This window comes from Carettochelys insculpta, chromosome 15 (assembly GCF_033958435.1).
Source record: "Carettochelys insculpta isolate YL-2023 chromosome 15, ASM3395843v1, whole genome shotgun sequence".
In the NCBI taxonomy this organism is placed as follows: Eukaryota; Metazoa; Chordata; order Testudines; family Carettochelyidae; genus Carettochelys; species Carettochelys insculpta.
In genome coordinates this window covers 23,590,346-23,712,241 of record NC_134151.1, presented here as the reverse complement: position 1 = coordinate 23,712,241, position 121,896 = coordinate 23,590,346, and the positions used below count along the sequence as shown (strand labels likewise).

Below are 121,896 nucleotides of genomic sequence, written 5' to 3'. Positions count from 1 at the left end.
TTAGCCTGATGATCTCTTTTCAGGGACGTGGCTAAAGTGGACCTGATTGTTCATTGCCCTGCATCTTATGAAGTCATTTCCATCAGTACAAAATGAGTGTGAAACACTACTACAGGGTGAACTTCTCTAGTCCAGCACCCTCGGGTCCTAACCCACAGCCATACACGACTCTGAACAGCCACGTACAAGGGCCATGTGCTGATCTTGAGCACCATTGGGACATTCTGTATGCACTGTGTGCCCTGCAAACCAGCAGCTTCCATTGACGGGTTTCCCATTGGTTCACGATGACACTCAGAGAGGCACATGGCCCCTGCAGCTGGCCACTCTGAGCAGCGTTTGGGGGCGTGGCAGGAAAGGGCCTGCCCAAGGCTCCTGCTGAGCAGCAGGCTGAGTTCTGCCCACCCTGTCTAGCTCTACCAGGACATCTCATGGTGGTGGAAGGAAAACTGTGGAGGAAGCTTCCCCCTCAGCAACATGGGTGCTTGGAAGTATTACCCCTTCGTGTTCTCCAGCAACACAAGGGAGGCCCATCCACCAGTGCGCTACGGCAGTGTTTCTTAAACTTTTTGAGACTATGGAACACCAAACAATAATATTATTATGTGGAAAAACTACAAAAATTTCTAAAAAAAAATTTGTCGTCAGACCAAAAACAAAAACAAAAACAACCGACCAAACAGCAACATATACAGCAAAAACGAAATTAAGTAATTTAATCGGGTATCATAGCAATGAAGAAGTAACATTGTATTTGGTTTTTAAAACAGAAAATCTATACCATAGCGACAGTGTCAGACACTTGCCGCACACCTGCAAGTTGTTCACGGAACACCAGTATTCTGTCAAACATAGTTTAAGAAACACGGTGCTGCAGCAATGGGAATATGAGGCCATCATTTCTAGCAAGTAAATTCGTTTTACTGAACACTGATAGTTTATATTTTGGGTCAGAGCTTCATTCTTACATCTGCCCGCTGTGCCAGGCTGGACTGCACAGCACTAGTAGCACGTGAAGCAATAAATTAAGAATGAGGGGAGCATAGGATGGTGAGGGTTCATTTACACTAATTAGCCTCCTCTTGTGAAGCTTTTTATTTTGAAGCTCCCACAGGAAGCTGATCCTCTGAATAGATCAGTCTGCCACATTGCCAACAATGCTTCCTCAGACTTTCCAGCTCGTGCTTTTATGAACCCATAGGCATACAGTTTTGAATCAAACCCTTAAGGAAGATCTGTCTGCCAGGCTATAACTCAGTTCACATGCATGCACTGAAAAAGAAATATAGGGAATTCTATAACTTTCTAAAACATTTTGGAGTTACCTAGTAGTATTAATCTGGCTTTCCATTAGGCCTAATATGCTAATAGGTATATTATGCACAAATGAAATAATGAGATTTATTCCTTTTTCTATGTTAGTCAGATCATTCATGAATACAGGAAGTCAACAGAATTTATGTCCAGCAGAGTGTTAAAGCTGTCACTTCAACCAACCGAAAACAAACCCAGCCAAATATATAACTTGAAGTTCTACATTAGGGAAGCCAGACTTAGTTGTTATTTTCGTTATCATCCTTTGAATGTTTGAGGTAGACATTATTCAATTGTCCAGGATTGTATTCACTAATCTATTATATATGCAATTATAATAACAGATGTATCACATACCTTTTTTTCTGATGTGTAACCAGAAATGTTTGTGAGCATTAATAACATAACCTTCCATGTCATAAATGAGCTGGTACTTATGACTGATTTTATGGATATATTATATAGCTTTCAGTAGTCTCCTACAGCGCACATCCTGTAAAAAGATAAGGTACTGCAGCTGATGGAAAAAGGAAAGTTACTGTCAACGGTGAGGTCTTGGAACAACAAAAGGTTCAGATACAAGGTCAGATGCTTATTCATTTCAACTCTGTCATTCTGGCTCTGTACTTTTGAGTATGTACTTTAATATTGCTACAAAGTCCACTATTCAGAAGAATTTTCCTGCCACTTCATATGGAGACACTTGAATAAAGCTCTTCTATTTGTTTTTTGAAGTAATCTCTTAGCTCTCGTCTCTTAGCCTTCAGTGTGGGTGTTAACAAGCCATTTTGTACTGAGAACAGATCAGAGTGGATGTAAATAGCTTTGACCTGAAATAAAAAACAAACACATTTATGGCAAGACTAAACTACCATCATCCATTTTTAAGTAGTACTAACAGACACACCTGAAATTGTAAATATTCTTTTTAGGTTGTCACGGTGCCATTTTTGTTTAAAAAAAAAAATAAAGAAAGAGAGAAAAAAAAGAGGAGCCAGTGCTCAGTCAGCTCCATGCTTCCTCCCTCCAGCCAGTCCTGTAGCTGGGGCTTCTACAGTGCCAGTACTCAGTGCTGGCAGTACTGTTCAAGCACAAAAAAGAACTGGGTTGTCACCAAAAATGGCTCTGTTGGGTCCATCTTCAATCCTATTGGTTGCCTGTCCATATCATAAAACACCCGTACGCTCTTTGTTTAACGGAACTCTCTGGACAAGAGGTTTGTGTTGCAGGTTGGAATTAAGATACTCTAACAGAGTGGAGTGAGGAAATTTAACACCACCAGTACAATGGCTGTCTCTCTCACCAGTTCACAATCAGTGCTCATATTATTATTACTATTATGCTATTATTAGCAGCATCTTCACCCTGCATCATAAACCTTTGTTCCCAGACTCCCTACAAAACATTACCCCCATCCATAAAAGAAATATATATATCCAGTCTGCAATGCTCTCATCACACGGTGTGGTGTGCAAAGGAGCATCCCTCCAAAAAACTCAGAGTGGCTAAACAGATGGGAAAGGTGGCTGTGTATGATGTTGCCCCAGCCACCAAATTTCAACACAGCTGAATGGTCACGTACAGCAGGGTGTCACTGAGTCAAGAGATGTAGAAATCATACTAAGGGCCATGAGCTACTGAAGCATGAGTTTAAATCTACACAAACACATTAAACATCACTGACATAGTCTTGCAAAGCTATCATGAGGTTTTATTGGTCTAGGCATAAAAGTCTCCTGATCCAAAGTTAACATGATAATGCTCAAGCAAAGAAAAAAAAAAGGCATTAGTGACAAGTAATCACTCAGTCCCAGGCAAACAGAGTGTTAAAAGGCTGCCCTTACTAATGCTTGGTGTCTGAACACAACAGAAAACTTAGTGCCACAGGTGGTAGTGGGTTGTACTTCCACTATATTTATGGCCGTGCTGTGTGTGGTGGGGGAGAGTAGAAAACAACTCTGTATGGCTGGCCACTATCCAGAGTCCACAGAGTTCAGACAGGACTCCTTAGTCATCTTCTGCCTTTTTTTGCCTGTCACCAATCCACTTCACATTTGACAGACTAGGAGTTGTGGTGTGAGAATGATATTTTTTATTCCATGAAATTCGGTGGCTCTCTTTTCCTCATCTGCATTTTATTGCAGGGGAAAAAAGTAAAGACCTCAAATAATTTCTTTACATACTGTGGCCAAGTAATTTTAAAGGGGACTAGTGATTCTGAGCACTATTATATTTGGGTGCTTCACTTGAGATGCCGTAAGGGGGCATGATTTTGAAACAGCTATCCCCTAAATTGTCTCTGAGCTAAGCACCCAAAAACTGCAGCACCTTTTGAAAGGACATGTAATTAAAAACAAAAACAAAAACATCACCACCACTACAGTGGTACAACAATTAATTTTAAAGTTCTTAGGTTAAACATTATGAAAAAGTCTGATTAAAATTACAAGGCTCCTCAAATTAGCAATAATACTCCTCGATTCAAAAAATGAGTTGGAGAAATATCATACTGGGTGGCAAAATGGTTCTTCTGTACAGCATAAGACACCATCCCACACCAAAGAGAAGAGTTTTTGGTAAATTCCCGTACCATTTCTGACTACTACTTTTTTACATCCCTATGACAAGCATGCAGAATAGATTATCCTGGATCTACTAGCTCCAAAACATTTTTATGCAGCAGAAATTCAGGTCTTTTCTGCGAAGAAGTGCTTTGGGGTTACTTGAAAACTAGTGAAATGGTGATATTGCAAGAATCACATTAGTGAAAATGTAACAGCAACGAAGGGTCCTGTGGCACCTTATAGACTAACAGAAAAGTTTTGAGCATGAGCTTTCGTGAGCACAGACTCACTTCATCAGCTGCTCAGAGTCTGTACTCACGAAAGCTCATGCTTAAAACTGTTCTGTTAGTCTATAAGGTGCCACAGGACCCTTTGTTGCTGTTACAGATCCAGACTAACATGGCTACCCCTCCGATACTTGACATTAGTGAAAATGGAGCAATTTTGAGGGGAAAGATTTTAAATTAGACTTGTTTTAAGAACTTTGAGTTTGTTCTTTTAAGTTAATGTCAATTGTCATTAGAACAGAGACAGAAAGTGATAATGACTCCATAGTTTAGTGATTAGGACATTCACCTGGGAGGTGGGAGACCAACATTCATGTCTAACTATTTATACATGAAGGAACAGCTCAGATAGGTAAGTCTGAGGAAGACCTTTTCCAGAGCATCCCATTGCCCAATGACTGGAGCAGATTCCTGTGATGTGGAAGACCCATATTTAAATCCCTTCTTCACCTCAGGCAGAGGCGTCAAATAATAGTTTTGTGTTGACTGAAACGGCATTTTTTAGCAAATAAACTGTTTGTCTGAAAATTTTCACCCAACTCTGTCCATAGGAAAGCTGGACCCATGTAGAACTATATTGTGTATGGTTCATACTGGTCAGATAATCTGGCTCAGTGTTATGTCACAACAATCACATAGTGCTCTAGACAGGTGACTCTACACAGAAGACCCTTGTTTTCATGCTGCGATAAATTCCACATATTTCTTTTTCATATTGTTTCTCTTTAGATTTTTAGCACTGCAGCAAAATTCTCCTCATAACCTCACAGTGTTTTAATGCATGTCAGCAGAACTGCTAACTTAAGGGTATTCATATTGGAAAGGTTAGGGCAAGAACAACTCAGGATAATTACTAGACAGCCAATTTCACGTATTGTAACAAATGCTCCATGGGGAATTTCTTTCATTAGTTATGGAACTGTCAGAAAGTCAGAGACAAGGTCTATGGCTACACTAGTGCGTTTTTTTTTTTTTGACAAAACCAGAGTTTTGTTGACAAAAGTCGCTACAGGTCCATGCACAAAATGTTTTTGTTGACAGTCTGTCAACAAAACTTGGCATTTCCACCGACAACCTTCTGTCTCCCTCAGATGAGGAAGAGTACCTTTGTCCATAGTCTGTCAACAAAAAGGCTGCATGGATGTTCTGGGGGGACTTTCTGTTGACAGACAGGGCTGCTAGGACACTGGGCAGCCCTTTCTGCTGTGCTTCTGGTTGGCTGTTTTGTTGAGAGAGCTGTCGGGCAGTCCAGCAGTTCTCTGTCGACAGAGAGGATCACTCTTTCGATTTATTTTAGTGTATGGCCTGCACTCTGAAGACAGATATTTTGTCGGAAAATCTCTTCCACAGAAACGTCTGTCAACACATGCTTCTAGTATAGCCATATCCAAGGAGATTTAAGGTCACAGGACCTTCTGCAAACTTTAATACAGTGGATTTTCATTGGACGTCTCAAGCAAAAATGGACAATCAAATAAAGTTTACTGGTGATGTTTAAATAATATCTTAGAATCTGGCATTCACTTCTATATTAATATTTTAACAAATATACAATAAAACTTTTAAAGAACTATTTTATGTCAGCTTTTTTCAGTGTTTTTTTCAATATTGTTGCTAAAGCCATGAAATATTGCAATCTGTTTCAGAATTTTCCTACTTGAATGTTTGTAATTCTACGCAGAAAATATTGGGCAAGCATCAGAAAGGATTAGTGGATGCACTCAAAATAAACAGAGGACCTGTATTTTCTAGGTCAGTTACATGAATGATACTGTAATTACAGACCTGATCCTGCTTTGCAACATTGCTTTCAATGAAAGTAGGATCAGGGCTCCTAAAAATACTGGTCTTGACCTCTAGTGATTATATCAGGGATTATACAGAGCTTGCTCTTGTATTCCCTATGCACTCACAACTCCCACCAAATCTACTCTGAATGCTGCTGGGGGTGGAAAGTGGGATCAAGGACTACAGTCCTTAGTTAATTGAAAGTGATAAAACAATTTCTCAGTAGGATACTGCTGGTTTCACAAAATTCCTGCATGGAACCATTAAAATAATAATAATGAGGATTTTATTACTATGAACCTTTGTGGCAATATTCATGCATTCTTAAGGGGCCAAGGGATTTAAGAAATACACACATGCAAACTATAATTACCTATAGACACAACATAAGCAGACATTGAGGCTGTGTCTACACTTGCATTCCTCTTTCGAAAGAGGTATGCAAATGAGAGAAATAAAATGCAAATGAGGCGCAGATTTGCATATCTGGCACCTAATTTGCATATTCTTATTTTGAAATAGCTTCTTTTGAAAGAAGGATACCAGCGTAGACACTGCTCTTTTGAAAGTAAACCCCATCTTCAAAGGAATACTTCTTCCCATAAAAAAAGGGAAGAAGGATTCTTTTGAAGATGGGGTTTACTTTCGAAAGAGCATTGTCTACACTGTTCTTTTTCTTTCGAAAGAAGCTATTTTGAAATAAGAATATGCAAATGAGCACCAGATATGCAAATCTGCACTTCATTTGAATTTTTGATTTTGCTCATTTGCATACCTCTTTCAAAAGAGGAATGCAAGTGTAGACACCAGCCTTAGGCTTCATATGATACATACTAACAAATGCCTATTCATCATAAAGGGGTATTTCATGTGATCATAAGAAGTAATGTTAGCATACCTGCTCAAAAGAATGAAGTCCACTCTCTTTTCCTAGCCGCACCATATCTTCCATTATTGCTTTTGTCAGTTCCTGTGTTAGAACAAATAATTCTCAATTATTCTTCTTTACATCCAATGATATTAATGAGCAGGAAAATAAAGATTACTGATCAAAGCACAAAAACACTGACTCTGGCAGTTCAGACATCAATTAGCAAATGCTGTTTTAAAGGAAGTACCTTTATAAATAGAAAACATTTATGAATATTTTATAAACAAGTTATGTAATAGTCTAATAATAGTTTATGCCATTTATTTTCACACAGAAAATGTGAGACCAATGTTTTCAAAACTACAGTCACTTAGGATAGACATTTAAAGCCTTACTCCTTCAAACTCCTACAGACATGCTTACCTTTCAGTGCCCCAATAGTACCATCAACTTTAATGGTATTGTTATGATTTTAAAGTTACGTGTGTATAGATAGATTGGGGCTTAAATCATCTCTGTTTCATTACATTAGTTGGGGCTCAGCACTTAAAAATCAATATGCTTGTTAAAGTGTCTATATATATAAATACCTAACTTTAGTCACCAACGCAGAATATTCTTCTTAAACTTTGCTTCTTGGCATTATTTATAAACTCTTAATTTTGCAGGTGATTTAAACAATAGGGCTACGGTTGCACTATGGCACTCTGTCAACAGAAGTCACTTCTGCTGACGGAGTGCAGCCACACACAAAAACCAATCAGATGAGCACTCAGCTCTGTCAACAAAGCAGACAGGGCTGCCCATTGGTCCGAATGCCCTGTCTGTTGACAGAAGGCCTCGCAGAGTGGCCACATAGCCTTTTTGTAGACAAAAAGCAGTCAAATAGCACTTTAAAGACTAGCAAAATAGTTTATTAGGTGAGCTTTCGTGGGACAGACCCACTTCTTCAGACCACGGCCTCCTCTCTGTTACTTTTTGTAGACAGAATCTGTTGATAGCAACAGTATGCCTCAAAGCTTTGAGGTACAAAACTGCCAGCAAAAGTGCTGTGTTTTGCCCAGATACTGTCAACAAAATGCATTTGCCAGCAAAACTTGCTAGTGTAATTGTAGACTAGGAGACAAAGTGTTACCTTTCATATAAGTCTAAAAAGAGATTGCATAGGTTTAATTTTAGAAAAAATTGATAATATATTCACAGAAACATTCAAAAGAATGGGCATAATGACAGAGACAAATGATCTATCTCTTTCAGCATCCTATCAAAAAAAAAACACCACTGTTGAATCTGCAGGTGCAAGATAACTAAAGATCTTGGTTTTTTCACTTATTTGGAGTGTGATATGCACACTAGTAGGCTACTAAATGACAAAGTTAAGGAGCTTAAAAGCTTGATTTGCCTCTTCTCTTTTATATGAGCATACCTTTATTTCAATCATTTCCTAATGATGAATACTATTACAGATCACTGTTAATTAAATGCACACAGATATTTATTTTTAAGGACATACCATATTTTTACAGAGCTCTGTATATGTTCCCTCAAATCCTCTCTTCTTTGCCCAGCCTGGCATGACTTCACAATCAGGCACAACAATTCCCACCAAAAAGGCCTGTTTCATTTAAAAGAATTAGATAGAAGAGATACATAGGTAGACAGATAGATAGATAGATATCAGCTGAGAAAGACCCATATTTAACACAAAATATTTCAGTACATATATAATCTCTCTTAGTTTGCCAGGTTTAATAATTTCACTAAAACTCTGTATTTGGCTAAAATTTCATGAAGAAATATTTATGATGGACATTTCTTCTCCTCTGATAAAAGGCCTCTACTGTGACAGTTAATATATTTGTCAGAAAAAAAATAAACACATTGGCCAGATTCTGCAATCTGAATTCTACTCTGCACTGAAGCTAACAAAGTTACGTTGCTTTTGCAGTGGTATAAGTGAAAGCGGAATTTGGTCCATTTGTTTATCACTGTTCCATTTATGTATTTCTGACCATTCAGGAAAATCATATTGGGGTCATGGAGATGTGTGGCTCAATGGCATGATTGGGGTAAGTGTTAGTTGTTGCGGTGTCTGAAATTATACGTGTTGGTAAGTAAAATGCCAACCATTGCATGTGTAAACTGGATGCTTACACATGTTGCTATCTCCTCTGCGTGTGCAAATGCAGATTTTTCACACCTGCTACTTTGAAAAGATCTCCCTAACTAGTCTGTTTTAATACAGAGAATAGTTCTGCCACCTCAGTAAGCACTTGGCAGATAGACCTCTAAATTGCAGGTCCCACGTAGGACCTTACTGAGGAAGGCTCCTGCACTTGTCTTCCACTTGTGAATTCAAGTACAGCTCTAGCAAGTGCTCTGCTGTTCCCTCTTTCTAAAAATGGATGCCAATGGTGTCAGCACACCAGCAACCTAACCTTTTTCAAGTGTTTTGTAGGCATCACAACACAGGAGAGTAATAAGGGACTGAAGGATAATGAGGTAACTTTAGAGGCTAAATTTAAGCCACATATAGTCACTTGAGTGTTTGGTAGGTCTAACGAGATTGCACCCAGTTTCAGAAGTGAGGAAGAGAAGATTGAAGGCAGAAAGGTGACATTTACTGATCCAGGCCCAGCACCTGTCTACCAGAGGGTCTAGCTGTGACATTATTTTGATGTTCTACATTTTACCTGTAAACTGTCTCCATGCACATATATTTGGGCAATAGGCTCACTGCGGATGTAGATATTCTCAATCTTTTCAGGTACAATATACTCTCCCTGAGCAAGTTTAAATATGTGCTTTTTCCGATCAATAATTTTAAGTGTCCCAGTCTGTTGAAAAGAGAGATGATGGTTACCAAAATTGTTATTTTTATACACAGGCCCAGTCAACAATATACTTTATGCATTAGATTCTACATTTCATTAGAGAGACTACCGTAAAACTGGGAGGAGATGGATAATCCCCTCCTGGGCTATCCAGGCAGAGCAAAGATCAGTGCATGAGTGTCTGAACCTAGGAAGCTGGTCATACCCAAGGTTTATTAGTGGTCCACTGCATGTCAGCAAAGGTTGAATTTAATCAGCCTTGAAGATCTCACTTGCAAAAGTTGACCATAAGAATATTTTTCATATAGTCTCAGACACAGGTTGTATTTTCAGTCTGTCAGTCATGATGGATTCTTTTTACGGATAGGTCCACATTTCCATGATAAACTTCAGGATCATCACACAGGAAAGGAAAATGCTATTCTGGTAGTCAGAAAAACTGTTTAAAAATTCCAAAAATACTTTGTGGGCATATTTGTCATTTTATCTCAGACACTGCCCAGAAACGTTGCTTTTTGTGACATTTCTATAAAATGCTCATTTATACATGGAAACTAACAAGTTTTTGATGCACATCTTTTTTGGAAGGGCAAAAATGAAATAAGAATTTTTTGAAAAAGATCAATCTAAAATACACAATTCCAGTTACAACAATTGCTTATCACTTTTCAGTCTGAACAAATAATTAGTGCACATGTATTTGTATGTGTAAAACAAGGTCCAGAATTATGCTGTTTAAAGAACTCCAAAGATACTGAAAATGCTATATTGTTTGGAGGTTTCCTGGCTTTGTTTTGAATTTGTCCTCAGACCTCTTGTTCCAGGTAGGACTTTTTTTATTTGATAATTTCTAAAAATATTTTTTCCCATGTTTAGACAATTCTTTATGAAATATTACTGGAGTTTAAATATGTAAAAACTGTAGAAAACAACTTCATTTTCAAATGCTGCAAACCAGCAGTTCTCATTGACGTCAGTGGTATTTGAGGGCATTCTGTACCAAATAATATCTAGCTGTCGGGTCTTTACACAAGTGAGTTGATTTCAGCTTCCCACCAACAGAAATGGCTGGATTTCAGAAGTAGTTGAACTGATCTGTATCATCTCTTCCAAAGATTAATTAAAGGTTGAGTGATAGTCTTTAGCTATTAAAATAGCCTCTAGTGAGGGGCAAAGCTGCTTGATATCTTACATAAGTTAATGTGATATTAAAGAAACTTTTCTTTATGCTCTGCTGAGGCATGAAGCTGCTCTGTAAATAGGACACAGGTTCATGGATTTGACTCAGAGGATGCACTAACTCCTGATGATTATTGTACATGCACAAAACAAACACAGATTTGCTTGACAGTATAAGTATACTACCTTAGAACATACTTTACAAAAGAACTGAGAGTCTGATCAGTACGTACAGGTAACCATTTCCCAATGTCTCCAGTATGAAGCCATCCTTCTTTATCCAGCACTTCAGCTGTCTTCTCTTCATCTTTTAGATAACCTTTGAAAACATTGGGTCCTCTCACGCATATCTGAAAAAGAGTCAGGGTTGCTGACAAAGTCCATAGCTTTTGTTGTGAAATCACACCAAGCTGTTAAGGAGTGGATTCCTTCTCATATGATAGCACCAAGAAAATTAAATATTTCAAATTATGCTACCGCCTACTTTTTAAAAAAAAAAAATAAACTAATGTAAGTGTAAAGTAGGAAAACAAAACAGTGCAAACCTATGGTCACTTTGAGTGTGAAATATTCCCAACTTCTGTTGTTTTTTTTCCTGAGCCCTACAATAGCCTTTTGACAATACTTCATGAGAACAGAACAACAGCCTGCTAATTCATGTGATATCACAACCTTCCAAATATTTTCAGAAAGACAGCAATTTTCCTGAAAGATGTGACCATTTTCACTAAAAATGAAACAGCTTTAGTGCAGGTATTTTGCACTAAAAACTGAGCGAACAGGAACTAGGAAACACTCTACGAGAAGCCTCTATTGACAGAAGTCACTGTCAGAAGGGATTTCCTGGCAAAACTTCTGTCAACAGATTGCATCTACACACAAAAAGCAGATTAAAAGAGCAATCCACTCTGTCGACAGAGAGCAGCCAGACTGCCTGGCCCTCTCTTGACAGAATGGCTGACCAGAAGTTCTGTGAACAGGGCTGCTGGTGAACCAGAAGCCCTGTCTGTGGACAAAAGGGCCCTGGAGTGTCCACATAGCTGTTCTGTTGCCAGAACGCTACTGAGAGAGTTGTTATACCTGAACAAGGAGAGGTATAATGCTGCCAACAGATGTGCTGCATTTTGTTGTCAAACTGTGTGTAGGGGCTCCACGCTTTTTCCCAACAAAAGCCCAGTTTTGCAGCGAAAAGCCCCTTGTGCAGATGTAGCCTGAGATTTTGAACATTTAAATGTTGTTGTGAAGATTGCATCACCTCTCATTAAAATCTAAATTCACTATCAAGAATAAAGTGTCAGAGCTTTCAGGGTAAGCTGTGAACATAACTAGAGAATAAAGAGCACACTATTGAATCACATCATTGCATTCTGCACATCCAGATGCGGGATGAAATTTTGGTCCCATTTAAGTGAATGGAAGTATTGCCATTTTCTTCAGTGGATGTCTCACTAAGTTCCTAGAATAAACTGTACATACAGGGCATTGGTGACAGAGCTCAGGACTTGTTGCAAAACATGAACTTCCACCTCTGGAACTTAAAGAGTCTGACCTCCTTAGTTAACCACTCCTCATGAGCTTTAAAAGTATTAGAAGTTACATCCTTTGTGAGACTCCAGATGCTAATTTAGATCCCAGTCCTGCACTGGGATGCACTAACACAGCTACATATTCCTGCAGAGAGTCCTGCTGAAACTCGCTAGGACCCTGCATGGGTGCAAGGATCCATGTTATCAGATCCTAACTTTGAGAAGTAAGGGGACTTCGAAGTACCTCGGGCACTTTGAAATACCGGTGGGTGAGCTGCGGCTAGGCGCAAGCTGGCACGTCAAAGTTTAAAACTTTGAAGTTGCTGCGGGGGGAATTTGCTTAATGAAGTGCTGCATATGCAGCACAGCACTTCATTAATAAACTCCCAACACTCTGCTTACCATCCTCCCTTCAAAGTAGGGAGGTAGTGTAGACAAGGCCTAAGAGTTTTCACAGTAGTAAGGATACGTGAGGCCTGGATGAGTTCATCCATATAACACTATGCTCCAATCTTGTGAAGCGGTCCACTTAGGTGACTCATCTCTCTCTGGGATCCCACCAAAGTCAGTGGGATTCTTTGGGAATGTACGTCTGCTCATGTGGACTCTCAGCCCCTTCAAGCTGTAGCACTACTTGGAGGTTCTTAAAATACCCTGTATTTCTAATCAACACTACGATGCTCTATTGGTCTCTGATCTGTACTTCTTTTCTGTATTTTTTTTTAACTTGAATGTCTCAACTGGCATATAGAACACATCTATGACAAGAGGCACTTAAAAAGGATTCTCAGGTACAAGTGGTAACGAACGGCATATAGATTTTTATGACAGCCATCTCACAAAGTTAACTACCGAGGGGCTTCACATAATATTTGAAATAATACCTCTCCTTCTCCTTTAGTAGCAAAATAATTCATTTCTGCCACATCCACCAGTTTGATTAAATTACAGGGCAGAGGGGCTCCCACATGACCTGCAAATCAAAGTTAAAAGGTCATTTGTCATTTCTGTCTATAAATGGTGCTCACGAAGTTATTATTAGGACATCACACTTTTCTAGCCGAGCTTCCTGAAGTGCAATGTTCTTGAAGCATACAGTTCTGTGTACAGAATCCTGTAATCTGTCTGGATTTGATTCCTATTTTTAAAAGTCTAACAATGAAGGACCCTTGCATCTTACCATCTTCTTCTGATCAACAGAAAATTAAATCAGTCTCTTTTTTAAAGACTGAACTCAGAGTAAGTTGTTAATAACAGAGCTCCACGTTCGGTTCTGTGGATGACTTAGAAAAGTCAAGGGCTTTGAGTTACTATGACTTTAAATTCAGCCACAATGGCTTTAAATTCAACCTTTTTTCCAATTTCTCCAGAGTAAACCGTAGATGCTTTAACTACTCCAAATTATGCTAACAGTTATGACCCCAATGGAATGTTCTGGCAGACATAGATTACAGGACCACAAAGGTGTTCAGGCCTGTACCAGGGAATGGTCACAATGAAAGACAAGATACATTGGTCCTCTGGCACCTGCCATTTTAGGGGAATTTTTCACATCTGTGGCCAGGCTGAAGTCTGCTTCAGACCACCAGATTTAAGAAAGTAAGCATACAATCCTTAATATGTATTTGTGAATGTATGTTCACTAATTATGTGGTGGCCAAAGTACCAAAATGAAGACAAACACAGTGAAAATGTACAGCTGCTTTTGGCGAGGGCATACTTAAGTACAAGTCACTGGTGTCCCTCTGGAAAACTACTTGAGTAAAAATACACACACGTGCACTAACATGCACGCATATCACATCTTTATTGTACTCAAGTACCCAGAAGTGAACACAGCGGCATTTTTACTCAAGTACCTTTTAGGGGTATGTTTTCCACTTCTGCCTAAGTGGGCCAGAAGTGGAAAGTATGGGTGATTTTTGCAGATCAGGACCAACACATAGTCCCACATCTCTTGAGGGAAGCTAGCTTAGTATCTAATCAAATTCTGCCTCTCTTTGGCTCGTGTAATTAACCTCTCACTTTCATATATACTGAATTCACCCAAATTCTTCAGCACTCTGACAAAGTGTTGCATGGTATCCCATAGCTATTCCAGCCCACTTCATTCTAAATATACTCACAGTTTCTTCCTTTTAGGAGACACTATAAATTTTTACCTGATGCCCAGTCACCTGGAGTAGTAAATGTACATCCTGCTGTGCACTCTGTTTGACCGTAACCTTCATAAACCTGACAAAGAGACACACAGCTTTGAACCTGATGATAGATTAACATTTACATTTGATTTGAACATTGTTCAGTTCCTTGCTGGTTGCACAATGCTGTAAATTTAAACCAGTGTGCTGACTAGAAAGACAAGGCAGGAAATGTAATATTTAGGCATTACCTTCTCACCCGCCTTATCTTGCTCATATCTTGGGATCAACATGGCTACACTACATACATACAATGTGTGGACTGACAGGGAAAGTTGCTCTGGTTCTCACTGTATAGGAAACATTGTTTTATATTATCATGAATGAATAACATGGTGGAAAAGAGTGGGAAGAGAAGGCAGTTGTGTTGATAGCAGTTGTTTGAAAAAAGTATTATGTACCAATGTCAGAGAAACCAGATTCTTTCTAATGTGAAATCAAGTTTTGAAGAGGGATTTTTTTGGAAACTTTTTGTTGGCAAGGTACAGGCATCTGAGGAGGGTGTGGCTTGTCTGTTAGTTACTTGTAGAGGCCACTAGCTTTGCCAACAAATTGAGCAGTGTGCTGGACAAGTTATGTTTTCTTGGGCTTCCTGGATTATACAATAACTAGCGTGGCCAGCACCTTCTTCCCAGAACGTCTGTGTTTTCACAGTCCCTCTTTCTGTCTGTGTATAATGCTAGTTCTTAGTAGTTCTTTAGAAAACTGACAAGTTACACCATCTTATCTCCACTCATCTTCTCCCCTCCTCTACCCCAGATATGGGACCAAGCCTTAGCTCCAAATATTCCTGAATCTGCACACAGATCTGAACTTTGCTACTGGCTACCTCTCTATATAAAACACTGAAAGTCTTGGATCCAAATGCCTCTAAATTTTGAGGCATTTGGAGCTGTGTCTGATCTTTGTGGTTGAGCCCACTCCTGCAATTCACATCTTTGATGCTCAGAAAAAAACAATGTCTATTGCAGTTGATGTTGGTTAATGTTATTTAAATACAGAGTTTCTTATGTCTTAACTAGAACAGCTAGTGCAACAGTGCACCTGGATAGCTGTAGGTGTGGCGTACCTGACATCCAAGTGCTGCTCGAAGGAACCCCAGCACAGTTGGAGAAGCAGGAGCAGCTCCTGTTACAATCATCCTAACACACCCACCAAGGCTTGCCTGTTAGATAATAAGAGAGAACAAAACTCAGCCTCCCATTTAGTAACATTTTGAAATTAAAAACACTAACTGAAGTACACCAAAAGAAACAGCCCTTCTTCCTGAGAAAGTGATCAATCAATCAATCAATGAACCCTCATCATCGCAGCTAGGTGCCACATCATGGACCAGGAAGCCATTGTACTAGGCATTGGACAAGTACAGCTCAAAAAGCCCATGTGCTTTGGCCTAGTCCATGTTGAAATAAATAATAGGGATTTCCCATAGTTGTCCTGAAGTCTTAGGTTCCAATTGGCCCTGCATAGGTAAGAGTTTTCTGCCTAAATGGTGCCCTTTCAAAAGTCGGTTCTGCCTGGCACGAAGGCAGAGGTGTGCCTGCACAGAATCATAAAAATGTAAGGCTGGTAGGGACTTCAAGAGGGACCTCATCACTCTATACAGAGGCAGCCAGTCATCCATCTGGCTCTGTATGACTTTCCAGTTTGGACAAAAATCACCCTAATATTCTACCTTTATTCTTTTCTTGCTCACTTTCCGCTCAGTGCTTTGGTGGTTTCTCCCTGAACAACTCCAAACAATTCTGCTCCATTTTTAATGGTGATGCATGGTATCACATCAGCCGACTTGTCACCTTTCAGCCATATTAAAAGTCAAAAAAGGTACACAAAGAATTTCTTGTAATTTCTAGACTTTGAGGTCAGAAGATCACTTTCATTCCTGCTGGATTCTGAATAAATGCAGAGCCTGATTTGCCTTACAGCTACAAAGACACATGCCTGGTCTTCATCATTTGAACACTTATCTTTGTAGATGGGGTGAGCAGTTTACAGCTGAAAGGAGCAGTGAGTTTTGCTAGCTAAACATAAAGAGCACATCTACATGAAGCTGTTCTGTCGGGAGCTCCATGCTAATGAGCAGTCTCACAATTGCAAATAGCTGCTCCTTAGCATAAACACACAGCTAATTAGCATAGCCGCACGAGATCTCGCTGCCAGCAGAAGCTGCTTCCGTCAGTAAACAAGCCATGTGGACGGGCCTCTGCCAGCAAAGCCGCCCGTCTGTCCCCAGCCCCTTATGCCTGAAGCGTAAGGTACCACAGCAGGTGTAAGGGGCTGGCATCAGAGGGGGGGTTTTGCTGGCAGGGGCACAACCACACAGCCTGTTTACTGCCAGAAGCAGATTCTGCCGGCAGCGAGATCTTGCATGGCTATGCTAATTAGTTTTGTGATTATGATAGAGCATATCATGTTTTACTGATGTACCCTGTGGCAAACAATGGGACCATTCTGATTGCTCCAGAAGGCCCTCAGATACTCAGTTTTCCTTTCCTTCTTGTTCGGATGCATGTTAAATGCACACGCTTTCCTTTTACAGCCTTGTATGCTAGGGGGAAAATGGTTCGGGATGCTAAAACCCTAATCCAAAAGCCACTGAAATCAACGGGAATATTTCAATTGATTTTGGAGCAGGCCTAAATGTTTTCAGCAAAAATACTTTCCCAGCTTGCAGAGCCAGAGGAAGTTTGTGACTAATATATACCTGGTATTTGCTGCTGAGGTACCATGGGAAAAAACCCCACAATTCTATCTGATTAACATGCCTAATGCACAGAGTCAAGACTCTGTAACTCAGAGTCTGGATGGCTAAGGAGGCAAAAAGCCACAGAGAAAATAAGTTTGTTAAACCCATTTTTGTGTGAATTTCACTACTAGTTTTTGTGCCATTTCTTCCTTCCTTCATGCCCAATATCGTGAGTCCTTGTTTTATAGAGACTCATCTGGAATGGTTTAGGTATACCAAGTAGGTATTGAAGTTCAACATAAAGGTAAACATTGTAGGTAAAATTTTCTGCTGACCTAACTCTTGTGAAGCAGACACTTTGGCTCTTTATGCCTGGTACATAGTAATAATGAGATATTTGCTCAGACTCCTGAGACCTTACACATAATTACAAAGTGTTCTGCTTCCTCTTCACCATCTCTGGTTTCATGTTATGCACCCCAAAAGTCCATAACACAGCATTTAAGCAAAAGTATAGTGACAACTATGTGCTGTGCTCACAGTGATGGATTCCATCCAAGTGCCAAAAGTCTTAGAAAAAATAAGGAGATTAAACTAATGCCTCTTTAAAAATAAAATAAAATAAAATAAAATAAAGCTCTCTTCTCTGGTTTCCTTCCTTTAATTCCACTGTTTCCAGATCAACCAAGCTGACTCCACTGATTTTTAAAAACTTTTAACAGAAAAATTGCATCTTTTCATTCCAACCATTTCTTGAGCAATAGCTATATTGTCACTTTTCCTAAGTTCTTACCTGGATTTTATTGAAAAATAGTTTATCCCACAAACTGTCATTTCTAATGATTCCACTTTGAACTTCAGCATTTTTACGCTTTGCAGCAAATTCCAGAAGCCAACGTTTCAATGGAGTATCTGCTTGGCTAAATATCTAAGAGAATGCAGGATGGCATAAAAGATTACACAGGTCAGATAGAAAACATGATGTATTAATATCCTTATAATTAAGGTCACAGGCTCAGATTTACCACTGGACAAAGCAGACACCACTCTAATGATGTCAGTGAAGCTACTGTTATCTAGCAGTATAATTAAGACTACTGAACTACAGTTGTAGGTGTACCAATTGTGGTTTGTTACAATCTATTCTGAAACATACTTTTCCCTTAAACAAAAGAGGAGAGAAGTGGAGAATAGAGGAATTGACTATATTTATCTGATCAGCGTTTCTGCACAATTTCTATTATATGCATTATTAGGTGCAACTATGATAAAGTTCAAGGACTGAGCAGTCTAGGAATATTTGGTAGCTAGCACAAATATTGCTATTTGTTGAGGTGATGGTGGCCAGTTTTATCTATGCTTTATCAGACACCAACCCAAACCAGATCTCTGTACCAGTAGTCCCTGATACCAGCTAAACAATGAGAAACCAGAACTGCAAATCTAAATAGACCTGAAATTGCAGAAAGTTAAGATCAGTAGTTTTTGCCTTAGACCTAGCTCTGACTTTTGAATAAATGTTCTCAATACACTGAACATGCCAACTAAATATGCTTGCATCTTAAATACCTTCCACAGAGTTCTCACATGACCTTCTATCATGAAGCATTTTTAGACACAATAGTCAGTCTTCAGCTTGTAATATTTAAGCTCTTCTCTAATTATCAAATCTCTCCTGTCACTGCCATCAGAGCGTGAGGACTATAAGTGGCTCAAAAGCAGAGGAAACTTTAGTACAGAGGCCAGCAACCTTTCCGAGGCTGAGTACCGAAATTTGACCTCTATTGTACAGTCCTAGTGCCAGTGATACTTTTAAACATCAATAATACTCCTATTTACAACAGCTTCATTAACAAAAAAATTAAGATGCATAGCTTTACCATTTAGGTGGTGGTTGGTAGCATTTGGTCTTTTGTTAATGAACAGGTGGTATGGCTTTGAGCAACCTCCCGGATGCATGGGAGGGGAGGAGTGGGGATGAAAATTGCCTTGCTTGCCACTCTTGGCACCCGTGCTGGAGGTTGCTGACCCCTGCATTAGCAATCCAAGTCTGATTCATAGATCCTGTACCAATGAACTTTTTGGTAATGGCATCATTGAGTGCAATGGGAATGGGAACAGGAGCAGGACCTACATGCACAGAATTTCACTTTAATACACAATGGGCCAGGTCTTCAACTGGTATAAGCTAACACAACTCCACTGACTTCAGAAACCCTATGTGGATTTACACCAGCTGAGTATCTGGTGAAATGTACTTACTGTGTACAAGAGTTTTGGGAAAAGACAAACTTATGAGAAGTCTCTAAGCACTAGACAATTATTGACTGTATGGCTACAAACAGAATAAATGAGATTTACCTTATCATACATTCTATTTAATAACCGTGGCACAACAGGGAAAATGGTTGGACGCAGTGCTTTCATGTCATCTGCTAGGAGACGGATATCTCCTTGAAAGAATCCAATTCGCCCCCCTTGGCAATATACGACAGACTGTGATGGGGAAAAACAGCATACTTATCCCTTTGCCTTTAATCACTGTAGCAAAACCCTCCTATCCCTATTTTAAAGATGCCTTCCTGAAATTGTATTTGCCATTTGGGTTTAAAAGAACTAAACAAAATAGTAAGTGGGGTACAAATGCATTGATTTAGTATAGTCCTTGATCATAGATCCTTTACCTAGTATTCATGTTTAGAAAACAGAATTTAGTAGTTTGTGGGAGAAAATGGGATGAAAGCTACAAGACACTATTTTCAAAAGCACCTGATTTCTCTAGCAATAAAAGTCCCACTGAACTCCATGGGGCTTATTCTCCCAGGTCTTTTTGAAATTTTCACCCTAAGTTCCTTATTTTTGCTTTTTGTATTCTTACCATATGGGATACTATACAACCTTCCCGTATCCACAATTAAATCTGTTTACTACTTAATCATTTAATCAGATTCCACGGTTCTCTTACATGGTCACTCCAGAACTACTGTATCAGACTGGGGACTGGGGGTGAGGGGGAACTGTCTTGCACAGGAGCACACTTCAAAGACAGCTCTTTGTATGGTTGTGGGGGTGACAGTGGATTCTGGCCTGGTTGAGGTGAATGCACTGGTGACAAGTCTGTGATTTCATGTTCTTGGGACACCATCTTCTTAGACTCACCTCTGATTTGGGGGGTGCAGAAATATTTAGTTACTCATGAAATCACTGTGCTAGCCTAGCCCTGTTGTGGTTGACAGAGATTCCTTCATGTCTTTTTATGTCTTCTGAGCTATCTTCATGCAGATGTTAGAATTTCCTATAACATTTCCTTTGCGGGGAGCTTAAATCTGTAGCTAACCGAATGACAAATGGGAGATCCAGAAGGTGGAACATCCAAGTGTGATTCCCAGCACAGGGCCATGCGCTGTCCTGTTGCTGAGGCTTGGAACACTATGAAGGTATCTGCTCGGCCTGGGGAAGAAAGCATTATGCCAGTTTTGAGCCTTCTGGCCTACAAAGGTTTCCTTCTCTGAGTGCAATATGGAGCCACGAGGGCCTGGGTGTGGAGAGGGGAGAGTTCCAGACAGAGAGCAAAGAGGGAAAACAATCAGAGCTCCCAGTCTGTGTCACATACGAGATACACATTTGGAGAAAAGAAGCTATTCCTCTGTGAAAAAGTAACCTTAATTAAAAGCTACCGGCTAGCCATGTCAAATGTGGAGAGTTAAATTCTTAAGTCCCACTATGTATTTTCAGAATTGCTAAAATTCAGTAATATCTAAGCCTTGTAGTATTTTATTAGTGAGTGACTAGTTTTACTTACCTCTGGCTTTTTTGTTAGTACGAGAGGAAGTTTTCAGGACACAAAAGACAACAAGGAATAGGCACTCAACTCCCATTTCGTCCTGGAGAAATTCTGCAATTGTTGTCTTTAGAGCCATAGTAAAATTGCAGAATTCCCCCAGGACTCTCCCTTTGGACGTCATTGGGAGTTGGCCTGTAAACCTACACCCCCCCCCCGCAACTACTTAAGCTTTATAGTTCCAAAATAACGAGGGAATAGCTGTACAACTCCTACTGAGTTAACAGGAATTATGCAGCTAATCCATACACAGTAAACCCTTGATATAACAGACTAATGGGGGGAGAGGTGTCCATTAAAACCAAAAGTCTGTTATATTGGCGGGTCTACTCCAAGGGTTTGCTTCTCCAGCTCCCAGTCGCCTGTGCTCTGCCCTGAGCATGGTGGCTCCTTAGGCTCCAAGTTGCCTGCACTCAGGGAAAGCGGGGCGGCTCCTCTGGCTCTGAGGTGCCACTGCTGCTGTGTTCTTCCCCCTGCAGCTGGGACCACCACTGCGGATCTCAGCTGCGGGGAGGGGCACATAGCAGGAGCAGCTCTCCAAGCCACAGCCAGGGACCTCAAGACTACGGCGATCTCAGCCGCAGGGGGCACTGGTGGCATCTCTGGTGAGTTGCTATTTACAGTACTGTAGAGTACACTACTGTACTCTACTTTCTCTCGGGGGGAAGCCAGTGGACATCCATTATTACCAACGTCCAGTAAAACAGGGTCTGCTACAGCCAGGGTTTACTGTATAAGGGCTCTGATTAAGCTTTCCTCATCCCTACACAAGCTGGTCTAGTCAAAGACACCTCACACTCTGTCGCCACCTAACGTCGATTTCAACTTCGAAATAGCACCCAACATGTGTAGCCGTGACGGGCGCTATTTCGAAGTTAGTGCCGCTACTTCGAAGTAGCGTGCACATGTAGACGCGGCCTGTAAATGTTTACTCTAAAGTAGAGACTATAAAACCACAGGAATTTAATCAACAGGAGCTTGTGAGTTTAAGAAATATTGACTTGTCAAATCCAAATACTATACTGCTGTGCAGCAAGCTTTAAAGTAAATAATTAAAGAGCCACATGGAAAAAATTAGTCACTGTATATGCAATGAGAGCACTTTAAAAATTAAGTAGTATAAACACTGAGGTTTAAAGAGTAATCTTAAGGGCCTGAATAGTTTTATTTATAAGATTTAGACATGTATGAAAATGTCTGAAGCCAGTAAAATCTATTTTATTTGCTATTCCAAAAATTAATGGTTATTTTAAAGATGATTTTTACAAGTGTTTGGAAAATCAATCTTGTAAAAAAGTTTTGTAATGGGAATGTTGGCAGTGCATATTTTTAGTTACAGAATGATTAGCAGGCAAACACTCACCTCTTCAATGAAGTAACATCCTGTGCAACTCAGTTGCTCTCAAGTTGTTTTAACATTGATTATGTAATTTCATCAACTGACTCTGTATTAAACTATGTTTTTGATAACAGTTGCTGGCTACATTGATTTATGTTAGAAGAAAAGACTGTTGCATAGTCACAAGACAACATGAAAATGAGATTTACATTTAGAAATATATTGGATCTTTCTTCTCCAAATCCTCTATGAAGCACATTTTTCCAAGGTCCAGGTTTCTTAACATGGTGGAAAGTAACTTAAGGCTGGTATAGCTGTTATTAGAGTGAGGCCCAACACAGAATTCCAAATATAAAAATCTCAAAAAACAAAAACAAAACAAAACAAAAATTGGGAGGTTTGGGTTCAGATACTGATTTTAAAAATGGCATCAACCCAAATCTGAGCCTCCAATGAATTTTGGGAATTAGACCGAAAACTGAACCTAGATCCAAACCTCACAGTACTGGCCAATCCTTAGTTCATAGACTTTCAGGCCAGCAGAAACCACTATAGCTACGTCTACACGGGTATGCTACATCGCAATAGCTTATGTAGCGAAATCGAAATAAGCTATTTTGATGAATAGCATCTACACGTCCTCTAGGGCTGGTGCCGTCAATGTTCAACGTCGATGTTGGGCAGCACTACATCAAAGTAGGCGCTGCAGGGGAGCGTCTACACGCCAAAGCGGCCCACATCGAAATAAGGGTGCCAGGAACAGCTGCAGACAGGGTCACAGGCTGGACTAGCACTTCTGGGACAACAGCTAGCCTCTCCCTTAAAGGGCCCCTCCCAGACACACTTGCACTAAACAGCACAAGATCCACAGAGCCGACAACTGGTTGCAGACCCTGTGCAGGCAGCATGGATCCCCAGCTGCAGCAGCAGCAGCAGCAGCAGCAGCAGCCAGAAGCCCTGGGCTAAGGGCTGCTGCACACGGTGACCATAGAGCCCTGCAGGGGCTGGAGAGAGCGTCTCTCAACCCCTCAGCTGATGGCCGCCATGGCGGACCCTGCTATTTCTATGTTGCGGGACGCGGATCGTCTACACGTGCCCTACTTCGATGTTCAGCGTCGAAGTAGGGCACTATTCCCATCTCCTGTTGGGGATAGCGACTTCGATGTCTTGCCGCCTTACATCGATTTCAACTTTGAAATAGTGGTCGCCACGTGTAGACGTGGCGGGCACTATTTCGAAGTTGGCACGACTACTTTGAAGTAGCCGGCTCATGTAGACTCAGCTTCTGATAATCTAATCTGACCTCCTAAACAAAACAGGAGCTGTAACAGAAACTATTGAATGCCTTATTTGAAAAGAATGTGAAGTCACTTCTATGGGCTGGCATGAATCAGTACTTGTTATTATTTCCAGGAGACAATGGCTTCCCCTTGCTGCATGATACACTGGTTTGCCAAGAACTACTTTGAGGGTTTCCTCCCGCTTTTCAGTTTCTGCAAATTGATTTACCCCATAGAGAAGAGTGATGCTGATAAAGAATATCTGCAATATTATTTAAACCACCATGATTACTGGTCTTATAATACTTTTGAGGAACAGCTTTTCAAATAAGAGATATCATTTGCTCCCAAAAGAGATAATTATTTCTGACGAGTGCCATTTAATTCTCACAGTTATACTTCAGAGAGTCCACTAGAGTTGCTCCATATTTACCTGGGCAAGTGGGATCAGAGTCTACATCCGCATTGCTTTTGGAGTATAATCTGTTTTAGGGTATAGTATATTGTGGAGTATTTTGGTATTGTAATGCCAGCAGACCGCAGTTGTCTGCAGGAAAACTTGAACCTGCATACTCTGGAGCTTAGCGTATGAGCCTCTACCACATGAGCTAAAAGTCAGCTGACTATTAGCTAAGGCTGTAGAGTAGACTCTCTGTAAGTGGTCTCAGTACTGCCAGATGGGACAGTGTACCACACCCAAAGCGTGTTTGGGTTACACAAGGTTTACGATTTTATTTATTTTATTGTTTAGTGAGGAAACAGAGGACTTCCACTGACACTATGCTCTTACCTGTACAATTCTCTCAAACATGTGTGCTAAAGGCAAATAGGAAATGAGTACATCCTCACAAGTAGGAAACCACTGACTCTGGAAGAAAAACACAAGGAGCCCCACAAGGCCTCGTCAGTTCAGACAGGTTTCTTACCTGTATAACTCTTTCAAACATGTGAGCCAGAGGCAGGAAGGAGATGAGCACATCGTCCTGTCTCGGAAATATCACTTTCTGCAGGTGAAGGGCATGGGAGACAGAAAGGAAAGAAACACTGACAGGAAGACAACAAGAGAGTCATAAAACAATAAAAAGAAAAATGGCACCAGAGGAGAAAAAGGGTAAAGATAGTCGAGAAAGAGAGAGAGCGCATACAAAGCGAAGCGTTAGGCCACAACATCAATGAAGCTAAGTTAGCAGGAGTAGTAAAGCGCTCAAGGATGTACACAGAGAGCAATGGGGAACTCTCCCCACCACAAGCGTCTATTTATCAAGAACATTCTGCAACTCATACTGCAAACAGATGCTGACACCAAGGAACACAACTTTCCTACGTAGACATTTAAAGTGAGGCGACCAAATAAAGATTTGCATGCGCAGATTGGCATTTGCCTCAAAATGGGTGTCTGGGCACTGCAAGCACCCAGATTCAGGAGGTGACTATTACTGGCACAGTGCTCAGCTGAGCCAAGTACACACTCACACTTTCACTCAGCCTTACTGCAAGTTGAGGTAAAGAGAAGGTCGGTCTGTCAATACCGGGGAATAGCCAGGGCCAAAGTAGCCCCCAGTGTAAATACAAATGGTTCCCCAGGACTGCTCTGCTGGCTGGGGGTGGGGGGGGTGGGGATACATTCTGTTCAACTTCCAACTATCTTTTTGCTCCTGGAACACCTCCTTGTTCATCCAGCCAACCCTGACATGAGCCAGGGGTTAGCCAGGGATTGCATAAAGCTGGCCACACCAGCCTTCCTTCATCTTGGTGGACTCTTCGAGACATCCCATTTGGGCAGCTTGAAAGTTGCTTTGTGCTTCCCTGCCACTATGAAATGACCTTAACACAACTGACAGTCTAGGTCCTAGCCATGGTGTCTAGGTTTGAAGATGTGGACTTATTAAACAGAAAATTTTTATCAAAAGTTTAATCCTATATAGAGATGGGTGCTTTCCTCCGAACTGCAGCCTTTATCCTGCAAATGGGTTCAAATAGATGACCTCTTTTGCCCATGTGTATCCTCACTGAAGTCAGTTGAGCTCTGAAGAGGCAGAAGGACTACCTGTGCACATCCAGCTACAGATTCAAAGCATTAGATTGAAAGATGGTTTACATCTTTTGCATCAGGTTAATTATTGATTTTAATCAGAATATGTTGGAAAGTAAGCTGTAAAATATATTATTTTTGGTTAGTGTTTCTCTCAGTTTTAAGCATCTACATTACTGGTGCCCCAGAGACAGATGTGTGAGCGGTGGGGAGGAGCAAGAGGTTGAATAAATTATAAAAAGAAGAAAAATATGTTTGATTTGCTATGATTTCTTATTTTGTCTTATTAGACTGGAATTTAACCCATAGCCTCACGTGATGCATGAGAAGAAAAGCTAAAAGAACAATACAGTAATGTCTTTATATAAAAGTTTCTCAAGTTGTAGCGAAAGCCATATTACAGAAATTACAGAGATTGATGGCTTGATTATCCATTATGTGGCACCTTGTATGCCAATGCAAAGAGGGTGTAAAACCCTGCTCAGTCAGAATGGGGATCCTTTCATATCCACTTTGCACTCCCATTACTCTTCTGTAACTGTCAACCCAAGATGCAAAATAACAGATGCACTTAAGTTGCTTTCCCATGGAAAGGAATATTGAGGTTAACTCTCTCTGGGGCACGTTTTCTGCCACTTTCTGAGGTCAAATGTGGTAAGAATTTAGTAATTACAGTGTCTTATTTCACCTGTACTTTTATATGGCAGTCAAAATATTCTCTTTTGTACAGGAGACTAAGATGCTGAGCTATTTCAGTCTACCTGCAAATGTTTCTTGAAACTTATCTCCTAAGGTACAGCTATGAAAGAACAGTCTCAGCACTGGAGAAAAGTTGTATTTTCTCAGTTTTGCTAAAAAGGAAATATTTTGTACCTTTGGTGCAACATTTTTTCTGTTTTTTTCCCCCCAAAACACAAATTGTTTGCCTTCCAGCCAATGACAGTCTTAGGTCTTGATCCAATACCCTTTGAAATCAATGTAAGCAATCCTATTTCCTGGCTTGATTCTGCAAAAATATTAAGTAGCCTCAATCTCCATTGAAGCTGGAGGTGTGGCTTGCAGGGTGTGTTTACTCTGTGAATTGTTTCAGTGACACTTTATGGTGATAATTAATGAAACCTCAACTTTACAGGCACTTAAAGGAGTTCAGTGGATTACTCTCCACAACATGCGTGAGTATTTGCAGAAGTAAGACTAAATCTCGGACTCTGTAGAGTCAAGCCTGAAACAGGAATATTTACAGCATTGGCCAGGAATAAATTTCAGATTTATTGTAATAAGGTGGTTGCGTTATCAGTACACTGTTTCTTTAATAATAATGGTTCAGCCAATGGCCCTTGTACCATATACAAGTAGATTCTTTCCATCATTTAAGTATTAGTCTGATTAATGATTAATTAGTACTGTAATAATGCAGTTTCCCATGCAGGAAGCCTGGTTTCCAAATGCACGTTTATGCATTGTATTAAATGTACTGCACATATAAAAACTGGGAGTTTTCTATTTTTAAAAAAAATATGTAACACAATGTCACATTGATTACATTCTAAACACAGGATGGAATAAATTATGCTTTTAGTATAAATATAAACTATTTTTATAACATTTTAAATATGTTGCATAGGTTATATACTTTATATATACTGTGTGATGAACAAAGGCTATCAAACAAATAAGGAATACATGGGAAATTGATTTTCTCTGTGGCTTGGTTTATGGGCATCACTGGGAAGTCTGTAGGCATTTTTTAAGTTCTAAGCACTGGTCACAATTCTACTGAGGTTCTTTGCCCATCACCACGGGCCCAATACTGCAAAATCAGCTCATTGTCTGAATTAGAATTGAGGGTGCTCTCCAAAGGTGCTCAGCATCTCACAGGAGCAGGCCCCAAGTGAATGTACCTGTAACTGAGGAGTCAGCTGTCAACTGTCATAATGGCTTAGTGTTGGTCACATTTCATGAGCTTGGGCCCCCAAGGTGAGATTTCACTCTGTTACCACCTCCAGGATATTTCAACAGCTTAGATAAATTTAAAATAACCTTGAAATTGAAACTGAAAAATTCACTGTATGAATAGATCAGGGTATTCACCTCTGTCACTTTCAGAAAGCCTGAAAAATCAGCAACCACATTCCCATGGGTCAGCATAACACCTTTGGGTTTCCCTGAAAAGAAAAAAAGAACAGAAAGAGAAACAGTGCACAGCGTAAATGAAAGACCTGCCATAAGTTTTCAAAGGCTTCTAAGACCTGGAGGGGTTAAAATTCTTTTCAACATCCCTTCTTGAATTCTAATAAAGCAGTTTTCACAAGTAAGCTGTTTCTGTGAGATAAAATATACACAGATGTCAATATAAACACAAGAGCAATAGCATGACTTTATTGCCCATCCTCAGGGTCAGGTACTGAGAATCGCTGGTGAATGAGAGGATTTAAGAATGACATGCAACTGTTTATAAAATATTACTGCAACATAAGTACAGAAAGTTTTATTTAAGGGTTATTCTGTGGGTCCGTTTGTGATACTCTTATGTTGAACAACTTCCAACCAGCAACGAAGGGTCCTGTGGCACCTTATAAACTAACACAAAAGTTTTGAGCATGAGCTTTCGTGAGCACAGACTCACTTCATCAGATGCACGAAGTGAGTCTGTGCTCACAAAAGCTCATGCTCAAAACTTTTCTGTTAGTCTATAAGGTGCCACAGGACCCTTCATTGCTGTTACAGATCCAGACTAACATGGCTACCCCTCCGATACTTAACTTCCAAGCAGTTTCACTAGTTTCAATAGAGCTACCTTCAGTGGAGTGCATGGCTACGTGAGTAACAGCATCAGGATCTAGTCTTAGTCATCTAGATGTGGGCTGAAAATGATCTTTAATTTAATTTATTTAATGTGAAGGTTTCTTTCAGAGATCATTGTCTTACCATCACTCTCTTTTCTATTCTAAGATATGGCTACTGGCTGATGACCTGAATAAATCTTTTTGGGGATTTACACTCTCAATACACCAAAATGTGGATATTAATGGATGACACATACGGCCACAGAGCCATTTGCAAAAACCTGCAGCACTCCTACCCATCAGCAAATAGAATACAGTCAGCATAGTGCAGAGTAAGGTGCTATTAAGTGTGAGTACAAAAGGCAGAAATGGGACCTGGTTTTCCCCAGACATGGGAAAACACTTTTAATCAGACTAAGCCTGGGACTGGCTGGGTGGCACTGCCCTCAAAGACGACTTCATTCTTCATTGTAAAGGGGATGGAGTTCTTTGTCATATTACACATGCATAATGAATCCAAACCGTGCTCTGTGGAATCTCACTGTAGTTAATGAACTTACATATCCAGGTAGAATTTGCCCCCTGGATAAATGAAACATGCTACTGGTATTTGGAAGAGTCAGTTTCCTATGGGGTTAATAGATTGGGATATATTCCAGGGGCTTTTGTTCACAAAACTTTGCTGCTACCATTCCAGTGCCTTTGTGGATAGTTCTCCGGGTCATGAAAACTCTGGTTGGGTCACTTCTATCATATTTACCCCCCAATAACAGCAGGCGTTCTGAGATCAATTAGAGGAGCCACATGGGCAAGACAGCACTCTTAGTTCTCCCTTAATTGTACAAAACACCAAATTCACCCAACATTCAGAATAATTAAGTGAACCCTGAATAAAAACATTTGCCACTGCGCATATTTATTGGAATGAACTGGACATTTATAACATAAAGGCTGTGGTCACACTACCCCTACTTTCAGAGGGCGCATGCTAATGAGCTACTTTTGCAGATGCTAATGAGGTGTTTCTATGAATATGCAGTACCTTATTAGCATAATAGCATCTACGCATGCTTTGAAAGTGTCAGTTTCGAAATGTGCACTGCCAGTGTAGCCAGGGGCCTTTCAAAATGACCCCCCGCATTCTGAAAGCCTCTTCTTCCCACAACCAAATGGGAAATGGGAAAACCAATGGGAAGAAGGGGATTCTCAAATCGGCCTGTCCAACTCAAACAGTAGCAACTTCTACTGAGTTGACTTCAGAAAAAAACTTGTGGGTGCAGCAGTCTGTTCATCAGTTCTCATTAAGGCCAGCAAGAGAAACTTGCACCTGTGATTTTTATTTAAAAACAGCTGGTTATTCTTCCTTAGACTGAGTACCTCACTGAAACAACACAACCTAGATTATACATCCCAGCTATATCAATTAAGTGTTTTTCCTCTGGTACTCTGTCAAAAATCATCAGCATTCTGGAAAATGAGATGGATTCTTCATTTCTTTCAACACTTGAATTTGTTTATTTGAGCTCTGAAAATTTTCATTGCATGACTGAATCATAGAATCCTAGAGCTGGAAGGGATCTTAAGAGGTCATCTAGTCCATCCCCCTGCCTAACGCAGGATCAACCCTAATTAAATCATTCCAGCCGGAACTATGTCAAGCCGGGGCTTAAAAATCTCCAGCACCTCTCTAGGGAACGCATTCCAGTGCTTCACCACCCTTCCAGTGAAATAGTTTTTCCTAATATCCAACCGACACCTCCCCCTCTGTAACTTCAGACCATTGCTCCTTGTTCTGCCATCCGTCACTACTGAGAACAGCCTCTCTCCGTCCTCTGTAGAGTCCTGCTTCAGGAAGTAGAAGGCTGCCTCATGCTTCTCTTCTGCAAACTAAACAAGGCCAAATCCCACAGCCTCTCCTCACGGGTCACGTGCTCTATCCCCCTAATCATTTTCATTGCCCTCCACTAAACCTGCTCCAATGCATCCACATCCTTTCTATAGTGGGGGTGCAGAACTGGACACAGTACTCCAGATATGGCCTCACCAGTGCCAAATAGAGGGGAATAATACATTCTCTAGATCTGCTGGAAATGCTTCTCCTAATGCACCCCAATATGCAGTTAGCCTTCTTGGCTTCAAGGACATACTGTTGAATCATATCCAGCCTCTCATCCACTGTTATTACAGATCTTTTTCTGCTGCACTGCTACTTTGCCAGTCAGTCCCCAGCCAGTAACAATCATGGGATTTTTTTGTCCCAAGGGCAGGACTCTGCACTTGTCCTTGTTGAAGCACATCAGATTTCTTTGAATCGCCCAATCCTCCAATTTATCTAGGTCACTCTGGACCCTAACCTCACCTTCCAACGTATCTACCTGTCCCCCTAGCTTAGTGTCATCCATCAATTTGCTAAAGGTACAATCCATCCCTTCATCCAGGTCACTAATAAAGACGTTGAACAATATGGGCTCTAGAACCGACCCTTGGGGCACTCCACTTGAAACCAACAGCCAACCAGATATTGAGCCATTGATCGCTACCCGCAGGGCCTGACCATCTATCCAGCTTTCTATCCATCTTACAGTCCATGTATCCAGTCCATACTTCCTTAACTTATGGGCAAGAATGTTGTTGGAGACTATATCAAAAGCTTTGCTAAAGTCAAGGTATATCACATCCATTGACTTCCCCATGTCCACAGAGCTAGTTAGCTTATTATAGAAGCTAATCAGATTGGTCAGGCATGACTTGCCCTTGGTGAATCCATACTGACTACTCGATCACTTTCCCCTCTTCCAAGTGCTTCAAAATGGATTCCTTGAGGATCCCCTCCATGATTTTTCCAGGGACTGAGGTAAGGCTGACAGGTGTATAGTTCCTTGCGTTGTCCTTCTTTAATGATGGGCGCTACATTTGCCTTCCTGTTGCCCTTCTCATTCCTTGCTAGCTGCAGTTTCAATTGTGCTTTCACTTTCCTGATTACTCCCTGGCATTCTCCAGCCATATATTTATACAGTAAATCCTTGAAACGGGCAATTTCAAATTGCGTTTAACTTGCATTAACGCAAGTTAAGTGCAACTCAAAATCACACTTCCCCCAAACCTGGCTCAACCCCACCCCCAGCAACACGTGATCCCGGTTCAAACCACCCCTCTATCCCCACCCAGTCCTGTTCACCCCCTGTGTGTGGCTCTGGGTCACCACCCCCATCCCAGTTCAACCCCTCCTCGGCCCTGGTTCAACCCCTTCCCCACACAGCTCTGGCTCACCACTCCTAGCATGTGGCTCCAGCTCAACCCCCCTGCCTCTCCCCGCCCAGCCCCAGTTCAAATCCGTCACATGTGGCTCTGGCTCAATTTCACCCCCTGCTCCCCCCTGCAGCCCTCACCCACCCCAGGCTTAACCCTCCTGCCCTCCTCCCACAGCCCCAACCCACAGCCAGGCTTACCCCTACCTAACTGCCCCCCCAACTCCAAGACTTACCTTTCTAAAGAGCACCAGGTGCTACTGCTGCTTCCCAAGCTGCAGAACATGAATTCTGCCAGGGAAAAGCCTACATGAAATTTGAGTTATGCAAGGGTGCGTGGGAACACAACCCTCACATAATTGAGGGACAACTGTACTCCTCCTTAGTCATCTGTCTAAGTTTCCACTTCTTATATGCATTCTTTTTGAGTTTAAGCTCACCAAGGATTTCCCTGGTAAGCCAAACTGGTTGCCTACCATATTTGCTTTTCTTACTGTGCGTTGGGATACTTTGTTCCTGTGCTTCAGTAAGACTTCTTTAAAATACTTCCAGCTCTCCTGAGTGCCTTTCCTCTTCATATTAGTTTCTCAGGGGATCCTGCCCATCAGTTTTCTCAGGGAGTCAAAGTCCGCTCTTCTGAAATCAAGGGTCTGTATTTTACTGCTCATCTTCCTTCCTTGTGTCAGAATCCTGAACTCTACCATTTAGTCATCACTGCAGTCCAGCTTGCTACCTACTTTTACTTCTCCAACTAGTTCTTCTCTGTTTGTGAGCAGCAGGTCAAGCTGTGCATGGTCCCCAGTCGGTTCCTTCAGCACTTGTACCAGGAAGTTATCCCCAACATTGTCCAAAAACTTCCTGGATTGTCTGTGTGCTGCTGCATTGGTATCCCAACAAATGTCTGGGTGATTAAAGTCTCCCATGAAAACCAGGGCCTGTGATTTGGAATATTCTCTTAGTTGTTTGAAGAAATACTCATCTTCCTCATCTACTTGATCTGTTGGTCTATAGCAGACACCAGCCACAACATCACCTCTCTTGCTTCTGCCCCTAAGCTTAACCCAAAGGTTCTCAACTAGCTTTCCTCTATCCATATACTGGAGCTCTAAGCAATCATACTGCTCTCTTACGTACATCACAACTCCTCCTTCTTTTCTCCCTTGCCTGTCCTTCCTGAACAGTTTATACCCTTCCATGATTGTGCTCCAATTATGCATCATGATCAGATGATTCAGAACATCTGCCGGGATTATTCAAACCATCATCATCATCATTTGATAGCAAGTCGGAAATCCTAAAAATATAGCCCTTCCTTCCTCTACCTTTTTTCTTTGTGAATAACAGCTGAATTCAGCATCCCTGAGTATTTGTGACTCTAAACACATCAGAGAAAAGCACCTGTTTTCACAACCTTCATCACCACAAGTATCACCAAGAAAAATTCCAGAACAAGCAGTGCTGCAGAATTGATGCCGATTTAGCTCTATATGCCATGATGGTGATCAGAACGGCTGTGGCCACACTTGGCCAAAATTTCGAAATGGCCATGCTAATGGCCAAATCAGAGTATATTAATGAGGCACTGAAACGGACTCCCCTTCAGTCGAGCCACACATGATCGAAAGTGGCACTTTCGAAATGCCTCAGTCGGCAGCACGCTAATGAGGTGCTGAATATTCATTTCAGCACCTCATTAGTATCCTCCAATTTGGCCATTAGCATGGCCATTTCTAAATTTTGGCCCAGTGAGGCCACAGCCAATAAGTTTCACCTTTTAATTAGTACATCAGAGTATTTGTCAGAAGGTGTAGCAAACCAAGAGTTAAATTTGCTATACGTCCTTTCCCAGCGTACGTACTAGATGGAAAAACAGTTAGTGTTATAACTTTTTAAATCATTAAAGTATCCTCTACTTGAATTTACTTCACACAGATAACAGTACAAAATATTCTGAAGATTGTGTTGCACATTAACACGTATATACAGCTGAGATGCGTAAACAATGCCCAGTCAAGTCACTCAATAACCAGAACACGACAGTCTTCATGTGTCACTTCAGTGAGGAGCATGTCTGATACTTTATGCAAGAGAAAGGAATCTTTTCAATGTCACTGAACACTTCTAATTACATTGTTCCTTCTAGCTCTGAATGAATGACATCCAGTGTCATTTCTGAGCCTGTAAATGATTGCTTACACCAAGACAGCATCCGTTAGTCGCTGGTGCATTTTACTGAACCATCAAAAGCCTTCATCTTCCAATGGGCTCTTTTGGAGATAGAATTCCTGGGCAAATTAGTCACTTGTTTGTGCTTTAAAAAATGAAGTTGGTTTTTTTTTTCAGAGCAGTCAGTTCTAACAACTGAACTTCTGTCAACAGATCACATCCACACACGAAAGCAGATCGAAAGAGGGCCAACCAGAAGCTCAGCAAACAGGGCTGCCCACTGAACTACAAGCCCTGTTTGTTGACACAGGGCCCCCTGGAGCATCCACAAAGCTTATCTGTCAACAGAATGCGTCAAAAGCAGCGTTGTGCCTCATGGCAGAGGCAGAAAGCTGTCAGTGAAACTGCTGAGTTTTTTCAACAAACTGTCAATAAAACACATTTTGTGCGCAGATGCTCCCTAGGTTTTGTTGACAAAATGCATAAAAGCAGCAGTAGCCTACAAGTATATGTGTATCTGCAACGTTACACACTGTGTGCGTGTGTTCTGTGTGTTTGTGCTGCTATACACTGTGTATTTGCCTGCATCTTTGTGTTGTGTTTGTGTTCTGTAGTTCGTGTTGCAGATGGTATTCTTATTATTGTTTTGCAGCACAATTAATCAGTCAATTAATCAAGATTAATTTTTTTAATCGCTTGACAGCACTAACTTTAATAGACTGGAAGCATTAAATATTATACTTGGAGTTGATGAACCAGCACACTAACCCATTCAAGCGCTCCACAGGTAAGTGGCAGGTAACAATCCATACTATTGTACAGCTTATGTCCTAGACTTATCAAGCAATAGGCAATTCTGTTCTTCGAAGGAAATTCAGCACAAGGCCATTCAGTTTCAGTTGATGACTCTTGCTTTGCTACCACAAAGTAAGCCATTTCAAAGCCACTAATGGATAGCACAGAGTGACAGACTATCCCATGAACAGACGGATGTGGATAAAAAAGTTGTATTTCAATCAGGATTTCAGGACTACGATGCATTTCTGGAATGTGCTCTGGATCCATAGCTAAGTGCTGCATGCCGCAATATGAATTCAGATCAGTGCTTGAAGAACTCTCGGAAGAGGACTAGCTCTTTGCCTTTCTTTTACGATGTGTTATGCTTTTATGTAATGCTGTATACTGGGCATAATTATCAGTTATGCTTTTTTTTTTTATATCTGCAGAGAGAATTTTTTTAAAAACCAAGAGATATGCAGACAGAATATTTTTATACACTTGCAAAATCATATCACCAAATACATTTTAAGTAGTTGCAGAATTTTTTGGTGTGTGTTTTATACCTGTGTCCTCTAAGTTTTTAATTTGTTTATAACTTTGTAACTATTTATGTTTCTCTCTCTCTCACACACACAGAGTTAATGAACATAAAACAAGCATGTTACATTGTGTTTATACATGGTGAGCTGTTATTTTGAGTGATTTTGGTACTCTAATGTAATGCATTAAGATTAAAAAACTTGTTTTGTTACCTGTAGTGCCACTTGTAAAACAGACAATCGACAGATCTTCTGGTTGAGGAGGCTAGAAATACACAAAGAAAACAGGAAAATTATAGCCATGGGTTAGTATCATTAGCTTTTGTGCTCACTTTTTTCTTTTAAAGCAATCCTATCTTAACTGCATCATTTAGATATTTTTCTTGGAGCTTGCAAAAAGCACATCATGCAATTCTTTCATGTGTCTATTTGGTCTAGTTTCTGTCTTTTCCCCTAGGTTAAGATGTGTTAAGTAAGTCTGACCGGTCCCTCATGCAAGATCCTTGCCTCTTTATAATATGCTATATTCCAACCCAATAAAAGAAAACCATAGCCCTCAAGTTTGAACGTAACAGCTGTTTGAACTACTTGTTAAGAGACTAGGAAATCATTTGTTAACAGATCCCAATTTTTTTCATCTATGTTTGTTGTGCATGAGCGGCTAACATTTGGGATGAATATTATATAGCTGATGTGCTGTTTGAAAACAGCTATTTTCTGTTTATTATCCGTGCCAGGTGTTGGGTCCAGTGTTCCCTCTAATCTTTTTCATCCATGTGTGGATTTTTGTTGTCCACATATGGAATAATTTTTTTAAAAAATCCAGCTCTGAGTGCTTTGCTAACCAGCGAGGCAGCATTTGAATTTTTCCTGAGCAGCTTAGAGGGAACACAGGTTGGGTCCCCTAAGTCATGTGGCATTTTTTCTGGTTTCTAAATGGATGATAAACTTTTTATTAAGAACAGTAACAAATAATGTTCTAATTTCTGCCTGAGTGCTCATTCATTCTAAGAATTCAGGACATCTGTGGAATGTACAGGCATTTTTACAAATATCCACAGTACCAAATACATGCAAATAACAAATAAAATGCTCTTAGGAAATGAAACCGCACATTTTTACTTGTAAAATATTTGGAAGTCAGGTTTCTGTCTGCTACGCATCCAGCTGTATTCTCATAATGTAGCTAATATGTTCAAATATGTAGGTGCCTTATTTTTGGAAACTTACTTTGAGACTCTGAGGCCTAACTTTCACTATAAACTGCTGCCCTCTGCAACTGAAGTCAACAAGATCAGTGACATTCAGCAGCTATGAGCTGTCAAGCCCTGTGTGGTTCAAGTTCAGCCACCAAAAAGTAAAACACACATAGGTAAAGGCTACTTTTGAGTGCACCCAGCAGCACACAGTCCTTCTTGCTAAAGCCATACCTAATTCAACAGCTTTCAAAATTCCCCCGGTAGTGCTTCTGTGGTGCATTTTTCTGTTACAGAAACCCCAACAAGTTTCCAAAGGCAGTAGTGGAAGAATCCACTCATACACATCGGGTAAGGTTTGCTAATTACCGTTTAAATCAATTTGATTTAATATGAGAATTGAATCATGATACCCATAGCTGGCTCTGCAGGGATGACACATGTCACCTTCCAGTATACCAAATGATAATTCATGACTGTGCTGGGACCATCCATTGTGATTTGTCTTTCCTGGTTACAGTTTTGTTGCCGAAGGAACATTTACTGTGAATTGACATACTATGGAATGTAAAAGTAGACACAAAGGCTGTGGCCATACTACCTCTCCTTTTCGGAAGGGGCACATCAATTACAGCCATTTGAAAATGCAAATGAGGCACTACCATGCATATGCAGTGCCTCATTTGCATAATGGCAGCCACATGAATTTTGAAGCGGCTAACTTTGAAGTGCTGACCAGCAGTCTTGCTGAGGGAGCTTCTAAATACATGCCCAACTTCGAAATTCTTTTACTCTCAATTTGTTTGTGTCACCAAGACCATGAAGATGGTTTGTGTTCTAGTCTGTAATTTTGCAGCTGTTGTTTTAGAGTCCAGTCTTACAGTGTATCAACTTCAATCAGGTTGATCTCTAAAAGAAACTCGTGCGTTTGCAGAACTTGTTCTCTTATCATTCTACGAGAGCCTTCCCCCCTCAACATGAATGAAAACTGCTGTAGTCCAAACAGAGCCCTTTGATTCCTAGAATGCCTAGTGACAGTATGCTGGGCACTTTAAATGATAGAGTCAGGGAAACAGAGGGTATCACTGTAGTCAGGACACATTTTCCTTCTGGGGAGGTTGTCTTGGAAACAAGAACAGGAGCTGAATAAAAGTCATTTCTGCTACTAGGTACTAAATCAGAGTAATAGCTCTTAGTTGGATTTGCAGAACTGAGTATTCATGAATCATACAAGAACAAAATAAGATATGAAGAGAAAAAGGAAGATTAAAAGATTAGGGGATACAACTAATAAAGAGCTGTGGTTTTTGACTGCTAAGCTCTGTTGTAAAGGGCCACTGTAATACAAGAATGAAAACGTTATCCCAGGTCCTCAAATACATCACAAGTGTCTTCCTCCGAAAGAGACATAGAAGACCATTCACAGATATGAATGACCTGTCTTATTATTATAAAAGATTTAGAGATATCCCAGCCAAGACCTGTGGCAACTGACTCATCAATTTCCTGCAGAAGAAGAAATCAGGAAGAGAAGATGGTGATGGATTGGACATCCCCTTTGAAAACCAACCACCACCATCACAAGGCACACTTTCAGTTGGATTCCACAAGGAAAAAGGAAAAGAGCGCATCCAAGAAACACCTGGTGCAGAGACCTGAAGGCAAACCTAAACAGACAGGATGCACCTGGTCAGAACTGGAAAAGATTCTCCAAGACAGGGAATGCTGGTGAAGGGTTGTCAATGGCCTATGCTCTAAGATGCAGGGTGGAAGAGGCTTATGACTATATGCAGATCACAAAGGCCGACTTAATGATTTTAGGGTACACTCCTGTTGTACGTACATGCAGAACGCCTCATTTTGTCTGAATAGGGGTTGAAGGTATGGACCCATACTGTCCATTACAAATTTTTTAATACCATAAACCTAATACCAGCCCCATCTGCTTTACAATGGGGTAAACAAACATTGCTATTCATTTGGACAAACTGACCAATCCCAGACTATCTCAAAAAAGGTGGAAAAATGAAATGGGTAATGCTAACAGGAAACTGTTGACTTGCACTGTGCATACCTCATGAAGAGTTTCTTTTGTAGTGAAAGGTGGTTAGGGCCCAATCCAAAGCCAACAAAGGCAACAGTAGAACAACCTGAATTTTTATACTCACCTAAGATATTTCCAGAGAGTATTTATTTCCACCCACAACCTGAACCTGGGGCAGCAACCCAGTCATAATGCTAAATCTATTCCAGACTGGCCAACTGGCATGCATCCCACCTAACCGAAGCCAACAAACAAGCCGCAGAGCCAAAGGTAGATTTTGCTGGTCAACATAGCTCAACCCAATCAGAGCCAGGACCAGCCATAAATCACCAAAGCAAGGATGGCCCAAAGGTGCAAATTGTAAAAACAATGTCAGATAGCCTCAAGGCTAACTCTGGGCAGATGCCATTAACACAGGCCATCATTAGTTCCACCTAGGAAAAGCAAGAAGTCCCAACCATAATATTCAACCAGACAATTAGACCCAAACAAAATTCTACTCAAATCTACCACTAACCAATACCTGCCTAAAGAGCAAAGCCTTAACCCTACTCCAAGTCTACCAGTTGGCTCCAACTCTACACATAGCTTGGGCCAACCCACCAGTTGCCTGGTCCAGCTGCTCCTACTGACCTCAAGAAATCCTGATATACTGGAACTCAGAGGCTGTATCTACACTAGCAAGTTCTTTAGGAAAAAAATGGGCCTTTTCTGAAAGAACCCCTGGAGTGTCTACACACAAAATGCGTTCTTTCAATCTGAAATCGGAAGAACACAGCACTTTATCTGGGGGTCCTCTTCCTCTCCCAGATGAGGAAGAGTGCTGTTTTCCAAAATATACTTTCAGAAAAAATGTGGACAGATGCCGCAGGGGCCTCTTTTTTGAAAAAGCAGTCCTCATGGTGCTGGATTTTTCAATCCCCAGCCTGTTCTTCAGAAAGGCCAGGGGCTGTGTGGATGCTCTCTATCGAAAGAGCAGATTGATCTTTTGATCTGCTTTTTTGCGTGTGGACATAATCTTTCAAAAGATGTGTTTTTGGAAGATCTCTTCTGGAAGAACTTATTTCAAAAGATTGCTGTAAGTGTGGACAGCCAATGAGAACAACCCTTATAGTAGCTATAGCAGAGGTGGGCAAAATCTGTCCCACAGGAACGTCCATCAGGCTCCCAGCCTGCCCCGTCCCTGCTCTGTGGTCAGAATGACTCTCTGGACACTGCCAGTCCAGGAGGAGAAGGGGAGAGGTTTCAAATCCTGCTCCCACCCTCAGTAAAATTTTGCAGTTTCCATTGGCTGGAAACCAGATAATGGGAGGTGTCTCTTCACAGGACAGGCAATATGCAAAGTACCCCTCCCCTGCTTTTGGGCTCACAGCATTCAGAGTCAATCACACATGGCACCTGCAGATAGTGCAGGGGCATGGAAGGCAGGGACACCGGCTGAGGAACCAGACAGGCTCCTAGCTGGGAACCGCACAAATAAGTGTCTCTCATCCAGAGCCTGCCTCTGGTAACCACCTTTCCCCCACCTACCCAAGCTCTGCACTTCTTCTTCACCCCTACCTCATGTAACCCAGACCTTAAGCAACCCTGCTCATGTACGCATAACCCCTCCCAGACCTTGCACCCCATTCCTCCACCCCCAGTGACAATTCAAATCCCTGCATCCCCTCCTGCACTCCTGCCCTGGGTCATAGCCTCCTCTCAAACCCTCCATCTCTTCCTCCATGCCAGCCCTCCGCCTCAGGTCACAACCCTTTCCTTCACCCAAATTCCTTCCCAGAACCCACACCCTCTCCTGCACCCCAATCCCTTGCCACAAACTCCATCCTGGATCCTGCACCTCCATTACTATCATGGAAGAGTGCAGCCCTTGACCATTTACCACATTCCTGGAGTGCCCCCACCCCTCTCAAAAATTATTCTCCGCCCCAGAGCTATTATCTGCCAACGGACTCACAAAATGGATCTGTCTACATGCCAATAAGGAGGTGCAACTTCAGAACTCATAGGCATACCCAAGAAAGCTTTGACTGAGGTAGCTCTCTAAAATAGCACTGGAGCTGTGGTACGAAGAGCAGAGCTCTGGACAGCAGGTTGAAAACATTAAGAAGGATCCTTGGCCAGACTATACTTACATAATTAAACTGTGCTGCCTAACTTTAGCCCAGGGCCCCCTGGTAGCCCCAGTCCTAGCCTAGGCTGCTCTGCTCTGCTAGCCTTTACTTTCATTATAGCCTGTTCCCCCTTCCCATCACACTTAATCCTACTCAGAGCCCTGTGCTTTCCCTAGTCCTAATTTTCCTCTGGGTCCACATTCTGGCTCTGACTATAACCTCACCTTACATATCCAGCCTAGACCAGTGGGGTGCAGTTTGCAAATTCCGGCTCCCAGCTCCTCCCTCAAGTGCATGTGCCCCAGTCTGGTTCCTGGCTCCCTCGAGCTGTGGGAGCCAGGTGGCAGCTGTGCCAGTCTGGCTTCCAACTCCTGCAAGCTGTGGGGAGCTGGGTGGCAGGCATGTTGGTCTGGCTCCTGGCTTCCCCAAGCTGCGGGAAACCAGGAACTTGGCAGCTGTCACTCCCCCCCACAACTGTAGGGCAATTAGCCCCTTTGTTAAAAAAACTAATGAGGCCTTCCTGGCATCTGAAATATGGGGCTGTCTCGGCCAAAACTGAACTGATGGTCACCCTACTGAAAAGCCACCTCTGCCAATTCTTAACTGTAGTGTTGGGCTCACCTGTCCGTAACACTAAACCACATTTAACTCCTAATGTTGACTCATCCTTTTATGTTCACCAGAACCCAGGACTCCCTACCACCTGCAGCCTTACAGCTGGCGCTATTTAGCTATTTAAATGAGCCAGAAGATTGCGGTGGATTGGTGAACTGAGGTTCATGGTATAGCCTCATACTGTAGGTAAAGGTTAAGCATTCATATCAGTTGGCAGGAGTTAAGTTACGATAGAGGGCAAGTTGGGCAGGCTTGTCTATTGTTATTTTTGGGATAGTACGTGGGGCCATATTATTATTTGGGGTTGAGTTAGGATTCAGGCTGGTTAGCAGGCGGGGGACAAGAGTTAAGGATGGGGCCAGTTATCAGATGTTAACAAGGATTAGAACTGAGGTCGGAGAAGCTGACAAATGAGAGTTGCTGGCCCCAGATGAACTAGCAGGAATCTAGTCTGAGATGTTTCCTGTTTTTCTTCTGTCTAGCAATTAAGGTGCCTTAACTGGCACCATTAATAATTATTATATTGTTTTTATGTGGCCTTTTGTTGAATTGTAATTGAACGGCCTTTTATAAAAGACATCAGATTGATGTAGTCTGGAATCAACTTCACCACGTAGCCTCTATGAGCTCCATGCCAGTCCCAAGCCTGGATGAAGGAGGAGGGTTGGTCAGATGTGTGTCGATGTGCTGACCGTCAAACAACAATACAAATGAAATCTGATGCCAGTACAACTAGATGATAAAAGATGCCAGCTCGGACGTTGCCCGGATAAACAAGGTCTGCGATACCAATCGAGTGATTGGGGTTGGGTCGATACGTTGACTACTGAAAGACTAACTAACACATATGCTATCCATTGGAACATGGCATGTCCGAACACCGCGGGCAACTGGAAAATTAGAGCTGATTTGGAAGGAGATGCAGAGATACTGATGTGATATACTTGAACTGGCAGAGATGCGTTGGATGGGATCAGGAGAGATATGTGGTTGTGAAGTCATATGGCCAGGAAATGAAATGAAGCACGAAGCAGCAGTTGGATTCCTTCTTAGCAAAACAGCTAGAACAGCATTATTAGGATACAAACAGGTGAGTGCAAGAATGATGGTAGCGAGATTCAAAGCAAAACCGTTCAACATCTCAGTCATTCAGGTGTATGCACCCATATTGGACAGTATGGAGGAAGAGATTGGGCTATTCTATAAAGACTTGACAAAGATGGTGGAGGAGATACTGAAGAAAGGTTGGAACAGATAACAAAGGTTGGGAAAGAGTCATGGGAAGGTTTGGATATGGAGAAGAAATGAATGAGGTGAGAAACTACTAGAGTTTGCTACAGAGCATGAGATGGTGATCTGCAACACGAGATTCCAACAAAAGGACTGTAGGAAGTGGACGTGGCGATCAAATAATGGGAAGTTCAAGAACACGATAGATATGATTTTGATAAGAAGATGGATAACATCAGTACAGCAGTGCCGAACTTTCCAAGGAACAGATATAGACTCAGACCACAGTCTAGTGATTGCAAACATCAAGATAAAACTCAAAAGAAAATGTAAGATGCACTTTAAGAAAAGAAGAGATGTGGCAAGGCTATGTGAGGAAGAAACAGGGAAAGTATACAGAGAAGCACTCGAAGAGAAGATTAAGAATATCGCCACAGAGAAAGACCTAGACAAGAGAGTCACAGGGATAGCCATTGCTATAGAAGAGGCAATTGAGCAGACCGTTCCAGAAGAAGAAAAGATTAATAACAAGTGGATTACCCAGGAGACACTGCAGTTGGTTCAAGAGAAGAGAGTGTTGAATATCAGAAGAGATGTCTCTGAGATGGCAGAACAGCAATATAGGGTGAAGTGCATGAGGTAAGGAAAGCATCCAGAAAGGATAAGGAGAAATGGTTAGAGGAGCAATGTGAAGATATAGAGAGGTATTACAGTGAATGTAAGACCAGGGAGGTGTCTAAAACAATTAGGAATATTAATAGGAAATGGCAACCAAAGCAGATGGCAGTCAAAGATGAGACTGAATAAGTGCTCATGAACAGGGAGAAGACTGTGCAGTGATGGACAAGATATTGCACTGACCGCTACAAAGCACAATTGGACCCGAGTGTCTCAGAGAGACTGACTGAAGAACTGAAAGAGATATCTCCATCGAGAGTGAGACTGATATTTTGAAGAAGGAAGTAGAAAAAGCAGTGAAATGACTAAAGAACAACAAGAGCCCTGGAAATTATAACATCACGGGAGAGATGATCAAATACAGCGGAGAAAGAATGATTCAGGAAATACACTGACTATGTAATATAGCATGGAAAGAAGAGAAGGCACCTAAGGAATGGATAAGATCTGTGCTAGGAACAATATTCAAGAAAGGAAGTACATTAGTGTGCAAGAACTACAGAACAACTGCCCTAACAAGTCATCTAGGTAAGGTGCTGATGATGATGCTGAGACACTAAGATCGCAGATAGAAGAACATATAGCAGATGAGCAAACGGGGCTCAGAAAAGATAGAAGTACCATACAGCAAATATTGGCACTAAGACTGATAGTGGAAAAAGCTCAACAAAAGAACAAGAATGTCTACACTTGCTTCATTGATTTTCAAAAGGCATTTGACAGTATAGCTCAGAAACTGACTTAGGCGTTGTTGGAGTCATATGGAGTGGATAGCAGGCTGATACGGTTGTTGAAGGATATCAGTGACAATGCGGAGGTAGTGGTGAGAACATGCGGGGAGTTGGGAAGTTGGTTTAAAACAAGTAGAGGTACGAGACAAGGAGATCCAATATTGCCAAGCATCTTAATCGCACATCTGGAGAGAGTGATGGACAAGATCAAGGAAGAGATAGAAGGGTTATCTGTGCACGGGAAAGGAATTAACAACTTGAGGTTCACGGATGATATAGTTATCGTTGAGGAAGATGAGGAGAAGCTAGCAAAAATGGTGCAGGTGTTAAACGAAGAAGGGAAGCGGTATGGACTGATTATGAACATTGATAAAACAAAAACAATGGTATTTGGAGATAAGGAAATAGGAAGGGAGATCAGTGTCGATGGTATTGAACTAGAAAATGTAAAGAAGTTCACATATCTGGGGAGCAACATAATGTATGATCTAGACTGTAAGAAGGAAATAACGACTAGAAGAGTGAAAGCAAAAGCAAGTTTCAAGGTGATGGATAAAATGGATAAGATCTGGAAAAGCAAAGCAATTAGCTTAAGAACGAAGCTGGGCATCTTGAAAATGTACGTATTCAGCAGCATGTTGTATGGGTGTGAGACATAGGTGATAATGTAAGATTCGAAAACAATATTGGCATTCAAAAGGAGTTGTTATAGAAAGATTCTGAGAATAGGAGGGATGCAGAAGGTCACCAATGAAGAATTATATAGAAAGATACAGCCAAAAGAGAACCTGCTGCAAAAGGTTATAAAACGGAAGCTACAACTATTTGGGCATATTTGCAGAATGAATGCTGAATGAAAAATTGAGACCCTGGTATTCGGCATAATGGACAGTTCGAATAGGAGAGGAAGACAATAAAGTAGATTGGTGCGGAGCTAGCCTACAGATACTAAGCCACTCCAAACTGGACAGGGAAAGATGGAAGGAAATAGTTAGAGAGGCAGTAGTCACCAACAGGCGCTGAGCCCACGGTTACTGATGATGATGAGGAGGAGGAGTCTGGAATCTGTTCTAAAGGCATGAATTTTGGTTAGTGGTTTTTTGAAGACAGTTCATTTAATCTGCCCTACTTATTCTGACACTTCGCAGTCAAAAAGCTCTTTAAAGAGCACATCTAACCCCATCTTTTATTATTCCTTCCTTGGGTTTATTTCCTGAAGTACCATGTAAGCTTCCAGGGAATATAATTGATGAAGCAAATAACATGCAATTTAGTGAATGAGATCCACTGCTCACACCATTAGTGGAAGATAGTGGAGCATCTTTAGGATCCTTCTTTGCCAGTCAGCTACTGAGGAGTATACCAGACACTATATTGAATGAACATGCACACATATAGTGGAGGCTTTCTGCACACTTTGGCAAATTACTCTTTCATTTATGAAATGTGTTGATAGTAACGGCACGCAATTAAAGGATGAAGAATGACTGGACTCACCACAGGGGCATGCCAGCTCTCATGGCCACAATCCTGAAAGAATATTAACAAAATTATTTTACTTCTAACCTATGCAGACTAATGTAGTTGTTAATAAACTAGAAATAACTGAGAAAACAGGAGACTGAAAGGAAGAGAAAAAAGAGCAGGAAAATCCTATCTCTAAGAATCTGGTTTAGTTACAGTTAAATCTTCAGAAAAAATACATACAATAGAAGAGTCCATCATAAAAGAGAAAAAGTAGTTGATTGACATGGCTCTTAATTCTAACATAACAACATAATAATAACATAATTACCACTGAGAAACAGCTTATTTTATCTGAACAATCATCTCCTGGATTTCATCAAATAATATTCAAGCTGATTATTTCATTAAACAAGAGGGATAAGAACTTCACCTCTACTTCCTTCATGGATTGGACATGAACACCACATCTTTTTCCTCTTTCCTTTAGGTCCTTCTCAAAAGGGTCCATCAGAATGATAAACTTTAAGCCAGGCGTTTCTCTTTTTTCCACATGATCCAAGAGGACTCTGGCTTTTTCTGGTTTGTCACAAATTACTGTGGAAATGTCAGCTAAAAAAAAACACATTTTTAGTTTAAATTTTACATTAGCTGCAGCTTCACAGTTATTGCACATTGGTCTTTGACAGTCATTTTATATTTATATAACGAGATCTTGGAATAAAATATGAATTTTTTTTGTAGGAAACAAGTACATTTTAGTATTTAACCTCAGTAAATCAAACACTGAACAGAGTGCACTACTGTATCTGAATTGAATGAGTGGTAGATAGTTATTTGCCGCAAAAAGAGGGTCAGATTGACAGCTACAATTATTTTAGGATTCAATTAAAATATTAAAACTGCAGAAAAACAATAAATGCAAATGGTATGAAGTGTTTGTTAGAAACTCAAAGCCAAAGTGATGAAAGGAATAACTAGTAGCACTGAGATACTTCTCCTTGCTGAATGATCATGTCAGTGGCTGGTTTTCATGATCCTGAACTATCTTACAGCCACAGATATCAAAGCAAAGCGCTCTGTGAACCAAGCTGAAATGCACACTGGACCAAACCTCTGGTCCCACTGAAGCACATAAAATATGTCTCATCAGCTCAGTGGGAACTGGCCATCTGTGCAACATATAAGATGCAGTGGAAAGAAAGGGTAAGAGAAAAGAAATGATTAGATCTTCAACTTGTAGCAGCCATTAATTGTAATTGAGAGTTTACACCAGCTGAGGACCAGGCCTGTTCTCTAATGGGGTCGGGGGAGGGATAGCTCAGTGATTTTAGCATTGGCCCTGTAAACCCAAGGTGAGAGTTCAATCATTGAACAGACCATTTAGACATCTGGGGCAAATATATTTAAAAAAAAAAAGTCTGTCAGGGGAAGAAGGGGCTTTCAAAATCAGGGGGTCTTTTCCAAAGGCCCCCATCTACGTTGGCGGCACGCATTTCAAAAGCAGCACTTTTGAAATGCGCGTGGCTGCCATTATGCTAATGAGATGCTGCATATGCATAGCAGAACTTCATTAGCATCTGCCAAAGTGGCTCATTAGCATCCCCCTTTCAAAAGTGGGGTGCTAGTGTAGCCATGGCCTATGAGATATGTATATCTCCAAATATAATTTAATAAATATAAATCAAACAACTCTCCAGGAAGTGATTTTTAGGACAAAAGAAACCTTCCCTTATGAGAAAGCAGTGTGTGTTCAGGATTCTCATTTTCGTATGGGACATAAAGTTAAACGCCACTAAAGATCTTTCCTGCTTTTGCATTGGTAAATCTCAGACCAGTCCCTGCAAAACAATTGTGCAGCCTTATGTTCAGCATTTCAGCACAAGACAAAGTCCTAAAATTTTGCTCTTACAGTTCTAGGCCCTCATCTTCCAAAATTTGAAGAAGGGGCTCAACTTTAACCTTGTGAGCTATCCCATTGGCTCAGTGCTTAAAGTTAACCATGTGCTTTTAAGTGCTTTGCAGGACTGAGACCCTAAAATCTTAAAGGTCTATTTGTAGGGAGAGAGTCTCATTTTTATGGGCAGCCTATTACATAATAGATTTTCGTATTCCAGGCAGGAAATCGGTAAGACAAATTCAATGCGAAGACTCAAGTTCCCTAATGTTCAATGTAAAATATATGCATAATGTGAGGTCACCAAATGATAGAGCAATTGTCAGCACTTGTCTCTGGAACAAAATAACAGTAATAGGCTAATGTGCCCTCAAAAACGTATTACAGATGAAGAAAAACGTATAAACATTACACTCAATTTAGCAGTAGGACAAGCTGTCTTGCCATGATACACAGGAATATAATCTCTAACCCAGCTAAGGTTACATCCAGACAAAATGATTCTCTGAGCTAAAGCATCTGCCTCTAAGAAAGTAGAAGAGAAGTCAGCCATTCTGCATAAAAAGATTTATTTTATATTCAATGGTGCTTACGCAGATCTCTTCTTACCTTTGTTGATAATGTAACGAATGGCTCCAAGGCCTAATGTGTCATACAGGGGGACCACCACCATGGAATAGGTGTAACAAGCTAGCTCAGAAATGAACCACTGGAAGGAGATGTTACAAAGAGAAAAATGGGTAAGGGAAAGGCATGATTAAAACACATGGGCCATGTCTACACTAGCCAAAAGCTTTGAAATGGCCATGCAAATGGCCATTTCGAAGTTTACTAATGAAGCGCTGAAATACATATTCAGCGCCTCATTAGCATGCGGGCGGCTGCGGCACTTCGAAATTGACGCGGCTCGCCGCCGCACGGCTCATCCAGACAGGGCTCCTTTTCGAAAGGATTTCGGCTACTTCGAAATCCCCTTATTCCTATGAGCAGATGGGAATAGGGGGACTTCAAAGTAGCTGGGGTCCTTTCGAAAAGGAGCCCTGTCTGGACGAGCTGCACGGTGGCAAGCTGCGTCAATTTCGAAGTGCCGCAGCCGTCCGCACGCTAATGAGGCGCTGAATATGTATTTCAGCGCTTCATTAGTAAACTTTGAGATGGTCATTTGCATGGCCATTTCGAAGCTTTTGGCTAGTGTAGACGTAGCCGTAATGAGATTAAAACTTAAAGTGAGATCAAAACTCAAAGTACCATTAATACTGTATGAGGTTACAGCAATATCTCACCTCTGGACGGTTTTGTGCAAAGACTCCAATAAACTGACTTGTTGATGGTTTACATCCCTGTTGGATTAACCCCGATCCTAAAGCTTCTGCTCTTTCAGAGACCTAGGAGTGGGAGAAAAGTGGATGAGGGAGAGGAATGTAATCAAGAGACACAAATGAAACCTAATCTACAGTGGTGGGCTCTAAGATTAGTTCACTGGAGAACACATAACTCTGGTGACCTCTAGCCATTAAAGAGCTCATGATGCTTTTGACCTTCACCCTAGTACCCTAGCTATGTTCCAATGTAAGCAATTAAATTCTGCTTACTTAAAACTCCCCCATGCCTTGCTTACTTCTAGCCTGGTAGGTAATCAATTATTTTATTTATTTTGCATTTGAGGGGTGAGTGAGACAAAGCAATCTCATTGGATTGAATCTATGCACCTCCCATGAGTGCACTCACCTAAGTCAGTGGAACTACTTCCATGAGTGAAGCCATTCTCCCAGGGTCTGTAACTCTCCCAAGCTTTGGTTTGCGAAAAATGCCATGGTATCAATGCTAATTATATTCTACACTAACCTCCCAATCCTCCCAAGTGCCGATATAGCTCAATGGAAGTGAAACGGGCTTACAGGTCCTGCCAGAAGGCGCGCAGCACCTGGGGGGATCCTGGCTCAGATGAAAGCTAGCAGGCAATCAACAGGGGTAAAATAATTATGGAATCCTAGAATACCAGAACTAGAAGGGACTATTAAAGGTCAATCATGTCCAGTCCCCCGCACTCACAGCAGGAGTAAGCATCATCTAGATAATTCCTGACAGATGTTTGTCTGACATACTGTTAAATATCCCCAATGGTGGAGATTCCACAGCTTTACTAGGCAATTTATTCCAGTGCTTAACCACCCTCACAGGAAGTTCTTCCTAATATCCATCCTAAACCTCCCTTGCTGGAATGTAAGTCCATTGTTCCTTGTCCTGTCATCAGATCTTAAGGAGAATAGTTTTTCTCCCTTCTCCTATAACACCCTTTTAGATGCTTGAAAGCTGTTACTATGTCCCCTCTCAGTCTTCTGTTTTAGGAACTAAATCCATTTCTTTCAATCTTGCCTCATAGGTCATGTTTTCTAGACCTTTATACATTTTTGTTGCTCTTCTCTGGACCGTCTCCAATTTCTCCAAATCTTTTTTAAAATATGGTGCGCAGAACTGGACACAGTACTCTAGCTAATCAGCTTGGAGTAGAGCGGAAGAATGCCTTCTGATGTCTCGCTTACAATGTTCCTGTTAATGCATCCCAGAATAATGTTTGGTTTTGCAACAGTGTCACACTGTTGACTCATAATTCATTTGTGGTTCATGATGACCTCTAGATCCCTTTCTGCAGTAGTCCTTCCTACCCACTCATTTCCCATTTTGTACGTGTGAAACTGATTGTTCCTTCCTCAATGGAGTATTCTGCATTTGTCCTTAATGAATTGCATCATATTTATATTTACATTAAATGATTTCTCCAGGTTTTCCAAATCATTTTGAACGATAATCCTATACTCCAAAATACTGGCAACCCCTCGAAGCTTGGTATTCCGTGCAAACTTTATAAGCATACTCACTATGCCATTATCTAAACTGTTGATGAAGATATTGAACAGAACTGATCCCCAAACTGATCCCTGCCAAAGACCACTTGTTATACCCTTCCAGCATGACTGTGGACCATTAATAACTACTCTGTGAGAATGGTTATCCAATAAGTTATGCACCCACATTGTAGTAGCTCCCTCTATGTTGTATTTCCCTGCTTTATTGATAAGAAGGTCATGTAAGACTGTTATCAAATGCTTTACTAAAGTCTAGGTATACCACTTCTACCGCTTCCCTCAAGTTCACAAGGCTTGTTACCCTATTAAAAAAAAAAGCTATCAGACTGGTTTATCATAACTTGTTCTTGACAAATCCATCCTGACTGCTACTTATGTTATTGTCTTCTAGATGTTTGCAAATTGATTCCTTAATTATTTTCTCCATTATCTTTCCTGGAACAGAAGTTAAGCTGACTGGTCTGAAGTTTCCTAGATTGTCCTCATTTCCCTTTTTTAGATGGACACTATATTTTGTCCTTTTCCAGTCCTCTGGAACTTCTCCTGTTTTCCATGAATTTTCAAATACCTCCTCAATCAGCTCCTTGAGTATTCTGGGATGCATTTTATTGGGCCCTTCAATGACTTGTAGACATCCAATTCTTCTAAGTAATTTTTAGCATGTTCTTTTCATATTTTAACTCCTGATTCTACCTCCTTTTCTCCAGCATTCACAATTGTAGGCATCCAATCACCACCAACCATCTCAGTGAAAACTAAAACAAAGAAGTCATTAAATATCTCTGCAATTTCCACAGTTTCTGTTATTATTTTGCCTTCTTCACTGAGCAATGGGTCTACCCGGTCCTTAGTCTTCCTCTAATATATTAACAGCCCTTCCCAGTATAGCACTAGGAAGTTTCTTTTACAGGCAGCTACATTTAAACATAAAGGACAGGAATTCTTGATGAAAGAAAGATACAGGGTAACCTTACCTCTTTATAGGACAACCATTGGTAAGGTTGCTTGGGCTTTCTGAATCCTAGACAGGGGCAATTCTCTAAATAAATAAACAAAATTACAGAATTATGTGGGAGGGAGAGGGGTTTGGAGCCATTAAGGAGTTTACAGCACCCTGAGCACCTTAGCAGTAGGCGGTTCCTCTAAAAATACATCCATTATTATTACGGTTAATGCAGGCTTTGCTGAAGGCAGAGCTCACAAAGGGTGATACCAAACCATAAAGGAAAACAGCCCTGTATACTGGGGCACTGAATTATGGAACATTTTGAGCTTTCATTCAAAATCACAGAGGTGGTAGTGACTTTGAAGAAACCCAGTGCCCTGCTAAACCAACTCCTTCCTAAGACTCTGTTCATCATTGTTGGAATAATGGCTTTCATCGTAAATGCCTCCATCTGCAGGCAGACCAGCTGCCCTTCCACTGAAGCCTTAGGAAGTTAAAAGTCTTCTTAATAAAAATGGAAGGAGTGGGGGACATTAGCATCACATTGTGAAAACAGGAGAGCAATACTCGGAATGTCAAATTGCCTTTCTTCCTGTACCTCACCACCCATAACTCCCTATCCACCGAAGTACGTGCATGTGCCTCATCCCCAAATAATAAACTGCATCATACACACTGGTTATTAGGTCCTGGTGGAATTAAAATAACAACCATTTGAGAAGAAAACATATTTTTTTTTTTAAGTCAAAAAAGAATCACAGCTGGAGTCCCATGAATTCTGTGGCCAACCTCTTTGGGGCAGGTCTTTTTATTTCGTGTTTGCACAACACCTAGCCAAGGGGGTCCTGGTCCATAATTGGGCTCCTCGGGACTACAGAAATGAAAATAATAATAATAAAAAAACCCCACACTGCAGGGTACCATATTGGAAACACTCAGAAAGCTTCAAATGCACATGAAATATGAAGGTTTAATTGGATTTAATATCAAACAAATCCAGTATTCCAGGTGTCATTTAATTTTATAGTGAATATAATTAAATTTAAACTGCCTGTCCATTTACTTTTCAATGTACTACAAATGTCTGTATTGAAAACTCATAAAAGCTTTGTAAAAGTTGTTGGCTGCTGGAACAGACAAGGTGGCAGCTTTTGGCATCAGGGAAGTTATGGGAGGCAATTAAAGATTTTGTGAGACTCATTTACTAGGTTTTCCAGTTAAATGATTAGTTATCAATGTTGCCATTGAAACTTTCACCATTAAGTTTCAATGTTAACATCTCACAGACATAAGAGCAAGATCCCACACCTCTCAAAGCTACTGTTTCAGGCTGTCTGCAGACTCAGGCAAGCATCACTATGCAGGTTTATACTTGTTTCACATTTGGAAGGTTTTTATTGATGTTAGATTGATGTTAGAAGTACTTAAATTCCAGGGCACAATTCTGCAGCATGAGACTGTCTGAGGCAAATTCCGCTGTGCTAGAGCTAGGACTTGACCATATTCCTTTCACTTAGTATATACATTACATCCTCTTCACCTCCCTCTCTCACCCTCCTGTTCTTGTGCTTTCGTGGTTAAAACACGAAGTGGGCTTTACGCATGAAAGCTCATGACCTAATACATTTGTTAGTCTTTGAAGTGCCACAGGACAGCTTGTGATTTCCAAAGTTACGATTAGCACACCTATGTCTCTGAGACCTTTTACCCCTTTTCTTGTTCTTCTTCTCCTCTTCTTATCACTTTAAACGTTATTTACGTATTTACATTTTTTAATATTTTTTGCCTTAAACATGAGGTGCAGTAATAAAGGACAAAAAAAGTGCTGACACCTTGACACAGTTCAAGACCAGTATATTATATAAAGATGAGGAAACAGAATTTAAGAATTCAGGCTGCATACGGCTCATGTACTGAGATAGCAGCACTGAAGCCCAGGTGGGGTTTAGACATGACAATGACCTCTACATATCATCACTTACCAGATATGTTAAATCCCCTTCTAAATACTTCATACATTGTCCTTGCATCATCAAAGTAATGAGTTAATAATTCTGGGCTGTTGCCTAACATGGACCGCCGAGCTCCTCCCCAGCCCTGTGGAAATCAAAACATATAATGTGTGTCTACACTTGCATTTCTCTTTCAAAAGAGGTATGCAAATTGCAAATGCAAATGAGGTGTAAATTTGCATATTTGGCACCTCGTTTGCACATTCTAATTTCAAAATAGCTTCTTTCGAAAGAAGAAAGCCAATGTAGGTGCTGCTCTTTCGAAAGTAAACCCATTTTCGAAAGAATCCTTCTTCCCTTTATTTATTTATTAATGCCAGCATGAGCCACATCAGCTGGAGCAGCACCTCATGCGAGCCACCGGCCGGAGCAGCACCCCACGCAAGCTGCAGTGGCCAGAGCTGGGGCCTACGCGAGCCATGCCAGCTGGAGCTGGAACCTATGCGAGCCACACCAGAAAAATGGCGGCTCTGCTGGCAGCGGGGGCCAAAATAAAAGGCTCCACCGGCCCAGTTCTAGCCCATGGGCCGGGGTTTGGACACCTCTGCTGTAGACTATTGTATAGCTTTCTTGTGCTCGCCTGGGATGTGGGTCAAGAATCTTTATGTTTTCATCCTTTCCATTTTTAACTTTTTAAAGCAGTTACATCTTTTATTCACGGACTGAAAACGGTATCAAAAATCATTTAAGTAATTATTACGTTAATAGAAACACTGTAGGTGCATATAGAAGGGACAGACTAGAAAAGAAAGCCCCTCAAATTGCACTGAGTTTTCTCACCTCTCCCATTCCTCCCTTGAGAACTCCCCACACTTTACAGAGAGCAAGCAAATTTCTATCTCACGTCGCTCTTTGCTTTCAACAAAAGTTTGATTAAAACCAATTTGCCATCTTCTAGTTAGAGGATGAACAAGATATCACTGGGGGTGGGTTCAGCCCGCTTTGCCATTCTTTAAGAATGTTATATTTTAAAAATGAATGTCCTGAAAACCTTCTGTGACCAGGGAAGGCCAGGGGAGTGAGTACAAGAGGGAAAGGCAGGGCTGTGTTGAACTGGCAAACAAATGGAGTGGGAGCAGCTGGGGAGGAGGCTGCCCTGGGTCAACTGGGGCCAGCTGGTCCCACTTAAGCCTGCTTTTAAAAAACCCTTTGCCGAGTGGGAGGGGGAGGTGATTGAGGAGAGTGTAGGAGGTGAGTGGAGGGAAGCAAGAAGAGTGTTTCTAGGAACAGCAGAGGAGGGGAGGAGTTCTCGGCAGCGAGGGCTGGGGCCCCATCCAGGCAGCCCTGAGATTCTGCATGAGGCCAGAAAGAACTGATCGCATGGGGGGAACCGATCCAGGAGGGGGAAATGCGCTGCTGCTGCTGCCGCTGCCACTACCTGGAGGAGGTCTGGGGAGGATCATCTGGGGAAATGACCCAGGGAGAAGAGCTGCAGTGTCCAGAGCAAGGGCAGCCCTTCCCCACCAGTAGCAGCCACACAGGGTCCCTGGGCCGGAACCCGGAATGAGTGGGCGGGGCCCAGGTCCACCCCAGACCACCATCCCTGCCTGTCCCAAGAAAGTCAACAGCGTCCTTGCTGTGGGGCCAGTGGACTGAATAGAGGCCCGGAGCCAGGAATGAGGTTAGCCTTACCTTCAGATCTGATTTAAAAATATTTCAGTAACACAATGTTGTGTCTTTATACTGCATCCATCCTTCAAAAAGATTTCAGAATGCTTTTTATGATCTTTACATCAGAATTCACCTCCGATATCCAGCCACTTCTGTTCAGTAGTGGCTGCTTTCCATCCCAGAATACAGAAACAGATAAGAATTGGTGATCCAAAACATCATAGCCATTTAAAAATGAACAGAAAATGCAATTAATTAATCCATCTAAAGTTTGGTCAGCTCCCTCACATTATCACACCCGACTCTTGCAAAAGTTGCCATTTTTTTTTTTTAAAATCTGAATTTTAATTGAACATCTTGACCTTACCAAATTCAATGGGAGTTTCGTGATTTTTATCAGTAGCACTAGGATTTCATCCTTGAACAAGTCGTCTTCATGTGCATCAGCAATGACTTGAGCACGAGCTCAGAAAGAAAAGTGACAGCTGCTGAATCAGTGACACCCATACAGAAGACAGCTTTTACTTTGGAAGTTTCCTACCATTGTATCTTTAGAATGTTAACTGGAGTAACTCGCAGATCTCTGGTTTGACACAGCATGGATCTCATGAACACCGAGCATTATGTCACACTGGTCAAATTCAGGAGAAGTGTTGGCCTGTAGCCAGGGTTCCTTCTAATTTTTCACATCCATGGGCAGAATAAATTTTATTATGTGTGCCAAGGTATATGGGGATGTGCACCACCAATAGAAACATGCTGCTGGCTGTGGGTGCTCTGCTAATCTTCTCAGCAGTACCTGAATCTCTGCTGGGTGGCCACCTAAGTGTTCAGCTTACAGGGAACACTGTCAACAGTTCATATCTAATAAGTAACAGACACCTTAAAATAGGTACACAGGAATCCAACAAAACTTGTCCAATGAAAATATGAAACAATTTTACTTACTAGAGTTTGGACTTATCTGTCAAATTCAGCCCTGGCATAAGAGCACATAGCTCCCATTGAAGCCAAATGGAGGTGCACCTGAATTGGATCCCAAAAGGTTAAAGAAAACAGCCCCTTTCATATTCCACCCTTGCACAATAAAAAGGTACGTCAACTTGATATCACTGGTCACCTCTACTTTTGTTTGCTTGGTTGTTTGAACTAATGCAGTAAAAATTGATAGCCCTAGTAGAGTCATCACCTTTCCATGATGCTACTCAGATGAGTTCAAAGTCGCAGAAGAATGCACATCACAAACTTTAGAATTCATGCCAGGTAGGGTCGTTATCTGAAGCCAGAAGGGATCATGTAGTCTGCCCTGCTGTGTGAAAACTGCTTTTTGAACAACGTTGTGATAACTACAGAAAAATACATGAAACTGCAAGGTTTTCTGAAGGTAGTTTGTTTCCCAAAGTCTTTTGAAGAAGGCTTGCTATAAATCTGTAGATGGTATAGGGGAAAGTTATTTCTGAGAGCTCACTTTACTACTAGTGGAGGCTGGGGGAAGGCAAAAAAGAGACTTGCTGGTAGCAAAGAATTCATAGCTGGAGAGCCCAAGGGATATTGATAATACTGTAAAAAGTGGACTTTAACACTGATTCATTACAGTAGCTCTATTCTGCAGTGGCAAAGGTGAAAAACATGACACTCAAATTTGCCATTCAAAGAGAGACGTGATAGCTCCTCTGTAAGTGCAGTATTGCACCTTTTTAAAAATGGAATATTAATTTGCACCAAGGGGCAAATACTAACCCCAGACTTGACGGGGAAGCTCTAGAAGCACAAACTCGTCATTACTCTTTAGATTCTTACCATATGTCTCAGCTTTGAACTCAACTTGAGATGTTATCCATGGAAGCTCCTGCACTTTAACATGGGGACAGTTTCTTTAAACACATCAAGATGAATCAATACACTCAGGTTTTGATTAAGGCATCATTTTTGCAGTTCCACTAAGCTTACTGCAGTTCCACTGAGCTTACAGCAGCCACCATTAGCATATGCACACAGTTTTATCTGAGATGACAGTGACCATCTGAAGAAACAGTAAGCTTTGATATTCAGTGGCTTGTATGTAATTTTTCAGCACCTCATGGTCAAGCCAAGCTAAAACTGGAGGAATTAAGAAGGGATTAAAATCCGGGTTTGGATGCTGGTTTTTTCAGTTTAAAAAGAAGGGAACCATGTCTGTGGCGCCACAGACTGTGAAGCGCTGTGTAGGATGGAACAGCACCACTCACCCTACCAATAGCTGGGACCTACTTCTGAACAACCTTGCAACCATGGACACGTATCTGCCCACAGGCAGACGCAAATATGGGACCTCTAGAGTTTGAGCACCAGCCTCTACAGCAGTGGTGTCCAAAAGCAAGACACGCGATTGCCAATATGCCCCCCATCCCCAGCCACGCACCCTACCTCCCCCACCCCCACCGACAGGCACCCTACCCTCTACCCCCAGTGACTCACCGAAGCCACTGTTGGAGCTGCACCGCCGGAGATGCGCAGCCCTAAGAGCCATGCTGCTGGGGCTGCCCAGCCCCAAGCCATGCAGATGCAGAGCCCAAGCCCCCAAGCCAGCCACGGTGCCTGAGGAGCTGCCTCAGCCCACCAAGCCACATTCACCACAATAGGCTTCCCCATTTGCCATAAGTGGCGAACTGGGAATGTGTTGGACACCGCAGTTCTACGGTTATGACTAAGGTGACCACCTGTCCCATCTGAGCTGGAACTTTCCCTTTTTTTCGCTCCCTAGACAGCACCCTTACTTTTTAAAAAAAAAAATCACACACTAATTATCCTGTATGTTGCAAAGCAGGGACCTGAATTTTAAAGAGACAGCTCCTTAAGCAGCAGGAGCCGTCTGGTTAAAGAGCTGAGTGGAGAGGCTGGAGGAGGCAGGCGGGTTCTTTAAACAGATTGTTTAAACATGCTGTAGCCCGCAGCCCCCAGGGTGATGGGAGGGGCCAGGGGGTCAGGCTGCATGGCTGCTCACATGAAGGACGGAGGAGGCTTTTTCTCAGATATCACGCCCCCGCCACCCCGCACGTGCACACACTGCTGGCACATAGTAGCATTAGGATAGGAAGGGCAGGGCCCTATGGTAGGGAATGGGGGGCAGTCACTCGGGGGGGAAGAGGGGACAGCTGCCGGGGGTTGCACTTAGCTTGGTATCCCACAGGCAGACACAAATGAGCAAGTCTCTGGAGTAAAGGGCAGCTTGACCCAGGCCAGGGGTTAGATGGGCGATCATGGATTTGGAGGACTCCCATGAAGGATGAGGGACAGGGCTCAGGAGGGAGCAGAGGCAGGAAGAAGGGGGCAAGGAAAATGAATCATGGAGGAGGTCTGGTAGGATTGGATTAACTCTTCTGGAGGTCAGGGCTATTAGATCTCATGGGGCCTCCTAGGATCTGGGGTGAGCACAAAAATCAGGTTCAGAATGTGGGAAGGGGGGCTCCAGGCTGGGCCAGAAGTTTGGGGTGTGAGATGGGGTGAGAGGGCTCCAACTAGCAGCACATGCCCTGAGTTAGAGCCTGGGATGAAGGGTTTGGGGTGTGGCAGGAGGGAGGTCCAGGCTGGGGCCCAGGGGTTTGGAGAGTGGTAGGGGGCTCAGCCTGGCTCACTGACGGATGGGGAGCAAGGAGCAAGTGTGCAGGACCCCAGGCCCTTTTTAAATTGCTCAGGCAAGTGTGGCAGGTGGACCCCCACTCCTCTGGGGAAGCTAACCTCCCCCTGCTCCATTCTTTTTGCCTGTGCCTTCCCTCGAAGGCCAGAGTCCCAGACCTCCACCCTTTGAGAGGAGGTGGACAAAGGTGAGCTGATGGGAGAAATAGGGTGGGGGTAGGGAGTCTGGATGCCCCACTTTGCATAGGTGTTAATGGTTTAGAAGGGAAAGAATTTGTTTTACAACACAATAATTCAGGAATTTGGCAGCTATCTGAAAACTGATCAGTACTTATTTAAAAAAAAATCCTGTGTTACTTTACTAATTGATGCATGGTAAACTACAAATGGGAAGAACCTTACCATAAATCCCATTTGTTTATTTGATTTTTCAATTAGAGTTGGATTTCCAGATAAGTGACTTCCATCAATTTTTAACATTTGTTTGGGAGAGGGTATTTGTACTATTAGGCTGCAATCCTTATCTTAATCTAGCTGTGCCCTGAGGAATGGGGGAGATAGCTAGGCCAGGACTGCAGAGGGAGAGAGGAAGAGGTGGCCCAAAGGCAGTAACTAGGAAACAAATGGGCACCATAATTTATCTGCTGTAAGTCTACTGACTCCAGCAGACTTGGGAGCGGGAGTGGTAAATTGGACTAGTAGGTTTCATTCTCTTTTTATACTCCTGCAAAAATATCAAATGGTTTACATTGTTCCAATGTAATGATAAGAACCCAGCCCCAGGACTCCTCCCTGCTCCCAGCCTCCTGCCCTCCTGCACACACACGCACACAGCCCTGACTTCCAGCAGCTCACGCACATACCTCAGCCCTCCCGCACATTCCCCTGGCCTCCTGCTCGAGCTCCTGCACCTCTCTCTTACTACAAGCCCTCACATTACCACTCCACATTGTAGAGGACAACAAGATGAGGACAAGGCAGGAACTTCTATAGCGCAATAACCACTTAATTGTAGGTGTATATTTTTAATTTTTACCTATTTATGTTACAGTTATGCACTGTACCATTTAAATGGGTGCTCAGTCAATTTACGTTATATTGAATGTTTGTGCTGCTTAGTTCTAATGGATTGCCATTGAACTCGCTTAACTCCAAGCAATTTTACCAGGTGTCCTGTTTTTCACATAGGGAAATGTAGTCACCCTAGTTATAGCTAAAAGACAGCTGGTTCTCAGCTACGACTGTAGAGAAGACTCAGTCTCTCTTTTTGGAAGTGGTCTAACTGCCACTCCATAGAACAGTGAGCCACGCCCAGTAGCACACCCAAGCTTCAGAGAGCCAGCTGAAATCCTGGACAAGGCCCCACTTGTAACTGCGCCCATGTGGACTTGAACCTAGGACCTCTAGAGCTTAGTGCATGAGCCGCCACAGTCTGAGCTAAAAACCAGTTGGCTCACAGCTAAGACTATAGAGGAGATTCATTCTTTCTCTGTGGGCTCATCTGCACTAGTCAACTCATTAGCATAATTCTCACCGAGTGAGCTTAAAAGTTGCTAACTTTGAAGCCTCAGCAAGCAGTGTAGCCGCACTCCAGAACTAATGTTTTGGGAGTAAAGGAACTTTGAAGTTGCGTGGGTACTTCGAAGTGGCCGCAGCTACACTGTTTGCTGGTGTTTCGAAGTTAGCAACTTAGAAGTTTGTGTGGTGAGATTATGCTAATGAGGTGCCGCATCTACACATTTCTATACTGATTAATAACGTTTTTACATTCTACAGCGTTACTTTCTTACACTTGCTGAAAGGGTTTTGTTTTGTTTTGTTTTTTTTCATATGACCATAACCAAAATTTTCCTCGGTGTGGATTACATTAGTCAGGTTGGGGGGCTACGTTAATTGCAGGGATGTAAAGTGGGGCCCAATGTAAAAAGTTTGCTCACCACTGGTCTAGAGGCCACTATGTGGGACAGTGAACCACACAGTAAATATGCAAAGTGGGTGTAAAATGGTACCCGTCCGATTCAGTAGCACTTTACAGCCTTTCTGTACGGCATGAATTACTGTATAAGGGACCCAGCAATGAAGACTCTGCCCATGGAATCCAGTTAGTTTTGCCAAGCCTCTGCATTCAGAAGGGTTCATTTTTTTATCCCTTGAAGGGGCTACATAATGCTCATCTTACCTCAACTTCTTCTGACTGCATCGAGAGGTCACATGGTGGCTTCAGTGCCTTTGGCCGGCTAGCGAACCAGTATGTGATCACAGCTGCAGAGGCACCAATGCCAACTAAGGTGGTGGCTGGCAAGCTGCGGAAAAACTGGCTGAAGTCATCAAACTCCGGTAGCCGCAGGCTCCTCAGGATTTCCTGTGCTTGCATCTTTTCCAAGATTGAAAGAACAAATTCTGCAAGACCCAAAAGAAAACCCTCGATTAATACAATAGGATTGACAGACAGGAAATGTAGGCCAAAATGTTTGCCATACTTCTAAGGGAGTGAAGGCAAGGGACGGGCAGCTCTCCCTCTCTTTTATAAATCCATCACTAGGCAGACCCAGAATCAGAGCTGCTACAAAAGAATGGCAAAGAGCATAATTAGTATCACAGCAACAGGAACTGTGTATATTTAGAAGGTTCCATGTTTGAAATATTGTATTGAAAGCTCCCTGGTTCTGCTTGAAACCAGATGCTTACTTACACAGGCAAAGAAACTGAAGCACAGCAGACATCTGACAGCTAGAAGAGACGCTGCTAATGTGTATGGATTTTTTTTTATTTCAATATGCTCAGCGCTGATGATAATCATATGGTAACTGGAAGTGACCGTGTGCACTCTGCAAAAGGGTGTGTTGATTCTGTTATCAAGAGGGCCATTCAGTATTCTACACTTCACAGTCATTATAGAGCAGCAGAGGCTTTTCTTTGTTTAATTACTATAAGACTTTATGGTAGCTATGTAAAGCTGTAGCATTTTCTTGATGAGCCAATATCTTTCAGGATGCCTGTAATTTCTTCTCCTACCTCTAACTCCAGGTATTTCTCACTATAATCCTACTGCTGTGGGCTCCAGATTACTTATTGGCTCTGACTTCACCCTCCACCACCACCATCTGAAAATCTTGAGGTGCATGGAACCCATAATTGTGTTTTATGTGACACAGAGGGTAAGGCTTGTACAGCTGAAGTACCCTACCAGACGTACTCAAATCTAGTCTCTATCTGCCAGTATGTGTAGTGATAGACATTCAGCAGGTGTAAGTCCATGTATTTCTTTGACTTCTCTGGTACAATGCCGACTTACACCAGCTCAGGCCCTGTTGCACATTAGCATTGGTAAGTCTGGTTGTTTTTTCTCCTATGTACAAAGCTGTGACCCTCAGTAAAAAGGACATACCCCTCCTCCCATTTGAAAGGGCTTCCTTACCTCCAACAATCCAGGCCCGATTCCTCTCCCACAGGGAGACAACCAGCAGTAACTCCAGTTGATAGAGCTGCACATGTGTGAGGGAGATTGGTTTGTATTTTGAACATACAAGCAATCACAACTTGTGTTTTAAATAACTGCCTCATATTGATTAAGGTAGGCAAACTCACAAGGCAGACTTTAGCTTTGAAATCATGGGGGTGGAATGCCTCAGGTAAATTAGTTGGGAGGGAAGGTTAACAGTGTCCCTTTAATTTAAGGCTGCACCAGCAGTTGGGCTTTGAGAGACACATCTTTTAGGATAAAGGATGCTGAGCATCCTTTTGTCTCCTGCCCTTTGCCTCCTGCTCAGTCTCTGTAGCTGCGGTGTGGTTGGAACATATTCTGTTTCTGGGGGTGGGGGGAGCAAGTATTTCACAAACAGTGTATGCACTGAAATTATTAGAAAACCATGTATGCTTCTTCCTGTGAGTCACTGCACATGAGGTATTTGAGGTCATGCTCATTGTTCAAGTTTTCTGTTACTTCATCCTCTGGAGACCAGATTTAGCAACATTTAGTAAATAACTTTCATAATAGGTGTGCAGAAAGCTACACATAGAAATAGCTCGACCCCATCTCAGAGAAGGAGCTTGTAGCCTTAGAAACAACAGACCAAGAAGGATGAGGGTTAGGGAACAGGCCCACCAAATGGGGGAAGGGGGAGTGTGAAGGGGTGGACTAAGGGGACAGTTGCCCTGGGGCCCAGTGATTCACAGGGACCCAAGGCTCCTGGCCTCAACCACTGTTACTGTGGCAGCAGCAGTAGCCTTTAAATCCCCACCAGAGCGTGACTGCGTGGCTCTGATGGCAAGGGCTGGCTGGCCCACTTGCAGCCCTTCTGTGCAAGGCCCCACTGGTTCCAGGGGCGTGGAGCAAGGCCCCCCTGACATTTTGCCCAGGTGTCTCCGGAAGCTATAAGTCGCCCTTGCAGGGAAGACGGGATGACAATGAAACAAAATTATACAGTAACAGAGAGGGAGCCGTGCTAGTCTATATAATATCAAAACAAAAAAGCAGTCAAGTAGCACTTTAAAGACTAACAAAATAATTTATTAGGTGAGCTTTCGTGGGATAAGCAGTCTTGCTGGTCATTGTCTAGTGCTTTCCAGCCATCAGAACAGAGTGGAAATGAAGGAGGATGATATGGATTTCTAGGGAGTGCCCCTCTCATGGACAGAGAGTTTGTAAATTTGTCAATAGTCTCTGCACGTCAGATCCCAGACTGAGGCTTTTCAGTTCTCCTACAATAATTAAACACTCTGTATTTCTGCTTGGAACTATCTGCCTATTTAGAAATACATCCCTGGCCTCTGACCACCTTTATAGAGTTCTGATTATTTAATGTAATGTCTAATCACATTAGTCTGGCAATTTAGAGCTGTATTATATCACCACAGCTCTTGCTAGATCAGAGTTTACACTGTAGGGTTACCACATAGAAAGGAGGACACCCCTGAAAGGGAGTGTATCAGTATCTATTATCTCACCTTGTATTAAAGTTTTATAGTATATATAGGACATTAATACAATGCGAGTTGGTAGACACTGATACAGAAACATTCCCTCTCAGCAACAGCCTCTTTTTAGAAGGGTCAAATATGGTAACCCTATTACATTGGAGCAATAAACTGAGATTACATCCTGAAGCATCGATTGTCCTTTATCTCAAAGAGTATTTCTTCAGCAGTACTTTGGCCTTAATTTTAAAACAAACGTGTAAAATTGGCAGATTTTCACCACTGAACCACAAGGGCAGGGGAGCTCATTGCTAAGCAGTTGTTAAGAAGTACAGTTGCACATCTATGCTACTTAAACCTTCAGTCTTAATAAGGTCATTTGGCTAAATTCGCAAATTAATGGCAAGGTAACTAAGAAGGCAATTGAACTTGCTGTCCAATTAAACTGTTGTCTTTGTAATTGTACAACTACTCTCCCAATAAGTTTGTGAACCGTTCTATGCACTTACGCAATCAAGCACGGGACAACAAACTAGAAAAAGGGCTAACGGGGTGAGGAAACAGAGGAGAGCTTTGAAATCGACACAGTTGGGGATGTCTTTTTTGGGGTGCAGCTGTTCCAGGTAGAATGAATTTGTATTGAATATCACAAAACGCTTCTGGAGGGACATCTCAGGGATGAATTAGCAACGAGGTTGAACTTCAGCACTGAAATCATCCCCAACAGCAGTGTTAAGTAGCTGTGTTTCTTAAACTTTTTGAGACCAGGGAACACCAAACAATGCTATTTTTAATGTGAAAGATCTACGAAAGCTTCTTCAGAAAAACTTGTCATTGGACCAAAAAGCCAAACAGCAACGTATTCAGCAAAACCAAAATGAAGTGATTTAATCAGGTGTGATAGCAATGAAAACGTAACGTTGTATCTGGTTTTAATAACAGAAAATCTATACCGTCAGTGTATGATAGGGAAAAAGCATCAGATGCTTGCGTCACACCTGCGAGTTGTTCACAGAACACCAACGTTCTGCAAAACATAGTTTAAAACATACTGTTATAGGGTATATTCCCAACAGTAGGGACAAGTCTTAACTTAGAAACAAAGGGCAGAGCCTCCCCAGTGCAGTCCAGATGTAGGTATGTTGTAGTACTTGTGGCACTTGCTGTACAGAATGGAGAAATTCTGTCTGTCCCTTCAGCCATGCCTCAGGAGAGTGCATTATTATTGCACACGTGGCTGCTTTGTATCCTAATAACAAAGGTTAAGGCTGGAAGGAACCATCAAATCATCTAATCTGACCTTCGAATCAAAGGCCATTAAATTTCACCCAAACAGACCAAAGCCTGGAACTCTTTACCAGCCTGAATCGTTGAGCTGGTCTTTATGTTCCATGTTAGCATGGCGTAATTTGTCTAAAGCGGCTGCATTTTGTAAATTGTGGTTAGCTTAGTTTTCTAAAACCAGTATTCTTTACCTTCCATCAGAAATTTAGCAGGGGAAAGGTATTTGGCTGGGCAGGAATTTGACTCATTTATTCTTGCGTATAATATATTCACATTACATAAAAGCAATGTTAAGTCCATGAGAATGCAAATACAGTAAGCAGAATGCCTTGTTAGTGGCATCGGTTGATGAATGACCCATTATAAAAGTTATAGCAATAATCAGATTCCACAGGACTCTGAGGGGAAATTATTTTAAATTGGGTTCATTACATCTGCTACAGTCAATACTCCAGGGAAAATCCAAATATTATAATCAGTTTAATATAAAAGGTACATTTCTGATTTGAGATTCCTGGTGGTCATTTGAGATCCCATGACCCACAACCCCAATCTCCTGGTTAAATTCCTCTGTGAGCAATTACTTTTTGCCAATCTGAAAGTTCTAGTGTAGCTTCATATAGCTAAAATAAGTGCCTGGGTACTGCAGCAAAAGGTACTTTACAAATATTACGTTCAAAGAGTAGGTTTGAAAGGAAGACAGCCAGTCTCCCTTTACCTCCTGGCTGAAGGGGCTGCATCATGCTAATGATTGCTGCTCCTGTCATCCTCCTCAGAAGGGACCGTATTTCAGGGACAAGTTTAAGAGATTCCTGTTTTTGTGAATTTTGTAGATTTTTCAAATCCTTTGTGATGAAAGGAGTTAAAAGCAATGTTATCAGTTATAAGTCACACTATAAAGCATCTTGAAGGATGCTGCTTCAGTGGAAATAACCACATGGGAAATCAGACCTCTTCATTGTGCATTCCAGTATATTAATCAGCTCAGCCATCTGAACATAAGCAATAGAAGGATTGTCAAATTCTTGCACACACTAACTTGCAGATGCAGTAATATTTTAGGGAGAGTATTGCATAACATTTTCCTGGCTATGCTCATATGCTCATGGTTTAAAAACCATGGGTTGAATGGGGATTTTAGATGTATCATTTGAAAGCACGTTTCTTTCACATCCTCACTAATAAGGAAAAAACATCAGTTTCTCATTTCTTGTATTCAGAATCTATAGTTTCTAGGCTGAGTCATCAACTCCCATTTCTGATTGCATATGAGTTCAGTATTATTGTGATGCAAGCATCTCTGGCTTGGATCTTGCTAATGTTAATCTTGATACTACATCCAAAAGTGGCTTGGCAATGACCCTGTTCTTAAGCAGACCTGCTTCTGAAACACAGCTTCTCTTACAGTGTTGAAATAACTCCATTGCGAGAGCAGCAGCATTTGGACACATGGGAAATGCACTAAGGGATAGCCTGTTGCAGAAAATATACCGTAACTTTCAGACTTGTACCAGGGAAGGGGCTGTGGGGGGTAGCACAAATGCACCCTCTCCATGTCTGGTGTCTCTCTCTCACTGCTGTGCTATGCAGGGGGTGCCTGCATGGTGTGATGGGAGAACCTAAGGCACCCTGGGAGCTATAGTTCCTTGGCTAGCTCCCTGCCTAGAGAATTGGCCCTGGAGCAGGGAAGGGACTACATTTCCCAGTATGTCCTTTGCCTCTAACAACAGGAAACTATGAACATGTCTTAGACCAGGGATCAGCAACTTGTGGGTCTGGAGCTGCATACAACTCTTTATGGACTTCTTTGTAACTCCCAACATTATAATTGCAAAGTAAAAAACAAAAACAAAAAAACCCTTCCCGATTATTTTCAATAAAGTCAACATCTAAAAGCCCAACAATAAACAACTCATATCTAAATCGCAAATGATGTCTCTAAAGTTGGATAACTCCCCTTTTAATATATGCAGTGCATTGCAGGATAAGCTACTGTATCTGTATTTTTATCATGTTGCTAATAAACTCTTGATCAGGAAAAGGAAAAAAGCTTGCAGCATTCCTGCTGTGAAGGACCATGTGCATTTTAAGAAAGGAAATTAAACATGAAGTAAAATTGGCATAATTAAAGTGGAATTGGAATGGCTTCAAAAAGAGGAAAATCCAAGATGAAAACAGAGGATTTCAAACTGAATGGACCCAATCCTTTGCATTTATATCGAGTTCAGCTGGGGTCCCTTTATGTCTCATCTGCAAGGAGAAATTTGCCAACATCAAAAATATGCAACCTCAGAGGCATTTTCTCACAAAACACACTACTTTTGCCAAGCAGTATCCAGATGGAGATGCAAGAAAAAAGCCATGAAGGAGCTGCTACGCAAAGCAGAGCAAAGTAGGAACACATTCACTAAATGGTTGAAATCACCATCGGCCCCTCTGTATATAGGGGCCTCTGGCTGTTGCTGTGTGGTGCAATCTGGCTCTAGAGATGACAACCCCCATGAGGCATTGGAAGGAGAGGGGGCTTTTTGGCTAGGCTGGAAAAAGAAGATGGTGGTCTCCTGTTGCTGGAGTGTTAAGGAGGATTGCACAGACTGCTTCAGGGCAAGTGTGAAGTTTTCTCCCAGCCAGGAACTGCTTTAGGGAGCTGCAGCCTGCTAATGAGAGGCCCTGCAGGGAAGGAACTTTATCTGTGTGTGTTAAAGTGCTGCAGTGGACAGCTCCAAGTCAGAGGGGCTGGTCGGTTTGTTACTTTAGGTGGACTGACAGGAACCCTCATCAAGCTGTCTGCAATCCAATGGAACAACAGCCGCGTGCCAAGGCAAGCAAGCAACTGGAACTTGGATAATTAAAGAGCGTACACTCTGGGGTGGGAGAACTGATGGCAGTGGACATGCCAGTTATGTTTCATTCATTTCTGTGTACATTAATTGATTTTATTCAGGTTTAGTCTGTACTCCTGTTTCCTTAAGTTGTTATGTAAAAGTGTGTGTTAATTCTAATTTTGTCTATTAGATATATACAATTTATAATTGCTGTTTGTCAGTTAAACCCAGATTATAACTGGAATAAGTTGCCTGGGCGGTTTCCAAAGGCACACCATTAAGTGTGTACAGGGGCCAGCCAGGTGGAGGCACTGCCATTTTACAGAACTTTAGAAATCAGGAGTAGAAAGGGGATTTCCAACTATCCAACATCACCACTGGGACACTCAGGATCTCCCTCAATATTAAACCTATCAGGTGCACAAGCACACAACTGAGTGCTACCTGCTTCGGAATAACCCAGGGAGGAAAGAAAAGGGATTACATCACTAAATAGCATAACTGTGGCTAGTTTTGTGGCTACTCAAGAGATCGTGAAATAAGGAAAGCTGTTCACAGATGGTGAATATATAAAAGGTGCTTTATCAAAGTTATCAGAGCAGCTGTACAAAGAGTTCAAAAACAAAAACTAAATTGTTCAGAATCTAGTGTCCTCCAGAGGTTCAGGAGTGAAAGTCAGAAATAGAATATGTAAAAATACAAAAAATATGGGTTGACATATTTATTTATTAAGGACCATCTTGTATTCACGTGCATTGTGGCTCTTGAATTATTGATTTATTTTACCAAATTAAAAAAAGGTTCTTGCTAGAAAAAGTGGCTCTTCTTGTTATTTTGTTGCTGACCCCTGTCTTAGACACTGCTGTGAACTTACTGTCATGAAGAAAAGTTTGTAAATTAAAATCTGTCATTACTCGTAGCCTATATATAGCCTTAACTGAAAAACTCTGACAACAAAGATGGGAATGCTTGGAATATTGGTTTTTTTCACTTTTAATATTAAAGCCAGATCTCAGAAGGTAATTTCTACAAAACCTTTATCGTTGTATAATTTTTAGTATGTCATAACAAAACCATTTTATCACTGTTTTCACTCAATTTTTTCATTACCCTTTTTTATGAACACTCATTGCATGACTATTTTGAACTTCTTTGTATCTAAAATAATTGCAGTCCATGTTTAAAAAAAAGTACACACATCCCCACCAAAATTCCTGCGTATGGCCATGACTTTGCTTATTCTGGGCTGACCACACAAGAACACGGTGATGGCCTGCCTGTATGCTGGAGACAGGTGATCTGTCCTCTGGAAGATCCTCCACTTTTGTTCATACAACTAGGACAAACAGGGCTTGAACCTCTCACGTGCCTTTGTCCCTGTTAAAGGCTCCATGTTCTCACAATGAGATCAAATTGATGTTAGAAATGCTCCTCCATGATTCCATTTTGTCCCGTTGCGTTGCCTGCACTTGGCACACTTTCATGGAACAGATTCCAGTCACTTAACCATAGGATGACCATCCATCCTGGTTTTGGCTGGGACAAAATGGTTTTAAGGCAACGGTGCTTTTTGTTTTTGTTTTTTTTTTTAAGCCAGTTGTCCCATATTTTCAGCTCCAGCGCTCCCCCTGCTTGGCAGACGCAGTCAGAGAGCTGCAGCAGTCGCCTGTTGTGGCTGGCAGAAGAATGCTGGGCAGGCTGTGGCCAACAGGTGGCGCTGTCAAGCCGGGCTCAGACAGCTCCACAGCCAGTCAGAGGAGAGGCTGCCTGTGTACGATAAAGGGTTAGGCTGGGGGGGGGTCACCCCTCCCCATGTGCACCCTAAAGCAGCATTTCTCAACGGGGATGGGGGCTGAGGAGTCTGCCAGCCCTTTCAGGCTGTGGGGCTGAAGCCCCAGTCCCTGGCATGGCCCCTCTGCCCCCCACTGAAGCTGAGTTGCAGAGCTGAATGCCCAACTTGGTGACCCCACAGGGCTGAGGACAGGAACTGAGGGCTGAAAGCCCTGATCCCTGGCTTGCCAGTCCCCCCAGGCTGAAGACCTGCCGCCCAGTGCACCATTCCTTCCCACCCTCCAGGCTGGACCCCCCCAATCCCCAGCATGCTCCTCCCGCTAAGCTGCAGCCCTGATCCCTGATATTCCCCCTCTCTCCTGCCAATGCAATTGGGAGCTGCAGGACTGAATGCCTGAGCCCTGGTGACCCCTGTGTGCCCCTCCCAACAACTTCAGTGCTGGCTCAGGGACAGACCCACTCCTCCTCTCTTCCTGCCTCTGCCCTGCTTCCAGCCCCTTTTCTCACATAACCCGTAAGAGCTGCAGGGGTGGGGGACCCAGCTCTATAGCTGCCAGAGCCCTCAGAGAACAGGGGCTACAGGGGAGCCCTCCTGGCATACTCTAGGTACCCTGTCCCTGCCCTCAGGCTCTCCCCTGCCCACACACAATCTCTAGCTATGTCTGTCTGCCCACAGCCCCAGTTACCTGCTCCCTGCACCCTGATCTAACCCCTGGCCGCATATAGCCCCATGCTACCTTCTGTCTGTCCCCTGAGCCATTTCCTGCATACATCCTAAGCTACCCCAGCCTGCACCCTGAACTAGCTGCCTATATGCACCCAGTCCCCAGTATCCTTCCCTAAACCCTGATCTGCGGGCGCACATCACCCTAGCTAGCTCCTGCCCATACACAGCCCCTAGCTGCTACCCCTTCCATACCCTGAGCTACTCCTCCCTGCACCCTGAGCTGTTTTCAAACTTTCTGAGCTGAACCTCCCACCACTGCCACCAGAGCCAAGACAGGCTGGTGACCTGCTGGCATGAATGGGGTGGAGGTGGCACTGTCTCCCTATCCTGCCATATGGAGCTGGCTTCAGCCTGCTGGGCCCTGCCCCAAAACAGAAGTCATACTGCACCTATACCTGAGCCCTCTCCCTCAGCCCAGACCCTCATGGCCCCCCTCCCCTGCTGGGCCCTGGAGCTTTGAAAGTATTTTGGGACCAGGGCCTCTCACAGGTCCAGAGAGGCTGGGGCCACTCCCAGCTTCTGGTGGTCCCCATCGGTTGGCCCTGGTTGGGGGAGAGTTCCACATAGTTCTGACTGATTGCCATTGAACTCACTTGAATTTGAGCAGTTTTATCAGGTGTCCCATATTCATCATAGGAAAATACGGTTAGCCTACTTACCACTGATGATTATAGTAAACAAAAGTTTTCTGGTGTGTGACTACTGCAATAAACCCCCACTAAGCATCCAGAAGTGCTGGCAAATTCTGTCTGCCTCTCCTCCACCCTTCAGGAATGCAATGCTCTTAAAAGTTTTCATAGTCTGCTATACTGGTAGATAGAATTTATTTTATGTTGAAGCCGAGGCTTCAGAGTGATTAAGCCTAATGTCCCAAGCATTTGCAGGTTTAGGATGAAGATGCCTTCTGCAGTAGCGCACATTTACTCTCCATTCCTAGATGGGTCAGTGGCTTGAATTACCTGTGGTAATAGCTAATAGTCCCTTCAATTACTCTAAAATTCCAAATGTTCAGTACTTGAACTCAGTACAGGAAAAAGCTGTTGAATAGGGCAGGGGGATAGTTAGAGCCCTGCATGGATACAAAATTTGTATCCACATTCATATCTGCAAAAATAAACCAAGGATAGCTGCATTAACATCCATGGGTGCAGAGACCCAGAGACATCCCATTCATAGGAGGAACTGAGGCTCCCGCTCCAGGCCCTGTGCTTTTGGGGCCCCCATGGTGGCTGCCCAAACCATCCTATGGATGGGAGGGATGGGGGGATTACCTGGAGCTGAAGGTTGGGGGTGGCGGAGGTAGCAGGGGTCATCTGCCCTTCCCGTACCACCTCGCACTCTCCGTGCAGGTGTTGTGAGTGGCAGCCTGCTCTGCCCTGCTGAGCTGTGCCACCTTCCCAGCCCACACTTAGAGCAACCCATACTCGCCTCTAGTTTACACCATGGCTCTAAACCACCAAACATTGCCCCCTCCCCCCCGAAACTTGGAGGCCACAAAGATAGCATAAAGCTATTTCCAGTCTTGTATTGATCATAGCTTGAACAGAGGATCTGCCTTCTAGTTTACATAAGTTATTAATAAAAATGCAGAATATAAGCTACACGATTAATTTCTATTTAACATCAGATGCTCATCTGAAACTGAGTGATCTTACACTGGTCTAAACATTGACTCCATTGAAGTCAATGGAGGTCATGGGTACAACAGCAGTGTGAGTAAATAATTGTTCCATGGTGTGTGTCTATGATGCAATTCACATTTCACTGAATGTCAAATTTGGTTATATGATGACTATTACTTCATAGGTTTAATAGCTATTCTGGGGGCCGGAAGCCCCAGGGAGTGTAAATTTTAGTCTCCTGCAAGTCTAGCATCCCAGTAAAACTCCTCAGCAGCCTATCCACATCCAGGCATGTAAGAGTATCTGAAATCACATAACTATTTTCTGTGGTTCACTAAAGGCTGTTAGTTACAGTTATGAACTAGCAAATATAACCATGTGCTTATTTGAATAGAATGGCCTGTGGGCTACACTCCTTTTAAAGCAGTGTTTCTGAAACTTTTTGAGACCACAGAACACCTAAGAACATTTTCTTCAAAAAAAAAACCAAAAAAAACAAAAAAAACAAAAACAGGAACACACACAGCAAAACCAAAATGAAGTAATTTAATTAGGTATCATAGCAACAAAACAGTAACATTGCATCTGAATTTAATAACAGAAAATATGTACCACCAGTGTATTTTTCTAAATACTCGCTGCATTCCTGTGAGTTGTTCTGCAGAACATAGTTTAAGAAACACCATTTTAAAAATTCCTAACACTTGCCCAGATTCTGTAGCACGTCACTATCTTCAACCATAGTAAATCAGACTCCCATTGCCCTAGAATACTTGCTGAAAAAGCCACATTCTTTAGAAAGGCAGTCCTTAAACAGCAACACTGATTGTTGTAACTTTGTATTTGAATTGACAGAGACGGCAAAACAAAGCTTACTGGACCCAAAACATCTCAGTCTAAAAGGTCAGAAGTAAGGGCACATCACAATGAAATATGAGTCTGCAGTATTAGCCTTTTGAACTTGTAAAGTGTCATCTTAACACCCCTTTGCTAAGTATTCATTGTCCCAACTTCCTCAGCCCCCAAACTCTTGCTTGGGCTTCTGGTTACATTATTACAACTCCGCTGACCTCAGCAGCACCACAGCCAGGTACCAATGAACACAATTTTGGCAATTTCAGTTTGCTCTCGTTGCCCAGCCCTGTGACACAAATGGAAGAAAAAAAAAAAGTCTTCCTGTACGTATCTTTCTTTACACTTTAATTAGCGCAAATTAAAAGTTACTAGTTAGCCTAATTAACACTGAGTACAAGAGTAGAAGATCTTATTTTAGACCTAGTACATTAGACTGTAGCTTTTTCCTCCAGAATAATTAAAATCAAATATGCCACATATAATAGAAATTAAATGATTTCCATTAGACTGTATACAATTTGACATTCAACAGGAAGCTGTCTAGTTATGTGGTTACTTATTTTTAACTCCCTGGCACTGGTATTTGGGGTTTCCCCATGCTGAACATGAACAATAAGCACAATTGTGTGCTTGATACAAGAATTCCACATTGCTTAGGGATTAACACAAGTTTTTCTAGTCAAAAGTTTATGTACTGCAAAAAAGAGAAAAGACTTTTTCTTTACTATTTTATGCTGTTTGCTAGATTTCTGGCCTCCAATGAGGTTTCTAGGATATTTTGTTTCCCCCAAGCAGTGTCTGAGACATTCCAGTGTAGACTTTCCGTAGTTTGAGCATAGGGACTTTCTCTGCCCAGCACCAAATCAAAGTTTAGTTACTTACTTGGTCCATGTGAGGATTCTAAGATTCTCACACAAACACACTCTTTAATTCAGGAGTCTCTGTTCCCTTCTTTCCCTTAACAGGAGCAGCTATCACCGCAGCACTGAAATGACAGGCAACCACCTTCCAGATGGGAAAATAATTCCACGCTAGTTGCCAGGAGTCAACAGCACAATGCAAACCTCACCCTTTAAGAGACCAGCTGGATCAACTGCTTCCTACTTCCAGTTCCCTCTAGATGCCTGTGTCACAAGACCCCTCTCAAAACCACTGCTTCCTTGTGACAGAGCATTGTGCTCACCCTCCCGGATCTGATTCAAAGCCCAATGAAAGCAATGAAAACTTTTCAATGGGCTTTGTGGCAGATCCAAAATCTTTTGGAAGGTGGGCAGACTTATTTGCAAAGCCATGCACCCCCCCCCATATGGGGCATAACCCAGGAAATGAACAATCAGCTTTGATGTAGTTGAATTGTTATTTATATGACCCTTTAAGGGAGGCTTGCGAATTATAAATTACAGTGGGTATTCTCATGTGCATGAGACTGGGGACAAGACTATTGCTTTGGTCAGACCTGTCCCATCCACAGGGCAGTGTGGGGTGGATACTCCAGACCCCATGACCTGGGCGGTGGGGGGGCCCAGTAGCTACCCCAACCATCCTATGGAGAAAAGGAAGGAGGATTACCTGGGGCAAGATACAGGCAATGGCAGAAACAGTGGGGGTTTACCTCCCTTCCCAGCCATCTGTGGAGAAACAAAGCTGAGTGGGCCAGGAAGGTGTGGTAGAGCAGAGCAGGCTACTGCTTGTGCTGCATGGTGAGGAGGTCAAGGGGAGGCAACTCTCTGCGGCTGCCACCGTCCATCACCCCGCCCTGCCCCAGGTAATCCCCAGCCACGCTGGTCAGGGAGAAGGCAAAAGGGCAGGGACAGGGACCAGGATGGGGGGGAGGCACATGGGGCATATAATGATAAAACAAAGGAAGAAAGTTGCTTTTGGAGTATGACCAAGATAAATCTTTTGCAATATTTGAGGTATTAATATTTCCCAGGGGCCCAGAAGGCTCATCATTTGGTATTGGTGCCTCACTGCTCTCAGGACCAGAAATTAATAGAATTTGACAATTGACATCCTCCCGCCACCTGAAGTTTGTTACAGGTTCACAGTCAAAATTCTGTTTTGCTCTCTCTCTTTTTATTACAATAATTATTATGAATTCATAGGCTGTCGTCTCCTAAGGTCTGGATTCCTTCACTGGAATTACTGTAGATCAACAGTCCCTCAACAGCATTTAATAATATTGTTTGTTATGAGAACTGCTTTCCCACTGAGTGTTTTCACAAGATACGTAATTATATTGTGCTGGGGAATTAGTTGTGTCAGACACCACTGGATCCTTTTTCCACATCTTTAAATGGTCTGATTCTGAAAGCATTTCCATAAAGACACAGGGTGCTTCCACTGCTGCCCTATGGTATAAAAATTCTGTTAGAAAAGTATTCACTAGATATTTGAAGACTTGTTATCCTTTATTACAACTGATATTTATTTCTCTGAGACTCATGCAGAAGTGTTGCTGCGGCATTTCAAACAGGCCCAGAACTCTAGCTGCTGACGCTCCCAAAGTAGCAGCAGTGACGGCCAGAGCTCCAGGCCCCTTTGAAACACCAGGCCTGGGGATAACTACCCCCATTGCACCCACCCACTATCGGTGGGCCTGCCTTAGCCAGTGGCCTCTGGGAGAGGGTTCTCATTTTTGGATTGCAAGCACCGCTCTGCAGCCTGGGGGCAGGCATCTAACTCCGAGGTTCAAGGCTTAGGAGATGCCCCTTTTGTTAGCATCTCATTGGCTAGGTTAGGTGGCTCTCTGTCTAGTTTGCTGGCTTTTGCGCATCCCATTCTTTGGCCTATATTTTCCCATGCATCACACAGACACCCTAGGAACTTAACTCCGTTTCCCTTGATCCAATTTTTCCAGTGATTTTCCAGGAGCCTGAAAGTTAAGGGTCCCCTTGTAGATCTGGACCCTAAGTCCTTTTACATTTGCATGTGGACACAAACTTCAATGGGATTTAGGCAACTAATTTCTCAAGGCTCCTTTAAAAAATCCCAGCTTTGTTCTATTTCCTGAAACACCAACAAGCAGTGTAGCCACTAAGGGATGGAATTATCATTTAGTTTCCCGCTCAATGCCAGTCATCAACTGGTATAAAATTCTCTATGTAGTCATTTAGTGTATACAAATCTATTGTATTTTGCCCACTGCTGGCAAATAAGGAGAAACAGAAGTGGTTAATTAAAATACCTGATGTAGTATGGGGAAAAAAATCCCACTTGCATATCAACAGATGCTCAGATACAATCACCTACATGGCCATACTGTTATCTGATTAACCTTCACTTTAGGCATCATATTTAGACAATTAGCAAATTGCATTTTGACTGGTCAATGACTCGTCCTTTTGGGACACTCCAAAACTCAAAGTACAACCCTGGAGCCCCCACACTTACCACTGTGATATCATAAGAACATGTTTTGTACAACGCATGCTTTGTGAGGGATCATATTTTGAAAAGGTAGCCATCACCTGACAGATAGTTGTTAACGGCTCACCAATCCACTATCCCAGAGGCTTGCGTGAGAAGGCATTTTGCCCACATGGCATACGTCACCCACATAATAGCCATGATTGTTCTAGCATCGGGAAAAAAGTATAAGAAAGGGAGAGTGATATCATCACTTGACTTCTCCCTCCTTCCATACCCCTTTCTCAAAACCTGGAAGACCTTATTGGGAAAAAAAAAAGACTAAACTGGGGGGGAAGGATGTCTAGTCTGCCTATTGAGGAACTGTGACCTGTTTGTATCACGTGTTGGAATGAGATAACAGCTTGTTTCAAATCTTGCTTTAGTCTGTTAAAGTTAGAATTTAGACTGCATTTCAATTTTATTTCCTAGGTAACCAACTTTGATCTCCACACCAGTAACTTATAAACCTTGAAAACCTGACTCTGGAGCTAATAAATGTTTTCAGTTTTACCTAAAACAGTGAGTTTTGGTGGAAATGAATGGGGACGCTCAGCTCAGAAGACAAAGTCTGGTATACGTCCACTTTCTTTCTGAAGAAGTGATAAGTGAAGAAATGAACTTGCACTGGTCGAGTAAGTGTAAGGTGCTTCGTTGTTGGAGTGCAAAGCTGGGGAGCTGGTGTGGGACTGGCTTGAGCCTTTTATTGATGGGTCATGATTGCCTGTGAGATTATTCATGTAACTAAGGGCAGGTCTCCACTTTGGGCAGTGTAGCTGAAATTGACATAATTAGATTTACTTCCCACAGTGTCTTCACTGCAGTGCGTTAGCAGGAAACACTCTCCCATCAGCCCTCCTTGCACTTTTTACTGAGGAGGAACAAGAGTCAACAGAAAGATTGGCAGTTGATTTATCATGTCCACACTAGATGTGATAAATCAACACCTGCAGGAAGGATCGCAGCCCATCAGTCTAACCCGCAGAAGACAAGCCCTCACTTGGTTGTGTTCCTCGCCTTTGGATGTCTCTGTAAGTGCAGTGCTTATCAGAGGCTTAGTATTTAGCTTTCACAGTGTGAGCAGTAGCTGAGGTTGATGAGGACAGAGTGCTCAGCAGTCCACAGTCCTGGCTGCACCTTGGGAACCCTGTCCCACCTTTTTACTCCATGCAATTTGCATCCTGCTTATCTAGACTCAGCCATATTTTTAAATACTCTTTTGGGAACCGTGTTCATCACTCAGATTCAGAGGATATCAATTATGGCCTCATACCTGCAAAGAATTCATACATGCTTAATTTTATGCACTGCGAGTGGCCTCATTGATTGCAGTTGGAATATTCACAGTGCATAAAGTTAAGCACATGCCAGCATGCAGTCTTGGCAAGATCTGAGACTAATATAGTTCTTATAGGACTTAAAAGAAAGCACTAATGCTGCTTGAGTCTGGAGCTGGGATACTTCTAGGAGACAGTAAAGAGGGATAAAAATGAAAATAAAGCTCAGAATTGAAGTTTCTTGTTTTGATTAATATACAGTAAAGTGAAGCTTTAAACAATATGAGAATCTGCCACACATGACCAAGGGGGAATTTAGAACCACATGGTTTTGCAGATTCACACAGAAGTGGTGGGGAGGGGTGAGTAAAGCAACCAACAATGGAAATGGACACAGCAGCTGGAATGGCTTTAAAACAGTGGTTCTTAACCGGGGGTGCACGCACCCCCTGGGGGTGTGTGATGCCCTTTCTGGGAGTGCAAGATATGCCAGATTTTTTAGAAGACAAATCATCTAAAACACAAATTAAGCACAGGCACGAAAGCACAACTGCTCTGTTTAAGCAAACCTATGTATTTATTAACATTATACATTTTTAATTATTACTGTAATATACAACCAAAAATTTTCAATTTTTTAAGCTAATTGTAGTGAAATTGTCTCGCTACAAAATACAATGTACTGTCACATTGTGGGGTATTTCTTGAAGCATGCGCAAATGATGATGTGGAAGCGCAGCAGCTTTGTTTGAATTCAGTTAGCCGCTAGCTGTTAGTCCATTGGTTACAGTTTACTTCCACAGCAAAACTCTGCAACAGCTCTGGGTAGTACTTGCATATTTTTGTATGCTGCCTGTACTATTATTTGTGGTGAGTAATAACAAAACTATTTAATATGCATTTAAAAGTGTATAGGCCCCGCCATCTCCATTTTTGATAAGAGGTGTGAGAACATATTTGAATTTTGATAAAGGGTGTGAGAACATATTTTGAGACCCACAGGGCTGCAGGCTGCAGTAAAGGTTAAGAATCACTGCTTTAAAATATCAAGCAGCAGCAAGCAAGGAATATAGAAGAATCCTGTGAATTAGAAGGAGAGGCATAAAACCAGCTAAAGTTTTAAATCATTAGTACTGTAAAAACTCAGCCCACTCTTTTCCCTTTAGGGATTAAACCAGGTGAATCTGTTAAGCTGTCTTCATGCCTAGAAGACATTAAAGAACTAGCTTTCAACAGATGATAAGCCTCTTTAGCATGAAGCTTTTTGGTGCTTGCAGAGCTGGATCTCAGTTCTGCAAACCTTGAACTGAATTATTGGAATTCAGAAAGTAAAAGCAGAACTCTGCTGAAACAACCTGTTCTCTTCCTCTGCCCCGGTTCCCAGCATTCTGCATTGCATCCTTTGATTCTGGCATGGTGACCTAAGAGGACCTAACCTCAGAAGAAAAGCTCAGTTCCAATCTCTCTGAGCAAGAGGTGGTGTTCATACTGAGTAAGCCTTCCAATTTTTCTCATGATCTTTAGTTATCTTTTGGAGGGAGGAGGAAAATAGATCAAGCAGTTAGTTCCACTAGGCCAAATTTATCCCTGGTTTCAATAAATTTGGCCCGCTCGTGTACATGGGCTTATCTGGATGAGTAAAGAAAGCAAGATTTGACCCCAAAACAGAGGAAGAACTCTTTTGTAGTGAAGAGGAATGAATCAGGAAGATTATATGGATGTATTTTCCACATGTACAACATTCGACATTATCAACATTATACTATTTGAGACAGAATGGGGGTCATGATCGTGATCAGTGCTCTTGGAGGTAGTTTTATTCCACTGAAACATTAATCAATATAATTTATTTAGCACTAAATTTTCCCAGACCCACGAGTCTAAACACGTGTCAGTATTCAGCGTGCTGACCACGACAAATCCGATTGCAGCTAATAGAGGCTAAAAGTGCTCTGCACTTAAAAATAAACTAGGCCATTAATGCATAATACAATTGTTGCACAGAATTATAAGCCACCCTAAAAGTGCTGCTCTGTTAATGTGGAAGCCTCATTAACTTGTCAGCTGTGCTGCTCACTACTTGAACATTTTGCTAAGAAGGTGGGACAATGCCAAAGGAAATACACAAACCAAAGATGTGGATCTCTGTGCAACCCATAAGGCCTCTGCCCAGCTGCACTGAGAGATGTAGTTATGCAACTGAAAGTCCTTTCTTATATATATAGGAAATATATATATAAACAAATAAAGAACCTGAATATCCTAGAGGCACCAATTGTAATGAAAAGTCCATGAATACCTTACCATACACATCTTAGAGGAATGTTTCCCAATCACACCTAAAACCCAAATATACTATATCAATTATTTGCCATGCTGAATGATTAAAAACTTTTAATGGCAGTATAGAAGTCTTACTGTTTTGACACTTATACCAGTTCCTGGAGAACCACAGTATGGGCCTTTAGCTGATATGAATCCGGGAATCTTCCCTTACCTCAGACCAATGACAATTTAGGGATTTAGGCTCATTATATTTTATGTATTCAGTTGTTCATTTCAAAATCCATCATGAACATGTCCTGTTTTTCTCCCCCTCCCCGCTCCCTGAATGCAATCAACAAGTGGTTGACAGATGTACATTAATTTCACAACCAAATACAACAAAAGCACAGAGGAGTTGGTGACTCATCTTAGAAAGAAAATGTGATTTGTATGCTCAGTTAAACCACTACTGAAGACCTGGATAAGGAAGGTGAAGGACATGTTTATTTCATCTACAGCTTCATGAGCTAAGGAGGAAAGGTCAGATCTTCCGTTCTGATCCATTAGCTAGGCACTTCTATTTGTTAGCATTATGAAGACATTTTCTTAATATAAAGGTCAATGTATCGCTTTTAATACTCAGGAATTATTAACATATTTAAACAGAAGTATACTAGAGCTAACACAAGAATACATTAAAAGGTCCTCTGTGGCTGACAGGTCAAACACCTTAGACTGGGGATAGTTTATTGCTGCCTTTACCAAGTCTGATAAATACAATAAAACATCACAAATCAACCGTTTTTTTTAAAGAAAGTAAAATTCATATAATGGCTCGGCCACTCTTCTTAATCCAGTCCACTAATTCCACAGTGCCCTCCAATATGGCGAATGGCTATAACTAGACATCAATTTGTGAACAACTGCTCAGCAAGTTCCAGTGTCTTTCCTAAGGATCCTGTGTATACTACAGAAATACTGAAGTGAGAAGACCTTTGTCACGTTTTAACTGACTTGCAACCATACAAGGTCATGAGGGGACATCTGTGTGTTTTAACCAAACCCTTTATCTTGTTATGTATGTGTAACACCAACAGACCTGGGTTTCCGGCACCAAGGATAAAACCTGCAAGCATAGGGTCTAAAGCCCTGCACTCTACTATGTGAGCTACAGGCCAGCTGGCTCTCAACTAAGGCTTTAGAGCAGAGACTTCACACATCCCAGATGAGGTCTCAGTACCTCTGGTACTACATGCTTCCCTGGGCTGAGGAAGTGCATCTCGAGTGTCTGAGACCTTCCAGCAGTTCTTCCTGGCCAATGTACCAGTTGTAACGCTGGCAACTTGGGTCAGTCGACGTTACATATGCAATGCACCTGGGGCTAAAGTCACAATGGCTACGTCTACACGTGAAGCCAACATCGAAATAGCTTATTTCGATGTAGCAACATCGAAATAGGCTATTTCGATGAGTAATGTCTACACGTCCTCCAGGGCTGGCAACGTCGATGTTCAACTTCGACGTTGCGTGGCACCACATCAAAATAGGCGCTGCGAGGGAACGTCTACATGCCAAAGTAGCACACATCGAAATAAGGGTGCCAGGCACAGCTGCAGACAGGGTCACAGGGCGGACTCAACAGCAAGCCGCTCCCTTAAAGGGCCCCTCCCAGACACAGTTGCACTAAACAACACAAGATACACAGAGCCGACAACTGGTTGCAGACCCTGTGCCTGCAGCATGGATCCCCAGCTGCCGCAGCAGCAGCCAGAAGCCCTGGGCTAAGGGCTGCTGCCCACGGTGACCATAGAGCCCCGCAGGGGCTGGAGAGAGAGCATCTCTCAACCCCTCAGCTGATGGCCGCCATGACGGACCCCACTATTTCGAAGTTGCGGGATGCGCAATGACTACACGGTCCCTACTTCGACGTTGAACGTCGAAGTAGGGCGCTATTCCTATCCCCTCATGGGGTTAGCGACTTCGACGTCTCGCTGCCTAACGTCGAAGTTAACTTTGAAATAGCGCCCGGCGCGTGTAGCCATGACGGACGCTATTTCGAAGTTAGTGCCGCTACTTCAAAGTAGCGTGCACGTGTAGACACGGCTAATATGAGCATCTTAAATAAAGTCTAAGGTCCTGCACAAAGCAAACCAATTATGGTGTATAAGTTTCTTAGAGCTGAGCTACTGGCTCCTTCAGTAAAGGAAAGAGGGAAGTGAGAGGTCATAAGTGATAATACTATATGGAGCAAAATAACTGTTAAAATGCTTCTTCCAGATAAGTGAACAGCATTGTGATTGGCAGTGCTTTCTAGCACCACACTCTGTCCAGACTGTGCAAGATCCTTCCATACCATATATCAAATTTGTTCACCATAGAGAAATTGGGCTACCTCTCTCAATGTCCTCAACTCCTACTGACTTTGAAGTTAATAAAATTTGACAACTAGTAATTGTTAGAAACCTCTAACTGATCTCAGATAGCTTTTCTATTCAGAAAAATGTCACTATATTTTTAAAGCAAGTAGTTTCTTTTTTTGTCAACAAAACCAATAATAAGTAGACCATTAGTTACAGCAACAATTGTTCCATCAGTGAATAAACTGGAACGGAAAATAAGTGAGTAACCAGCTATTGTGTTCAGTTCATACAGGAGCTTTTCAGCAGAAACCTTGCATAACCAAGCAGTCATTTATCCAGCCTTGCTGAGATAAGAGGATACTATCAAGTCTGACAGAGCCTATCATATCAAATCTCCAGAAATGCACAGAATTTACTGAGCTTCCAGAAAACAACGTTCTTTTCATAAGCGCTATTTACCTTTCCCTTCACTTTTTAACACTTCCCAATTTAAACAATAAAAAGGTGCTTCTTCCCTATATATTAGATGGTACAACCTCCAACATCAGAAAATAAACCCAGTATTTTCTGCATTTCCAGTTTGTGGCATGTTGTTCTCAGGTATATTGTGCATAAGTAAAGCTGTATTATCCTCGTCTTCATTGCTGTCATTCTAAACTGATTGTAGATGTTTGAAATTAAGGGAGATCAGATTTAGCATTTAAAAAAATCTCTTCATATGTCTTCAAAGAAGGGATGTCAAATAGCACAATATTCACTGGATGAACAAGAGGCACAATGCTTAAGGCAGGGGTGTGCAAAGTGGGGGGCGGACCCCTTCAAGTGGGGCATGAAATTTCATAAGGGGGAGCACTGCACAAATGGCTGCTGGGTCTCAGGCTCATCCAGCTCATTAAGAATGTAGAAATATGTTAATGTTTTTATAATGTGTATTCACATTTCTATACTGATTAATAAAGTTTTTACTTTCTACATACTTATTTTCTTACATGTGCCAAAAGCCTTGTTTTTTTCATACGAACATAAGCAACATTTCCGTTGGCTTGGACTACATTAGATGGGGGTGGGGCTGGGGCTGCTAATTGCAGGTATAAAAAGTGAGGCTTGACATTCTGTACTTCCTACATCCTTTCGTTAAGGGAAGGAACCAATCTGCCTTTCTATTTCTTCATGAGGCAGCTGTAGCCGCAGAAACATTGCACTTGTGATCACTAACTATTGAATGACTTATGTAACATGCTAAAAATGTAAACTTCACCTAACTTTTTATTCTGAACACTTAATTTGACAGGAGTAGAACAGGGAAGGATAGGCTCAGTGGTTTGAGCATTGGCTTGCTAAACCCGGCGTTGTGACGCCAATCCTTGAAGGGGCCATTTAGGGATCTGGGGCAAAACTGATTTAAAAAAGAGTGGGAGGAGGAAAAAAAAAGAATGCTGTTTGGCCCTGCCAAGAGGGCAGGGAACTGGGCTTGATGACCTCCCAAGGTCTCTTCCAGCTCTATGAGATGTGTATCTCCATATATAAACTGCAGCCAGCCTTCCTGGTGAGTTCTGCTGGTCTTTTCTGCCTGGAGACAAGAATTTAGGTTTCAGTTTTCCCTCAAATGATGCTTGCTATAAGACTGCCAAAGTTCTAAGCCGCTAATTTTACAAGTGGTCTTTTACCGCTCCCACTAGAGATAAAATGACTTACAAAACCAAGTACAAAAATACAGTGGAGCAGATAAGCAATAAACTGAAGCCTACATTTAGCATGGGGAATTGTGGTTTTTTAAGAATATGTTTAGATCAGGGCCAATTGCTTTACGTAATGAAACCAAGTATCTGTCTACAACCAGGCTATATAGTGGCATCACTAAACAAACAAGAATGTGTTTGTGTGTGAGCATGCACACACGTGTGTAGAACCTACCACATTTAATTTGCGAACCAAATCCTACCGTTTGTTTTGGAGAGGTCAGAAGGAACTCAAACCCCATAGAACCACTTGGGCATTCAAGTTCAACATATTTAAAGCACCAAAAAGTGAGGAGAAATTCAAATCAAATGTAATCATGAGCCTACTGGACATCAGATCCCAAATTCTTAATGACTCCTTCTGAGGACAGCTTGTGAATCTTTGGCCAACACAGACTGTAAAGCCAATGAACCTTCCTCCCCTCAGCTGGCCTCCTGTGCTCCATCCTCCCCTCAGCAGTTACAGCCCTTATTCCTCACAGATATCTCCAGTAAGAAGGGAGGATATTGTGGGACTTCTTGTGGGAGGGAGAGATATAAGAGCACACTGTTTCTCAGAGGCAAGAAGCAGTTTTCAAAGCTAAGTTGGACATACGTGATAAAATGCAATTTAAGTAGTTAGCCAGTCTCTGGAGAATTGGTACTATTTAAAACAAAACAAAAACAAAACAACTCATGCTTAATGCCACATAAGAACCATGATTAAAAATAGAATACAAGATGATACATAAATTTTAGGTCCAAAACTTTGAGCTCCTTGTTTAATTTTTTTTTTACACAGCCATTACCCAGGGAAAACCCCAACAGATTTCTAAGTGCATTTTCCTAAGGGCTGAATAAAACCAGACGTGTGACGATCTCAAGATTCGGCCCATAGAAGATAAAATTCAATCATCAGGGCTGAGTTCCTTCTCCAAGTGACACACTTACCAGTATGAAGTTTGCACCGACCAAATACAGTTAAGCAGGAGAAAACCCTATGTAAATCCAGAGGCTACTATCACCTCAGACTGACAAACAAAAGATGTCTCAGAAGAATTCGGCAAAGCATGCTTACATGGGAGAATCTACAACTTTTATATACCTAGTTCCAATATCACTAATTCAAAAGGCTTGCTGTACTGCTCTGTACGTTCACTCGAGAGTTCTAGAAATAGCCTTAACTGGTTTATGCAAAAGGATTTTAGAAATACAACTACCCAATTCTTACATGAACAACAAATGCCTTAAACTTAAAACTCTCCTTGGTTTTGCCCGAGCTTCTTAACCCTCTGCATGGCCATATTAACATAGTTAGCCACCTGTGGAGCTACTGCTTTCAGAAATGTGAGCCTTCATCTCCACTAGTACTAGATCCCTTCCGCCCTAAAATATTGTTGGAAGAAAAACAAACACTTCATAAGCCACAAATAATTTATGTGGGTAATATTTAAATCTTATAATACTATAAGGTAAAAAAAAAAAAAGGTCCCTCCCTTCCACCCACAATTAAAAATGAACAGAAATGCATTAGAAATTATTCTTTTTCACAGTGAGGAAAGGTCTCAAGTTACTTTACATATATCTTGCGACCCTTCCTCTTGCTCACATTCCGCCCTGCCTTTCCTCAAGCTAGATGTGTCTAGAAGATTATAAAATGTATGCCCTGCCTTGCCCCAGAGAGAGAGAGAAACTACTGCTTGTGAGATTTCACAGCTAGTAGCTAGCTAAAACTTCCCTTCTGTTTTATATGAGACACACAGCCAATGCAGAAGTCTTTGCTCTGTTCTGCACTGGGGAAGAAATTACAACACTTCAGCATTGAAGTAATCAACAGATTCTGCAACAGTCCTACCTCTGTGCAAGTCCAAGATAAATAGTTGCAACAGACTCAGTGCTGAGGTGAACAGGTTAGGTTCTTAAAACTTGTATTTTGCCTTTGATTCAATTAGCTCATGGCTGAGAATAAATAAGCCAAGAGCTTATGTAGAAATACTTGTCCAGGAACTGTGGCTCACTCCAGAACCTCCCACCTCCTCCCATCTGGAAACTGTCAAAAGTAGTTTAGCTTGGCTAATATCAGCTTAGTCTGCATTAGAGACATTACCTCTACTCAGAATGTAACCCCTGATGTACCAAATATTTAATTCAAGAGGGTAGACTGCTTTAATTCAGTCTACTTTTCAATGGCTTACAGCATGTTTAAGTTGATGCAACATGCAACACTGACTGTTGAACAGTGCTTTGCGGAAAAAAGAAGAGCTGGTACTCAGCTGGCTCCTAGCCCATCAGGATTCCCATGGCTGGGGCTACACTTACCAGCACAAAAAAAAAAAAAAAAAGCACTGCTAGCTAAATGATCCACACACACACACACACACACACACACACACAGGTGAAACAGACTTTGAAAGCTTTGTAAATCATAGACATATCAAATGAGGACAAAGCTGCAAATCTGTAACAACAAGTACAGAGTTTTTAGAGGACAGAAGGGAGGATCCTCTCCTGCTAAGTAGTGGCTGGAAAATTAAGACAATCTTGATGTTTTTGACAGTAAGTAAAACAGTGGAGTTTTTGTGTGTTGAAAAAATTGTACAGGTTGAATCTCTACTCTGAAACCCTCAGGGCCTAGCTCACCAGTGCCGAGAGAATTTGCCAGACCACAAAAGGTCAATATTGTCTAGCAGCATTACCAGCATTGATTACTGGGCTCTTAGAAGATATTTAGGGGTAAATTAGAGCTAAACAACAGCACAGAACCTGGAGAGCCAAGACTGGTGGCTGTAAACAAACTTTATAGCACCATGGGAAACTTGGCGACACCCTGATAAGAGATCATCAGGCTAACTAATATGACAGATTACAAACCAATTTATGCAGACTATTGTAACTTACACATACTAATTATTTTCAAAGGGCCACAGCTAATCATTGCTTTATACAGCATACCCTTGAGAAAAAGCCATGCTAGTCACCAATAAAATCTGTACAAAATCTTTTGCAATTCATGAATATTACTTTGAAAAATCCTATAGTAAAAGTATTTATTTATGGCAGAAAAATAATGGCAACTAATGCACACAAAAATCTGAGTCAAAAGCCACTAATTTGGCTCAACTATTAATACTGTGCAATCAAACATAAAATAAAAACTGCTTTGGCAACTAAGTATAATGCTTTAATTTTAAGGAACCGTGTGTCAGCTACTCTGCTGGTGCATGTCAGCATCACTCTAATGACTTAAGTGGGGCCATATCAATTTATATAAGCTCAGGATCTGACCCCTTATTTCATTCTGACTATAAAATATATTTATCAAGTGTCCTCAGGGACAAATGCAACTGTAGCAAAGGATACTCCCACAGTAGGAGACAGATGGTTGCTTTCTCCTAACTGAGATGTGGGCTTGCATAGAACCTTCACAGTCAGAGAGGCAGACAAAGGCAACACTGGGTAGCTCATCTGTAGTGTGTAGTACTTTTTACGGCCTAAACAGAGCATGAAAGTGCTTTAGAATCTATTATTGTAAGTCCTATGTCACTTAGTGGTAAAGGGTGATCTGCCCTTTAAAAGAGCAGACATGCCTAGTGGTCAGCCCACTCCTTCAGATGCATGGCCCTTTAAACAGCTGATCAGTCTGATTATACATATACACACAAGGATTTGGGAGAGAGGAAGTGATCCCAGCAGTAAATAGACTCCAGAAGGAAATCCTATTTTCTTAATGGGCCTGAGGCCAGGACCCTTGCAGAGGAGGAGGGGCCAGGCTTTCTTCTTCACGACCAATTGAAGATGAGCTAGGAGAGGAGATCAGCATAAATACTGCCTCCTCCCTCCCCTGGCAGTGTAGCTAGCAGTAGCATAAAGCTACCATCCTTCTGAACCTAGAGAATTAACAGGGACAGCAGAGGGAGAGACTGGTGAAGGCCCTACAGCAGACTAACCCAGCTCCAGGAGGGGAACTGGGGATTTCTGCTTTGAAGAACAGTATTGTAAGTGCCTGAATGACCTAGCTCCAAGATGAGGGCTACTGCTCCCAACGCAGGCAGGCAGAGTGTATAATAGGAACAGGAGTCTGACTCCAGGCTTCCGAGGAAACCCAAGAACCTCTTGTTTATGTGGGACTTTTGTTAAGGATTATTTTGCATGAGGTTTAATAATACGCCAGACACAAGTAGTGAATTATTGAATAAAGAGGGCCTTGAGTGGAATTACTAGGATCCTGAGAGGGGAAACTGAGACAGAGCGGAGCTATACCAGCAAATCCTCCTAATATAGCTGTAGCTTATATCAGTAAAATGCACCTTTGCCAGAATAGCTGATACTCATTACTGGGGCAAAATAAGCTATGGTGGCAAAATCACTAACACCAGTGTCAAGTGTCGGAGGGGTAGCCATGTTAGTCTGGATCTGTAACAGCAACGAAGGGTCCTGTGGCACCTTATAGACTAACAGGAAAGTTTTAAGCATGAGCTTTCGTGAGCACAGACTCACTTCATCAGATGCTGGTCTTGGAAAACTGCAGGGCCAGGTATAAATAAGCCAGAGCAAGGGTGGGGATAACAAGGTTAGCTCAGTCAGCAAGGGTGAGGCTTACTACCAGCAGTTGATCTGGAGGTGTGAACACCAAGGGAGGGGAAGCTGCTTCTGTATTTAGCCAGCCATTCGCAGTCTTTGTTTAAGCCAGAGCTGAGGGCATCGAATTTGCAGATGAATTGTAGCTCAGAAATTTCTCTTTGGAGTCTGGTCCTGAAATTTCTTTGCTGTAGGATAGCTACTTTTAAGTCTGCTACTGTGTGGCCTGGGAGATTGAAGTGCTCTCCTACGGGTTTTTGTATATTGCCATTTCTGATGTCTGATTTGTGTGCGTTTATTCTTTTACGTAGAGACTGTCCAGTTTGTCCGATGTATATAGCAGAGGGGCATTGCTGGCACACGATGGCATAAATTATATCAGTAGATGTGCAGCTGAATGAACCCACGATGGTGTGGCTGATCTGGTTAGGTCCTGTAATGGTGTTGCTGGTGTAGATATGTGGGCAGAGCTGGCAATGAGGTTTGTTGCATGGATGGGTCCCTGAGTTAGAGTGACTGTGGTGTGGTGTATAGTTGCTGGTTAGGATTTGCTTCAGGTTGGCAGGTTGTGTGTGGGCAAGGACTGGTCTGCCTCCCAAGGCCTGTGAAAGTGGGGGATCATTGTCCAGGATGGGTTGTAAATCCCTGATGATGCGCTGTAGAGGTTTTAGCTGAGGACTGTAGGTGATGGCTAGTGGTGTTCTGTTGGTTTCTCTCTTGGGCTTGTCCTGTAGTAAGAGGCTTCGTGCCACATGTCTGGCTCTGTCGATCTGTTTTTTCACTTCCTCAGGTGGGTATTGCAGTTTCAAGAATGCTTGGTAGAGATCCTGTAGGTGTTTGTCTCTGTCGGAAGGGTTGGAGCAAATGCGGTTATATCTTAGTGCTTGGCTGTAGACAATGGATCGTGTGGTGTGTCTGGGATGGAAGCTGGAGGCATGAAGGTAGGCGTTGTGCTCAGTGGGTTTACAGTACAGGGTGGTATTGATGTGGCCATCGTGTATTAGCACCGTGGTGTCCAGGAAGTGGATCTCCTGTGTGGACTGTTCCAGGCTGAGGTTGATGTTGGGGTGAAAGTTGTTGAAGTCCCGGTGGAACTCCTCCAGAGTCTCCTTTCCATGGGTCCATATGATGAAGATGTCATCAATGTAGCGTAAGTAGAGATGGGGTGTTAGTGGACGAGAGCTTAGGAAGCGCCGTTCCAGGTCAGCCATGAAAATATTGGCCTATTGAGGGGCCATGCGGGTACTCATAGCTGTGCCGCTGATTTGAAGGTATATATCGTCACCAAATCTGAAATAGTTGTGTGTGAGGATACAGTTACAGAGCTCAGCCATCAGATGTGCTGTAGCATCATCAGGGATACTGTTCCGGACAGCATTTATTCCATCTTTGTGTGGGATGTTGGTATAGAGAGCCTCTACATCCATGGTGGCTAGGATAGTGTTTTCTGGTAGGTCATCAACGTATTGCAGTTTTCTTAGGAAGTCAGTGGTGTCTTGGAGGTAGCTGGGAGTGCTGGTGGCATAGGGTCTGAGGAGAGAGTCCACATAACCAGATAGTCCTTAGCTCTCGTCCACTAACACCCCGTCTCTACTTATGCTACACTGATGACATCTTCATCGTATGGACCCATGGGAAGGAGACTCTGGAGGAGTTCCACCGGGACTTCAACAACTTTCACCCCAACATCAACCTCAGCCTGGAACAGTCCACACAGGAGATCCACTTCCTGGACACCATGGTGCTAATACACGATGGCCACATCAATACCACCCTGTACTGTAAACCCACTGAGCACAACGCCTACCTTCATGCATCCAGCTTCCATCCCAGACACACCACACGATCCATTGTCTACAGCCAAGCACTAAGATATAACCACATTTGCTCCAACCCTTCCGACAGAGACAAACACCTACAGGATCTCTACCAAGCATTCTTGAAACTGCAATACCCACCTGAGGAAGTGAAAAAACAGATCAACAGAGCCAGACGTGTGCCATGAAGCCTCTTACTACACGACAAGCCCAAGAGAGAAACCAACAGAACACCACTAGCCATCACCTACAGTCCGCATCTAAAACCTCTACAGTGCATCATCAGGGATTTACAACCCATCCTGGACAATGATCCCCCACTTTCACAGGCCTTGGGAGGCAGACCAGTCCTTGCCCACACACAACCTGCCAACCTGAAGCAAATCCTAACCAGCAACTATACACCGTACCACAGTCACTCTAACTCAGGGACCCATCCATGCAACAAACCTCGTTGCCAGCTCTGCCCACATATCTACACCAGCAACACCATTACAGGACCTAACCAGATCAGCCACACCATCGTGGGTTCATTCAGCTGCACATCTACTGATATAATTTATGCCATCATGTGCCAGCAATGCCCCTCTGCTATATACATCGGACAAACTGGACAGTCTCTACGTAAAAGAATAAACGCACACAAATCAGATATCAGAAATGGCAATATACAAAAACCCGTAGGAGCGCACTTCAATCTCCCAGGCCACACAGTAGCAAACTTAAAAGTAGCTATCCTACAGCAAAGAAATTTCAGGACCAGACTTCAAAGAGAAATTTCTGAGCATTTTCATTTTCTGCATTTTCTGAGCAAATTCATCTGCAAATTTGACGCCGTCAGCTCTGGCTTAAACAAAGACTGCGAATGGCTGGCTAAATACAGAAGCAGCTTCCCCTCCCTTGGTGTTCACACCTCCAGATTAACTGCTGGTAGTAAGCCTCACCCTTGCTGACTGAGCTAACCTTGTTATCCCCACCCTTGCTCTGGCTTATTTATACCTGGCCCTGCAGTTTTCCAAGACCAGCATCTGATGAAGTGAGTCTGTGCTCATGAAAGCTCATGCTCAAAACTTTCCTGTTAGTCTATAAGGTGCCACAGAACCCTTCGTTGCTAACACCAGTGTGGGACTCTGCACTAACACTTCTACCACTATCTGACCGTTGTCCCCTCACAAAACATATACACAAAATGCTAACCAACGCTGCTATCCCAGCAAAGGCTTTGAGTGCAGACTTGAGCTGAACAAGCAAGGCAGACAAAGGGTAGGAGGAAAGGACATCACCCTCATTTCACAACTGGGAACCTGACCTCCTAAATCCTCAGCTGCTGTCTTAGTCATAACATCACCTTCCGTCACCAAAATACAATACTACCCAGACGGAAAGTGATTAAGGAAAACAGATGTTCCGTTCCCCATATTTGATGGGAAGAACACTGCCAGAACTGACATTTGGTGAAAGAGCCATAGAAGAAATGCTACCTGGTGCCCCAGAAGAAATATGAGTTTGGGTTTTCTCCCATCAAGGAGAATGACCACATTGCAGAGATGACATAACCAACAGGCAATTTGAAAGGTGTCCACTTCACTCCCTATCACACAGTTTGCAGAGAGGACTAAGCATTACAGTAGCTTTAGAAGAAACCAAGTTTCTTTCTCGGATCAGTGATCTAGGGAACAGCACTAGTCAAGCCCACTGACATGATTTCCAGGCCCCAGGACAACACAATCAATAGGCCCCCTGTCGCCCTCCCTTCTACAGAGCCACAAGCCCCCGGCCCAGAGAATCTTGAGTTCCACCCCTCAGTCAGAGGACCCCATAATAGGTCTGAAACCCATCTCCCACCTGCCTGGAGTTGCCTCCCCCGCCAGCTTCCTTTCACTCTGACACCCTCAACATCCCAGTACTGCTCTGTCCCCAGCTTGGCTCCTCCTCTCTGTCCCCGTCCCCCCAGCACCTCCCTTCCCAGATCTGCCCCTCACTGGCCCTGTGGCTATCCCGACCCCCTTCCCTCTCTGCCCCCCCAACTGTTCCTGTGCCCAACTTGGCTTCTTCCCCTTTCTTCCCCCAACCAGCCCATCTTTGCTCCCAAACGGTCCTGTGCTGTCCCACATCCCCCACAACTGGGCTCCTTTCTCCCAGCCACTCTTCCCTACCTCTGCCACCTCCCCTCCTCTATTTTAGCCTCCTAGTCTGGTTCCTCCACTCCCCTCGGCCATCACTTCCTGCAGTCCTGTGCCCAGCTCTACACCAGAGCTCATCTCCCTCCTGCTCTTCCCAGTCTGCCCCTCCATTCCCAGCCCAGCTCTCCTCTGCCTGCTCACTCACACAGTTACAATCGCCGGGCCCTTCCCACCCTGCAGCTCTGCAGATCCCAGCTTCAGGGCTCCCCACAGTCCTACCATGCTGCTACAGCAGCACTATTTAAAGGGCCTGGGACACGGGCAGGGCTACAGAAGCAGTGGTAGCAGCAGCAGCCCTTGGCCCCCTAAGTCCACCGGGCCCCTCTGCAATTGCCCCCATTGTGCCCCACCCTGTCAGGGGCGCTGGCACAAGCCCCCTCACACCATGTTACAGTAGCTCCAGACTTGCCAACACTCCAAATCTCACTGAGAGTAAAATCATGGGCCTGACTTCTACTCTAATACAAATATTCTGAACAACTACTGTGGCCTAAGCATGTTCAGTGCATGAGAATTTACCCTAACACAGTCTATAACTACGAAGAATGTAGCCTCCTCATTTTGTGCCAGTTCTCAAGAAGGGTCTGATTCAAAGCCCACCAGTCAATGCACTGCTCCCAATGTCTTCACTGGGCTTGGGCTCAGGCCATAATTCTCCAGAGAGAAGACAATTATGTCCCTACATCTAAATATTTTAAATGTATCTAATCAAACAAACCCTTCTGACAAAGCACATAAATATATCTACTAGGCTCCTCTTATCTAACTCCCTCCTTATTATGCCATACCAAATTGGATGCAGACCACCAAATTTGCTTTGAAATTTAAATTGTCTCACTAGTCTATAGGGAAGAGTATGCAGTAATACTACTTGTCCAGTGGTCTTGTCCAACAATGAAGCAGTACTAGATGCCAGGGGACTGACTGTGAGCTCATAAGAGACAGATGACAGACACGTAGGCTGTTTCTACGCTTGCCCCTCTCCTGTCGGATAGGGCATGGTAACGAGGCAATTCGAAGCAGGCTAATGAGGTGCTAACGTGCATATTCAGTGCCTCATTAGCATAATGGCAGCCACATGAATTCCAAAGTGCAGACTTTGAATTGCAGATTGACAGTGAAGATGGGGGCAGCTTCGAAATAAGCACCCCACTTCAACATCCCCTTACTCCCACAGAACTAGATCAGAATAAGGGAATGTCGAAGTGGGGCACTTATTTCGAAGCTGCCCCCAGTTTCACTGTCAATCTGCAATTCGAAGTCTGCACTTGGAAATTTGTGTGGCCACCATTATGCTAATACGGTGCTGAATATGCATGTTAGCGCCTCATTACCATGCCCCCTTTGAGGGGAAGTGGCATGTGTAGAAGCAGCCCTGGTGACTTCAGTGTGCACTACACTGGGTCCTTGTCAGTATTCCCTGCGAACTAGGTGCTTGAGCAGCCACTCGGGAGACATTCAGAGGCCGCCCAGTTTATTGGCACAGCACCCAGAACTAGGTTTTTGGTTTTATTGGGGGGGAGGGGAAATTCATACATGCCTCGGTGCACATATAAAAATTTATGGATGGAAAAAAATAGGCAGATGGATGGAAAAGATTAGAGGGAATATTGGTCCTTGGTGTCTTTTCAGTGTTCCCCTATTTTACAATCCCCTATCAATCTAACATAAGGATTAGCTCTTTTAGATTACACAGATAATCTAGATAATGGCTGCTCATGCTCCTTTTTACAACACTATTTTTCAACCTAGCTGAATGTTTGTAAGTACTGAATAGAAACCTCAAAGCAACCAACTCAATTAATAAGTACCTTAGTAAATCATATACTTATGGAAAAACCTGACACTATTAGAAATTATAACTATGGGAAACTATCCATTTATTAAATTAACAGAAGTCACACAACATTGTGTAAGCATTAAATCTTCGTATTTCCTTCTTATAAGGCAGTCTTTGTCTGTTTTAATCTTATTTATTGTTATGTTATATTTGTACTGATTATCCAGTGTATATTTTTCACCATTTATGGAACATTGGAGGAAGAAAGTATGTCTTGAGTGGGGTGTAGACATAATAATACATAATTATCACTCAGCTCCATGCCTGTCAATGAGGGGAGAGGTGTCACAAAGAGGGCATTTGCCATGGGCCCCTTTGAAATTCCACAGCAGCCCTGTGCAACCTCACCATGTGGCTTTGAGGGAGCATGCCCTGCCCCATGGCTGACTGTCCTAAGCCTCGCCCCTTCCATGGAGGGGAGTCGGGCTCCCAACCTACCTTGCCTTTGGGCACACAGTGACTCTTAGACACTACCCCTGCTCACTTCCATCTCTCCAGATTTCCTTGTTCTATATTTACATGAAAGAGTGAGACGTTTAAATTGCAAGAACGTTCTTTCAGAGAAGTTGGTGATAGGTGAAGTACTGACTCATGGTGCTAACACCGTCTCCCTGCTGTAATGCCTTTCATCAATAGATCTTCAAAAGGTAAGAGGAACGAGGTAATGTCTTTTGTTGAACCAACTTCTTTCACCTGCAGAAGTTGGTCCAATTTGTCTCTCTTATGCAGAGGGCCCAACGCTTCTGCAGGTCCCAGGGGAAGGCATGTTGGGGGAGCCTGGCACCATGCCACCAGAAGGGGTGGAAGGAATGTGGCCAGTAGCAGCCAACCTCTCCCCTCCAACCCCTCAGAGCTACAAGGAGAGTGTGGAGGTGCACTCCAGTTGCAATTTAAAGGGCCAGAGGCTCCAGATGCCACTGCTGCAACAGCAGCAGTGGTGGGGGCCCAAGGGCCCCATGGAATCATTGGCCCTGGTGAAACTGCCCATTTTGCCTCCTCCTCCCCCCCCAGAGGCCTGCTCTTATACATGACCTGACTTTTCAAATTAATCATGAAAACTTTTCTATTTATATTGGGCCTGATAAATTCTCCCCCTAACCTGTATGTGAGCACACACACATATATGCTTTTAGTTTCTACACAACTTCATTTTGCTGCTTACCTGTTTCTTCTATTATTTCTTTGTTCAAAAAGATCCCTATAAGTAAGCTGCAACTTCATCCATTTTCCTGCAGCAAAAGGCAGCCTCTCAGATGTACTCTCCACATATTTTTTATATTTTCTATAGCATGCTGCTAGCTCAGATCTCCTCTTGGCAAAATAAATAAAAGTTTCTGAAATGTTAAAGAATGGAGCTAACAGCTCAGACAGCTTATTCTTCAATTTCAAGGGCTGAGAACTTTGAGCAAATAGAGTGAATAGAGATTAGAGAATATGCAAAAAGCTTTGCCTAAATTAAACACAAGGCTGAATTGTTGTTGGTAGATCACAGTATCACACCACCCTCACCAGCCTGTCAGCTGAAAGGTATTTTTTTTTATTTTTTAAGGTTATCATCATTGACAAAAGCCTGGAAAGTCCAATCAGAACAAGGCTGTTCTCAAAGTCCAGTCAGAACACAGCTGTTCTCAACACACACCCCCACCGACCCCCTTTCAGGCAAAATAAAATCAGTACTCAAGTAGTACACTGAGGAGGTGCAATAGGAAAGGTATTTTTATTCCCCAAGGTTGGCTATGGATGGCTTTTGGATTTTTTTTTTTTTTTATTAACTGAAAGACTATTTTAGGCTATTCTCAATTTACTGTCTTGTCAGTGCAAACTAGGAAGGCCAATGACAAAACTCCACTTATTAAAGGGACTAAATGTGCCAAATAGCAGATAAGTTGCATTGCTGCTGTCATCTAGAAGGAAAGGAAAGCCAGTTGACACTGAAAGCCCTTATGGAAAAGTCAGGGACAAAACCAATAGGTAAAAAATAAATGGGATTCATTGATATTACTCTAAATCTCCCACAGAAATATAATAGAGATCATTTGTACAGAATTTGTGAGCCAACCTACAGAATTCAAAAGATGCTTACAATCCAAGGTATACAATTCTAAAGGCTGGTTAAAACATCCCTAAAGCGTTGATAATCCTCAACTGAGTTCTGTAGGCCTTTTCCATAATAATTAAATCGTCAAGTTCACTAAAAATTATCTCCTCAGTGTAGCATAGAATCATGTTTTGCATATTAACAATTAGTTCCCAGTCTAGCACATTTTAGATGTTGAAAACATGGGATAGATGTATTCATATGTTTGTTTTCTTTAGTAATTAAAGATGGGATTTTCAAAAGTGTAAGTGATTTATGATACCAAATCTCACTGACTTTCAGTAAGATTTTCACTAGGAAGAACCGATCCCCACTTGCATTGAAATGACTAAATTAGTTATTTTATTATTTCAGTGTAAGTTAGTTTGTGGACACATTTCAGAAACAGATTAGTTGAAACTGTTAAGCAACTGATTTGTTCGATATGTGAATACTTCTGTTCTGAAATGATTCTCCACACAGATTTGTGCCAAACAAACAGAGAAACAAAGAAAAACAAAAGATGAACTGAAACTCATTTAGCTATTTCAGCACTAGTTTATATACATACCCACAGTTCAGTACTTTTGAAAAATTCAACCCCAAGAGGACAAAGTGTGTCAATGGATAGTCTCAGTCAAACTTTGCTGAGAAGGTCTGTCAGGATTATTTAACAACCAGTCCTAACTAATGCTTTGTCCATACTACCCCTTTTTGTCAACTGAACTTATATCAACCACCAAAAGTCAACACAATAAAAATCTGAAAAGCTTGTTCACAATAGCCCCTTGTGGCAAATATCACGTCCACATTGGGGACATCATCATAGACCACGTGAGCAATGCATTGTGGGTATGTTCCCACAATGCAGGGGGACACCTCTGTTGCTGAGTGTTGTGGGCAGGGGAAGCAAACACTGTGTGCATCTTGGGACTGTGCTAAATATCCCATCGTGCATTGTTTTGTGTCCTCACTGTCCATTGGCTTCTGACTTTTTTTTGTGCCTTTTTTTCCCCACAGCCAGTCTTTGCTGTTCACGCTGGCATCTGTAGTGAGAAGTGATGGATCCTGCAGTGTAGTGAGTCAGTATGGCCTGCTGCAGACTCAGAGGCAGAGGAGGCTGTGCAGAGGCCTTGGTGGGCGGGGCTGGAGCCAGCGTACCAGAGGCCTGCCCCTCAGAGGGTGTGGCCCAGGGCTGGAAGAGCCAAGGGCAGGTCTCGGGACCCATTAAAGCCTGGGCCTCTGGGCAGGGAGGAGGCGCCTGCACGAGCTCCCCGGCACCAAGGGCAGAGGGCCTGTTGCCGCCCGGCCAGGCTGGAGGAGCAAGCCCCCAGCGGCTCCGAACACCCCCGGATCCAGATGCCCCAGGGGGACTACCCAGACTTTCCGGACCTGCCAGGACCTTCACGCCGGCGGAAACCCCCTGCCTTGGAAGAAGCCCTAGGGGCGGTCTGCCCCAGAGTCCCGGCGGATCCCTACAGCCCTCAGGCCCAGGATCGCATCGGGTCCCCTGTGCTACCGCCGCCCGACTATCCCAATGACATTGAGATGGGCGACTGGCTGGAGCCCCCGAAGGTGGATGACCTGGAGGAGACCGACGTAGAGGGACCCCCTGACCAGATGGACTTGGACCTTCCGCCAGCGGAGGCAGAGGTAGGAAGTGGCCCGGGGAACAACGCTCCTGAACCCATGGTGGTGTGTTGTGGCCTGGATCCCCACCGCCGTGGTCGTGTGTGAGCGACCCCCAGGGCCCCGGGCCGGGTCGCAGTGGAGTGGGAGGGCCTGCGACCCCCTACCCCCTCCTTGACAGGGCCAGCCCGCGCTGGGCCTGTGCTAACCTCCTTGTGCTGGTGCCCCGCCCCAAACTGAGGGCTGGGCCTGGGCTAACCCCTTGTGAACTGCTGCCCCGCCCTAGACTGAGGGCTGGGCCTGTATTGTATTGTGGCAGTGAACTGCTGACCACCCCGAACTGAGTGTGGGGCTGGTGTTCTAACCCCTTTTTTGGTTACCGCCCGCCCTAGGCCAAGGGCTGGGCATCTCAGGACCCTTTACACGCACTTTTCTCTTGTGCTTTAAGTGTCATGAGGACATCATGCACGGCCCTACAGTAACTGTGACAGAGGAAGACTTGTAGACATCTGACATTCTGCGTGCCCTGGATAGCAGCAACTCTTAACTTGTGGTTGGCATTCGCAGAGCATAGGGGTAGATTGTTGCTTTTGGAGTAGGGAAACCAGCACTGAATGATGGGTTTACATGTGTGATGATAAACAATGGCTATAGAAACTCTAGGCTGCATACTGTCACCTTCCTGGAACTGCATGCCAAGCTGAACCAGGCCTGTGGCACAAGAACACCAGAATGAGAGCTAGCCTCTCAGCAGAGAAGCATATGGCAATTTCTGTGGGGGAGCTGCTGACTCCAGATTACTAGCGGGTGGTCACAAACCAATTTGAAGTGGTGAAGTCGACTGTGGGGGCTGCATTAATGCAAGTGTGGCAGGTAATAAATCACACCCTGCTACGAAGGACTATGACTCTGGGAAATGTGCGTGAAGTAGTGGACAGGTTTGGAGAGATGGGTTTCCCTAACTGTGGAGGGGCCAAAGATGGCATACATGTTCCAGTGTTTGCACTCCAAACTACCCTGCAAAAGAACAGACTAATAGGAAAGGGTACTTCCCCATGGTGTTTCAGGCACTTGTGGATTGCCACGGACATTGCGCAGACATCAATGCACAGTGGTCTGGAAAGGTGCATGATGCATCTTCAGGAATACCAGCCTAGACAGAAAGCTTCAAATGGGTGGTTTCTTTCCCGACCACAAGATTACAGTATGGGATGTGAAAATGCTCACAATGATCCTGGGAAACCTGGTTTACACATTTCAGTCCTGGCTCATGACCTAAATTTACATGGGACAGCTGGACAGCAGTACAGCATGTTTCAACAGTGAGCTGAGCAGGTGCTGTATGACAGTTAAGTATTCCTTTGGCAGATTAAAAGCACGCTGGGGTTGTCTTTATGGCAGGTCATATCTTAATGAGGAGAATATTCCCATGATCACAGTGCATGTGGCACTTGGCTTAGTCTCTGTGAAGCTAAGTAACCATGGGAATGTTGGCAGCAGAGGTGTCATCATCACCATGGGTCGAATTGAGCTCCTTATAGGAATGGCATCTCTTATGTGCAGCACTGGAGTGATGGTGTGCCTCCCTCACTTTATGCTACATCTGCCTCAGGTCCTTTATTTTTGATTTTCACTTGCAAGCTTCGAGAAATGTGCCCACAGGTATCCCAATTCCTACGGGTCAAGTGCAGCTGCACAGACTCTTCTTCCCATCAGATCCAACAGCTCTGCAGTGGTCCAGGTGGAAGAACATGAGGTGCGATAGCCAGCCATAGTCACTTGGGAAGAGACAAGGAGAGTTCCCCAAGCCAGCATGCAGGAAATGGAATTTAAATTTCCCAGGACTGGCAACAGGGAAGGAGGAATTGTTGCTTACTTGGCTGCAGGGCAGTAGAGTTCACCAGAGTCTTCAAAAGGGGCATTGTGGGACACTCCCATAGAACGAAAAGAAAAGGAAAAAGGCTTTCATAGAGGTGAAAGTATTTTGCCACCAAAACCAGGCCATTTTCCCCAACAAACACTCCTATCACAGTGTGTATGCACTCACTGTTTGGTTGCCAAAAGGAAGTTTTGGGTACAAAATTTAGTAGTGTAGACAAAGCAGAAAGGATTGAAAAATAAGTTTATGAATTTTGAGTTTCTTACTCAATGCACTGTGTTAAGCATCACATGCAAGTATTGGAAGTAACTGAAAGATATTAAAAATCTAAGACAAGGGGGCAGACTGGACACTGGTTTATCTAATTACTGGAGTACAGCTGCATTTTTTGGGGGGGGAGGAGTGCGGGGGGAGTTAGCCTAAAATACTTGAAGTTATTTTCTTGCACTGCATAATTTTGTAGGGGATTTAAAGTAATTGCTGGCAGCAGAAAACAAATGGCTTTTTGTTTCAGATATCAAAATAAACATGCCTTTAAGCCTGCCCACATGGCATCATTTGCAAGACTAGGTCTAAATAAACAAATATGCAATGAACAATGACTCCAAATAATAATAAATAATTAGCAATACAATTAGCCAGTACTGGATGAAGAAATAAAATGACTATATAGTGTAATCATAAATTCTCAAAGCACACCGAGATCTTAACTAGTCCATCATTTGTGAAATAACTCATGTGCCCAGAAGCTCAGCTGGTACCAGTAAAAGCCTACGTGAAATAGCAGAATAAACTAAAACTATTACTCCAAAAAGGACACTCTTACTGTTAGGTATTGGAGGGGTAGCCATGTTAGTCTGGATCTGTAACAGCAACGAAGGGTCCTGTGGCACCTTATAGACTAACAGGAAAGTTTTGAGCATGAGCTTTCGTGAGCACAGACTCACTCCATCAGATGCTGGTCTTGGAAAACTGCAGGGCCAGGTATAAATAAGCCAGAGCAAGGGTGGGGATAACAAGGTTAGCTCAGTCAGCAAGGGTGAGGCTTACTACCAGCAGTTGATCTGGAGGTGTGAACACCAAGGGAGGGGAAGCTGCTTCTGTATTTAGCCAGCCATTCGCAGTCTTTGTTTAAGCCAGAGCTGAGGGCGTCGAATTTGCAGATTAATTGTAGCTCAGAAATTTCTCTTTGGAGTCTGGTCCTGAAATTTATTTAAAGAGAAATTTCTGAGCTACAATTCATCTGCAAATTCGACGCCCTCAGCTCAGGCTTAAACAAAGACTGCGAATGGCTGGCTAAACACAGAAGCAGCTTCCCCTCCCTTGGCGTTCACAGTGCAGGCATGAGGAGCATGGGAGGGGAGTGTGGGGATGAGAGTGAAGGGGGTACAAGAGGGAGGTGCAGAGCGAGGTGTGAAGGGCACACTGTTCAGGGGCACTGAAGCAGTGTTCCCTGTACGCTGAGCACTTGGGCAGCTGCCCAGGAGAAATTCAAGTGCTGCCCAGCTGATTAGCAGAGCACCCACACTCAATGTGTATTTCTGTCGGTGGTGCTCATCCACATGTGCGTTGGTGCACATAACAAAACTTATTCTTTCCATAGATGGCAAACATTAGAGAGAATGGTGCACAGGACGTGCAGGGGATAGGCGTGAAGAGGGCAAAGTGCAAGCGTTGGGGGGCATAGGAGGTGCAGGGGATATGAATGCATGAGGCACAGTTCAAAGGCTGGGGCACAGAAGGGAGGTGCCGGCACTAGGGGCAAAGAGAGCACAGTGCAAGGGTTATGGATACAAGAGGGAGATGCAGGAGTTACAGGGAGGAGAATGTGGGGAGCCTAGGGAGCCAACAGGGGACCAGGGACAATGAGGGGCACCACAACCACAGAAGCCAGGGGCATTAAAATGCAAATTCACCCAGGGCGCCACTTTCTCTAAGGCTGACTCTGGATGCACTGATGTTACAACTGATCTGATGGATGTTTGAATGTTTTTGCCTCTCTCCTTAGTATCACCAGTCTATTCAAGTAATGAAAAGGAGGGAAGAGATTAGGAGACAGATGGTGAACTGAATTAACTGAATACTACAGAAAGCCCAAAGCTGATCTGGGCATGTGCCAGGAAGATAGAACTACAACAGTGCAACAATAATATTACCATTGATTAATCCTTCACTTCCAAACCCTGCAGACACCATGAGTTTTAACCATTCATACGCTGGAGCTGCTGTTTGAGCCACTGAGAGAACCTCTGCAGCAAACACCATAATCCCTCCCCTTTCTCGATGCTTTGCTGAAACCATATCCTGCAGCTGGCTAAAGCTGAGCCCAAGCAGGATGGGACTGAGGGAAGGGGAGGATGCTGGTAGTTTGGAGGAAGCACTTTGAAGAATTTGCCTTCTTTAGCACATCCCACCTTCCAGGGCATCTATCCTTAGATGCTGAGGGCAGTTATTGATGGTTCCCATTCATGCTGGAAGGGCATAACAAGTGGGGTTCTGCAGGGGTCTGTTTTGGGACCGGTTCTATTCAATATCTTCACCTACAATTTAGAAATTGGCACAGAGAGTACTTTTAGTAAATTTGCAGATGATACCAAGCAACTGCAGACGAGTTGCAACTGCTTTGGAGAACAGGGTCAGAATTCAAAATTATCTGGACAAACTAGAGAAATGGGCTGAGGAAAAAAGGATGATGTTTAATAAGGACAAATGCAAAGGAACACTTAGGAAGGAACAATCAGTTTCACACACACAGAATGGGAAGAGACTCTCTAGGAAGGAGTACTGAAGGAAGGGACCTAGGGGCCATAGTGGAACACAAGTTAAATATGAGTCAGCAGCATGATGCTGTTGCAAAACAAACAAACCTGATTCTGGGATGCATTAACAGGAGTGTAGTGAGCAAGACACAAGATGTCATTTTTCTGCTGTACTCAGTGCTGATTAGGCGTCATTTGGAGTATCATGTCCAGTTTTGGGCACCGCATTTTAAGAGGTATGTGGAGAAATTGGAGAAGGTCCAAAGAAGAGCAACAAGTTCTAGAGCTATGAGGAAAGACTGAAAGAACTGGACTTGCTTAGTTTAGAAAAGAGAAGACTGTGATGGGACACAATAGCAGTTTTCAAGTACCTAAAAATAGCGTTAAAAGGAGGAGGGAGAAAAATTGTCCTCCTTGGCCTCTGAGGATAGGACAAGAAGCAATAGGCTTAAATGCTGTAAGGGAGGTTTAGGCTGAACAGTAGGAAAAGCCTCCCAATTGTCAGGGTGGTTAAACGCTAGAATAAATTGCCTTGGGAGGTTGTGGAATCTCCCTCACTGGAGATATTTAAGAGCAGGTTAGATAGACATCTGTCAGGGATGCTCACTCCAGATGGTGCTTGGTCCTGCCATGTGGGCAGAGGACTGGACTTGATGACCTCTCAAGGTCCGTTCCAGTTCTAGTGCTCTGATTCTATGCACAAATTCATTAGCAGCAGAAAAGTTTCCCCTTTATCTGCAATTGGCCAGGTGATTGCCCCCCATCCTATCACACACAGACCCAGCCACAGCGAGCCATGCAGACAGGTAGGTTTGATGAGTGAAATTAACTAGCCCTATTCTGGCACCTGCTACAGCTTCTCCGAGCCTGTCACTGGGTGCAGTGCAATCCAAAGCTGGCTGAAGTGGCCACTTGATGAACCCGATCACAGCTATACAGTGGCATTGTACCACCCTTATTAACTCAGTCCCAGTATAGGGAGCGCGGCGTGTTCACAGTACCTCCACTGTCTGACAATCTTCAGTTGCCAAAATGGCTCAAGTTTAAGAAACCTCAAGCAACCCCACACAAGAGACCAAACTGGCCCCCCATCACTGTGCACGTTAAGCAGCATTTTGGACAGCCCCAGGAATCTAGTCCAGCAGTGTCCAATAGAAATATAAAGATCTCCACACCCCCAATGCAAACAGCCGGCGACTCACCAGAGCTGCCGCCACATGAGCCGCCCTACAGCTGGAGCCATCTGAACCACACCACAAGCCACTCCTGGAGCGGTGCCACAAGCCGCAGCCACATCTGCAGCCACATTATAAGCTGTACCAGGCTGCAGCTGGATCCACCACATGCTTGTGCCATCAAATGGTGGGGTGCCTGTGCAGCACACCTCTGAGGCGCCGCATTTCACCACACTGCCATGTCCAGTTCGCCACATGTGGTGCACAGAAAGAGCAACAAATGCCCGCGGAGCGGTCAGTTGTATTTGGGAGTGAAGCCACAAAAACTTCCGAAAGCTCCACCCGGTGGAAAAAGCAGACGAACCACAAGGTGAACACGTTTCTCATCCTGCGCCTGCTTTCTGGCTGCCCTCACTCCACATTGCTTGCAGAGTCCACTCAACGTATCTACTCTGTTTTTCAAAGCTCTCTGTGGGATCGAGTCTGAAGTGACTTCTTGCTCTATCAGCCAAGATGACATACACCACCTGTGTTTCACTGGAGCTGTGACCCTACAACAGACAGACAAAAACCCACATTCTCCATTCTCCAGGATAGGAAAGAACGAGAAAGAGAAGAGAAGAGACAGGGGTTGGTGGTGTTTTTATTTTTAAATGCTTTGTGCTGCCCAGATGCTGTGGTGATGGGATCCATATAAATAATTTGATAGGTTATTCCATCAGTGCTGTTCCAGTTGTCATGCTGTTGTGAGAGGCTGAAACAGCTGGGACTGTGTCTCCAGTCTGTGCTGGCTGCTGTTTCTGCAATGCCTTTGAGTGCTGTGGAGATTGTGTGCCAAAAAAAAAAAAAAAAAAATCTAGGTAGTGTCACACTATGACTGAGGGGAAAGCAGTGAGTAGTGCAACATCTCGGCTGGTAAGCCAGGGTATCAAGTGACCGGAAACATTTTTTCTCTCTTGACCTTGTGACTAGGAGGCTTCTTGCAAGTTTACAAACACTCAGGCTAATTCTTGATCTTCCCCCCCACCCCTCCACTCTCTGATTTGCTCACCTTGATTATCTTTTTCTGATTTGTCCTCCTTGCTTACTGTTTTTGGTTCTCTGTGTCTTAAATATTGAGTCTGTTCTGGTCTGGCTATGGTCTGAAGAAGTGGGTCTGTCCCACGAAAGCTCACCTAATAAACTATTTTGCTAGTCTTGAAAGTGCTACTTGACTGCTTTTTGTTTTGATAGTGTATAGACTAGCACGGCTTACTCTCTGTTACTGTGCAAAGACGTTTGTGCACTTGAACACTGTGCTGCCACTTGAGTGCCTCATCAAAGGAAATACAGATGCCTATAATCCACTGGGTTTAAATTATTGGGTTAATAAACTGACATTCTAAAAATGTGCAAAAATCCCAGCCTAAGATAAAATCTCTACCTGCTCCCCGTGGTTCATTCTGGGTGTGCACATTGGTAGAGGGTTTATTTCAGACATGCTGACTTAGCAGAAGTTCCCAACCAGACTCTTCTGGAGACTATGAAGAACGTACCCTTGTTACTGAAAATTATGTGATAATGGCCAAATGTTTTGATGGATCCTGCTTGACTACCATAGACTTGTGTCAGAATTTATCGATGACAAGGCACTGTCTGTTGAAAATTTTTCTTTAACATAATCATGGGGCCTTTGGCCTGCTGCACAAGAAAAAAAAAGTCTTTTGTTCATTTTCCTTCTTTGTGGTTTAGAAAGAAGGTCCAAAATTTTTCTTTTATGCAAGTTTTCGTTTCTTTCCTACTTAAAAAAAAACCAAAACATCAAAATGAAGGTCTTGCTGCCTGGAACTTTATTAACTGCAGAACTGTCGAAATATCGATTTCCCAGAGTGGGATAGCTGAGCAATTCAGATGGATAGGAATTTTTAGCTAATATTATAAGAGCTCAGCACCTCGTCCTTTCTTCCTTGGAAAAAAATCTCTTTGGGTTTTGGTTTGGTTTTTACTACCAAAATTTTAACTACTAGACCAGCTAGATACTTTGGAAAAGTATTTGATGACATTTTTGTTAAAAATTCAGCACCTAACCCATCAGGTAAGTTAGTTCACAATAAACAGCTATTGAAAAACCTTCCTCAGGAGTTCGAACAACAAAACCAGGGACGATTAGACACAATAGGCCCCATTTTAAAAGGTATTTAAGACTTGGTGGAATTTATGTGACTCATTAGTTTTAACAAATATGGGGCTATGGATGGTCCGTGACAAACCTAGGTTTATTACTTTTTTATTCACTGAGTCAATTTTTCTAAAGTATTTAAGTGATTTAGAGGGTTAATCTATGAATAACTAGAACCAGTAGCAAGAAGCCCAAATCACGTAAACTCAAAATAAGTAACTTTTTTTCTTTTTTTAAAAACAGTGAGGGTGATTGAGCACTGGAACAAACTACCAAATGCTGGGTTCTCTCTCTCTTGTTGTCTGCAGATTTAGACTGGAAGCTTTTGTGGAGAATATGATTTTCTCAAACACAAGTCATTGGGCTGAATTTGGGGGTAACTTGGTGACATTTAATTACCTGTGAGATACAGAAGGTCAGACTAGATGACCTAATGGTCTCTTCTGGTCTTAAAATCTATGAGCTCCACGTGCCCCCACCCTAACACACTGCTTCTTCCACAGAAAATGTATCAGAGCGTTTTTACATATATGTTATAAGTTACTCAACTAAAAGAGGTTTTTTCTGACGCATTATCTGGTGTAACTGTTCCACATGAAAATGTAAACAGCTTGCTCACATATCAACGCCTGAAATGTGGTTTTACTCTGAATGGTGACTGTACAAAGAATGTAGTGCCTTTAGTCAACACCTCTCCCCTATTCTGTATCCAATCTACAATCGTCTTTGCTGCCTTAAGTGAAAGATGTACAATTGTCATCAGTAACCCTTCCTAAATGAAACACAAGATGGAATTTTTGTTGGCAGGTAATAAGCAGTCCTATAGCACTTTAGAGACTAACACATTTATTTGGTCATAAGCTTTTGTGGGTAAAACCCACTTCAGCAGATGGGATTTGGAGTGGAAATACAGAATCCAGAGTTTATAAAGTATGACCAGTTAATGAGGCAAATTAAGCTGTTTCTTATTCCTGTGAGTATCAATGCTGGGGGACACCACCTGCGCCAGCCCGTCAACTAAAATGATATTCTTAAACATCATCATCATCATCATCATCCAGACAGGTCAGTGGAAAGTCCAGTCAGAATAAGGCTGTTCTCAATACACAACAAAAAGTTCCCCTTCAGCAAAATATTAGGACTCAAGCATTACAACTGAAGTGCAATTGGAAGGCTATTTTCACTTACTCAGATGGCTTTGATTTTTTTTTTTTTAAACTGACAGACTATCCTAGGTCTAGACCATTCTCAATCTACTGTCTTGTCAGCCCAAACTAGGAAGGCCAGTTATAGAACTCCAGCCATTTACTAAAGGGACAAAATGTGCCAAGTAGCTGACAAGTAGTGTTGCTGCTGTCTTTTAAAAGGAAAGGAAAGCCAGTTCACAGTGAAAGCTTATATAGTAAAGTCAGGGATGCAAGCAACAGGCAAAAATGAAATAGGATTCATGGTTTTTACTCTAAAATGCCACCAAAATATCATAGAAAATGGCTCACAAATTCTGTACAAATGATCTCAATCTACAAACACACTCCAAGCTGTACAAGTCTAAAGTCTGGTTTAAACATCCTCTAAAGTGCTGATAATTCTCAGCTGAGTTCTGTAGGACTTTCTCGTAATAATTGAATAGTGCAGTGCACCTAAAAGTTATCTGCTCAGTGTAGCATGCAATCATGTTTTGTACATTAACATTCGCTCCCAATCCAGCACATTTCAGATGTCTAAAATTTGGGATGAGTATGTTAGTGTTTTTTGTTTTCTTTTCTCTTCAGTAAGTAAAGACGGGATTTTTAAAAGATTTACTGATTTAAGAGCATGAAGCCCACTGACTTTCAATGAGATTTTCACTGTTAAGGAATTTGAGAAAATGATATTTTCATTATTAAGCAATAGGTTACTTGTGCTTGTATTCTGAAATGACCATCCACACACAGATGTACACCAAGAAAAAAAATTAAAGGGAGGTAAATGAAAATTGATTGTTATTTTAGTACCAGTTTTTATGTGCACCCATCCACAGATCCACAAGTACTTTTGAAAAATCCCACTCCAAGAGGACAAACAGGGCCAATGTATAAATAGTCTCATTCAGACTTTGCTGATGAGGTCTGTCAGGTGAACTTAAGGAAACCAGAACTAATTAGAAAGACTGCTCCCTTTGTTCAAAATAAGTTATTTAAATTCTGAATTTCTTACTTAGTGAACAGTCAGGATACACAGTAACTGGTAGTAACTGGGAGACATTAAAAACAAAAAGGCAGACCGAGTACTAATTTGTGTGATCAATTACTGCATTACAGCTGGATTTGGCTATTTTTTGGGTTAGCCTAATTTGTGGGTATTTTCTTTTATTGCATAATTTTAAATAATTGCTGGCAGCAGAGAAAAAGTGGCTTTTGTTTCCAAAATCAAAATAAACATGGCTCTAACCCTGCCCACGTGGATGCATTTGTAAGAATGGACATAAAAAAGAAAAATGAAAATACAAAAAACAATGAATCCAAATAACAAATGAATAGCAATATATTTAGTCAGAATTGGAGGAAGACATAAAATGACTATATAGTATAATTATAAATTCCCAAAACAAACCAAGAAGCTAACTAGTCCATTATTCATGAAACAACTCTCATATATCAAGAATTTCAGCTGGCATCAGTAAAATCCTAAATGAAATAGCACAGTAAACTAAAACTATTACTCCAAAAAGGACATGCTTTTACTACTTTAAGTCATGCCATTGCCTTTACACATTTGCAATAAATTGATACTGTGGGGCAGAGGTAGAAAAAAATACCCCAAAAGTTACTTGACTAAAAGTACAGCTGCTGGGATGGAGGGTGGGGGATGTACTTTAGTGCAAGTTACTGGTGTCTCTCTTGAAAACTGCTTGAGTAAAAGTACGCACACATGCACACACACACACCAGTGTCACATAGAGATTTTACTCAAGTTTCCAGAAGTGAAAGCACCTGCACTTGTATTCAAGTAACTTTTTGGGTGCTTTTCCCACCTCTGCTGTGGGGTAGAGCGCATTAAGAGAACAGCCATGCCCAGGACTATCTTGGAAAGCTTGCCTCTGATCAGAAAGTCTTTCAGTATTTCTAGAGTTTGGGGGAGCTGAGTAGCTATTTCTCACAGGAAAAGGCCATTAGCATTGCCAGAGACTCCACAAGGGATCCTTAGCAGCCCTCATTTAGCAGAGCAGCCCTGAGGCTATTACTAGTTGCATTGAGGACCTGTGTGATACTCATATCCCTCCAGGATCACTTTATGAGGGGAAAGTGGCATATCCCACCTTGATCTCTCTTCCTTGGTCAATTGCCAAAGATAGCCTCACTGGATCCAAGGTCCAGCCCATGAAGGGGTCACATATAGATGACTAATACGAGGCCTGAAATCCTAAAGATTGAACACCATGATTTATAAAACCACAGTTCTGACTGTACACAGTAGTGTCCAGACAACGTAGCACAAACCAGTTCTGATCAAGTCATTCATCTGGATAAGAAAATGGCCCAGACACCACGTTGGTCCTTGGTCTCTCTGCTCAAACTGCTAACAAGAGCACCACCAAAGGCAGTTGTGATAGTGGTTGTGGTGTGTCTCACCACTAGGCACTGAACTAAGATTATCATGTCATTTCCCGTTGGTCACTAGATGCATTTCTCACATGGAAATCCAGAAACCCAGGATTCTGCCCACAATTATCAAATCTCTAACCTACTCAGTATCTCAAAGAACTACTGCTTTTTTCCCTTCTGCTTTTCCCACAAACGACTTGAGGCCACTGTGACACATGGGAACTAGTCGCAGACACCAGGAAAAGTTACTCAATAAAATTTTATTTCAGAGAAGTTAATGGAAACACTTCCATGGTCTTCTGTGGACCAGAATTTCACCTAATTATTTTCTTGTATTACCACATTCCTTTTGAGATATATTATTTTTGGACTTGGACCACGTGCCACAGTTCACCCAGGACACTTGTGAAATATTATGTCTTTCACACAAGAAGCAGATAGGTGAGCAAGTGGGAATCCTGAGAACCACAAAATTCCTTGCAATGCAATCACCTCCAGTAACAGAATCTGAAATCTCACCTCCATGACTAGGGATTTCCTACTCTGTGTGGTGCAGCCCCTTGAATAACAGAGAATTCTTGCAGAATTGTACTTCCATTACATGTGGGGAGGAAATTTAAGTTGACATATATAGCTTAAATTGGGCTTACTTCCTTTTTTTGTTCATTATAATTAAATTACAGTTAATAATATAAAAGATTTTAATATATGTCCCATCTGTAAAAAATAACCATTTTTTTTCTCCCTGGATCACTTTTTCTATTGCTTAAAATAGCTTTATCTTTGCGTCATTCATACAATTGTTCCTACAAATTTAACATTATAAATTAAAAAGCCCGAGTAGCTCAGCAGAGTAGACCAACCCAAGTGGGGACAATTCTTACAATTGGCTTGGAAGTTGTAAGCGAAATAAATTTGAGCATTTGCTTTGGGTTGCAATAATGGCAATATGCATCATTTTATGCTACTCAGCATAGCTTCTAATCCTGCCTTTTTCTGGAAGTGGTCTGAGAGGGTGGCTCCATGCTAAAAATACATATACAAATTATAAAACAGCTGCATTGCTTAGTCACTATGTTCAATGCAGTTCCAATGTTTTACCTATTTTTCAATCTGTACTTACATGTTTTCAACAAATTATCTCACTAACGATTACCATGGATCTCCTCTTCTGCTTTTTCTCAGTTGTGGCATAAACAAAGGGGCAACAAAACTGCCTCATCCTTTCAAAGGTGCTGTATTTATTTTAGGTCCAAATGTTGGATAAAAGTCCACCTCCATAAGAGGGAAAGTAAAATACTCAAGGGAAGTACAAGGCACAGTGAGTTCAGGCAGCCACCTTTTGTTTTTATGGACACTGGCTCCAATCTCTGATCCAGCTCACAAGTGAAATGCATTTGTACATGAGTTTGCACTCAACAAAATGATACTCAAAGTGGTGGAGCACAACCCCCCACCCCCTGTTTCTGATCAATATATGAGATGATATGGAGAATGGGGTGGAGAGGCTTGTGCAGCATGTGCTTTTTTTGTACAGGTCAAATTCTGTTCTACACCAGTGAATTACAGAGTATTACTGAGGGCTACACTATAATACACCTGTGAATTCAGGACCATAAATCAGGACAGCTTTGGGGGCTATGAAACAAGCACAGGCCTAGCATGGTTTTATAAGTTCCCGTGAACCAAGTGTGCCAAGTTTTGCCTTTGGACATACAAACACTATTTCCACTTCGTCATATTTGTCACTGGGCCAGTTTTCCCACTGACTTCAATAAGCGTAGGTTCGGGGCCCAGGTATAAGCAGATGCACACTTGCTAATTTTAATTTAAGTAGCCAGCTTATATATCAGGGAAAAGGTAGGCAAGTGGTACTAGGCACTCACTTGTTTCAGCATTAATATATTCCCTTTCATAAAAGGAAGCCATAGAAGCAGAGTAAATATGAGCATTAACAAATACTACATGCTACAACAACGAGAAGTCCTGTGGCACCTTATAGACTAACAGATTTTTTTTTGGAGCATAAGCGTTTCACATCTCGTGAAGCAGGTCTTTGCCCGTGAAAGCTTACGCTCCAAAACATAATTTGAATCTATAAGGTGTCACAAGACCTCTCGTTGTTGCAAATACAGACTAACATGGCTATTCTTCTGATACTGCATGGTAGGTCATGTCTCTTGACTCTTGCTTGAACATCTAAGACAATGCTGCAAAGAGAGGTTACATTTCAAAAGCATTACTTCCTCTTTGCATTCCTTCCCAATGGATGACTGTATTTGGCTGGAGAGAAGTATATTATTAGTAAGAAAAATAAAGCACAAATACTAGCAGTTCGCTCTCCTTCCTTCCTCCCCATTTGGAGCACTCAATATTGAATCTCCCTCACAAATTACGATCAGTTAAAGCTAAGCCTTAAAGGGCCAAAGAGAAGAATTCTTATTACACAGATGCAGGGTTTGGGTTTTTTTTCTGGCCTGATTAGACACTCTTTAAGTGATCGCACCATTCAAACAAAGCAATATGGCATATATTCTCTCTGGATATATACCTATATAGATGTGTACATGCCCCTACTAAACATATATGTGTCATAAGGAGGAAAAAACCCTACCTGAACTAAATTACAAAGGATGGATCTAGCTGAATAAGTCAGTGAGCTCACTGGAGAGGAATTATGTAATCTTTTCAATTGCGCACACAGCTATAATTATATTATCAAGCTGCATTAATACCTCACTGCACTGTTTCCAGATTATGAGTACGCAGCATAATATTAAATATTCATTTATGGACTTAAACCATTTCAGTTTTAACTGCATGTTTCTCCTCCCTGCCTCTTTTTTTTTTTTTTTCCTCCCCTTCTTCTTTCTTTACAGGCCTGTGAAATAAACTTACGGTAGGGCTGAGGGAGGGGGAAGGGCAGAGAGAAGGAGCGAATGTGCTGAATAGCTGAAAGGGAGTAAAGACAAATGCACAGGGAGAGGTCATTTCACAAAGGACCTCGTTTGTACCAGACCCGAGCTGTCATTTCTCGCTTGCTGGACCGGAGCAGCATCCCCACTGTTGACGTAACATTCATGCAGCCTAATCCTGATTCCATGAGAAAAGGAGAGGATGAAAAACAACAGCGAACTGGGGAGGGATGGAAATGCTGAGAAAGGGATGAAAAGGTGACATCAAGGGGGAATGGCGAGAGCTGGAGCAGCACTTACCCATAAATAGCCAGATGGAGCCACCAGACACGAGGAAGAAGGTGAGCATGCCTGCTGGATCCGGCTGCAGCATGGGCGGCCTGAGGAAACTGAGTGCAGAGTGAGTGGAGGGTTGCGGGGGGCGGGGGGCTGGGAATGCAGCACATTCACTGCAGAGATTGAGGCGGCGGCAGCAGCAGCAGCAGCAGCAGGAGGGACTGGACCACTCCGCCTGCTCCAAGGCACAGTGTGCTTGTCAGCTACTCCCACAGCATAGGGTGGTATTTTTAGCAATCCCCCTTCCTCTGGGACTGCTAGCGGCTTCTTAAAGGGGGCAACACATCCCACCTGGGTAGGGCTCACTGATGAGCACGCAAGCAATTCCCTTCCCCCTCCTGCAAATCCAGCAGCAAAGGGGAGGAAAAAGGGGATAGGGGAAGGGGAGAAACGTGATTTGTTGCTTTCTGACATCTTATCCTGGGTCCAAAGAATTGCCCCAATAGCAGGCCCTGCAGGAGCAAAGCGCCAGAATGCTCCCAAGTGTCAGAGAGGCTGCGTGCTTACATTCCACCTGAAGTCAGTGGGATCTGTAGGCACTCAGGACCTCTTGGAATGTTCATGTCTTCACACAGGGCAAAGGACTAGGCAGGGGAGTTGAGAGCCAAGTTGATTTTCATGGTCTGTGTGAACAGTTGGAGAACACAGATCGGGGGTTGAGTGACTCCATCCTTTTCTGAATATGCTGGTCTCAGAAAACTCTTCTTTCAGCTGCCAGGCATGAGAAGGGCTTTGCAGAAAGAGCAGAGGCAGAGACCATTCTAGGGCAATGCTGGTGACAGGTGCCCATCAAAGTGCAGGAATGGAGATCAGTGAGGATATAATAAAGTGTCTTGGTTACAAAGTGGGGATGCTGGGGGAGGGGGGGCGGTTTCACCCTTTGCTGTAGCTACATTACTGCAAACCTGCAGAGCAGACAAGCTAAACTGCCATAAACTGGGATTTGTACCAGTGCAGCTCACCCCTCCTTGACACTCAGATAAACTGTCCCAGATACAAATCATGTCTTATAAAGAGCTTTACCTATCTACATTACAGAGTAGCACCACTGCACCTACGCCAGCTGTAACCAATGCAGAATTCCAAAGGCTCATGGAGCTTCCCAGCAAAAGCAACTGATTCTCCTTAGGTAATTCTTGCATTTCTAAAAATTGATAGAGCAGTGCAATTGTGGGGCGGGAGGGGGTTCAGAATGGGAGGGATGGGGTGCTCAGATCAAGCTGGTATGGCCCACCAGCATAGTTACACTACAGCACTGGCTTGAAAATTGCTTCCTGCCCATACTCAGTGCAGAGAGGAGCAAGTACCCAGGCAGAGGTGGACGCAGGGACTGCAGGGAGCGGAGGAGGACTGCAGGACCAACAAGACACCTGGAGCAGAGCTGTGCGGGAACTAGATTTTTCGTGGAGGAGTTTCACAGTTTTGAAATTTCTTTTATTCCAAAATTAAAAAAAAGATACACTCCTGTGAAAGGAAATTTTATTCGGAACTTTGTTTGGGATAGATTGAAACATTTTGTTTGACAACATCTAACCATTTTGTTTCAGTTCTGATGTACAAATTTTATACTTGTATTAAAAAATGAGAAATACTCATTCTGAATGGGAAAATCAGTTTGTGTTTCTTTGGTTTTGGTGCATGTGACCTATGTTCCTTCTAATTTTTTCCGAGCTAGATGCAAAGATTTTCCATCTACGTGCAGAATATTTTTTTATGTACATCAAGATGCGTGCAAACGTGTATCAACCGTAGAAATGAAAAAATTAGTTGTGGGTGCATTGCTAATCAGCTGGGCAGCACTGGAATCTTTCCTAGAAACCACCCGAGCACACAACTCACAGGGAACACTGAATGTGACATGTTTCCAAGAAATAGCAGTTACTCTCTCCAGTTGTCTATGTCCAGGCATCATCACCTTGACCCACAGGTTGGAAAATATTTCTGATGACAGCTCATGGCTCAATGCAAAAATGACTAAGCACTTATCTACATTTCAAAGTTGATGGCACGCCCAGTGAGACTTCACCTCATCCTCTTTCTTCCTTCTCATTAAAAAGTCATATTCACACCTTCTAATCTCTGAGTCAGTCAGATCCATCACTCATCTCTGGAGCAGATGCAGCCTACCTCCTCAGTATCAATTATAACTTCCCTACATTGTATTTGTTTTCAAACTGTGCTAATCACCAAACCACTCCAAATCTCCTATCAATCTAATTCAGTGGGGTCTGCAGCCTTTCCCCTCTAAACCACCCACTGACATGAGTTACAAACCACATGATTTTCAGGTTGTCTCCTGAAAAACTAACTTTCCATCCTGTTGACTGTAGAGAGAAAACGCCCCCACCAGCTTAGTGCCTAACCTTCTCTGCCTGTGGGGTGTGCAGTCTACATGAGATTCTCCCTTCTCTTTCTCCCAAGGAACTACTCTGCTAGCCTCTTCCCTTAGCACCACTACATGGACAGGGGGACGGTCTATGCTGGGAACTGCTAAACTGCATATGGGGGACAGGCCTTGCTTCTAACAAGTTATTAAATTCTCCTCTGGTCTGATCAATAACCAGATGTCAGTTAAGGCAGACTGTCTGCACCAACCTCCTCTTCTAACCAACTCTCCAGCTGACTCCACTTATTCTTCTGTGCAGTTGATATAAATCCCCCTCCTCCCCACTTAATATTCTAACACTATGTGACAGCTCATCAGTTGAGTATTATAGGTGAGTGGCAATATTACACTGTATATGGAGTATTCCTGTCTGTTAAACCACCAGCACTGGCAGACCAAACATGAGGCACCTACCAAATGCATTACCTTAACCTAACATGGTATCATTTAGTCTCACCAAATGATCCTTAGTGGAAGCTGGGTGACTATGTCCACTGGACATTTATGAAAACAAAAAAAACCCACCAAAAAAACGCCTACATGTTATTAAATAAATCTGATTCCTGCATGCTATGTCACCGCCCCTCTTTCGGAGTCAAACTGCTGAGCCTAAATGCAGTTCCTATCGCTGTTTACTTTAGAATGCAATTAGCAGACTACATTACATAATTTCAAGCACTGACAACATTTTGAATCAGAAGTCCAGGGAAAACAACAAGGACTCATGCAGCACCTTAGAGACTGACAGATTATTAGGGCTTAAACCAGCCCTCACTGATGTGGTCCCCAAATGAAAAACAAAAAACCACCCATTACCCTCGCAGACCAGGCCAGACCCTACAAGGGCCCACAAAATGTATTAGTATATTCAGTGTGGAAGGAGATTCCCAAGAAGCATACTAGGGTCTGGGTAGGAGGGAGGGTGCAGAAGTGGGCTGGGAATTGGGCATCTGGTCAGGAGAGGGAGTGTAGGAGTGGGCTGGAGGGTGACAGAGGTGCCATGCCAAACCACTCCCTACCCTCACGCCCCCAGCAGAGACGGTTGTCTGGATCCAGCCCCAGCTTTCCTGATCTGGCCCACAAGGCTCCACACCCCCAGCGGGCCAGATGCTATGGAGGAGAGCCCTGAGCCTTGGGGTCCAGATCCGACGTGTGGGCCAGGAGTTGCTCACCCCGGCATAAATTTTTTTGGGTAAAACCCACTTCATCCGATGAGTTTGAATGTATTAACCCATTCAGTCCTCAACTGATTGTATGGAGCTTGCAAATAAACTCCAGTTCAGTTGTGTGCCTTTGTAACTGGGTTTCTAACTTCTTTTGTGGAAGGATGGTAGCCTCCAGAAAGGCAATTTCCCCTCGATAGTCACATCTCCACAGCAAACGCTATGAATAAGACGCATAGGCTGTGTCTACACTACCTCCCTATTTCAAAGGAAGGATGGTAAGTAGGGTGTTGGGAGTTTATTAATGAAGTGCTGTGGTGCATATGCAGCACTTCATTAAGCAAATTACCCCCCACGGCATCTCCGAAGTGTTAAACTTTGAACTTTAAAATTCTGACCTTACACCAACTGTGATGAGTCAAAGAGCCTCAGATCAGGATAATCTGACACCCTGCATAACACAGATCATAAAAAAATCCCCAAAATAATGTGTTTGAATTAGAGAATATCATTTAGAAAAACATCCCCTCTTGATTATTAAAATGTGTAATGATAAATAATACATCACTATCCTTGATAAATGTTTTGTGTGGTAATTAACCTCACTATTGAAAAATGTGTGCCTTACTTTCAGTCAGAATTTATTTTAATTTCAATTTCCTGTCAGTGGGTCTTGTTCTATGTTTGCCTGCTAGAATAAGCGCCCATTAGCAACTCTGTCTTCCCAATGTAGGTAGACAGGTTGAACCTTTCTAATCCAGCACCTTGACTGGTGCCGGATGAGAGAACGTGCCAGACCACAGGAGGTCAATATTGTCTAGCAGCATTACCAACCCTTGCACTGCTAACTGGGCTCTTAGAAGACTTTTGGGGTAAATTACAGCTAAATAACAGCACAAAACACTGAAAGCCACACAACACTGGTGGCTGGAAACAAACTTTATGGGACCACAGGAAACTTGGCCACACCCATGGTAACTGGTCATCCAGCTGACGAAAATCATGCCGGATTACAGATGTTGCCAGGGGAGAGAGTTCCAGATTAGAGAGGTTCGACCTGTGCAAACCATGATCAAAACATCCCTTACCACTTCCAGTGAAGCAAAACTGATAGAGCTCCTACACAGCATGTTTTCCATTCCTTTAATCACACTTGTGGCTATTCTCTGTTTTCTGTTTCTCTGTGGCTTTTCCTCTCCAGTTTATCAACATCCTTCTGAATTAGCCAGCAGGGTTTAAAACGCTCTGGCCTTCCTGATAGCCCCTCCCTGTGGCTACAACTCAGCCAATCAGCACAGAGTTTTTAGATTTCACACCTAATCAAGGCTCACAGCTTCCAACTGCCAGCCTGAGCACGCAGCCTTTCAAACAGACAGCTCAGCACTCCAAACAGACAAACACAAGCCCAGAACCCCCAAACACAAATACCCACACACTCTAGACAGCCACTTACCTGAAGGTGCTGTAGTTTGCCCCCTCCTTCACCAGGAGAGTCCCTCTCAAAACTCCCTCTTGTTAGCAGTCGCCTTGTTTGCAAGACCCCCGGTCGCAAGCCTCTTACCCAAACGTAAAACAAAGGCAGGGTTTGTTTGTGCTTGGAATGGGAAATCCCTGAAATCCGAGGACTTCCCAGGACATGGAAAGGGTGGGGGCAGAGGAGAAATGGAGGGGCACATACAGGAGGGACGTGGTACTGAGAGTGGCCACTGGGGATACCTGCAGTACTGAGAGGCCAGCAGAGTGGGGGCTCTGCCATCTTGTCTGCCACAAAGATTGGGTAATTACTGCTGCTACCCTAACCCCAGAGCCTACCTGGCTCTCATGTGTGGAGAGCCTGCAGGCTGTGGGGGGTGGTGTGTTGGAGCAGGAGACAGCCCCCAGAACCCCACCCTACCCAGACTGCACAGGGGCAGCTGGAGAAGGGGTAGCGTGCAAAGCCCCAGCCCCCCACCCAACAATCATGCAGCCCCAGAGCTCTCCTTCCCAGCAGAAGCTGCTGGACAGGGAGCACGCCCTGGCATTCTGGGAGGAGCTGCAGCTGTAGCAGCATCACCCTCACTGTCGTGGGTGGCCCTGGTAACGGCCCACACCTCCCAGTCCCCTGTCCTGAGACCCCTGCCCTAATTTCTGCACTTCCCATCTGCTTTGACTTCTGCAGCCCCACCGCCACCTTGAGCCCCCACCAACTCTCTGACATAAGCCACCCACTCCGGCCCCTCCCCCAATCCTCACTCCAGCCTCCGTTTTTCTTCATTTTTGAAACATACTATCATTGAAAAAAGCATGTACATTCTTCATTTAAAAAAATCCGCTTCAGTTAAAGAGCCAAGCAAGGCCCAGTACCTCTTCTAGTTATTAAATATAATATAGCCAGTTGTCTTGTCACTGTATGTTACCCAAAAACAACAAAATCCCCAGCATTTAAAACAAAACCATAAAGAGAATAAAGACTAACACCAGTTTCACTTCTCAATGTAACAAAATGGTTGTAGTTACATTTATATCCCAAAATAGCAACCGTGGTCTAAACATAGCCATAGAGAAATATCTACAAAAGGAAACACAGAAGCAATCAACTTTTCCTCAATTTTGGCTCATGATGGTGATTTCACCAGTAGGCAATGCCATTTTTCATATCTTCCTCCCCATAACCCTAAACTGTAACACCCATAAGCCCAGTTTGAAAATCTAGACTGATGCCAATAAAATAATGTCCGTGATACAGCTGATGCACCTGATGATCATCTCAAATTAATTATGATCACACAGTTAACTCTGATTTGTTTATTTGTTCAGGTATCTTGATTATGGTGGAACTGCTATACATAATTTTATATGCCTAAATGTTTTTGCATTCCCCAAATCATGTTTAGCAAGTGGAGTTAGCCCACAAACTTTGCTGATTTATGCCTGCGGAGAATTTGGCCCACTGGTTAATTTTAGCTGTGCTAATATTGGTCATATGTATCTTAAGCTGCTTTAGTGGTCTCAAGATGTCAGAGATGCAGCTCATGCCATGAAGACGTGTATGATTATAATCTCTCACTGCACTTGTAATCTTTTCTTATAGTACATGAGTCATTATTTCTTGACTTCAAAATGCATGCAGAGCCCTTAGAAAATCACCTACAAATGCAGCTGGATTTAGTAACTGGGATTGAAACTTTGGAAATTATCAGTAAAGGTGCCACTGTTTATAGAGTGCTTGTGTAGTGCAAATAATTCCAGGGCAAAGCTTGATAGTAATGTAATAGGGAAACACAGTATTGACACTGATCTTAGCTCATTACTGGAAACTACCCAATCTATGGAAAAAAGGTGGTGTGGTAGAATGTACAGGATGGGTGGAGGAATACATATTAGAACTGTGATTCTTCAACAACTTAATTTCCAAGTAGAAATCCCCCTTCTTTCTCCCTCCATTTTTTTTAAGACTTCTGAACAGACAATTATAGTGGTACCTCAACTATACATATCCCAGCATGCGTTACTGCTCTACAAAGGAAGATGAGAAAGTGAGGTCAGGTATTCCAGGTGTGGGAGACAAGGCGTTTGATAGAGTAATGCGGAATAGATCCCAGAGATAACAGTGAATAAGCCTTGCAAATGGGGAAGTTTTGAACAGAGTAAAATAGGAGCCAAACTGGATGTCAAAAGAAGATTCTAAATCCATAGTTAGATATCTAAGTGGCCTGATTTTCCAGAGTACCGGCCAAACAGCCGTATTGGTGGAACAACTATTGCCTCAGGACATGAGATGTAAAAAGGTGGGAATACTATTGGCATGGAAAACAACCTGTTACACAGCTACTGGAAGGGAGAGGGAGAGAACAAGGAAGGAGACGGTAGCAGTGGCACCTACCCACAGGTGGAAAAATACCCCAAAAGATTCTTGAGTAAAAGTTCAGCTGCTTTCACTTCTGGATACTTGAGTACAATCAAGGTGTGGTGTGATGTGTACGTAGACGTTTACTCAAGTAGTTTTCCAGATGAGAACTGGTGATTTGTACTTAGGTACAACCCCCACCCCCCAACAGCTGTACTTTTACTCAAATAACTTTTTGGGTACTTTTTCTACCTCTGCACCTATCCATTATACCCAAGGAAACATATCACAGTATTAATTACAAGGGCTTCTCAGGTGCCTTGCTCCTCCTCCCCTAACCCCACAGTATCTGGTGGCTCCAGTCTCAGATCGTGAGCTGGGTTGCTATGACTCACTCTGGAGTTGGGAATTCCTTACTGATATGGCTGGGGAAATAGAGTACTATGAGCATGAGTGTCAGGGCACCCCTTTCTCTTCCCAGAGAACTGCCTATAACATGATCCACAAGTTGCTGCATTTCAACCAGCAGTCATACTGGACTCAGGACAGAGGACTCACTCTTCTAAGCCACAGAACAAGTGTCTCTATTCAGTAACTAGCAAGCTCCAGCCTCACGTTGCTACTCACAGATGGATTCTCAGGAGAATGTTCACAGTGTTTACTTTCCTTTCTCTTCATCTTCTCTCACAGTCTCTTTAGCCTCACTAACCCATGAGGAGGCCTCAATTAGGATCTTATATTATTAACCAGTTTACCATTATTCTGTAATACCTCCAGAGCAAAAAAAAGAGGCCCTTCTCCCATTGCTTAAAAGGAAAAGCAAACAGTACATGGAGAACATGGGACAATGAAAGTGGTTTGTGACTCAGTTTACCCACTCACTTTTGTATTGCTGCCCTCTGGGTTTCAAAGGACTAGTGTGTATGTTAAGAGACAGATCCAGGGAAGAGGGTAATAAGCTGGGTGTGGGTCCCACACGTGTGACTTGGTATGAATGAACAATCAAGAATCTTCGGTTCATGAATAAAATTAGGCTGGAGATACAAAGGAGACCAATAAGTGGTCCATTAATGTTTTAACACTGCTGGCCAAAGGATTTTTGGGGATATGGATGGGCACTTATCTATCTGACCCCCAGCCTGAGACTCTGCGTTACTATATATGAAAGCCACAAGGTATTGACTTGAAAACAGAGGACACGGGTTTTAAGGGACTTGTATAAAAAAGTTGGTCTCCAGAAGCAGTGGGGAATCCAGTCAGGAACAGTGGGACAGGGACAGGGAGCCATGCTGAAGGCATGCAACCTGCCTTTCAAAGGCTACATCAACACTACATCATAAAGTCAATTTAAAGTCAGTTAGCTTGATTTTACAATGTCAGCCCCCGCACCTGATGATATTCGGGGCTGCCCCCCACCACTGGATAAAGCCTTATGAAGAGACCTGTCCCCTGAAGGGACCATGTCAGCTGGCACCTCAGCTTCCACCCCCACCCTATAGAGTGGACCATCGTACCAAAGAACGCTTCGGAAATTTGGCTCCCTTTCAAGAAAGCACTTTTTGTTTTCAGTGAACTGAAAGGTTTCCATTATTATTTGCAAGATACGTCGTACCACACATACTGTGCTTCCAAGGGAGGAAAAGTAGCTGAGGGACCAGTTGAGATGGCACAGTCACCTGGGTGATTCCAGGGCACGGAGTCATTCTGGGATGTGGGTATGACAGTCCCTTGCCTGATGCACTATTTGGCTGATCAGGCAAAAGTCGTACCTAAAGGGAATAATAATAATGTGAAGGTGTTTTTTCAACGGGGGAAAAAGCAGTTAAGCAACCAGTTTATATGGTTCAGTCACCTTCTGAAGCCAGTCTATTTGGTTTTTTTACCTGCGATTCCCGACTTTTAATTCTTTTCTTCTAAAAAAACGGCCCGTTGCTTTCCACAGGAGGGGAATGAGGGCATGCCGTGGGGGAAGATGACACCACATACCCACAACCACTTGCGGGGCATTTTTTTCCCCTCCACACTGCACCATCAAACCAAACCAAAACAAAACAAAACAAAAAAGTCCAGGATGCTACAGTGCTGAGGGAGCTGTGGGATAGGTTCTTACAGTGCACAGCTGCAACAGTCTGTTTGGCGATTCAGTGTGGCAGCACTAACTCGACTTTGTGGAGAGGTGAGTGTACTCAAATTTGAATTCATAAAACCCAGCACTATAAAATGACATTTAAGAAAATCAAATTTATATCGTAGCATAGATG

The 121,896-nt window shown here is 42.8% G+C and overlaps 1 protein-coding gene across 1 annotated transcript; it reads right to left on the bottom strand.

Annotated features, from left to right (window-relative positions):
* Positions 1 to 1,754: 1,754 nt before the first annotated feature.
* ACSL6 (acyl-CoA synthetase long chain family member 6) lies at positions 1,755 to 112,276 on the bottom strand. Its single transcript, XM_075009307.1, has 21 exons — positions 112,225 to 112,276; positions 60,461 to 60,681; positions 53,026 to 53,140; positions 51,072 to 51,136; positions 48,514 to 48,615; positions 47,840 to 47,939; positions 45,767 to 45,945; positions 45,367 to 45,399; positions 35,475 to 35,526; positions 27,834 to 27,907; positions 24,501 to 24,578; positions 19,612 to 19,746; positions 18,044 to 18,178; positions 15,634 to 15,729; positions 14,526 to 14,598; positions 13,248 to 13,336; positions 11,071 to 11,187; positions 9,518 to 9,661; positions 8,338 to 8,439; positions 6,852 to 6,923; positions 1,755 to 2,144 (listed from the first exon to the last, which is right to left on the bottom strand). The coding sequence occupies exons 1-21, from the start codon at positions 112,271 to 112,273 to the stop codon at positions 2,004 to 2,006; spliced, it is 2,172 nt and encodes a 723-aa protein (XP_074865408.1). The 5' UTR covers positions 112,274 to 112,276; the 3' UTR covers positions 1,755 to 2,003.
* Between the last annotated feature and the right edge of the window lie 9,620 nt (positions 112,277 to 121,896).

Excerpts from the sequence above, each read along its gene's own strand:
- ACSL6 (XM_075009307.1), bottom strand. The coding sequence starts at position 112,273 with ATGCTCACCTTCTTCCTCGTGTCTGGTGGCTCCATCTGGCTATTTATG. Across the intron at positions 27,908-35,474 it reads TTTTACAAGTGGCACTACAG|GGAAACCCAAAGGTGTTATG; the intron begins GTAACAAAACAA and ends TTTTCTTTTCAG. Across the intron at positions 6,924-8,337 it reads CAGAGCTCTGTAAAAATATG|GAACTGACAAAAGCAATAAT; the intron begins GTATGTCCTTAA and ends GTTCTAACACAG.